Source organism: Phascolarctos cinereus, unplaced genomic scaffold (assembly GCF_003287225.1).
Source record: "Phascolarctos cinereus isolate Bilbo 61053 unplaced genomic scaffold, phaCin_HiC Scaffold_4;HRSCAF=312, whole genome shotgun sequence".
NCBI lineage: Eukaryota > Metazoa > Chordata > Mammalia > Diprotodontia > Phascolarctidae > Phascolarctos > Phascolarctos cinereus.
In genome coordinates this window covers 312,194,970-312,339,148 of record NW_027555847.1, presented here as the reverse complement: position 1 = coordinate 312,339,148, position 144,179 = coordinate 312,194,970, and the positions used below count along the sequence as shown (strand labels likewise).

The following is a 144,179-nucleotide window of genomic DNA, read 5'->3' as shown; positions in this document are numbered from 1 at the left end:
AGGTACCTTCTACCTTTTCTTTCCTTGTATTTTTATGAAACATGAGAGGAGAGTCCCTTATTTCTAAATCTGTACAAATTGCCTTATATATTATCCATTAATCTTGGAAAGCTGATTGGATTTTGAGTCAGAGGTTCAAAATCCAGCACCAACATTTATTAGCTAGTGAAGTGACTACAGGCAAGTCACTGCACATTCTGAGTCATGTTCCCTCATCTATGAAATGAACAGGGGGGAGAATAATATTTGCTCTGCCTATCTCAGAAATCGATTTTTATACCTTAAAGTACCAGAACAAGTGAGCTCTTGTTCATGCTTGATATTGTTGTTATGCTCCCTGAACATTATTTTAAGCCTCCCAAAACAAGAAACAAGGGATAACCATAGTATTTTTAAATACCAACATTGAGGGCTCATTTTTAAAGGCTAAAACTAAAACTAGGAGCTAAAAATTTTTTCCTCAATGTTAACACATCTTTAGCAACTTACATTTGTTCATCTAAAAGTAATTATCATCTTCATGATTATTTCTCTCACGGGACACAGAGTCCCCCCAAGGACTTGTTTTCTTGGAGCAATGATTGGGTCCCATACCCATAGAGGCCAAACCATCTGACTTGTTTGTTTCCCTTCGGTTTGCCTGTGTGCACTCACTGCTTGCATACACCCACGCATAGAGTCAGGCATCCATTTATATTCATGAATAATGATACTCAGAAAATAAAGTTTCCCATTTTCAAAAAAATCCCTTTTGTTGTTGATCACTACCACAAGGAGCTTATATTTTTCCTACCCAATTCTCAAAATCTACATTGCCTTGAAAAAGAGACTTTAATCATTAAAATCATACCAGACTAATACCATGCATCCTTCTCACTCTCCACATACTTAGAGCTTCATTCACAACCAGACATTTCACCTCATGATAATGTTTCCCATTGATTCTCAATCAAGTCTTTACCAGTGATGCTCCGGTAACAGAATCCTTAATGAAAAAAGAGATAAGAACTAGTAGAATGATGATATAGATCCCTGATTAAGCATGATTTTAAAATTATTCTTCTCTTGAAAAGACTATTCAGAATGCCTAAACATGCCACTTTTTCCAGAATTAATTTAATTGATTACCACAATACAATAAAAGCAATTATTAAAAACACTTCATTATGTAGAATTTGTACATGCTGAATTAGTTTTTTGTGGGGTGATTTTTCTGGATTGTGATATTATCTACTGAAATTGTCTAGATCTAATTTTCCTTAGGACACTCCACATACAAAAATACAATTTGCAAAGGTAAGTTGAGCTTTTCTATACCCAGATCAAGAACAAGAGTTGGACACATAAATAAAATGAAGTGGAGAGAGAATACAGATGTTTTAACACCATATATGGTTTATCTTTCAACACAATAACTCTTACTATATTCTCATAACTGTAAACTGCAAGGAAAAATTTTCACCATCTTCAGGTGAGACTGCAGGCTTAGTGTGATTCTGCAGTCAAACCCAAGAGATGGGTGTGTGGTCCTTTTGTGGAAAAGTGGAGGAAATGAGTGGCTGGGAAGCTTCTTTATAAGCACTTCAGGAGAAAGGAATTGCAGGAAGTTCCTCGAGGACAATCACAGAGTTTCCCAATTCTGGCTCCTTTTCTTATTGCACATTGCTCTCCAGCATCACACTGTCAAAACCAACACAACATGTTAATTGACACCATGGAAAAAGTGAGATAAGTCACAGCTCATCTTGCCACATCATGTAAGACTTCCACACACTGAAATGTGCAGCAGAACTTTCCCCGAAATGTATAGCTATGATTGTTGTAGACATGCTAAAACACAGAGGTATAATTTCAGCATAAGAACAAATAAAAGTAAATAACCGGGTACTCCTTGTCCCTCCCCACTTGACCAGCTAAAGGCCCATTTCTCAGATCCTTCTCTTACCCACCAAAATGGGAGGGGGGAGACATACAAGTTTCTTTCTTCAGTCAGAAAAAAAAGTTATATGCTGAGATGTTGTTTCAGATTTATGGTCTTTCTCATCTCACAATCCCTTCCCTTTCTCCATAACCTCTTCCTGAGCCTTTCCCAGGTTTCCTTTCCTAAATTTTCCAAAGATCATACATAAAACATTTATTTAGCATTGGAAAGTCAAACCATTTTTTAAAACAATAAATTCTACTAGAAGAGTAGTGGGGAAATGGTAGTAATGAGAAAGGTTAGATTAGCTAAAAAAGGATTTCCCTGGACCAAAAACAAGTAGGTGTCTATAGGAAACACTTCCTTTCACAGACCTGTACCCTACTCCTCTTCCCCTCCTCTACACTCCTATTAGGGGACTGTCCTTTCTTTCAAACAAATGAATCCGCTCATCACCTTTATGTGGGGCTAAAGAATCAGACAGAGATCTTTTTCAGAAAGCAGTGGAGAAGACTGAGTAGTGGGAATGAAGAGAAATGCAAAAGGAATTTCATTCTGGAGCCCACCACATTTTGAGTCATTTAACATTTTAATGCAATCAAGGATTTACTCTGGGAGGAGAATATCAGACCAGCCAACAGCACATAGGATCCAAGGCGTGTTTCCTCCCAAACCCAAGAAACCAAGTGTGTCTTCGTGGGGAGAGGCTAGGACAATGGGGAGAAAATCCTCACCAGCTCACCTTGGGGACCTGGCCATACTTTTTCTCGTAGATCCGAATGCGTTTACTTTTCAGCTTCTTCAGGACTTCTTGCAGGGCTCCTATCTGCAACACACAGATCCTCAACTTTGGGCGGGTTGGGAAGCGGTTATCTGCGCCGGGAGCCTAGCCTAAATTAAAACTCTAGTTCCGAGGCTGCGCTTGCAGGTCCCTCCCCACCTGGACTCTGAGAACGAGGGCTTTACTCTGGGACCCGGTCCGAAAGAGTACCAGGATTGCTCTTCTGAGAAATGATGGCTGGGACTCCGGAGCAAAGAATTCAGAAACATCAGCCAAAGCCTTGGACTCCCACCCCTCCTTCCCAAGAGCACTTCTGGCGTGCGGGACTTTTCCTATTCAGCCCAAGAACGTCCTCTGTGCAGCCCAATATACTCGGTCTTACACTTAGGTGCCTAAAGTACTTAGTAAGCCACTTACCCGTCTCCTAGTACTGGGGATGGGGATATCCAGGGAAGTAGAACATAAAGAAACCACGGAGCAGAGTCGAGACAGGAGACCAAGAGAAGAAAACACTTACCAGTTCTTTCTCATGGGAAGTATCCTCCACAGTGGAGTAGATATCCAAGGCTCTAGGCTGCAACCCGGAATCCTCCTGGCAGCTGGCCCCGAGCAGGAGCAAGAGCAAGGTTGCACCCAGAAAGGGTAGCTGCCGCAGGCGGGAGCTCTCCATGGTGCTGAAGTCCTGTACACCTTATGAGCCCTCGGATTTTATACAAAATCTCAGACTCGAATGTGGGGGAGGGAGGCAGGAAGAGGAAGGGGGGCTGGAGCGGAGGGGCTGGGTCACCTGTCTGTCTGCAGCGCTTCTCCGACGCTTGACGTCAATGCCCCCCGGGTTCTAAACAGCCCAGGAACCGGGGTTTTGCGCACAGCTGAAGTGGGGCGGGAGAAAAGGCGTGCGGCGCGGAGGGGGGGGGAGTGGAACCAGCTGTCTCAAGGCTCCGGACAGAAATACTGCAAGCGAGCGCCGCACTCCTACTGGGGTCGCAGTCCGAAGCCAGGGGGCAGAGGATAAGGAAATGGAAAAAATCTTCAGGGCAAAGAACAATCACAAGTCTCCTTCACTTAGCAAGGGAGCACCACAATATTCTCCAGCTACAACCCTATACCTCCTAGCTTTCAGTGAAGAAAAAAAGATGTTTTGTCGTTCAAGCTGCAAGGTTTATTGAACACCTGATACAGTTAGAGCACTACACTAAACGATCTGTTCCTATGTTGGAGGGATGACCGGGGCAGGGGGAGAGGGGGAGGGGGAAGTGAGGAGGACAGAAAAGTAAAACAGGTGTCTCCTCCGCTCCATAGACAGGTGTGCTACTGAGGTGTGTGTGATACTGGATAAACTGCCGGTAAAATGAACGGGAAAATAGACTTTCAATGTTCCTCTGGCAGCCATACAATTCAATTCTTAGCTGGTCTATGCAGAGTGTTCTGAATTTCCCTAGGGGAAGTCAGATTCTGAGAGAAATTTCTGGGTATTACAGGTACCCAGACAGCAGTCTTGAAAGTGAAAGTGATGAAATTCCCATCTCCAGAAGTGTCCCCAAGGTATAGTATCCAGTAGGAATGAGGCTTGTAGGTGATTTGTAGGGAAGCTTGCATTAGAGGAAGTGGGATTTGAGGAAAGAGTCGAAGGACTCAGACTCAAGGATCCTGACACCCATGCTGATAATCTTAGTCTTCCTAAAAGGGGTTCTCGGTCCTTCAATTATTTCCAGCTTTCTATTACTTCCTTTTTTTTCAGTTACTCTGCTCCAATCTTTGGTAGTATTACCCCTACTTTTTCACATCATCAAATAGCAGTCTCTGTTATTCTAGTCTTCCCTAAAAAAAAAAAAAAAGCACAAAGACAGTTTCAGAAGTTACCATGAAACTAGATCCTAACAATGCATCATACTGGCAAGTACACATCCATATATATATATATATATATATATTATATATATATATATATAATATATATATACATATATATATATATATACATATATATATGTATATATGTATATATATATATATATAAAATCTTTAACCATTGATAACAGAGACCTAGCTGACTTGGCATTTCAGAGATGGAGATTCAGCTTTTAGGGAGAGTTAGTATGTAATATTTATATAGTACTTCATATGTCAAATATTTATCAGTTACTCAAATGCAGCCCATGAAAGGATTTGCAAAAAATACCAACTATTCTCATCAATAGTGCATGATATTATCACTGTTTATTAAGAGCCATATGTTTTCTTGATTAGTTCAATATGAAAAGGAGTCTAACACTCTCCGCACACACACATAGAAACACTCCCTGTGAATTCTCCGTAACAACAACACCAAAAGTGGCATCATTCTTTACTATCTAAAGCTGGAAAGGCTTCAACTATGGTTTTTAGCAATAGACTATTTGGTGTTCAAGGACCTGTCCAGTGAAGTATGGAGCAGCTCTCATCATCAGAAATTTGGCCACTGTGACCAATTTTTTTGGCCAGTAAGACCCATGAAAGAGATAAAAACATAAAATTGCTTTGGTTTATCATAAACCCCCTTCCAATTCAGCAGTGATGGTGAGGGCCTTGAAGAAAGGGGAGAGTATGCTAAGACTCAATAGAGTTGTTAGCTCTAAATGCTTTATTTTAACTACTGATCTTCTTAAAATGTAAAATTTGTCCAATGACCAATTAGTTGGATTACTGGAGGAAATGAATCATAGGTATTTTAATATTCTCAATATAAATGGAACTAGAAGATATAAAAAAAAGTTGTAGCTAAATGGAATGATAAATATTCTTCTCAGACAGGCAAATAAAGTTGGGAGTGTTCATTTCATCATGTGCCTAAAGGCAACAATAAACATCATTTCATGGAAAACATGGTCAACTCATTTTGCAGTATTCCTTATGGGAACAGGCAGAGCTCAAACTAGGGTAGAACAACTGGGGCTTTGCTTCAAGGTGATGAAATTTATAGAGTGCTGACAGTATTTGCAAGCTCTTCAGAAGTATAGACTCAATCAAACTTAGAACCTAGTCACTAAGAATATCTAATTAAAATAGAAAGTATTAGGTGCTTTTCACCCTTCTCAGCAACTGTCCCCTAGGTAAGCTCCCCTTGGACAACTGTCTTACCCTTTGGTTTCTGCTTTTCTTACCCACACCCACACCGTGCAGCCTTTCCAGGATCATTTCAGAATGTGGTTTGTATTATTTGCATTGGGTGCAAAAATCATATCCTGAGGTACCATCCTGCATCACCAGCTGCCTATTAACTATCCCCCAGTTAAAGGGTTCTGTAAGCATCTCAAACCTAATATGTTCAAAATTGAATTCATTATACTTCCACTACCACCACTCAACCTACCTTGCTTCTTAATTCCTTTATATCTGCCCCAGGCACCACCACCACCTTCTAGTCTCTCAGGTTTTCAACCTCAAATTCATCCTCAATTCTCCACTCTCCCTCATCCTTATTATCCAATTAATCATCTTGTACTTTCAAATCTGCCTCCATAGCATCTTTCACATCCATCATCCATCCCCTTTTTTTTCACTCACACAGTCACAATTCTCATCAAGGCCTCCATCACCTTTTGAGGGACTATTGCAATAGCCTTCTACTGTGTTGGTCAGCCTAATCTTCTTCTATCATCATTTTTGTCTTTGTATCCACAGAGCTTGGTGCATGGCACAAACTTAAATGCTTGATGAACCCATCCATCAATCCATCAAAATTGGAAGAATTTTAAAAGATGGTGGAATAACACATAGAAGATGTGTATAACTTACAGTACATCACTGATGATGATTTGCACACAGACATTAGTATAAGACATCAAGAATAGTAAAGGACACATGATATCATGTAGTAAGAGTTTGGGATAACAGATGGAGAGCCCAACTGTTGAGTGAGCATCCATAAAACACAGAAAAAATCAGAGCAAGGCCTTTGGCACATTGGGGAGATCTTCTATAGAGAATTTGTGGCAAGACATGAACAAGAACCACCAAAAATAAGAACCCTAACCCTAATAGGAAGGGGCTTTGGCCTATACTGTTGGAATAAGTAGCCACACTGATCAGATCACAGGCCTGTTGAAGTTGAAATAAATTTCAAAGGGCACATTGACACTCACTGCAAAAATACATAGCAAAGTCTCACTCAACAATGTTAAAAAAAAAACATATGCTGTGCTTCATACTCCAATTGTCCAATAATGGATCCTTGAAAGTAATTTTCTAATATTTTTGAGTGCAGTAATTAGAAATTACTTGGATAACCATTTAGTTCATTCACTGCCAAAGTACAATAGTGATTTTTTGATTTTTTTATTTATATATTTTTTTTATTTGTATTAAAAATACCATTTGGTACCCTCTTCTTCCACCTCTATCACCTTTCTTGGAAACAATTCAGAGCTTACCAATCATGTTGTGTTATCATTACCTTCTCATAAGGACAATACATTAAGCCAGAGGTGAACATAATTATCCCTGATTGGTGAGGCTATAAATAATAAGTCTCCTAGTTAATGGCAGACATAGACAAAGAAAGAAGGAAGTAAGCATTTATTAAGCATCTACAATGTGCCAGGAACTACACCAACTAGTGTAGTTCCTCCCTCCCTTCCTTTCCTTTACTTTATTACAAATATTACTTCTTTTGATCCTCACAACAACCCTGTGAGGTAGATGCTATTGTTATTCCATTTTACACATGAGGAAACTAAGACAGAGGTTAATTAATTTGCCTAGGGTCACACTGTAATTGTCTGAAGTAACATTTGAACTCTGCTCTTCCTAACCCCAGACTCAGTGCTCTATCTAATGAGCCCACCTATCTGTCCTTGCACAAAAATGAGTTTTAAGTTCTAACATATTTCTTTATTCTCATACCTCACTATGTAGTATGTTATCATACACAGTTCAGAATAGCATTGGCCTTTTGAGTTGTCATACCACATAAACATCTGTCTATTTTGTTATCCTTTATCACCCTGAGGTCTTCTTCAACATTAAAACTTCCTGGGCCCCACTGACTTCTTAAATATTTGTATTTAAGACTATTTTCCTTCTGTTTTATTAGATTACACTTTCTTATGAATTAAATATCACTCTGGTTTTTTTCTGTGTATAAATCTAACCTTCAAGGGCACCAAATTCTTTATTTCTAATCCCACCCCCTCTCCAAATAAGATAAATATCCATTTCCACAGTCACTATCTTTTGTTTACCCATATGGTTCCTTCTACAAGAATCAGAGTTCTCTCCATTCTATTTAAAATCTTTATTCTCTATATAAAAGGGAAAAAATTGCGTGTAAATGACATTTGCAGCCTATGACAAATTGGGAGGTGTTATAAATACCCACAACCAGAGAGAATAGACATTCCACTTTATCTGCTTGTTGATTAAACAAATATCACCCAAGTGATCTATAGAAAGATTCCAAAGGAGCAAAGCAGAAAAGGCAAAAGAGGAGTGTATGGGGCAATGTGAGAAGAGAGAAGGAACAAGAAAAGACAAGAAAAGGAAAGAAGGAAGGAGGGAAAGAAGGAAGGAGAGAGGAAGGAAGGGAAGAGAGGGTGGAAGAGGGGAGGAAGGAAGGGGTAGAAGTGGAGGAAGAGGACAGAAAGGAAAGGAAGGGAGGGAGGAAAAAAGTAATGAAGGAATGATGGAAGGAAAGAGGAAAGGAGAGAAGGAAGGAGGAAAGGAAGGAAGAAGAAAAGGAAGGAAGGATAAAAGAAAGAAGGAAGAAAGGAAAAGAGGAGAGAAGGACGGGAAGAACAAAGCAAGGGGGAAAGGAAGAAGGTAATGACAGATGGAAGGAATGAAGAGAAAGATAGAAGGAAGGAAGGAGGGAAGAAAGGATGCTGCTATGAGGAAGGAGGCTTATTTCACTCGGAGTGATTGATGCTGATTTTTAAAAAGTAAATCTACTTTGAAAACAGTCACCAGACAGGACTCAGAGACTTCACAAGCACTCTAGGTACATCATTGCCATTTTGTTAAAGATATTGTGCCACAGAGCTAAAGTTGCTACATAGCAAGTCACTGGAGAAGTTCACTTCTACATCTCGATTCTATGAACTAAGATACCTGATTTCCAGTCCAGTCAGCCTCTCTTCCAAAAATCTCTTTTCTCTTTAAACACATCTCAGTCGTGCAGAGATTTTTAGGACTATGTTCTTTGTTTTCCACACCCAATTTGTAAGACTTGAAGGACTGAATGGTATCTGTCTAAAGGCATGCATGGCTAACTATTTGGTTGGTAAAGATGAAAGAAAAAAAAGACAAAGAGAAAAAATCCAAGAGAGGGGAGAGGTAGGACTAGGTAAAGGAGAATTTAGAGGATTCATCTTCATCATACATGGGGGAGACAGCACCAAAAGATGAACAGTAGACACCTACCTGAAAAACTGTGTGGACCATGCAGCTGCACTATGGAGCTTAGTAGAGCCATACAGAATAACAGAAATCTAGAGAGGAATAAGAGTGGGGAAAACCACCCTCCCCCTGCTCCACCCTCAAACTTTAGACAACAGAGAATAGTGGGCAAAGATAGGACTTATGGAAAGCCTCTGTGAGAGGAATCTCTCATACAGGAAACCATAGGACTTAGAAAATAAAGTTGCTTAGGGGCTACCTAGTCTGAACCCCTCATGCTATAGAAAAAGTAACTGAGGCTCAGAGAACAGGAATGATTTGCTTAAGGTCATACAGATGGTAAGAGAGGACTTCAAACTTAGATCCTCCAGGTCAAATGTTCTCATCACTATGTCATGCTGGGACTACACATAACTCTAGGAATTACATTGGATATTCTGGAACAACTGGTCACTCATTCAAAGGTCTCTGGTTTGATTTTCTCTTTCTTTTTTCCAAAACTTTCTTCTGTAATATTGCAAAATGCATGCTTGCAACTGTAGATCCAGTCTCACTTTTCTGGGAGAATCAGTACATAGTTTCCCAAGCTTCCTGGATGAGGATATACAAGCCAATAACATAAGAAAAACCCAAGGCCTTCTGTGTCAGGTAAAGCCAAAACAAAATGGTTCTATTTGCAAAAAAAGAAATGTTTCTGAAAAAAACTTACTATGCCACAAGGAAGAACATCTCCCTGTTCACAAAGTTCTACTTCACTCTTAAAATTTTTTGTTATAATTGAATTTAATGTGGGTAGAAAATGGATATATGATCACATCCAAGATGAACTGAGCAAATAAAAACCTGGCTCTGTCACCAATAGCCAGAATATTTTTCTTGAATCCTATACCAGTCACCAAAATAATGTAGCTTTAAGGAGAGACAAAATACATTCTGTCATGATCTTAAGAGGCTGAGGCCTAAGGGGGAAAGTGTATTCTGTAGATATAAAGGAAATCAGCTATTTTTCCTTTTGTGTGGCTTTAAAAGGATCTCAGCTCTTGACATTTATCATGGTGTGCGTCAGCAGACGCTTATTCTGGTTCGAGTCTTAACAACAGATTCATCTTGTTGACTTGGCTTGTCATTAAATCAGAGTGGACTGTTCATGCCCTCTAAGTCTAAATGTACTGGCCCCTGAACTTCTATCAAGCTGTCTCAGGAAAGTCAGTCTAGTAAAGACTCAGAGATATGTTCCCTAAGCTCCTCAGATATTCCTTCTCAAAGCAAACTCATTTGAAGAGGGAACGCTTTCTCATCATTCCCAATGTCTATCATGCTGAAAGGTTAATCTATAGTCTGATCCTCAATTCTCTTTTTGCAGTAAAATGATTGAGGCACAGAAAAAGTTAATGACCCGCCCAGGGTCATATCGCGAAACAACATCCCATCACTTGACTGTCAAGGCAGGAATTGGTGAGTATCTTAGTGCAGAAAGCAAGCCAGGTTTTTGAAAACCCAGCTCTATAAGTGGAGCATGGCTATTTCTTTTCCTCTGCAGGGGAGAGATTAGTCAGTCAGACTGGTTCCTCAGAGAGTGGCTTTAGGGTTCAGGGTGGGTCCTTCTTCCACTAATACCTGTGCAGCTGAGGAGGCAAACACTTCCCTCTGCAATTCACAAAGAAGAATACAGCTATCTACTGTCACCCAGGTTTGTCATGGCTCTAAGATGGCTGAACTAAACTGTCAATTGACCAATCTGCCCTTAGGGAATTTCTAATCTAACAAAGGAGATGAGATCTAGAATCAGAGAATTTTAGAAGTGAAACGTACTTAAAGATACTCACATGCAGAGGAGGAAACCAAGGCATACAGAAGAGATTTGCTCATATCACACAGTTCAATTCCATTTCAATTCAATTTAGCAATATTTATTAGTGACCTGCTATATATAGGACACCAGAGTTATAAAGATAGATAAGACATAGACTGCGTGTGTTTAGGTCTGTCTCAAAGATAAAAGGTATTCTAATATATGAAGAACTGAGCAAAAAGATTTCAAAAATATTAACCTTTTTACTGTACCTACAGCATGTCTCAGAGCCTGGAAACAGGCTCAGGAGAATCAAGAATTAAATCAGAAGTTCAGACTATGAGTAAATTTAATGACACTTTTGCTCTCTCTGTTGCCATGAGGCATGTTTTGAGCTAATGTACAAGCTAAAGTACAAAGGATGAACTCTACTCTGCTGCCGCACTGGCGCTTCAAATTCAATTTTTCCAAACTGGACTTATCATTAGTATGATAGAACCTATAACAAGGCAAGGCAGGTGCTTCATTTGCCTCAAGCGCACAAAAATGAGAGCAGAAAATGTGTTTTTAAAAATGCTTCTATGTCCCAAGCATGCCATACCATTTAGGGTGGTGGGGGAGGATTTTATGTTCTTGCTTCAGGTACAAACTTAACTGGTTATGGTGCTGCTCACCATCTTCCCAAGAAAGCCTGCCCCTCCTTCAAATATCCTTATTTCTGTTGAGGGTACCACCACCCTCCCAGTCATCCAAGTCTGTAGCCTCAAAGGCATTCTTGGCTATTTATTCCTTCTCCCTCACCCCTATCACCCCTATCCAATCAATTGTCATGTCCTCTCAATTCTACCTCCAAATCTCTCATATCCACCCCCTTCTTTCCACTGACATCACCAACACTAGTCTCCTCACTTCTAGGATAAGAACTCTAGACACTAGGCCCCTCCCCTCCAAGACCAGAACTTCTAACTCCAGGCCCTTACCCAAGTAAGAATCAAAGACTCAACTATGAAATTTGTTGCTTCCAGGACCACAAAGAAATGAATGACCACCAGTAACAGGCCCAAGATCCCTTCCTTTTTAAAGCTCAAAAAAGATTGATGACATTTACACAACTCTTGATAGTGGGCCTGTAAAAAAAGGTATTATAGGGGCAGCTAGGTGGTGCAGTGGATAGAGCAACGGCCCTGGATTCAGGAGGACCTGAGTTCAAATCTGGCCTCAGACACATAACACCTACTAGCTGTGTGACCCTGGGCAAGTCCCTTAACCCCACAGCTTTAAAAAAAAAAAAAAGGTATTATATCCTTAACTTAAGGCTACTAAACTTCAGCCTCTTGGGACTCAACTCTGTTTTCCCCTTCAATTTTTTTCTCTGGAACCCCTACTCTATTGTGAACAAATATACCTTCACATTAGAAATCTTCCACTCATATTTCTTTCACGTTCTAGCATTCATGGAAGGACCTGGGTCACCCCACAAGACATTGAATCCTAGGCAATCCTTTCCAGCACTGACTGGAACTTCTCTTATAGGCCTGACATACTAGTCCAGAAGGAGGCATACTCCTTTCTCCTCATGGCCACTTGTAGGCCCTCTCTCTCTTGCCATCACTCCATAATCTCTCTTCTGATGAGATCCACCCTATCCAGATCATTAGCCTCCAGGTCATCTTCCCTACTTTCTCATGGAATTCACTTCTTGGCTCACAATCTTTCCCTTTATCCCAAATCTCCCACACTTCCATGAGGAGACTTTGACATATATGTTGATTTTTCCTCAAATACTTTGAACTTCCACTTAATCAACCTCCTTAACTACCATGTGCAACACCTCCACTCTACCTCAGTCCTACATAGGGACTGTTGTACACACAATTACCCACAATGCATAACATGATAATGAATTCTAGATTTCTTCTATCTACCCATTCCATCTCTCCCCATGCCTCACTCTTCCTAAACCTATTCTTTGTCTGCAACATGACCTCTTTTCCCTCTACTGCTCAGTGCTCACCCAGGATCTCACTCCTATACAGGATTTACTTTGCTCCTTTCTCCATCTTGACCCCATAATTAACCAGCTCAGCTTTACATTGTCCTATACTCTTGAATCCCTTGCCCTGTACCCTATCACCACTCATGCCTTGCCAGACCTAACCCTGAATTTCCTCCACTAGCTGCCTCTTCTCCTACTCAGCTGCTATTGGACACCCCTGAAGCCACACAAATGTCCTAATGAGAGTCATACCATCGAATCTCAACCTGGCCTTCACTGCCACAAAGCAATTTTATTCATCCATATTGTATTTCCTATAGCTATTCTTTCAACCCCTTTTCTCTCTCTAAGACTCCCAAAATATCCTCTCCCTCCACCCTTTAAGCAGAGAACCTTATTTATTACTTTACCAAGAAAATAGAGGTCATTTGTTATGATCTTCCTCTCCTTCTTTACTCTACATGCATCCCTTTCATGCCATGCCCCATTCTCTCCTCCTTTACTTTGGTCTCTGACTAAAAGATGTTCTGTCTCTCTGTCTGTATTCAAGCCTGACCTTTCTCATCTCTTCTAGTAGATTTTCTCCACAATCATTCCCTCCCTCTAATCTCCAATCTCTTTCCATCTTCCTCATTCCTAAAAATCCTCACTTGACCTTATAGTCATCAGACTATATCTTCTCCCCCTTTAACATCCAAAGTCTTAGAAAAAAATTGTCTACACTCATTACCTTACCTACTTCTAACTTACTTTTCAAACACTTTGAATCTGCTTTCCAATATCATGCAATTGAAATTGCTCTCTCCAATGCTACCAATAGTCTCTTTTTTAATTCTTAATTTTTGTTATCATTTGTTTTAATCTCACCTTTATTTCCAGATAACCTTTCCTGTATCCCCTACCCACTGCTCTACTCTTTGTAAAAGAAAATATAAAGGGAAGAAAAGAAAAGATAATAAAATAGAAAAAGAAAAGAAATCAGTGCAGCAAAACCAAGCAACACATGAACAGTATAACAATATGGGAAATGTTTTCTTTTTCTGGTGAGTAGCTAAACTTATTAATTCTACTATAACAGAAACTACCACTAGTTGAATAATATCTTTCAGTAACCTTGAATAAACTTTTTCTGCTTTCTCCCCAAAGACACAATTTTCTTGCTGTGAACCACTGATGCATGTATGCTAAGGCTAATAAACTGAGAGCCTGGGCATTAATCCTCCACATACAGCTTTTGAGAGCTGAGACAGGAATCAAATCTAATGTAATGAGTACAATGACCAATAAAGGCTCAGTCCTCAGAGAGTGTGTAATACTGAGCTGGAATTGTATATGTACAAAAGTTTCAAATGGATAAACTCTTCTCTTCCCTGGTGGCAATCAAGGTAAGAACTGCTGCAGACCTTCAGGCGAGAGGAGAAGTAGTGGCACCTATCTGCCTCAGATTTCTTATATCTCTACCCAGCTGCCATGCAGATAAAAACACATGGTATCTCTGTTTCTTTTCAACCAATCAATATCTATTTAACAGAGCTTAACAGTTTAAAGATTTAAACATTTAGTACCGTGGCTGGCATGTGGTCAGTGCCTACCTACTTGTGTGCTAGGCACCTTGCTAACTACTGGGAACACAAAAAGGACAAAAGAGAGTCTTTGCCCTCAAGGAGCTTACAATCTAGTAAAGGTGATGACATGAAAACAAATAGATAAAAACAAGCTATATGTAGTAGTGAGCTTGAAGGGAGAATGCTTTGTAACAAGCATTATAAACTTGAGTTCACTTTCCCCAGGGCTCAAGTGAGGGTATAGAAGAGAAAGTGCTTCCGAGTGGAGGAGAGGGGCAGGGTTGTTTATGTGCTCCAAGCCTAGTTAAACCTTCTCAGTAAATATCCCTTTCGAAAAGCTAATTGAAAGTTAATGGGTATTGAGAAAGAGTTAACCAACCAACTGATACAGGGAGGAATACACTGGATAGGAGTGTGTGGCTTGAGACAGTCTTAGAGAACCCACAAACCTTCAGGATTACTCCAAGAATCCTGAGAGAAGTGACAGCTTCACTCTGGGGAATCCAATCTGTTGTTTGAGTGGGGGTTGGAAGAGTAAGCCCAGAGCTGTGCTACACTAAGTATCCAGAAACAAAGAAAAAAGAACTTGATCTTTCTCTTGAGAAGGGAAGGCTCCACAAGGACTAAGCCCAGTCTGCATGTCTGAGCTAAGGGCTAGGGGAGCAGATGAGGACCCCAGCACCCCTTACCTGGGCCCAGCATTGACATCTGCTCTTATACAAAGAAAAACGTTTTTGCGTTGGGTTAAGGGACAATACTCATAGCTGAACCATAGATCCCCAAGGGGAGTGGAGCAGGAAGAAGAGGATATTATAATATTTAACCTTTGAGCTGACAACAAACGAGAAGATATTCTGTATCTATACAACATATACACATGTCTGACTGGGAAGTGATGAAACTTCCAGATCTACATCTATGAACCTTTTTAATGTCTCTTGCTCAGATGCAAATGTCATTTTCTGTCCTTTTTACTTCAAGCCCGATGAGCTCGAAATAAAGGCATTCTTAATGTTCAAAGTAGCCTCTAGCAATGTAGCCTCTGCAGCAGGAGTTTATAAAGAGCTATATTTGTCCATTGCAGCTGACAGATATTCGAGGATACCGTTTGTCTTGCTGTACCTACCAGAATTGAAAGAACTATAAAGTAAACTACTAAACTGAAGAGATTTTCCTTATCTGTAGCAAAAAGAACAAAAGTATAATTCATATATATGTGTGTGTATGTGTGTATATGCACATACAGAGTATCCCAAAAGTCCTAGTGCAGTTTTAAGGTATTCAAGCATATATGTGTGTATACACATAGACACACATAGACACATATATGTATGCATGTATATACACATACATATATACATTCTTGCATGCATATATAGATGTGTGTGTGTATATATATATACATATAAATATATATATATATATATACACATATATAGAGACAATGTGGGACAGTGGAAAGATTATTGAGCACAGTATCTGGCACATAGTAAATGCTTAATAAATGCTTGTTGACTGACTGACCCGTTTTAATCCTTACCACCTCTGTGGCCTTAAACAAGTCTTTTAACCTCTTCAGGCCTCAGTTTCCCCATATGTAAAATAAGGAGGTTGGACTACGTGGTATCTGGAGCTCTTTCCAGATCCAGATCTATGTTCCACCTGTAACATTTATTGTCTTACAAAGTACCTCCTTCATGACAACCCCTAAGGAGGATGTAATGTTAGCATTACTAGCCTCATTTTACAGATGGGGAAATGGAGGCTCGGCAAGGTTGAATGGCTTGCCCAAGTCACATAGGAAGTAAGTGTCAAATCCAAGACTCCAACTATGGTCCTCTTGACTCCTAGTCTACTGCTCTTTCCTCCACTTCCTGACTGCCTCCTAATAAGACAGGAAGAACTTGCAAGTAACCTCTTAAATACCAGAGTGATTTTTAAGAATCAGTAATAAGTATTCTTAAAGTATTGAGAGTTTTTTTTAAGAGGAAGAGAGCATATCAAGAGAAACCTTGGTAAGATCTAGCACTGCACTCTCAGAGTTCTATATAAAGATCTAAATATACCGTGTATCCAAGGAAGAGCAACAGAAGAAAAAAACTATGCACAGAGACTTAGAAAAACAGAGATAGCAAGTCAAAATGAGAATAATCAGAGAGACAAATGTATAATGGAAAAGAGGAACAGGGTAGTGATACTGCTAAGAGATGAAATTTTCACTGTAGGCAAAACTTCATAAGGCCAGTTATCTGATCCATAGATTTGAGGCTGGAGTAACATACAGATATGAAGGGAAGCCCTCTGGTAATTTGTACTGGATCCAGACAATTTGATTTGATTCCAGAGAATCAGATGGAAGATTTTCTTTTCTACGTGGCTGCAGGGAGACTATCATTTTACTTTAGAAACCTAGATTACAGCAGACCTATTATTGCTCCAGTTAAACATTGTGCCCCTTCTTTTAAAAGGCTGCCTGAGAAGAGACCATTTTGCTAATGAGACCAAGGCTGCAGGTTCAGTTCTCATATAAAGCCATTTTCTCTGTTCTGTTCATTTCTGCTCTGTGGGCACAGACAATCTGCACCTTTAACCCAAACCATCATTCTCAAAAAATCCTTCCATTAAAAGGGACTCTGAAAAGGAAATGTGGGTAGATCAGCCAGCAAAAAGCCATCAATGCTTCTGATGAGTAAGTAGGGACCATGGTGTGCCTTTTTTTTTTTAAATCCTTCCATGATTTCTGGTACTCTGTCTTGGGTACAGTAGGGGCTCAATAAAGGTCAGTTGGTTAGATTTGTTGTCTCATCTTTGTCTTAATATATAAACAAAAACCTCTGACTCTTTGTTAAATATCCCATTTCCCCAAATGCTTCAGTGACCTCACTCTTTCGAAATTCACCCTTCAGAACAAACAAGGAATCGAAGCTCCCTATTAACTTCAGCTTTCATGAGACAGCTGCCTGTCATTAAAGAAATATCAGAGGGAAGACAAAGAGGGCAAAGCCAAAATAAGATGCTTATCCCTGGGACAAAAGGCAGGAACAACACCTTCAGCCCACGTCAGAATGGGAGACAGAGCCCCCAGCACCTCAGCTCAAAGGATAGGGGAAGGAGCTCAACCTCTGTGAGCTTTTGATCCAATCTAATAAGCTTTTATTTTTAAGCACATAACTTTGTGCAAGACATTGTACCAGGCAAATAAAGGCAAAAAAATAAAAATGATCCATTCTCAAGAAGCTTCGATTCTACTGAAAGCTACAACATGCAAGTCGATAAGTATAAACCTGATTATTTGAGGAAGAAAAGAATACCTTTCACCAGCTATGTGCAGAGGAATTTATGGAAAGGAGATACGGAAAGGCTTAGTATAGAAGATTGGCTATAAAGGTCTCCTGGAGGTCAAATTCTCTAGAGGTAGAGGAGTGAACTCCAGCCATGGAAGAAAGAATGGGCAAAGGAACAGAGTGGGGAGATGGATTGTTGAATTCCAAGGGGAAAGTAAGCCAGTTTGGCTGAAATATGCCACGTATGAAGGGGAGTAATGTGACATAAGCCTAGGAAGCAGACTAGAGCCAGATTGTAAAGGAGTTGAAATGCAAAGCTGAGAGACTTGTATTATATTCTTGGTTCAACAGGGACCCACTGAGGCTTCCCACTCAAGGAATTGATGGAGTATTTTTCCAGCTGTGTGTGGAGGATAGATTGAAGAAAGAATAGACTAGAATCTGGCAGAGCAATTAGACAGCTGTTGCAATAAGCTATGAAAGAAATGACAAAAACCAGAACTAGTGTGTTGGCCACATGAATAGAGATAATAGGATGGATGTGAAATATGTGGTGGAAGTATAATTAACAAAGCAAAGCAACTGATGATGAGGGAGAAGGAAGAGGCCAGGATGACTCAGCAAAGGAGACTGGGGAGCAAAGACAGGTAGGAGCACAGAGGGTAGGGAGCATATCCAGTAAAGTGGGGGGTAATCAACAGAATCAACCGCTACAAAAAGGTCATGGATTATTGATTACAATGTTATTGGTAACCTTGGAAGAAACCATTTCAGTTGATGGTTGAGGTCAAAAAGCTAGGTTTCAAGGGTTTGAAAAGTGGGAAAAGCATAAACACATTTTTCCCTGAGAGTTTGGATATGAAAAGGAGAGGAGATATGGAAAAATAAGTTGGGAGGGCAGGGACAAGCAAAGTTTTTTTCAGGATGGGGAAACCTGGATATATTTGCAGGAAACAGGGAAGGATCCAGAAGACAGGGAGAGACTAAAGATTGGGTGGCAGGGCGGGGTGTAGTTAACTGTGGGAGGGACAAACTTCTGGAGAAGTTAGGAGGGAATGGGATCAAAAGCATAAGTAAAAAGGTAGACCTTGGAAAAAAGAAGGGCCGATTTCTTCATCAGAGATTGGACCAAAAGCAGAGGGAATGATGGTCTCTATTTTCTCAGTAAAGTAGGAAGTGATCCTCTACTAAGAAGGTAATAGAAGAGTTTGGAGCAGAAAAGAGAGGTTTTGGACCATTGCTGTGGAGAGTATGATAGAGAATAAGGAAGAATAAAAGGACTGCTATTGTAACAGTAAGAGTTTGGCTGAGATTAGTTAAGAAATTTTCAGTAGACCCAAGTCAACAGGGTTGTGTTATGTACTCCAATGGCATTCAGCAGTACCTCAGTAGGAGGAGAGAATGTGGTGATTCTCACCCAAAATTAGGGCTGGGGAAGGCATAAGTGATAATAGACAAGGGATGTTTACATTTGAACTAGTTGACTGTTTTCAAGTGTGCATAAATGGTAGAACTAACTATAATGTGACTGACTTTTTTTTAAACACACATAGCATAATTTATCCATTCAAGTGGACAAAACTGTCACCATGAGATAATCCACATGGATCCCATTGTTGCTGTTACTGTACCGTCCAGACATTTTTGATCTCCTCTTTTGGAAATGTTTTCAGAGCCTATAATACACTCTTTTGAATATACTATTAATAACAATTCTCATTTATAGAGCATAGTAAGATTAGCAAAGCACCTTCTTCACAATGTTTCTACCTTACAAATGAAAATGTCCCTACCTTACAGATGAAGTCTCAGAGTAAACATTTAGAAGTGACTTATTTAGAGTCACAGAGACGGTAAGGGTTAGTCAGTTGATAAACATTTATTTAAGCATTGAGGCAGCTGGTGAGGGAGGGAGGGAGGAAGGAAGGGAAAGAGGAAGAGAAGGAAGGAAGGAAGGAAGGAAGGAAGGAAGGAAGGAAGGAAGGAAGGAAGGAAGGAAGGAAGGAAGGAAGGAAGGAAGGAAGGAAGGAAGGAAGGAAGGAAGGAAAATACTGTATGCTAATCCCTTTACAAATAATATCTCATTTGATCCTTACAACAACCCTGGGAAGTAGTTGCTGTAATTATCCCCATTTTACAGTTGAGGAAAAGTGACTTGCCCAGGGTCACACAGCTAGTGTGACCAGTGTCTGAGGCCAGATCCTGACTCCAAGTCCAGTGCCTTCTTTGCTGTACCACCTAGAAATCAGTACTGCTGCACAACTGAATATTGGACTACTTTTCCTTCTGGGATTACTTGTGCTGGTCACTTGGCAAGGTCACTGGTTCTACAGCTACATGAGTCAGCTAGTTTCACCCTATCCCTAGGCTACAGCCCATATGGTTAATTCTGGCCACAACCTCTGTTTAGAAGAGACAATATATGAGCCAATCAGCAAAAATGGACATCACACTTGGAGAAGAAAACAGATTCAGGATAAGTCAGTATCAGACTTCTGGATGGCTTCTGATACAAATCTGTCCTCTCATGACAGTTGTAGCAAACATTGCCTTTGGCTTGTTTCTTGTGCTTAGCACAACAGTTGCTAAACTTTCTGCCAAGGGACTTCAAACATTTTACTACATTTCGAAAAGTCTTTTTCAGTCTCATACTGAGGTTTCCCCAAAATCACAGGCTTTGTCACCTGAGAAAACCATTTGACCATGGATAAGACTAAAAGCCCATCTTCCCCACCCCCTCGCACTGCACGCATATATACCAAGAGCAAATAGGGTACACACTTAGGGAGCAGTTGGTGGGTTGGTCTCTCTTGAAGGAAAGTCTTTTCCCAAGGCAACTTGAACCACATTGAAGAGCTCAAAAGAATAAGACCACCTTTTCATAGTTTAACTATAGCCCTTTTCATAGTTTAACTATATTTGTAAATACTTTCCAGTTGTAAGTCTCTTAAAGACAGGGATCATAGAGACACAGATTTAGATTTGGAAATGACCTTAGAGGTCTTCTAGTCTCACCCCTCACTTTTCAAATGAGGAAACGAAGGCCCAGAGAAGTTCCACAGCTGGCAGGCGTCAAAGGCAGGATTTGAACACAAGTCTGCCAGGCTCCAAGTCCTTAATCAACATGTTATCTTTCCCCAGGGACACTGTCTTAGATATTTTTTGTTTTTGTATCTCCTCCAGTGTTTGGCACAATCCATCACAGTAGCAAGTCTTAAGAAATGGTTGTTGACATGACTAATATGGAAATATTTTGCATGACTGCACATGTATAACCTATATCAAATTGCTTGCCTTCTCAATGAGAGGGGAGGAGATGGGAGGTAGGAGAGAAGTTGGAACTCAAAATTTTCAAAAATAAATGTTAAAAATTGTTTTTGCATGTAATTAGGAAAAAAAAAGATTTTTTTAAAAAAAGAAATGGTTGTTGGTTGCCTGAATGAGTGAATGAAGCCTGTTGGTGCTGCTCTCAGCTACTTGCCTTGGAAGTAGTCGAGTCAAGTCAACAGATATTTATTAAGTGCCTATTATGTACCAAGCACTATGCAAAGAATTAGGGATACAAAGAACAGCAAAAAAAAAAAAAATAATAATCCCTGCTCTCAAGAAGCTAACTCTAACATGCGAACAATTATGTACAAAATCTCTCTCTCTCTCCCTCTCCCTCTCCCTCTCCTTCCCTCTCTCTCTCTCCCAGATAAATAGATATTTAGCTATATGGAGATTATATACATATATATGGTAAATTGGACATAATCAACAGAAGGAAAGCAGTAGCATTAAAGGGGTTCAGAAAAGGCTTCTTATGAACCATAGGACCTTAGCTGAGACTTGAAGGGGAAGATGAGGTGGGAGAGAGTTCCAGGCATGGGGATCAGCCAGTGAAAATGCACCATCAGCAGATTCCTTGAGCAAGGAATTGCAAAAAGGCCAGAAGATGGAAGTAATAACTCAAAATGAATTCTTTAGAAATAGGTTCCTCACAACAAAGATATTGCCAAACTAAGATTCTAGTTTGTCTTAATCTTGGACCTCCATTCCTGTCTAAGTTCACCAAGTTAGTACTTAGGGAAGGCCTTAAAAATCTAACTCAGGACACATGCTATGGGTAGAGTAGGTTACGGCTACTGAGATTATAGCTGTGGCATCACAGAATGAATGATACAAAATCCAGGCACTGGACTTTCACTGTAGTAACTAGTTTTGCCATAAGAAATAGAAAACACAGGTTTTGATGTCTCTGGAATAAAATCTCTAAATCCTTTCTAGGAGGCAGAATAATATAGTGAAAGGAACATAAGACTGGGAGTCGGAAAACCTAGGTTCGAGATCTGGCAGGCCATTTATTCACTCTATGACCTTACATAATTCATTCCATCTCCTTAGCATCAGTTTTCTCATCTGCAAAATGAGAAAAGCAGACTAGAAATTTTCTAAGACCTCTTCTGACTTTAAAGTTCTATCAATCAGGCAGGCTAAGCTGAAAGTGGGTGGTGTTAATATCCATATATCATATCTCAAAGACTGTTCAACAATTAAGCATTGGGACTTCAAAGCAAGTGGTTTTTAATAAGCTTCTATTTCACAGTTCCTGTCTACCAGGGACATTTTACCCCTAGGATTAAATAAATATCACAGAAATAAAACAAACCTTTGAAAAGAGCACATATTTAGAAAAGAGAAAGTCTTTTGATAAAGCATTAACAATAATCATCATAATTATATAACATAATGTTTTGAACTGGTATATTACTTTATGAGGAACTCATTATCTCATTTGGTCCTCAATATAACCCTTTACTGCAGATACAATTAGTATCTCAGTCTTACGGATGAAGAAACTTAAGCTTTAGTGAGGTTGTAACTTGACCAAAGTTATAAGGTAAAACTGGGCTCAAACTCAGGTCTTTTGAATTATTTCAAAGTTCTTTCCACCATACCAGGCTGCCTCTTACAAATTTTGTTCCTACTTATATTTGATCTACATAAAATATATTCTGAAAATACTTTTTCTGTCTTTAACCACACCACTGAGACATGTACTCTTCTCTTTCCTGAATCTGATATGATAATTATTCTTTCCTCACCTGGTTGAGTGGTAGGCTAGGAGGGACATGTTGTTTAGACTTGGAGATATAGAATGCAGATGGCTGGAGAATATCAGGTTAGAAATAATGAAGACTCACCAATCCAAAGCCAAAAGATAAAGAGCTTTTCAGTGAAGGGCCAGTCTAGAGGTAGAACCTAAAAACACAGGATCATGATGTAAAAATGACCAACAGACAGTACAGTGGGGGGTTGGTTCAGACTATAAATAGTGAAGGCTCACCAAAGAGTTAGGGTAGCTCAAAATACTGAGTTGACCCATTGGCCAAAGGAGAGACTCACATCTACTCTATACCCACCCTTCCAATTTCCCTGTAAGGCAAAGAAATCTCAGGGACTTTATGAAGCAAGTATTTGTATTAGAGAAAACCTATTTGTTAGCCTATTTGTATTAGAGAAAGGAGCAATTTTTATCCCAGCTAGAATGAAGAAGGGAAATCACATATCTTTCCTTCTCTTGCTAAATGAAGCCCCAGAGTAATTTTCCTAGACCCAACATTAATAACCAAGGGGAATTATGAGAATTGAAAGGAAATTTATCACCCTGATCAAATAGCAGGAAATATCAAAGAGAACTGAAGTTCACAGTTCCAAAGCCAGATGACCTGAATATTTCTGCTGACTGGTTTAGTAGCAGCTGTAAGTCTGACTCACAAAAGAGCTCAAATAACTCTGAGACTACAAGCTAGGGGCACAAAAAAAAGAGCTATGACTTCTACTTGCAGGGAAATAAATACTAATAGCTATAATTCATTAGAGGAACAAGCATATTAAAGCATCTTAGCAGAGTACTGATAAAAAAAAAAAAAGAGCCCAGTAGATGACATGACGAACTAACTCACAATTTAGAAGAAAAAATAGCTCAGAAATAACATCAATAGCTGTGTGGAAAAATTACTTTGGAGGGAGCCAAGATGGTGGAGGAGAGGGAGTATCATAGCCTAATTGTCCCACCATTCCCCTCCAAACAACTAAAATAATACATCAAATTCTGGAGCAGCATTACCAACAAAAGGTCAGGGTAAGGCATTTTTCCAGCCCAGGACAACTTAAGAGGTTGGAGGCAGAAGTCTGTGGTATTGGAGCAGGGGCTGGCAAGGATTACAGCAGCAACATCAGCTGTGGACCTTGAAGGCCATTGTGGCAACAGCAGTAGCAGCAATACTGGGATCTCTTACCACCCAGAGACAGAAAGGAGATTGAGCACTTGGTCAGAAAGAGATTACAGGACACCTGGTGCTTGGACTGGGCATAGGATTGAGTGCCATTTGGCAATTCCATTGCCCATTACCCAGTTCTGGGTTGCAGTTCCAGGGCAGAGAAAAACACTGCAGTGACAGGAGAGCAAGGGCCTAGTTCCTAGTCACAGTTCTAGGGAGGAGAGGGAACAAGGGCCCTAGTTCCTGGTCACAGTTCCAGAGAGGAAAGGAGCTCTAGAACTTGTAGTCCCAAAAGAGTAGGGTCCCTTCCTGGTTAAAGATCAGAACATAGACCAGGAGAACAGTGACCACACCTCTCCCTAGATTACACCACCTTGGAAGCATTGAAAACTTACAGACCCCCAGAACTAGCTATGAAAACAATAGGCAAAAAAACTCTAAAGCTTGGGACAGCGAACCCCACCCCCACGACACACACTCACACACACACACACACACACACACACACACACACACACACTCAGAGGTGAGCAGAGCCCAAATCTAACACAAAGTTCAAAGTCAAGAAATAGACTGAAAAAATGAGCAAACAACCAAAAAAGAACCTAACCATAAAAATCTTCTATGATGACAGGGAAGCTCAAGACAAAAACTCAGAAGAAGACAACAACATGAAAATATCTATAAGCAAAGCCTCAAAGAAAAATGCAGATTGGACCTAAATCCAACAAGAATTCTGAGAAAAAGCTAAAGAGGGGAAAAAAGATTTTAAAAACCAAATAAGAACAGTAGAGAAAGAATTGGAAAAAAAAATTAAAACAATGCAAAAAAAATTTGAAAAGAGAATTAACAAGTTGGTAAAAAGAGGCACAAAGAATACTGAAGAAAACTATTCCTTGAAAAGCAGGATTGGTCAAATCATAAAAGATGTACAAAACCTCACTGAAGAAAAGAATTCTTTAAAAATTATAATTGGTCAATTGGAAGCTAATCATTTCATGAGACATCAAAAACAATAAGATAAAATCAAAAGAATGAAAAAATAAAATGTGAACTATCTCAACAGAAAAACAAGTGACCCAAAAAATAGATCAAGGAGAGTAATTTTAGAATTATTTCACTTCCTGAAAGTTGTGATCAAAAAAAGAACCTAGGGGACAGCTAGGTGGTGCATTGGATAGAGCACTGGCCCTAGATTCAGGAGGACCTGAGTTCAAATCCAGCCTCAGACACATAACACTTACTAGCTATGTGACCCTGGGCAATTCACTTAAACCCATTGCTTAGCCAAAAAAAAAAAAAAAGAACCTAGACACTATATTTCATAAAATTATAATGGAAAACTGCCCAGGTATCTTAAAACCTGAAAATAAAATAGAAATTGAAAGGATCCATCAATTGCCTCCTAAAAGAGATCCCAAAATGAAATCTCCTAGAAAAATTATAGCCAAATTCCAGAGCTCCCAGGTCAAGGAAAAAGAGGCTGAAAAGAGCCAGAAAGAAATGTTCAAATATCATGGAGCCACAGGCAGGATCACACAAGATTAAGCAGCTACCATGTTAAAGAAACAGAGGACTTGGAATAGGATATTCCAGAGGGCAAAGGAGCTAGGATTACAACCAAGAATAACCTACCCAAAATAAATGAATATAATCCTACAGTGTAAAAAAAATGAATTTTTAATGAAATAGAGGACTCCCAGTGATGAAAAGACCAGAGCTGAATAGAAAAGTTGACATTCAAACCCAAGACTCAAGAAAGGCATTAAAAAGGTAAATGTGTGAGAAATCATGAGGAACTTAAGTAGGTTAAACTGCTTATATTCCTAATGGGAAGATAATACATGTAACACCCAAGAACTTTATCATCATTTGGGGCAGTTAGAAGGAGTCTACTTAGAGGGCACAGGTGTGAGTCTATTATGTGGGGATAATCTCAAAAGAAAAATGGAAGGCCATGAAAGAGGGACATACTGAGAGAAGGAGGAAGGGAGAAGAATGAGGACAGACAAATAAGGGAGAGTTTGTGTTCCTAGATATATCCAAAAGTAATACACAGTTTTTTCTCCTGCATGGTTTATATACTTATTTACCTGCAGTCAGGGGACTGGACCAAATGATCTTTTGACAGTCCTTCCAGGTCTTAATTCTATTATTCCTTTCTTTCTCATGAACTTCTCTTTTCCCCAGTCTATCCTCTTTGCTTCCTCCTCTCTATGGTTCTTCCTCATCTTGACAGTTTAAAACAGTATCCCAATTAGCTAAAACAAAATTTGTCATAGTTTCCCATTAACTTGAGCTCTCTAGAGGAAAAGGTCAATGTGAATCTGATATAAATATAAATTAGTTGAATGGGCAATTAAATAGCTCTTGGCACAGCATCAAGATTCATTGTGTCATACAAGCAAAGAAACATCTGTTGCAACATGCCCAGCCTCCACGGATCACTGCAGTGCAACAAGTGCCTGGCATTAAAAACACGTTTATCAAACTGAGAGACAATATGCATAATGGACAGAGTCCTGAACTTGAAGGAAGGAAAACCTGGGTTCAAATCCTATACCTGTCACTTAACTAGCTGTGTAATCCTAAGTAAATCACTTTACCTCTGTGAGGTAAAATGAGGAGAGTACACTACATGACTCCAAAGGTCCCTTCCAGGTCTCACTCTATGATGTAATGATCAGGCAATTAAACCACTCAAAATGACACAAACAACAATAGGAAGCTTTTTCTTCTATTAGACTTGGAATATTCAACTTCGGACTTCGGTGACTCTCTTCCTGGGAGTTTAAAGGATTACTATGTGTATTATTATATCTTTTTACCTCTCCAAAGTCTTCCTCTGATGCCTCAACTTGCAAAGGAGATGATCTTTGTTTTGTTCTCTTATGATGTAAAAACATTAAGATCAGTTCCCACAACAGATTACATCTGCTTTCTGAGGGGCAGTCTAGCTACGAAGAGAGACACTCAGTACCATTGGGCTGGCCACATAGGGTTGAATTTTCAAGCCATCAAAATCTTAAATGGCCCCCAGTCTTCGCGGCTCCTTTCTGCTTTGACAATGACATCAGGGTGGTAAACACTATGTTACAGAATCTTCTGTGCACAAGTGTAGGGAATCCTGTACAAGTGCAAGATTAAAGCTCCATTGAACAGAGAGGTAACTTGTATGTAGCATGGCCCAGATATGAACACACGACTTCTGAATCAAAATCTAGTGCTTTTCCTCACTATACTTCAGTCTGTGCCTTTTGGTTATAAGCTGGACTCTAGTAAGGATCAGAATTAGTCACCTCAATTGTTCAATCAAATACACAGACAGTACTCTTAGACTCTCTGCCCTGGGCATTTAACAGCCCAAAGCATTTCTTCAAAGCTGAGAGAAAACATGAAGCTTACAATGGTGGTCTGTATAGTGAATTCCATAGAAGATGATATGTTTATATACAGCTCCTGTTATTGCCACAATGAAGCATTTATTCAGGCTTAGATTGGAGTCATTAACCTTTCGTGTCAGGTAAGCAATCCTCAATTTACCTTTTCCTTCTCTGTGTTATTCATGGTCTGTTGAAAGTGAAGCCTTGAGAGAAGTCCTCAGGGACATAAGTACTCTGTTCAGTCCAATTACACAACTACAGCAGAAGCATCTATGCATAAAGAAATAGTTTGAAACAAGGTCCTAAGGAATTGAAATATCCCTTGCTTTCAGTTATTTACGACTACTTAAAAATAGTCTTTCTTAGGGTTTTTTTTCCTCCATCTCTTCTTGTCTTTTTCCATCACCTTTTATAAATTTGAGCTTTTTGACCTAAAGCAAAGATTTATAGCTTTTAGTTATTGCTTTGCTAGCTTGCTGAGAAGGGCAAGCCTCCTCTCTAGATGTGAGGGACACCCCCAAGTCACCTATCTGCAAGAGGGAAGTGGAGCTGAGGAGAAAAAGCAAACTCTCTGGATAGGACAACCCCTGGTCATTAATCCTTATCTGCAGAGAACTTCTCCAACTGAAGATGAGCTTTAAAGTGAGATCCAGTGTGATACTTTGGTACTACTGCAGTTGTAGTCAAAAGATCTGTGTTTGATATTTATTAGGAAGAGGCAAATGACAAATGGCAAACGCTGGAGAGGATAACGGAAAATAGGTACACTAATGAACTGCTGCTGGAGTAGTGAACTGGTCCAATCATTCTGGAGAACAATCTAGAGCTATGCCCAAAGGGCTATAAAATTGTGCATACCCTTTGATTCAGCAATACCACCACTAGGTCTGTATTTCAAAGAGATTAAAGGAAAAAGAAAAGGACCTAGATGTACAAAAATATTTATTGCAGCTCTTTTTGTGGTGGCAAAAAAATTAGAAATTAAGGTATACTCATCAATTGGGGAATGGCTGAATAAGCTGTGGCATGTGATTGTGATGGAGTACTATTGAGCTATAGGAAATGATGGGGGGGTAGTTTCAGGAAAACATGGTAAGACATATGAACTGATGTAAAGTGAAATAAGAAGAACTGGGAAATCATTGTGCAATGTTGTACTGATGATCAACTGTGAAAGACATAGTTACTCTGATCTATACAATGATCTAAGACAATTCCAAAGGACTCATGAAGAAAAATGCTATCCACCTCCAGAGAAAGAACTGATGCTTCCTTAACGCAAATTGAAATATAATTTTCTCACTTTTTTTTCTTGCTTTTTAAAAAAATATATAGCTAATATGGAAATACGTTTTGCATGATCTCATACATATGACTGATATCATACTGCTTTTCTTCTCAGTGAGTAAGGGAGGAGGTGGAAGGTAGAGAAAGAATCTGGAACTCGAAATTTGAAAAGAAAATTTTTTTTAAATAAGTAAATAAATAATTGAAATGGAGGGGAGAGAGAGAACTGTGTTTGAATCTCAATTCTGCCATCATGAAGGATGGATGTATAGTGACAAAAGCATTGGAATTAAAGTGAGGATTCAAATCCTGCCTCTGACACTTACTGCTCTGAACCTCGGGTTCCTCATCTGTAAAATGTGATCCCATCTGGCTTGTTTCACAGAGCTATCATGAGTATCAATTGAGATAATGTATGTAAAGTGCTTGTAAACTTTAAAGTGCTATATTAACATAACTTATTATTATAATTATATATTAGCTATGGCCTTGGGCAATTCAGTTAACTTTTCTAGGTCTCAGCTTTCCTGTCTATAACTTTGGGCAAGTAACTTCTTGTCTCTGAACCTTACTCAGCTTTCTCATCTATAAATAGGGTATAATGAACTACAGAATTTTTAAAGGACCCTTCAAGTTCTAAATCTTTTGATCCTACATAAGGCAAAAAGAGAAAGGCAAAAAGAGACTTTTTTCCTTGTACTGTGAACCAGGTCTAGAAAATCTACAGATGACTTAAAACATAAAGTTAGGAAAATCCTGGAATTTCCATCATATGTATACTGCAGCACCTTTTCTGCTTATTGTCAAGAAAAACAACTATACAAATTTACCTTCCTTCAATAAATATTTACTGAGAAATTTTGACAAACTCACTCTGACTTGAAAAGACTGAAATAGGTAGCTGCTTAAGCAGATCAGGGTGCCAACATCACCCAGGTGTAAATCTATCTAGAATTATATAAGCAGTTAGAGAACACTTAATCCAAGCCCCTCCTTTTATAAATAAAGGGTGAAATGATTTACCCAAAGTCATCACAGTTAGTGGCAGTGTACAAGTTAGGTATTATATTGCCTGACTCCCATTCCAGTGCTTTTTCTACTATGCCATAAGGATGATGATGATGATGATGATAATAGTGATAGTAAGAATAAAAGCATTTATATAGCACTTCAAGGTTTGCAAAAAACTTATCAAATATTTTTTAATTCTCACAACACTAGAGGTAGATACTATCGTGATTTTGCAGATGAGGAAACCTGTGAGAGGTTAGATAACTTGAGTGGGATCTAAAATTGCTCAGCCTACAATAAAAGAAACTGAGGCAGAGCTCTGAACCAATGGCACTTTATTAAAGGGTCCATGGCCCCATCTAATGAAATGGACCTCAGATCTTCTTCACAATCTGAGATGTTCCCTTCCTCCAGAGCCTTAGTTTTATAGTGCTTGATACCCAGATAACACAGATGAAGCAAAATAAAAACATAGAATCTCATGGGTTGATAGACCTAGCCCTTTGCCCTCCAGGAGGGTCCACACAAAATACAGAATCACATTGGTTGACAAACGGGCTAAGGAACAGACCTTGACAGCCCTATCTTGACCTTTCAGGAGGTCATAACAAACCAATGAGCAGGCCCATGGGCTAGGCAGATGTAAAAACATCTATATAGGCTGATGGGCTGACAGGGAGGCCACAGGCCGGCAAACAGGGCCACTTGTTGTTCAAGCGCTTGTGATCATCTCCCCATATTGGGCAATAGAGGGATGACAAGGGACAGAGGGGCAACAAAAATAGCTGGGGGACTTTCTACATAATTAAGTCACCTCCATCAGGCTGGGCTTGGTCAGCATAACAAGGAAAGACAAGGGTGGAGGTCCTCTAATTAGCTTCCTGTGATTAAGCAAGTGAATTTACAATCTGCAGTTCACAGCTCTGAGGTCTACTATCAGAACTTATAATCACTGCCCCTGTGGAATCATATCAAACTGATTAACACTGATCAGAATGAAATAGGTGTCCAATTAATTATCTCTCATACTTGGCCAGGGTTACATAGCTAATAGGTGTTTGAGGCTGGTTTTGAACTTAGGTCTTCCTGACTCCAGGCCCAGTACTCTATTCACTTTACTACCTATCTGTTTCTGCAATAAAAAGAAAGAAAAATTAATTTATGCAGACCACTGAAAAGTTGTTAACACTTCATGGTAGACTGAAATTATGACCAATAGGTAAGAAAACCCATTAATAATCTTAAATCATTTTCAGTGCTCAAGTTTCCTTAAATCTCACAAAGTGAATGTAATTTCCATTTCTTTCACATGAGGTTAGGAAGTTGAAAAGACAGAGGATGGAAAAATCAAGATAGGGTAAAGGAAATAGCATCAGTAGTTCCAAAACCTAATTGAACAAGCATCTGGTTATGAATTTCCTTCCCAAATGAAAAACAGGAGCCTGTAAGCATCCAAGAAATAACTGCATAGTACTGACATTTCCAATGTCTTTGCATCTGTTAACCTTCTGAACAAACTTACTCGTTCTCATATAACCATATATAAGGCTACCCAAGAGGTTATCTGATTCAACCTCTTGCCTCTTGGCATGATGGTACCTTAATTAAATTCAATAAATAGCTTACTATCCTATTAAAATGCATTTCAAAAGAAGGATCACAGGCCTCCTCAGAAATGTCTCTCTTGGGGCAGCGAGGTGGCACTGTGGCTAAAGCACCGGCCCTTAAGTCAGGAGGACCTGAGTTCAAATGTGACCTCAGACGAAACACTTGCCACTTACTAGCTGTGTGACCCTGGGCAAGTCACTTAACCACAATTGCCTTTTAAAATTAAATAAATAAATAAATGAATGAATAAATAAATGAATAAATAAGAAGAAATGTCTCTCTCCTTCCTTTTCTTGCCCTCTTTCCGTCAACAACTAGGTATTCAGTACCTACCACGTGCACAGCACTGTTCTGGTGTTGAGGGACATACATGATGTTGGAGTCACTTCTCCAGCCAGTTGTTAAATGTTCAGTGTGAGCATTTACAGCTTAGGAATTAACAGTCATTTCAAATTGTGGCTTGATTTATTGCTTTGTTGATTGACTAAACTTAAGGAAAACGCTAATAATACAGGTTAAACTTAAAACTATGTTTGCATTTTTTTATCTGGAGAGCCCAGCTGTTAAAACATTTACCAACATTTTGCTCTACAATCCTTGCTCAACAGGATTGCAGTAGAAAGCTCAGGAAATGAAATCCTCACACTGGAAGCCCAGTGACTGTAAGATTAATTATAATAATAATAATAATAGAGAGCTTTAAGATTTATAAAGTGCTTTACACCCATTGCCTCATTTGAGCCTCTCAGCACTCCTGTACAAGTTGAATGAGATACAATTCCTGCCTTCAGAAAACTTTTAGTCTAATGGAGATGTAGGAGGGAGAGAGCTCAGAAATGTACATAAATAACTGTAATACAAGATAGAATGGGAAGCTAGGTGGCACAGTAGGTAGAGCAGGGCCAGGAGTCAGGAAGAGCTAAGTTCAGATCCTAACCTCAGACACTTACTAGTTCTATGACCCTGGACAAATCACTTAACACTTTTTGCCTCAGTTTCCTCATCTGTAAAATGAATTGGATAAGGAAATAGCAAAACATTCTAGTATTTTTGCCAAGAAAACCCCAAAGGGAGTCACAAAGAGTTGGGCACAACCAAACAACAAAAAGAATAGAGGAGCCACTACCAGAAGAATTTAAACAGCCACAATATTTCTTTGTTGCAGGTATTTAAATAATTTCTAAATACCCTTTAATAATATGCAATTTTGCTTTTCATCAAACAGAAATACAGTGGGAGTAATAAACAGGATGTGTTTGGGGAATGATGACTTACCCAATTTGGCTGGAATTGTGTGTGTGTGTGTGAGAGAGAGAGAGAGAGAGAGACAGAGACAGGGGTGGGAGGGAGGGAGAAACAGAGAGGGAAGAGGAAAGGAGAAGAGAAAGAGAAGGATCTTCTCAATATCTCTCTACCTGTGCAAATTGGCACCTGACTCAGAGGTTACATAATACGTCCAGGGTCACAGTCAAAATGTGTCAGATGCAGGAACTGAGCCCAGGTCTTCCTGACTCGAGGCTCTATCCTGGCTCTATCCATTAGCCAAGCTGCCTCTCCAGGAAAGGAATATCTAATGAAGACAATGATGTCACAAAAATTACGAGTTCTCTGACTAGTGTCTTTGATTCTGATCTATTCTGCACACTACTGCCAAAGTAATCTTCCTAATCAATAGCTTTGATTATGTTATTTTCTTGCTCAGAAACCTTTATGGTAACCTTCCAGGAACAGAGGGTTGCCTAGAATCAAATTGGTCCAAGTCAAAAACGGAGTGTGTCAAAGCTTCTGTGACAGAGTGGTGAATGGCCACTGCAACTTGAACTGGGTGAGAAGGGGTGACCTGATCTATTTTGACTGCTACCATCCTGATTCTGGGACCTTTAGGACTGGACCTATAACAACTTTCCTCTTGGCTACTAAAACATTTTTGTAACATTCTCTTTCTTTCCCATTTTCTCTTATCTCCTCCTTCAGTCCTCAATGAAACACTGTTCTCCAGGATTTAAGTGAGAATCTAACCTATTGATATTTTGTTTAGATGTTAAAGACCTTGTGGATTTTTAATAGCCACCAATCAGACTGAAGCTACAAAACTTTTTAAAGAACAAGTATTATATATTCTGTAGCTCCCTATAGGAAGATCAGCTGTGAACACTTGAACATATAAATTAGTACACATGGACCTACGATCCATGGGTGGAATTACTGACTTACAAATTCTCAAAGAAGAATTCTTACTTAAAGTTAGAAGGCCCTTAAATGGTTTTAATTCTGGTCCTACCTCCCAGCCAATGTAAATTCACCATAAAAGCATCCATGAAAGAGCACTACCCCTATCCTTCTTGAATACTGCCAGTGATTTACTACCTAATGAAGCAGACCAGGTTATGGTTATTCATATATCAACTGGATAGCTTACATAAATGAAACTATATATATATATATATATATATATATATATATATATATATATATATATATATATATATATACACAATAATTGATTTTTCAAGTTTTAATGAAAGAATTCCAATATTCAAGAATAAAAATGACAATGTTCAATAGGAAACTGTGGTTGTTGTAAGTTTCTTTTTTATATGAAAAGGAAGAATGTCTCCATTTCTTGGTCCTGGTTCTTACCTCTGGAGCAATAAGAGACATTTAGTTCTTCTATGTGAGATCCCTTCAAATGTTAAATATAGTTTAAGGATAGGAAAATACATAAGGGTCTCCCTGTGTATCTGATCTCTGAAGGACCATGAGTATCTGTGATGTCCATCAAATATCAAGTAATATCTGCTATCGTATGGCAGTAGGGAGCTTTAAGTGGATACGGAGTAGAGAGCTGGCGTGAATGTCTCACTCTATGACAAACTGGTGGGGCACGACAATAAGTGAAGCAAGTTCTTGCTAGTATGGATTGAGGTGCACCCCATAGGCAATGTGCTGCATCCACTTCACTCACTCTTTATTAGAATGCAAGGCTGGATAATCTGCAGCACTTGTAAAACTGTGGGGAACACAATCACTGCCTGTCATGAGGATACCTGAAGGTTCCATTGTCTTAGACAGTGGACAGTCACTCAGTTATTAAACAGCTGCAATGCATTACCATGTTCAGTGAACAGTCCTAGGCACTGGATGTCTTGAAGATGTTAATAGTAGATCAGACTTTTCATGATAAACATGTTGACAGTAAGCAATAATTTTTTTTTCTTAGAAGCTTAATTTCCATTCCTGGGAAGGAAATCTCAAGTTATATTGTAAGTGATTGAAAAGTATGATTTAATTTACAGAAATGTGTTTCACAAACAAATTTCAAGGACATAACTTTTATCAAGCATTATGTTCATACATTTCTTTATCCTTGTCTTGGTTATCAAATGGAAATGCTTATAAAGTGCTTTGGAACTATAAATCCCTAACAAAAATGTGAATTGTTCCTATAACAAAGCCATATAGAGATCTTATATTCTCCTATTCTAGCCTATATTCTACCCATAAGGTTTCTTTCCTCATGATTTCATCAGAGGCTCTTAGCATCAAAAAGTAAAGTTTTCTCCAACATTTATATTTCAAATTCCAAGACACATTTATGGGGGGTGGGGATGGAAGTGAATATCATAGTCCTACAAAGTTTGATGTCTGGAAGTGACCTGAACCCACTCTTTAAGAATATTTGTTCAATCCCTAGGTTTGTTTTCTACTCTCGAGTGCTCAATGAATTGTCCTCTGGTTTTTCACAATTTTTTGCCCAAGGAATACAATTCACTATAATGTGTTTCTGATTCCTATGCCCTTTTCACATTTAAATCATCTCAGCTCTTGGATTTCCTTCAAATTCCCTTGGGGGATTATTTCACATTTTAATATAGGATGGCCCCTTTTAAATAGTTCCCTATTAAAAGTATGAAATAGGGACCTGTTTTAAGTGAGTCATAGTGGGGTCAGGAGAAGGAAGGAGCAACTGAGTTGAATCCTTTGGCCACGTAACTGGAGAAATAACAAGAGATTTCAGCTAAGTATTTTCATGACAATGAATGGAAGAGGAAATGATGGCGGGGAGAGTTTAGAATGCAGAATTAGAAATATCCAGTCCTAGCTGTAGATACTCACCATCTATCACTGGCTGAATGTATTTTCTGGTAGACTAAATTTTCTTTATTCGGTTTCATCTCACTGCTTCTACTTATTCCGGCACAATGTAAAAAAGGAATCCATGGGATAAGGACTAAAAGGCAATGTCAGAAAGCACCTAAAGGGCAGAGCCTTGAATGGATGCCTTGGAAGCCTTAAGTGTATAAAGAATAGAGAGAGACAAGAGAGACACCAGATTATTATAGAAGTCCTGAATCATAGAATTAGGATCTAGAATAAACAGAGAACATAGATAATGAAGAGTGAAAGAAATTCTTTTTTGAAAGATGCACAAAAATGAAATTTTAAAAACTAATGAATAAATCTATTTGAAGAAGACAGGAAGAGGGATCTACCTGACTGACAGGAAAAAAGAAGGGGTAGAAACATATAACCAGATAAAAACAGAAGAGAGGAACTAATAAACAGAAAAGGGTAACAAATGAGAAGAGAATATCAGGGCTGAGGGGAAGAAAGTCAAGGGAAACAGTGCTACCCTAAAAAAAAAAATTAAAGTAGCAAAGGGAGTATAATACTGTGTTTACAGCAGACAAGAATAAAACACAGGCAGTATAGGTGAACAATTTATGGATAAACAAGAGATAGAGAGCAAAATTAGGTATATAATGGATAATTTTTATTACATTAAATTAAAAAGGTTTTGTACAGATAAGACAAATGTAGCCAAGATCTGAAGGTAAGCAGAAACTTGGGGAAAACGTTTGTAGACAGTTTCTCAGATAAAGGTTTCATATCTCAAACATGCAAAGAATTTTGTCAAATTTACAAGAATATGAGTCATTCCCCAATTGATAAATGGTCAAAGGATATGAACAGGCAATTTTCCAGTGAAGAAATCAAAACAATTTATAGTCATATGAAAAAAATGCTCTAAATCATTATTGATTAGAGAAATGCAAATTAAAACATCTTGAGATATTATTTTACACCTACCAGGTTGGCTAAAATGATTGAAGGGGAAAGCAACAAATGTTGCAGGGGATGTGTAAAAATTGGGACACTAATTCATTGTTGGAATTGTGAACTGATCCAACCATATTGGAGAGCAATCCAGAATTATGTCCAAAGAGTTATTAAACTGCCTATACCCTTTGACCCAACAATACTACTACTAGGTCTACTTCCAAAACTGATTAGGGAAAAAGGAAAAGAATCTGTATGTTTTAAAATGTTTATAACAGCCTTCTTTGTGGTGGCAAAGAACTGGAAATTGAAGGGATGCCCATCAATTAGGGAATGGCTAAACAAGTTGTGGTATATGATTGTGATGGAATACTACTGTGCTAAAAAAATGATGAGCTCAATGATCTTAGAAAAACATGGGAAGACTAGCATGAAATAATAAGGAGCGAAATCAGCAGAATCACAAGATTGTATTGTATACAGTAACAGCAATATTGTTTTAATGACTTTAAGTGAATTAGTCATTTTGACTATTATAAATATACAAATTAACCATGAAGGACATGTAAAGAAAGGTGCTATCTGTGTCCAGAGAAAGAACTTATAAATAGAAGTATGTATAGAATAATTTTACATATATGTACCTATTTGTGTCTAATGGTAGCCATCTCTAGAGTTGGGAGGGGGGTAGGAAAAAAAAGGAAAAAGAAAAAAATTTACATGATAACTTTGTTATACATTTAGAAGGAGAAATTAGTTGTACATACTGGATTGCAGTGTCCTGTGCATCATCTTTTTATTATACTATGTTACATAAATGTTCGTTTTATTCCACAAATTAAAAATTAAATAAATAAATAAATAAAAAGAAACAAAGTCCCAACCCTAAAGGAGATTACATTCTAATTGAGGAAGATAGGACATAAAATAGGGACCTGTAAGGTATGGGGCAGGGGAAGGAAAAGGATGACATTGAAAAAAATACATTTCCAGAAGTTTTGCCACTGTATCCTAAGGACCACAAGGTCCAGCCTTTCCATCTGACTTTTGACTAAAACTTTCTATATCCGTTGTCTACCCCATTAGAATGTAATCTGTTAAGACCAAGGACTGTTCTGTTTTTCTAATTGTATCCCCAACACTTAGCACAGTATTTTGAATACAGCAAGCACTTAATAAATGCTTTTTCATTCCTTAAAAATATATATATATATCTTACTCATAGTTGTAAGAGGCACATAGTCTGTTTCTCTTCTAATTTTTTAAAAGATGGTCCTTAATATTAAGTTCATGTATCCATTTAGAATGCATTATAAAGTGTGGTGTAAGGTATTGGTATAAGCCTAGTTTCTACCAGACTGCTTTCCACTTTTCCCAGCAATTTTTATCAGTTAGGAGTTTTCCCCTAGGTACTCTATGTTTTCCTCTTTATGAGACATTAGGTTATTGAGTTCTCATGTTTCTGAATCTCTCTTTCTTTTCTGCTGATCTGTCTGTTTTCTAACCAATAACCAGATAATTTTGGTGACTGACACTTTATAATACAGTTTGAAGTCTGGAAGTGCTATTTCCCTTCATTCTTACTTCTTTTTATAATTTCCCTTGATGTTCTATATCTTTTGTTTTTTGAAAACAAATTCGTTATTATTTTATCAAGCTCTGGGAATTATCCTCTTGGTAATTTGATTGCTATAGTATTAAAAGTGTAAGTTAATTTGGCAGTATTGTTGTTTTATTATATTGGCATAGCCTAGCCATGAGCCCTGGATATTCCTCCAGCTATGCAAGTTGTTCTTTAATTCTTTAAGGAGTGCTTTGTTTCATGTGTGTGTGTGTGCGCATGCGCGTGTGCGTGCATGCCTCTGTGTGTGTGTGTGTGTGTGTGTGTGTGTGTGTGTGTATACACTTTGGGAGGTCAATTCCCAGATATTTTATGCATTTTATAGTTACTTGTAATAGGATTTCCCTTTCTATTATTGCTTCTTGTGTTCTGTTACATGGAAATGTTGTTGATTTTTGAGGATTTATTTTGTACTTTACAACTTTGCAGAGGCTATTAATTGTCTCAATTAGTTTCTTAACTGATTCCTGGTGTTTTCCAAGTAAACCATCATATCCCCCCTCCCTTTTCTTTCCATTTTCCCTCCTACTGCCTATAGGGCAAGTTAGATTTCTATACCTAACTGATTATATTATGCCCTTCTTGAGCCAAATCTGATGAAAGTAAGATTCAAACAATGCTCCCCCCCCCTTCTTTCCCTCTGCTGTAATAGGATTTTGTGTCTTTTCCTTGTCTGCCTCCTCCTTTCTCAGTACATTTTCTAAGATATATTGATCCACTTATTTGGATCCATTTAACCCACTTGATTAGATTTTTTTCTTATCTATTACATCAAAGTCAACTAATATCCACCCTCTTTATGTATACTCCTTTAACAAGGTGTAATAACAATACAGTTCTCAAGGGTTGCAAGTCTCATATTCCCTTGTAGGGGTTTAAACAGCCCCCCCCTTATTAACAACATATTGTATCCTTCTGTCCCATTTACCTTTTTAAGTCCTCTTGAGTCCTGTACTTGAAGATCAAATTTTTTGTTGAGCTCTGGTCTTTTTATCAGGAAAGTTTGGAAGTCTCCTATTTCATTGAATATCCACCTCCTCCCTTGAAAAATGATGCTCATTTTTGCTGGGTAATTGATCCTTGGCTGCATTCCAAGCTCCTTTGCCTTACAGAATATCATGTTCCATGCCCTGTGGTCTTTTAATGTAGAAGCTGCAAGGTCCTGTGTAATCCTGACTGTGGTTCCATGATATTTAAATTGTTTCTTTCTGGCTGCTTGCAGCACCTTCTCTTTCATCTGGTAATTTTGGAATTTTGCTATTATATTCCTTGGTGTTGTCAATTTGGGATCTCTTTCAGGTGGTGATCGGTGGATTCTTTCTATGGTTATTTTCCCTTCTGGTTCTAGGACTTCCAGGCAGTTTTCCTTTATGATTTCCTGAAAGATACTGTCCAGGCTCTTTTTTCATCATGATTTTCAGGTAGTCCAATAATTTTTAAATTGTCTCTCCTGAGTTGATTTTCCAGGTCGGTTGTTTTACTGATGAGGTATTTTACATTTTCATCATTTTTTCATTTTTTTGTTTCTGTTTGACTGATTCTTGCTCTCTCATAGAGACATTAGTTTCCATTTGTCCAATTCTAGTTTTTAACAGATTGTTTTCTTCTGTTAGTTTTTGTACTTCCTTCTTCAATTGGCCAATTGTGTTTTTTAGGGACTTGTTTTCTTCAGTGTATTTTTTTTTCCAATTGGCCAATTGTATTTTTGAAGGACTCTTTACCTCTCTCATTTGACTATTAAAATCCTTCTTGAGCTCTTCTAAGAAGGCTTTTTGGGCTTCAGACCAGTTCATATTCCCTTTTGTTGTTGCAGATGTGGGTTTGTTGACAATGTTGTCCTCTTCAGAATTTCTGTCTTGATCTTCACTCTTCTCATAATATGAATCTATGGTACGTTTCTTTTTACTCATGGTGTTTCTTTATTCCCTGGCCTTTAAAGAGATTGAGCTCTCCTGCTGGGGAACAGAGGGTACTGACCCAAGCTTCTTGTGTTGGGAGCCTAGGTCTTGGTCACTGGCTTTGAGTGCTGGGGCTTCTTATGCTGGCAATTGGAGGCTGCAGGTTTCTGGCAGCTTACCTCATGTTGGGCTGGAATCAGCAAGGCTGGAACTTTCAGGCAATTCTAGATTGCCTGCTTTCCTTTCCTTTAGCTTTCTTCAGCTCCTTTTAGATGGGTGCTGCAGGGTGTTTATCTGCCTGGGGCGCCCTGCAGTGTTGTCTCCCTCATTTCTGCAACTGTGCTGGGAGACTCCTTTGCGGTGGAGTGCCAAGGCACCTGGTGGTTTTCTGAGCTGGTTTCCACCAGTTCCCCCTGCCCTCACTGAGGCACTCGGAGGCCCAGGTGTTGGTGTTTGCCTGCTCTACCACCTGGGCTTCAGGATTTCTTCACAATTGGAGGCTGCAGGGCTCCAACCGCTCACCTGGTGTTGGGTTGGAATCAGCAAGGCCGGAGCATTAGGAAGCCTTTAGCTTGTTTTCTTCACCTCCTTTCAGATGAATGCTGCAGGGTACTTGTCTGCCTGGGGCCCCTTGTAGTTCTGCCTCCCTTATTTTTGCTGAGGCACTGGGAGACCCATTTGCTGGGCTGTTGCACTGCTGCTCCCTGTCTTTCTTCTAGTTCAGGTGTTCCAGGGTTTTTTTTTTCTGGGGTAATATTTTCTGGGTTTTCAGAGGTTGATAGGGGAGAGTGAGAGCAACTACCTTTCCACTCTGCCATCTTGACTCCCAGAAGCATAAACTAAACCATCATATCATCAACAGAGTTAGTTTTATTTCCTCTTTACCTATCTTTATTCTTTTAATTCCTTTCTTTTATCTTACTGCTATTGCTAGCATTTCCAGAACTATATAGAAAAATAATGGGGAGAGTAGGCACCCTTGCTTCACTCTTATACTGGAAAAAGCTTTAGTGTATCACCATTGCATATGACCCTTGCTTTTGGTTTTAGATTCCTTTTATGATATTAAAAAAGTCCCTCTATGCTTATACTTTGTAGTGTTTTTAGCATTAAAGGGTATTCTATTTTGTCAAAGGTTTTTTCTGCATCTATTGAGATGATTGCCTGGTTTTGAGTGATTTGGTTTTTACTATATTATTTTCCTAATGTTGAACCATCCTCACATCCCTGGTATAAATCCCACCTGATCATGATGAACGATTTCTTGGATAAATCACTGGACTCTGATGGGATTTTGTTTAAAAATCTTGAGTCAATGTTCACAAATGATATTGACCTATAGTTTTCTTCCCATGTTTTAGCCTTCTTTGGTATAGGTATTAGAGCTATGTTTATCTCATAAAAGAATTCCGGTAGGATTCTTTCCTCAATTTTCATGATTAATTTGTGAGGAATGCGTAGTAACTATTCTTTAAACATTTAATAGAATTCTCCTGTGAATCCAACAGATGCAGATGTTTTTGCCTTTTCTTTTGGTAGTTCCTTCACTGCTAGTTTTATTTCTTTTTCTGAGATGCATTAAAAATCCATTTTTCCCCATAAGATTATACTGTTTTGCTTGGTAACTTATTCTTGGTTGCAAGCCCTTGCCTTTTGAAATAACATATTTCAAACTCTTTTATAGTGATGGCTACTAAAACATGTGTGATCCTAACTGGCACTTCAGTACTTAAATTCTTACTTTCTGGCTGCTTGCAGTATTTTTTCTTTGACCTGTATTTGGGCTATAATATACCTTGGAGTTTTCATTTTCGGGTTTCTTTCAGGAGAATGGTGTATTCTATTTCTCCTTTGCCCTCTAATTCTAAGAGATCTGGATTGTCTTCTTTTATGATTTCTCGAAATATGATGTCTAGGGCTTTTTTGGGGGGAAGGGGGAGAGAATGGCCTTCACTTGTTCCAATGATTTTTACATTTTCTCTCCTTGACCTGTTTCCCAGTCGATTTTGCAATGAGATACCTTGCATTTTCTTCTATGTTCTAAGTCTTTTGCCTATTTTAAAATTATTTTTGCTAGAAAGTTTTCCTATGAGAATGTGAGCTCTTTGAGAGCTAGGACAATGGTTTTGTCCTTTTTCTGTACTCCATCATTTAGCATAGCATCTGGAATATAGTCAACTTATATTGTGCCAAAATTTGCCTCCCCATCACTTCCACCCATCATACAGCTAGGGGGTGCAGGGCATAGTGTTAGACTTGAGTAAGACCCAAGTTCAAATCCTGCCTTAGACACTAGCTGTGTGCCCTGGGAGAAGTGTCACTGAACCTCTTAGCCTCAGTTTCTTCATCGGTAAAAATGAAAATTAAAATAGCACCTATCTTACAAGGCTGTGGTGAGGATTAAGTGAGACAATGTTTGTGAAGCACTTTGCAACCCTTAGAGTGCCTTATAAAAGCTAGATATTATCAGTTTTTGTTCTGCCTTCTTCAGCAAAGCATAATAAAATTAATCTCTTTCACATAACTTTTCATAGTTGATTTCTATCATGTCCCTACTGTCTTCTTTTCTCCAAGCTAAACAGTTCCTTCAACTGATTCTAATTTTGCACGGCTCAAGGTTCTTTATTATCCATGGTCACCCAGCCCAAGACCTGTTCCAACTTGTCAACATCCATTCTAAAATGAGTTCCCCAGACCCAGCCAGCATATGCCAGACAGACTGACCAAAGCTAAAAACACATCGTGACTTTCACCTCCCTCTTCTAGACACTTAGCTTCTATTAATAAAGCCTAACAACTGAACTAGCTCATTACATTGTCTCTATTAAATTTCACTGTTTGCTTAGCCTGTTTCCCTAGGTCTGTTTAGCTTCCAATTGTTATCCAATGGATTAGCTATTTGTTCCTGCTTTCTGTTACCCACAGATTAGGGAAGCAAGCCTGTTTTATATCTTTCTCCAAGTCAGTAATTACAACACTGAACAAGACAGTGCCAAAGGCAGAACCTTGTGGCATCCCATTACAGACTTCCTTCTAGGTTGTCATAATAACCATTCTTTGGATCAGGTCATTCGATCATTTCTCTGACTCCCCCTACTATCTAGTCCACAATTTCCATCTTGGGCAAAAGGATATTAAAGGTTGGACTACTAGACCTACTTTGATACAATGTCTGCTCAGGAAATATTTGTTGAAAAAAATGAGCAAAGTTATCATCTCATTTTTAATAGCCAATGGCTTCTAAAATGTAGAGAATGTTCTTTTTTTGGGAACGAATTCTAAGTTGAGAACAAGGGAATTAAGAGAAAAATCATCTTGTCTTTCTTTTCTAATCTATAAGTAAATAGGAAGAAGAAGATGCAAATTAGCTTCATAACCTAATATTTCAAGTTTTATATACTGCCTGACATAGTGTATATACATTTTTAAATCTGCATTTATAATAAAAGGAGTTTAAAACTCATATATTTTGTTTAAATTATTAAATATATTTATTGATAAAAGAAAATATCCAGAATAGATCTTTATGCTTTGAACAATAAAACAATGTAAATGTTTGATATATCTGGTAATATCTGGTAAATACATGGCAAAAGTTATCACTCAAATCTCCCAATGTCTTTAATAAAAGCAGTATTCATTTGTTTTGTTAAATGAAATAACCAAATCATAATTCATTTTCTGATGCAGCTGGAAAATTGCTCATATATTCTCTTACACACACACACACATAAGAGGTAGCCAGGAAGACCTAGACTCAAGTCCTACCTCTTGCACATGCTGGATGTGACCTCTCAGAACCCTAGGCAACCCTAAGACTACAGATTACAGAAGGTGTTTGCCTGCATTGGTAAAGGAACATTTCCTCATTTTTTTCAGTTCCCTATGCTAGTAAAATCACAAGTTCTATCCCTATCCTGATTATTTTTGGAAAAAAAAGAGATTAGATCTGTGATTTCACCAGTATAGGGAGCTCCAAAGTAAGAAAACACTCTCTGTCAATGCAGGTGGGCACCTTCTCTACAAACTATAGTCTCAGACTATTACCTAGGAGGCAACTTGCCCAATATCACACAGCCAGTATGGCTCAGTCAGACTTGAGTCCAGGTGTTCCTATTTCTGGGGCCAGCTCTCCATCTACTATGTAGTAACAATAACAACAACAACCACAACAATAACATTTATCGGGTGCTTTAAGGTTTGGAAAGTACTTCACATACACCATCTCATTCAAATCTAATAATAATCCTGGTGTTATTAATATCCTCACTTTACAGATGATAAAACTGAGTCAGATATACTCCTCAAAATATATTGTTGCTTTAAAATTTACACCAACTTCTAAAAATGAAAACTCTGAATTATGAAGATGTATTACAGTGTATTCAGTAATAACTATATACTTTGTAGGGAAAAACTGACGTAATTAAGTATAACAAATCAGATCCATCCAAATTTGACATGTGCCACCTACCAATACTCTAATGTCATTAATTTTTTAGGCAAAACAATCTGTAGTTATTAGGTTTTATTTTTTAAAATCATTTAAATTTAAAGTTACAGTGACTAAGAAAAATCAAAATCTCATGGCACATGACTTTTCATTATTAGTTTTAAAATATTATCAAACAAAACCAAGAAGCTTTACATTTCTGAGAAAATAGAGGCTTAAATAATATTTTCCAGAATGCCTGGTTTATATAGATGATTCTTTCTTACAGAATTCAAAACATGTAATTTCTAAATCATTGATTTATTCCTGGGAAAAAAAACCCTTGATGGTCATTTAGTCCAACCCCTCTTGAGGAAACTGAGGCCCAGAGAAATCAAGTGGCTTGCCCAAAGTTAAAGTGGCAGATGAATGATTTATCAAATATCATGAAACACATTACTTCATTTATCCTCACAACATACCTATGACAGAAGTAGGTTTCATACATCGTTATATCTGTTTTAAATGGTGAACCTGAGGCCTAGAGAGGCCACTCAACAAGAGCTCAAAATACATTTAGATTCATTGAATGAGTATACTCACTAACATTTTTAAAAGAGAGTCTGGCTGACAACAAAACCCAGTACACTTTTTAAAATAACACAAAGGTAGTGAATTTTTATTGCACCATTATATTAAAAATGTCTGAACTTTTAAGGCCCCTAATTTGTATTCTTTAGTTAAAAACCCATAAGAGAACTTCCTACAATTCTATTACATCCTGAAAAGTCCAAAGTTGGTCTTCTCGATTGGGGCATTGAGGGCTGCACTAATACTAAGACCCAGGACCAGTCTGGTATCAGCTGGATCAATAATTCCATCATCCCACAGCCTGAAAGAGAAGAAATCATACATGACAAATAAGAATATCACCAAAGCTATTATCGATATATAATACTAAAGGGATGATTTTCCTGCCCTCACTCACCAACATCACCTCATTGGTCAGCATCTGTGTGGCATACTCCCTGTCTACATAAGCAGTTTTAAGTAAAACATCAAAAATTTTGAACCATATTCCTAGGAGAACATTTCCTTTTTTAAGAATTAAATGTTCTGGGGCAGCTGGGTGGTGCAGTGGATAGAGCACCGACCCTGAAGTCAGGAGGAACTCAGTTCAAATCTGGCCTCAGACCAAACACTCGACACTTACTAGCTGTGTGACCCTGGGCAAGTCACTTAACCCCAATTGCCAAAAATAAAAAATAAAAAGAATTTAATGTTCTATTAACACAAGCCAACTAGACTTGCTTAATAACAACTTACATTTAAATTCATTTCAATGCATAAAGTATCATAACACTTTTTCAGTTTGTCCCCCTATGTCTGCGTGAGGATTCTCTATCCATTCATTCTCATTTGCCTTTACTCATATAATTGTAGTTAAGTGTATTCTGTGTTCTTCTGTGATTTTTTTAAAGTCTGAATTATTTATAAAGATTCTTCCACAGTTCTTTGCAAACTATATACTTGGTCACTTTAATTAGTTTACAATATTCCATTATATTAATGTACCACAATTTCTTTAACCACTACCCACTGTTCAGTGAAAGTTACAAAAGCAGACCTATGCTTTGACGCAATAATTCCCTTGTTAGGAATTTTTTAAAGCCCTCTGTTCAAAATTCATCATAGTAGCACTACATGTAATTGGGGAAAAAAAGGAAACAACCTATTCCTGGAGTCTTCTGCAGATGGATAAATAAAGAAATACATGTTAAGTATCTCAATCCAAGCCACCAAAGAAATTAATACCAAGTACGAGGCATAGAAACTACTCACTACAATAGTTCTCAAAATACTCTGCCCAAAGCCTTCATTTTCAAAAAGGCAGCTATCTGCAGGTAACCTAAGTGGATGCATTCAAACTCACGTGATCTTGCTGGGGACACACACAAACAAGTCTGGCAAATACATTTAGCCAAATATTAGTCTGAGAAGTTGTCTATCATCAGGTACTGGGCTAGTATTGTTTAGAGTAGGGGTTCTTAACAGTTCTATGATAGGGTTAAAAAAAAACACTTTCCATTTAAGTGACAACTGATAGGAATAAGTGGAGTTTGAATAGGTCACGAGACTTTTATCCCCCAAATTGAAAAGCTTCTCATTTTAAGGGCTTATTATTCTCGCAAGTTTTAGTGGCCTTAGCTTAGTTACCAATTCCAAAAGGTAAGTGTTTCTAGACAAAAATAATTTAAAACTAACATTTTTATGGGCTGCCTACCAAAAAGTCACACCAATCAAACAGCTGACTATAGTTCAATAAGGCTAAGTCTAAAGGCCAAAGGTCAGGTTATAGAATTGGTACCTAAAACCAAAGAGGGAATTAGATAACAGCAACACAAGAAGATAAGGGGGGAACCTCTGAGGATTTACTGTAATCTATTTGTACTTTTGCTCCCTTGATATTGCTGTTAGACTTCATAATTTTTAAGCACACACACAAAAAAATTTGTTCTTTAAATCTACTTGCTGTAGGGTGAGCTTTTATCCTCTACCTCTCCCTTTTCCTAACTGATGGGATATGCTACTTATCACTACACTAAGAGGAAGTAAACTAAATATAACACAGGAAAAGTAAGAATAAACAAGAAAAGGAAAGAAATAATGCATTCTGTTTCACCTCAGACTTCAGTCCTGAATCTCACTTAGAAGGAAGACAATCAAGGAAGGGAGCCAGAAATGCTTCCTTTACCGCATTCATTGGACTTAAAGTCAGGAAAAGGACATTAAAAAGGGACGAAAAATGAAGCTTAGACAAAACTTCATATTTCATGCAGTTAAATATAATGACTGAAATTCTAGAAAGGAAATATTTATTTAAAGGAAATTTAAATTTAAAGGAAATGAATTTTAAAAGGAAATACATTCAATATATTAAACAGTTCAATCTGCTAGGGAAGGAAAAAGAAAAAGACATCAAATTAGATTTTTAGACAAACGCGTAAGTACATATAATATACGTGGATATCTACCATTTAACAAATATTTATTAAACACCATGTGAGATGAGGGTATGTGTGTGTGTGTATATATCTATATCTATCTATATATATATATATATCACACATAGTATGTATTTAATAAATATTTGTTGAATGAATAATTGAATAGACTGCTTTTCTACTTGTACGTATTCTTTAGGTGTATGCAAAAAAATTACACAATATATTTACACATAGTATAATTGCACATATATTTCTATATGTGCATGTATATGTGCACGTATGTACATGTGCACATATGAACGATGTATAGAACCTAAGACAATGCCTTCATATAGTCCTTCAGTCATTTTTCAGTTGTGTCCAACTCTTTCTGACCCCATTTGTGGTTCTTGGCAAACATACTAGAGTGGTTTACCATTTCCTTCTCCAGCTCATTCTACAGATGAGGAATTGAGGCAAAAAGGATCAAGTGCCTTGCCCAGGGTCACACAGCTAGTAAGTGTCAGAGGCCAGATTTGAACTCAGGAATAGAAGTCTTCCTGACTCCATGCCTGGCACGCTCTCCACTGCACCACATAGCTGCCCTGCCCTTCATATAATAGACACTCAATAAACGTTTTTATATAATGATGCACACAGAACACTTAAAGGAGAAACTACAGGGGACTGGGAAAGGAGGTCTGATGCAGATCTGTGCTGGTGAACAGATGAATAACCGATGAAAATCAAACTTAGTGCCACAGTAATCTACAGCTATTGATGAAAAGATAATCAAAACTGGGACTCTAATGCTACTGCTAAGTCCCACTGTTAGTAACTTCACTTTGAGATTACCTCCAATTTACCCTGCATATACCTCGTGTGTACATAGTTGTCTGCATATTGTCTCTCCCATTAGACTGTGAGCTCCTTGAGGGCAAACACTGCTTTTGCCTTTCTTTGTAACTTCATGTTCCCAGGACAGTGCTGAGTGCTTGATAAATGCTTGCTGATGATTAACTGAAACTGGCTAAAGTGAAGATCTGCCAGAGTGATAACCACTTTTGGAAGATGATCTCTGCTTTGTTTACTGAAGGCCTTAGGACTAGACTCATACTTCAATTCTTATCAAAGTAATCTTTAGATTCTATGCCAGAGCATAATCTTAGTGCTTTAGGTTCTATTCCCTTGATTTTATTTGTATAAAACTAAATAATACAGGCAAATGTCCAGAAAAATACTCACCTGTCCTTGCATTCATTCCACAGGATTGTTCAGATAAGAAGGGAAGCTTGAGTCTACTCCTATGGCAAAACCTATTTGACCATTTTCATGATCCCTCACACATATTTATAACATGCGAGATACCAAATAGATCTATCTATACTTTAATTACAAAATAATTTAAACTGTTGGTCCATTATGAAATTCTTAATACTAGAGAGAAAGTTCTTCATAACTTTTGACACTATTTTAAAGGACCTTTTTTTTAAAAGAGACAATCTGCTTTTCATTACCAAGCTCTGAGGTCTAGCACTAAGATGGGGAAATATTGCTTTTTAAAGGTTATTAGTGGGTGACAGTTTTCCTCTTATTTAAACAAACTTCCTTCAGTATCAGACCACAGCATCAATTATTAATTCACCTATTACAGTTCAATTGACAGAACATGAATCAAATCCAGGCTTATAAAACATTCATAAGTGGGGTTTCTAAAGTAACAACTGCAAATAGAAGAAAACTTCCTACATAATTTGTTAGAATGTAATTGATTAAACTCCCCCTTTGAAATAAGCAAATTAAAATGGCACAAAGAGAACAGGGCTGATTAATGGTGTTCATTAATAAACACTGCTCCAGGTAAGAATTTCTAATAAGACACTTGATTAAAGTTTGATTAGAAAAAAGACAACTGACATCCCACTTGAATAACCTATTAGAATTGAGGAGAATTAAGTAAATATGCTATGATAACAGATAAGCAAAGAGCTTTCTGAAAGATGAGGACCAACTAATCAAGATTAGGTTCCTGGTCAACCTAAGTCTAAACAGGACAGGGAACTGATATGCTCAGGCCTCAGAAGGCCTGAGGTAGAAAAACTTTTTACTATTAGTTTCTGCAGGAAAAGAAAGTTTATCAAAGCACTGTTCCCCTCTCACATCCTAATTCACCAGGTCTTGGGCACCTAGTGATGCTTGACCCAATGACAGATTGATCTTACTGTCTTTTGGGTGACTATTTCCAGAGAAATCTCTGAAATATTTTTATTCCCTTTCTCTTGATGTAATCCATTTTTAAAAAAACAAAGATTAATCTGTCTTAAAGAATTACAGTCACGCAATTCCAAAGAACTTATGATGAAAAATGTCACCCACCCCAAAGAACTAATGGAGTCTGAATGAAGATCTAAGCACACTTTTAAAAAAAATTTATTATGCTTGTTTTTTTGGTCTGTGTTTTCTTTCACAACATGGCTAATATGAAAATGTTTCGCATGACTGCACATGTATAAACTATATCAAATTGCTTGCCTTCTCAAGGAGAGGATGGAGGAAGAGAGGGAGAAAATATGAAACTCAAAACTTTTTTAAAATGAATGTTAAAATTTTTTGTTTACATGTAACTTGAGAAAAATAAAATTAAAATTAAATGTAAAAAGAAAAAGAATTACCATCATGCTTAAATTCTTTAGAAGCAATATTTAGATTCTGTGTTAAAAAACTGCTTATTTCAAAGGGGATGACTCCAAGAGACAGTAGGACATGTAAGAGAAATGCAAATTAGGCAATGTTTTCTCACAAAAATGTATCTCAACTGTATCTATCAATCCACCCACAATCACTCGAGTAAATTACTGTAGTTAAGTGGCTATATAATGTATGTTTTATCTTAAGTCAGAACCCATATTCCTTCTCTGCTTCAATGACCAGTATAAGGGAGAATAAAGAGGCTTATTTGTGTAGGAAGAAAGAGAAATACACATATTTCTTAAATTCAAGACAGTATTGTATTCTTTTCTAAAAGGGATTTCCAATCCATTTGTGATTTACTGACAATAAATCAAGAAAAAAAAAGCTTTTTTACCCAAATCATCTAATTTCTACATTGTTTATTTTTTTTACCCCTTAAAAAAAACTTTTAAGTCTCCACAAATGCCTGGCTCAAAGAATAATCTCATTTTAAAAGATGCAAAAAGTTATTTTCATTTTCCATCTGCCCAAGGGATAAACACAAGACAGTGAGCTTAGGGCATTCTTCATAATATTTGGAATCAGACTTTCCTACAGGTATTCAGCAAAGAGGAGGCCTAAAATAACAAGATCCTTGATTTTAGACTGGAAGAGACAAGGATTATTTATTGCCTCATTAAAAGATGTAAGAAACAAATAGAAAATACTACTGAAATTCCATGAGGTAATTAAATGACAAACAGACATTGACTGCAACCAGTAACTTCCTGAATTTATGTGCACACTTATTAACAAATTTCAATAAAGCACTCAACCAAGCTATTGTGCAAAGTGTGACAAAATAAAAATTAAGTCAATAATGAATGTGTTAAAAAGAATTCAAGATTTTTATTTAATTTAATATTTTATTTTCCCAATTACATGTGAAAAGAATTTTTAACATTTTTTAAAATTTTAAGTTCCAAATTCTTCCTTCCCTCCCTCCCCTTCCCCCTCCTGAGAAGGCAAGTAATTTGATTTAGGTTATACATATGCAGTCATGCAAAATATATTTCCTTATTAGTCATGTTATGAAAAAAAAACAAGAAAAATAAAGAAAGTTTTTTAAAGTATGCTTCAATCTGCATTCAGACTCAATCAGCATTTTTCATCCTAAGTTCTTCAGAGTTACCTGGGATCACTGTTTTGCTGCAAATAACTAAGTTATTCACAGTTGATCATCATACAAAATTATTTCTGTTACTATGTACAATGTTCTCCTGGTTCTGCTCACTGCACTTTGCGTCACTTCATGTAAGTCTTTCCAGGTTTCTCTGAGAGCATTCTGATCATCATTTCTTATAGCATAACAGTATTCCATCACAATCACATACCACAACTTGTTCAGCCATTCCCCAATTGATGGGCATCTCCTCAATTTCCAATTCTTTGCCACCACTAAAAAAGCTGCTATAAGCATTTTTGTACACATAGGTCCTTTTCCTTTTTACTTTTTGTGATACAGACCTAGTGATGGTATTACTGGGTCAAAAGGTATGCACAGTTTTATAGCCTTTTGGGCATAGTTCCAAATTGTTCTCCAGACTGGCTGAATTAGTTCACAACTCCACCAACAGTTCATAAGTGTCTCAATTTTCCCACATCCTCTCCAACATTTATCATATTCCTTTTCTCTCATATTAATGAATCTGACAGGTGTGGGGTGGTACCTCAGAGTTGTTTTTATTTGCATTTCTCTAATCAGTAGTGATTTAGAGCATTTTTTCACAGCTTATAGCTTCGATTATTCCATCTGAAAAGTGCCTGTTCATATTCTTTGACCATTTATCATCTGGGAAATGACTTGTATTCTTAAAATTTGACTCAGTTCTCTATGTATCTGAGAAATGAGGCCTTTATCAGAGAAATTTTTGGTAAACATTTTTTCACAGCTATGATTATTGTGTATTTACCTCCATCCCATTTTCCCCATTTATTCTACTCTCTCTCCTTTCACTCTGTCCATCTTCAAGTGTTTCTCTTCTGACACCACCTCCCCCAATCCACCCTCCCTTTTATTAGCCCCATCCCCTTCATCTCTTATTTTCCTGAAGGATAAGAAAGATTTCTATACCTAAATGAGTATCTATGTTATTCCCTCTTTCAGCCAACTCCAAGAAGGTTAAGGTTCAAGGGCCCCCCTCACCTCCCTCTCCACTGTAAAAGCTCTTTCATGCCCCTTTTATGTGAGATAATTTACCCCATTCTACCTCCCCCTTCCCCTTTCTCCTAGTGCATTCCTCTTTCTCATCCCTTAATTTTTTTTAGATGTCATCCCACCACATTCAACTCACATTTGTCACCTCTTCTATATACAACTTCTAACTGCCCTAATAATAAGTTCTTAAGAGTTACAAGTATCATCTTCCCATGTAGGAATGTAAACAGTTTAACCTTATTGAATCCCTTATGATTTCTCTTTCATTTTACCTTTTTATGCATCTCTTGAGTTTTATATTAGAGTCAGATGTTCTAGTCAGCTCTGGTCTTTTCATCAGGAATACTTGAAAGTCTTCTATTTCACTGAATATCCCTTTTTTTCCCCTGAAGGATTATACTCAGTTTTGCTAGGTAGGTGATTCTTCGTTGTAATCCTAACTCCTCTGCCCTCTGGAATATCATATTCTAAGCCCTCCAATCCCGGGAGTTTTCATTTTGGAATCACTTTTGGTGAATTCTTCCAATTTCTATTTTACCCTCTGGTTCTAGGGATATCAGGGCAGTTTTCCTTGATAACTTTTTGAAAGACAATGTCTAGGCTTTCAGGTAGTCCAGTAATTATTAAATTATCTCTTTCTTGGTCTATTTTCCATGCCAGTTGTTTTTCCAATCAGATAGTTTACATTTTCTTCTATTTCTTCATTCTTTTGATTTTATTTATTGTTTCTTGATGTCTCATGGAGTCATTAGTTTCCACTTGCCCAATTCTAATTTTTAAGGAATTATTTTCTTCAGGGCCAGCTAGATGGCACAGTGGATAGAGCACCAGCCCTGAAGTCAGGAGGACCTGAGTTCAAATCCAGACTCAGACACATAACACTTACTAGCTGTGTGATCCTGGGCAAGTCACTTAACCCCATTGCCTAGCAAAAAATTTAAAAAAACAAAAAGGAATTATTTTCTTCAACAAGCTTTTGTGCCTCCTTTTACATCTGGCCAATTCTACTTTTTAAGGAGTTCTTTTCTTCAGTGAATTTTTTAACATCTTTTTCCATTTGGCCAAATCTGCTTTGTAAGGAGTTCTCTTCAGTGGATTTTTGTGCCTCTTTTACCACTGAGCCTATTCTGTTTTTCAAGGTTTTATTTTCTTCAATATTTTTTACGCTCCTTTACCAAGCTGTTGACTCTCTTTTTTCATGATTTTCTTGCATCGCTCTAATTTCTTTTCCCAATATTTCCTCTACCTCTCTTATTTGATTTTTGAAATCATTTCTGAGCTGTTTCAGGAATTCTTTTTGGGCCTGAACACTGTACACAGTAACAGCAACATTGTGCGATGATCAACTTTGATAGACTTGGCTCTTCTCAGCAATACAATGCTCTAAGATAATTTCAAAAGATTCATGATAGAAAATACTATCAACATCTAGAGAAAGAACTATTGAGTCCGAATGCATACTATTTGACCTTTTTGTTGTTTTTTCTTTCTCGTGGTTTTTCTCTTTGTTCTGATTCTTCTTTCACACAATGACTAATGTGGAAATATGTTAATATGATTGTACATATAATCTATATCAAACTGCTTGCCATCTTGGGAAAAGGAGAGGGGAGGGGAGAAAAGGGAAGAAGGGAAGGGGGGGAAGGAGGAAGGGAGAAAAAAGTCTGGAATTCAAAATCTTATAAAAGTGAATGCAGCAAATTTTCTTTACATGTAATTGGGAAAAAATACCATTATTAAAAATTAAAAAAAAATAAAGTTGGGCTTTGGTCTCAGGATGGAGGAGGCACTGAGCCAAGCTTCAGGGTTTTTTTGCTGTTGTTTTCAGAACTAGTTCTTGGGGTTTGTAAGATTTCAGTTCTTCCAAGGTGGTATGATCTAAGGAAAGGTGTATTTACTACTCTGTTGGCCTGTGCTCTGGTCTATGAGAGACCACATGTACTCTTTTTTCACTCTGGAACTGTGACCAGGATCCCTACTCCCCTGCAGTTGCAAGCTCTAGTATACTAGTATGCTTCCTCATGCTGGAACTATGACCCCAGACTGCAATGCTGATCTGCGTATGGGCAACGCAACAGAGTCCTACAACCAGTGACAACGAAGGGACCTCTCTAATCTCCTTCTGACCAGTTGTCCAACCCCCTTAACATCTGTGGGCTGAGAGCTCCAGAAGCCACTGCTGCCAATTCAGTTTTCTGCAAGGCCTAGGGCTATCTTGGCAGGACATTGCCTATACTGGGCTGTGCCCCATTTTCAGCACGGTGAGACAGAACTTTCCTGCCAACCCTCTACGTTCTCTTGGGCTGGAAAATTCTTTCACCCCATCCTTTTGTGGGTTCTGCTGCTCCAGAATTCACTTTGAGGCATTATTTTTAGGTTGTTTGGAGGAGAATTTGGGAAAGGTCAGGCAAGTTCCTGCCTTTGGCTTCACCCAACCAAGAATTCAAATTTTTAGGGAGAAAAAAAACTCAAATAATTTGTTCCATCATTTCTTTATACCACAGAGCAAGAGTCAAGCAAGAGTCAATCTCAAACTTCCTGATTCTTAGCAGAGCCCAGTAACTAAAGGCTAGTCCCGTCGTCCCCCCCCCCCACTTCATTGCCGGCTATGATCCAACTGCTATCTCAGCTATGGCAAAGGAAGGAGATGTGTGCTAAGGAACCCAGAGATATCTGGGAAGGAATAGGAGGCTTTAAAAACTAATGGAGATACTTCCACAGTAATTCATCCCCATTACAAAGAAGATCAAAGATTGAGAGTTGAAGAGCAACTCAGGGGTGACCTCATTTTACAGATAAGTAAACTCAGGCCCAGAGACATTAAGTAACCTGGCCAAGGTCATATAAGTAGCAAGTAGTGGAGCTAGGAGTAGAATGCAGGTTCCCTGACTTCAAAAAGTCAGCATTCTTTCCACCATATTATCCTTGGACTGAAAGAATATAGACATATTACAGGAAGTCTGAAAAAGGAGCTAGGAGACTAGAGCGAAGTAGTTGTCCAAAGACACTTTTTAGATCTCATGGCCAAGTTATAATTTCCAAAACTGCTAAGATCCATGAAGCTGCCTTCACAGTAGCCATTTATAAGCAAATACCTTGCACTGGAGTAGTAAGGACTTCCTTCTTCTTCAAACCTCTTAATGATAGGCTCCTTTAAAGCAGCTTCTTCTTCACTGGAGAGCTGAAAGAAAAAGGAACTCAGGTCCATTCAATCAATTATACTAGGGAGTAGGAGGTCTCTGTTTAAAGACTCTCTAGAACAAAATGGTTACTCATTATAAGTAAAACAAGTTATTGTGCATTAACCCCTCATATCATTTAATTTCTCAATACTCTGATGAACTCACACATCTAATTATAAAAAAATCAACTATCTGAAACTCAATAATTTGACAACTTTATCTTATTTGAGGTTCACAGTAATAATAAAAACTTAGATTTATACAACACTAGAAAGTTTTTAAAAATGAATTAAATGTAACCTCACGTAAACCCACAAGCACTCAGGTTTACTAAGCTACATAACAAAAATGATAAAAATTTCTCCTTTTCGCTCATTACTTTAATAAAGGATTTCACTATGTTTATCAAAGGAATGAATACATCTTTACACACTACAATTACTACAATAATTAATGATTATATTATATTATTATATATTATATTTTATAATAATTGATTCATGACTTCCTAAAAATTAACATTTTTCACAAACTCTTAGTAATTGATTGCAAACAGACATGACAATGACCTCTTTCCACCCAAGTGCCTGTTTACATTAACTTTCCACCCAAGAAATTAACCCTTGAAGTGCCTACTATATATTAGACAGCTAGCAGGCACAAGGGATGAAAGGCTGAACCTGGAGTCAGAAAATCTGAGTTAAAATCTGGCTTCATATGTTTACTAGCTGTGTGACCCTGGGTAAATCACTTAACTTCTATTGGTCTCATTTTCTTCAACTGTAAAATGGGAATAATAACAGCACCTGCCTCCCAGGGCTGTTATGAGGATCAAATTAGATATTATTTGTAAAGTATCCATCAAACCTTAAAGCTTTCTTTAAGCGCTACCTGGAATTGTGCTAGAGGCTGAGGGCAGAAAAATAAAACGGTCCCCGCCCTCAAAGGGCTTACGTTCTACTGGGGGGCACAGCAAACTAATAATAGATAAGTATAATACAATTTGAAGACAAAAAACACTAATGGGGGAAGGGCCTCAAAAGAAGTTAAGAAGTCTCAGAAGTACAAGAAAAGTAGGAGTGCATTCCAGACATGAGAGACAATCTGTACAAAAGGAAGAGAGCAGGAAGTAGGAAGCCAAGGCTGAAGGAGCAATAAGGGGCCACTCTGACTGGACCATGGCATGTGCGGAGGAAAATAAGATAGAACAAGTCTGGAAAGATAGACTAGAGACAGACAGCAAAAGGCTTTAAAAGTCAAGCATTTGTATTTTATACTAGAAGAAGTGGTATGCTAATAAATGTTTAACAACTCCAAAAATAATTGTGTACACACACACACACACACACACACACACACACACAGAGGTACATAAGTTTACTAGAAATTTTACTGGTGTAAAGGATGTGTAGCACACAATTTACAAATAATAGTAAAATATATAATACTCTTTATTGTAAATTCCATTTGGCTAATTGATTCTCACAGAATGCTTTTGATGATTTTCACCACAATCTTGTATACCACACCCAACTTACGGTTGCAAATCAACCACAATTTGACAAAAGCAGTTACATCATAATTTGCTTTTTTCAGTAAATTTACTGTCATTAAATCTGATATGTGATCCACTATTAAACTATTACTCATGCTCATAACAAATTACGCTCATTAAAATGAAACCTCTTCAGTACTCCTGAATGCAACAATGCTAATTATTCTTTGAGCTTTTTGTATAACTGCAGATACTGGAATATTGTTTGAGTCTACATTCAGGTACAAAATCCTGAAAATCGTCTAATTCAATTTTTTGCTTTAAAATTTCACTTTAGGCTCAGTTAGGTGGCGCAGTGGATAGAGCTCCATCCTTGGAGTCAGGAGGATGTAAGTTCAAATCCAGCCTCAGACACTTGACACTTACTAGCTGTGTGCCCCTGGGCAAGTCACTTAACCCTGACTGGCTCACCAAAAAAAAAAATTCCACTTAAATGATATAATTTCTTTTCACTGACTATTTATGGTGAAGTTAATCTTTCATAAGTCAAAGTAGGTGGTTCTAATAAATCAAAATAATTTTAAATGCTTTTATAATTTTTGTCTAATAAAAGACAAGCTCAACGTGTTGAATTGTACTTATAATAACATATTCCTAGAAGGAGCTTTAAATATATTATTTTTACTAAATGGAATGTCTTTAAATTTATCTGATTTAATCAAATCTTCAAATTGAGATTCATGCTCTCCAGTACGAATCTTTAAATTTCCCAAACTTCTTAAGGTATGTTTGAGTAATTTCTGGATGCTGGTTGATCTTAATTGCAACACTGCTGAAAGCAATGAAAATTCTTCAAGAATGTCAATCATTAAAGTAAGGTCTTGCAAAAAAAAATTAATAATAGCTAATCTCTTTTCAAAACAAGAATAATCAAAACAAGAAAAATGCATAAAAATGCACTATACATATTTCACACAGCAGTAGCAGCTCATAAACTACATGCCACTCATCTTGGTCCCAGTAGTCTACCCATTTTAATAACTCCAATTTCAAATTCTTTAGCTACAGTTTTTAACTCAGTTTGATTTTTACATTAGATTTTTAACAAACAGAATAAATTTTATTCAGAAAAAATTTAAATGATTAGCTTGTTTTATTTGAGATACTGAAACATCAAGTGATATTTTTAACCAATGATTTAAATAGTACCAAACAAGTCTTTTAGGAAAATTTTCTAAGAACTTCATAGCTACTCCAGATTTTCTTTCCCCCACTGTATTAGCATCATCAGCAGAAAATACAATTAAGTTCACTTTCAAATATTCATTATTAAAGCCACAATTATTTAAAATAGATAACAATGTATTGAAAATACATTCTGCTGTGGGTGCCATAAATTCCTTGAAAACAACAAATAACATTACCATTGCATAGCCAGCTGAACTGAGCACTGGCCACATTTAACAACTGGCTCCTAAATCCCTGAAAAACTAAAGATTGGCTATCATGAGCTGGTACAGCTCTAGCACACCACTGTCTAAACAAAATAGGGAGCCACTGAGGATTAGTGTGCACAAGCAAGTGCCATGATCAGACCTGAGCTTGGGAGAACTGCATGGAAGACATATTAAAGAAGGAAGTACTAGAAGAGAAGATGCCAATTACACTACTGTAATAGTCCAGGCAAGAGATAACGAAGGTCTAAACTACAGAAGTACAGCATGTAAATAGAAAGCAATAGACTGTAGAAATGTCAGAGAAGTTCAGTTCAGTCGTTTTCAGCCCCGTCCAACTCTTCATGACCCCATTTAGGTTTTTTTGACAAAGATACTGAAGTGGTTTGCTATTTCCTTCTCTAACTCTTTCTATAGGTGAAAAAACTAGGACCAACAAGCATCACACAGCCAGTAAGTGTCTGAGGTCACCTTTGAACTCAGGAAAATGAGTCTTCCTGACTCTAGGCCCAGCACCCTATGGCACCACCTAGCTGTCCTTGTCAGAGAGATAGCTATCATATAATAAGTTCCTATGAGGCGCTGTCAAATATTTATTTTGAGAGAAAAAAAAACATTCAATTTGACCATATTGAATTAGAATACAATTCACCTTTAATAAAGACAGACTCCTCCTACTTGTCATGTCCTTGAAAATGTTTTAAATAGGAACATAAATCTAGAACTGAAAGGGACCACAGAGGTCATCTAGTCTAATGCTCTCCTCTTACAGATGAGGAAATTGAGGCCTAAGATCACACAGGTAATAAATTCATTACTGATGATGAAGCATACTACCTACCTCTTGACCGAGGAGGAATGGAATCAAGGTGCAGAATGAAAAACATTTTTTGATATAGCAAATGTGTGGACTTGTTTTGCTTGACTCTGATCTTTTTTACAAAGATCAATTGTTTCTTTTTTTTTAATAGGGGTGTAATTAGGAGGAGAAAGAGAAACTAATGATAGTGTTGCTCCCCCCCCAAAAAAAAAGAGGAAGAAAAGGTCACTGAACCATTTTTTTAAATGTACAAAAGAAGACAGAAGGAAGTTCAAAGAAAAATGAGATCATCTGTTGTTGAATTTACTTTTTAAATGTAAATTTTTTCAATTTTACTTTTTTTAGCTTTTTTAAAAGCTGTCTGTAAACTCTTTCTATTCTACTTTGTATACGGAAATGTTCTTTTTTGGTATTTGTAACATTCAAAATAAAAAAATTTTTTAAAAAGAGTTTTTCTGTTCTTCCGTTTGTTTTGTATTGCTTTTAAACATAAAGGCCTTTTAGTAGTAAAATTTTTGAGAATGGATAAACATTTGCCACAGACTAGAAGTTAGAAAAAAATAGCCTCTAGCAAGTGAACTCTTGGATCATTCTTCAAAAAATCTCTTCTTTAATATTATTGAACAATGAATTCACTATCTAAATGAATCTGAAACCACAGAACCTTGGATTTAAGCCTTCTTAAGGCTTTCTGCTTCTTGGATAAAGAGATCATAAAAGTGACTGATGAATGTGTTCACGGTGGAGAGGAAAAAGGGAAGGGGAATAGGTTGGGGGGGAGGAGTGGGAGAAGGAGAAGAAAACTTACAAGAGAAGCTAAATCAGTTCTGGCAGTCACTCACATTGAGGAAAAATTTTATGACTGAGAAGTTCCAGAAACATGCATCAGTCAATCATGTTACATCTTATTACTCAAACTCAATACTTTAAGTGTCACAAGTAATAAAATTTACAAAAAAATTCTAGTAGAATCTAATAGAAATATAAAATTAAGAAGGAATTTTGAACCCTTTACTTTTTATTTGGTATGTCAGTAAGCTTCCATTGCTGTTTCCAACCATCCTTATGTCTCCTTTTAAAGCTTAATAAAATCTTATTTTCATCATTAACTGTAGAACCCTCCTATTCTTCACATCCTTGAAAATATTTTAAAGCAAAATGGAACAATACCAATTAAATTCATTTAAATCTCATTAAGTCCAAATTACTAAGATACAATTACACTCTATTGTGCTTCATGCCCTAATTTTCTTAAGTTTTCTTAGAAATTCTAAAAATTTGGCAAGTGAACATTACCACTAGATGTGACCTAAAGCAAGTGAAAAATAAAAGGCACATTTACCTCCTTCCCTTCTCTTGCTTTCTGGTCTTTTGCTACTGTGGCTAAAACATTGGCAGCTTGTTCCCCTCCCATCACTGAGATACGGGCATTCGGCCACATGTAGAGAAACCTTGGACTTAAAGGAAAAAAGTAGTTAAATGTAAACAATGTAAAACAAAAAGACCCCCTTCTACCTAAAAATGGTAAGCTAATTTATTCTTTTTCATCAAATAGAATGAGTCTTGTTGACTTTTTTTGTTCCTTACCAACCCCATAAATTATACTTGTACATGAAACCAACTTAGAAATCTTAAAATGCTTCCTCTTTTATTTCCTTCCCAACAATCTAATAAATACTTCTACTTTCAAGTAAAAGGCAAGACACATTACATTCTGATTAACAAATCAAACTACAACAATTCGAATTTCATCACTATCAGAACAAAGGTCTGAAAACAGCAAAAATTACTCAGTACAGAGATAAAAGAAACATTCTTTAAGAAGCATGAAAATAGCAATTAATTAAAAATGAAGCCCACAATACATGCCTCAAGAAACTGAGGCATATAATATTCCGCTTCACCTCTATCCCATGATAATACAGACAGCAGGCTGGGCTGATCAAGGTCATGTCAGGACAAGTCCACGTTAAAAACCGGTCTGAATAAAAGGGCACACTACAGGCAAATGGGAAGAAGCAGTCTGTTTCTCTATCTGCCCACTTACGAATACGCTCTGCCACACATTGCAAAATTTCCAGCTCCATAAGATCCCCCAATGATGACAGTAATTTTAGGTACATTGGCACAGGCCACAGCAGTCACCATCTTGGCTCCATCTTTTGCTATTCCACCAACTTCATATTCTTTGCCAACCATAAAACCTTAAGTAAAAGAACAGAAATAGAACCTGGGGACAATGGCATTAACGAACAACATAACTCAATAAGCAATAATTAAGCACCTACAATGTGACAGGTACTGAGCTAGGAACTGTGGATACCTGGAGGGAAGGTAGGGGTAAGGGTGGGGGAGGAGTATGGGGGAGCTGGGGGAAGGGAAGTGACAGGAGATAAACTATGTGCCCAGATAAGTAAAGGGCGCGTTCCAGGAATGACAGACAGCCTGTGCAAAAGCAGAGAGGAGAGATGGATATGAGTATAGGACGTAGCCAGTAGGCCATTTTGGCTGGCCTATACATTACACAAAGGGCAATAACATCCATCAAATTTACAGAGGTAGGCTGCAGCCAAACTGTGGAGGGTTTTAAAGACTAGGCTCAACAAATTTTTATTTTATCTCAGAGGAGAAAGTGAAGATGTTTGAGCCTGGTAGCAGCATGGTCCAACTTGTACCCAAGGCAAATTACTTTGGCAGCATGGATAGAGCAATGACTTACTGTTTCTGAGCTCTAAAGGAATCCATAGCCACCACAGCAAAGGTAATGAGAACAAGTAAGAAGAACCAAAAGACCATTCGCTTCCCAGATACCTTCCCCTGTATCTGACCGACTGGAGATTCCATCTGGGTGATAATTTGCTCTAAAAATGTAGACACCCTTCAGGACAATATATCTGACTCATCATTCATAACACCTAAATCCAGTCTAATCTCTTTAACTGAGCTGGAGAAGCTAGCTTGGAAAGTCTCCTCCATTACCTAATTCTCCCAGAGAGGAAAAAGAGAGATGGAAAAGGAGGCCAAAAAAGGCTCATCTTCCTCCCCCATAGTTCACAGATCCCCAGGGCCATCAAGTCCAACCCTGAACCAAAACAAGAACCCCTTCTGGAGTATCTCAATGATCATCCATGTTTTCTTGACAGCTTTTCTCTCTAGTAAGAGGGAAATTATTGGGGCAGCGAGGTGGCACAGTGGATAGAGCACCGGCCCTGGATTCAGGAGGACCTGAGTTTAAATCCAGCCTCAGACACATAACACTTACTACCTGTGTGACCCTGGGCAAGTCACTTAACCCCACTGCCTAGCCAAAATGAAAAAAAGAGGGAATTTATTACTCTCTTCATTACTTAGGATACTATAGGATTCCCCTACATAAGCAGAATCTATACCACCTAATTCTTACAGGCTTTTTGATGGCAATGAAGCAGTTCAGGTTGCTCCTTTCTTACCCTCAATATTCTGAATGTAAAAATCTAATCATTACATCTAAATCTATACAAAATTTTCTTAGTTCTACATTAGTCTGAACTTCCCCTAGAATTTTTCCATATGGGAGAAGAAGGAAAAAATTAAGAATCAATCCCAACATCCCTGTAGAGTTGAGGTTACTAATTACCTAAATAGGGTTTCCTGCAGCCAAATTGTCCAAATATAAATACATCAAAAATATAAATACATCAACACCTTAATTTACTGGCACTCAAGCAATCAGCACCCTAGACACTCTCATCTTCATAGATGAGAGAAGATCTAGATGACAGGAGATTTAGGTTGAAAGAATAGAGATTAAGGAATGGGTATCACGGGGACAGCTAGGTGGCGCAGTGGATAGAGCACCGGCCCTGAAGTCAGGAGTACCTGAGTTCAAATCCAGTCTCAGACCAAACACTTGACACTTACTAGCTGTGTGACCCTGGGCAAGTCACTTAACCCCCAAATGCCGAAAAAAAGAAAAAGGAATGGGTATCAACCTTGGGGGCTAATCCTTGTCTCTGGGGATCCACACATAGCCTATGTTTTTCAACATTTTTAGTACTGACTTGGATTAAGTCAGAGATGAAGACATTTACCAAATCTGCAGATAACACAAAGTTGTGAGGGATGGCTAATATGCTGGACAATAGGGTAGGGATCCAAAAAGATTTAGAAAGTTTACAAATATAAGATTAATCTAATATGATTTAATTTAATAGAGACAAATGTAAAGTCTTAAATTGGGTTAAAGAAAATCAACTCCAGAAGCATAAAAGAGCCAAGAGTTCTAGTGGACTATAAGCTCAATGACGTAATATGTCAACCATAAAAGCAAATGCTTCTTTGGATTTGCCTAACAGAAGCACCATGCCTGGAACAAAGGAAGAAAGAGCCTTGCTGAATGTTACCTTGAAGAGAAGATACTTGGAGCACTGTTGTTTGTGCTGGGCACCATACTTGAAGAAGAACATTAAATGTACAGTTTCAAAAAAGAGAGTAATCATAAGAGCAAGAGGCCTGATGGCCAAGTGTACAAGAATCATTTAATGAGACTATGAATGTCTGTCCTCATTTATTAAAGACTTGTTAAAAGAGCTAAATTTTCTAGTTTCCAACACCAAATGGGATACTATTATGTTATTTCATGCCAACATAACATTACTGAACTTCATATTCAAAAATTATGGTCTTCTACCTATATGGTCTGATGCTGAGTGAAGTGAGTTGAGCAGAACCAAGAGGACTTTGTATACAATAGCAGCCACGTTATGCAATGACTAAGAATGTTAAACTGAACCCTTCTCAGCATTACGAGGATCTAAGACATCTCCAGAGGCCTCGGGATGGAAAATGCTGTCCACATCCAAAGAAAGAACTATGGAAGTCGAATCGCTCTCACTTAATTTTACCTTAAGTTGAATTTTGTTTCATCTTTCTGATGGTTCCTCCTATTGGTTTTAATTTTTACTTACAACTTCACTAATGTGAAAATATGTTTAATGGGTATGTAAATGTAAAGCCTATGTCAGATTGTGTGCCATCTTGGGGGGGGAGAAAAAGGGAGAAAAAAATTTTCAACTCAAAAGCATATAAAAAAAAATTTTTAATTAAATTAAATTAAATTAAATTTTAAAAAAATTATGGTCTTCTTGGAAGAGTGAAATAGATTTCTCTCAAATTTCTTTTGTAATAAATTTAAAGCAGTTCATTCATATGGCATACAGAGTGATATTCAAACAACCTGGGAAAGTAACTTTCTTTAAAAAGAAATTGTCAGGACAATCTTGTTTTCATCTTGATGATGACAATACAATATAATCTGAGTAAAAACACTAATGCCAAGTCAGTCTGGGATTTCTAGTATTCACTAGTAGAGTTTAAAAATACAGGCTGTACTTTCAAATATGCCCTCTTAAAACTTTGATGAAATAAAAATGAATGTTTTATAGAGACATACAAAGTCAACATTTTCAGTGAGTAACTCAAAGTCAAACTGAAAACAGCATGTCACTTTTTATTCCTATATAAAACTCAAGGAAAGATATGGTGATATCAGAGACACTCTCATTCTCTTATTATTAGCATTTAAGGAATATCTAGACCATCCAGGTACTATTCACTATGATACAATAGATGTATACCTAGACAATAGGCCAGGAAAGAATAATGATTTTCTTCATGGTATTTAAACAGTTCCCATTGGACAAAAAAAGTTGTATTCTAAAAGCTCATAAGTTAAGTCACTTATTCAATACATGGAATCCCTTTTCCAATGAAAATAAGGTTATATAGTTCCTAGGTAAAAAGCCTCATTAAAAAATAATGTGGTTTCCCACAGAGATAAAAAAAGAAAAAGGATTCTTATGTACAAAAATATTTATAAGCAGTTCTTTTCATGGTGGCAAAGAATTGGAAACTTGAGAGGGAAAATTGGGGAATGGCTGAACAAACTGAGGTATATAATTGTGATGGAATATTACTGTGTTTTAAGACATGACAAAGGGGATGGTTTCAGAAAAACCTGGAAAGAATTATATGAACTGATACAAAAAGAAGTGAATAGAACCAAGAGAACATTGTACCCAGGAAAGCAATACTGTAATGATAATCAACATTAGCTACTCTGATTAACACAATGACTCAAGACAATTCTAAAGGACTCATGATGAAAAATGCCAGCCACCTCCAGAAAGAAAGCTGATGAACTCTAAGTGCAAATTAAAGCATATTTTCCCGTTATCTCTATTTTTCTTGCTTTTTAGGCAACATGGATAATATAGAAATGTATTTTGCATGATTCCATACATATAATGGGTATCATATTCAATGGGTAAGGAAGGGGCTAAAGAGAGGGCGAGAATTTGGAACTCAAAATTTTTAAATGAATAATTAAAAAATTAAATTAAATGAAGATAAAAAATTTTAAAATAATAAGTGTAGCTGAACCACAGCATATGTGTAATGAAAAATTATAATCTTACAATAATGTTTTTGTATAATAACAAAAACAGTAAATATAAAACCAAATTAAATAATGAAATTTACCTGGAATACTGATACTTGAGGAAAATCAGGTTTAATTAGAAGATGACAAAAGAGATTAACCTCTGAAAGCCCAGAAAACATCACCTCAGGAAAAACCCTGGAACAGCTGAATCAGAAGAAAGCTGGGGTGCAGCAGTCCAGTAGCCCAGGTGGCTTGAGAGATTAATGGGAAAGTCTCCTCTTGCCCTAGGAGAAGGGGAGCAGTACCAGCAAGCTAGTGGAAAGCCCCACCTCAGCATACCAGGAGGAGATCCTGAAACCCAGGTGGTGGAACAGGCAAACAACGACACCTGGAGCCCCCCCCCACACACACACACACAATGCCTCAGTGAGGGTGGAGGAACCAGTAGAAACCAGCTTAGAAAACCACCAGGTGCCTCTGCATTCTACAGCAACTGGCTCTCCCAGCAAAACTAAGGGAAGCAGTGCTCCAAGGGGCCCCAGGTGGATAAACATCCTGCAACATCCACCTGAAAGCAGCTTAAGAAAACAAAAGGAAGCAAAGGCCCAGGTGAGCAGGAAATCTCCAGGATCCACACTACCCAATCCTACTCCTAGAGTTCCAGTGTTGCTGATTCCAGCCTAATACCAGGTAAGCTGCCAGAACCCTACAACCTCCACCTGCCAGCGTTGGAGGTCCCAGCACACAAAGCCAGTGACCAGGCTCTAGGCTCCCAACACAAGAAGCTTGGGTCAGTGCCCTCTGCTCCCCAGCAGGAGAGCTCAATCTCTTTAAAGACCAGGAAATAAGCAAACACCATGAGCAAAAAAAAATGTACTATAGATTCTTATTTGGGAAGAGAGAAAATCAAGGCAGAAATTCTGAAGAGGACAGTACTGCCAACAAATCCACATCTGGAAACTCAAAAGGGAATATGAACTGGTCTGAAGCCCAAAAAGACTTCTTAGAAGAGCTCAAGAAGGATTTTTAAAGTCAAATAAGAGAGGTAGAAGAAAAAATAGGAAAAGAAATGAGAGGTATGCAGGAGAGAGTCACTAGCTTGGAAAAGGAAGGACAAAAATTAACTGTAGAAAACAAGTCCTTAAAAAATACAATTGGCCAACTGGAAAAAAGTACACTGAAGAAAACAAGTCCCTAAAAGATACAACTGGCCAACTGCAAAAAAAGTACACTGAAGAAAACAAGTCCCTCAAAAATATAATTGGTCAAATGGGGAAGGAGGTACAAAATCTAATAGAAGGAAACAATTTGTTAAAAATTAGAATTGAACAAATGGAAACTAATGACTCTATGAGAGAGCAAGAATCAGTCAAACAAAAACAAAAAAAATGAAAAAAATGAATGAAAATGTAAAATACCTCATCGGTAAAACAACTGACCTGGAGAATCGATCCAGGACAGACAATTTAAAAATTATTGGTCTACCTGAAAATCACGATGAAAACAAGAGCCTGGATAGGATCTTTCAGGAAATCATAAAAGAAAACTTCCCTGAGGTCCTAGAACCAGAGGGTAAAATAGCCATAGAAAGAATCCACTGATCACCTTCTGAAAGAGATCCCAAATTGAAAACATCAAGGAATATAGTAGCCAAATTCCAAAATTAACAGGTCAAAGAGAAAATACTGCAAGCAGCCAGAAAGAAATAATTTAAATATCATGGAACCATAGTCAAGATTACACAGGACCTTGCAGCTTCTACATTAAAAGACCGTAGGGCACAGAATATGATATTCCGTAAGGCAAAGAAGTTTGGATTACAACCAAGAATCAACTACCCAGTGAAAATGAGTATGATCTTTCAGGGGAGGAGATGGATATTCAATGAAATAGGGGACTTTCAAACCTTCCTGATAAAAAGACATGAGCTCAACAGAAAATTTGATCTTCAAATACAAGACTCAAGAGAGACATAAAAAGGTAAATGGGACAGAAAGAAACATGTTATTAAAAAGGGCAAACTGTTTACATCCCTACAAGGGAAGGTAACACTTGTAACCCTTGAGGACTGTATTGTTACTACACCATGTTAAAGGGGTATACATAAAGGGGGTGGATATAAGTTGACTTTGATGTAATGATAAAAAAAAAATCTAATCAAATGGGTTAAATGGATCCAAGTAAGTGGATTATTCTGATCTAACTTAGAAAATGTTCTGAGAGAAAAGGAAAGGAGGAGGCAGACAAGGGTAAATTACATTACAGGAAAAGGCACAAAAACCTATTAAAGAAGGGAGGGAGATAAGTTGTTTGAACCTTACTCTCCTCAGATTTGGCTCAAGAAGGGAATAACATAATCAGTTAGATACTAATATTGATAGACTTAACCCTTGTCAGCAATACAAGGATCTAAGACATCTCCAAGGGCCTCATGATGGAAAGTGCTATCCACATCCAAAGAAAGAACTATGGAGTTTGAATGCAGATCCGAAGCATACTATTTACTATTTTTTTTCTTCTGTTGTGTTTTGTTTCCTCTTTCTGGTGGTTCCTCCTATTGGTTCTAACTCTTACTTACAACATTACTAATGTGAAAATTTGTTTAATAAGAATGTATATGTATACCCTATGTCAGATTGTGTGCCATCTTGGGGAAGGAAGGGGAGAAAAATTTAGAACTCAAAAGCTTATGGAAGTGGTTGTTGATAAATCAAAATAAACAAATTTTTTTTAAAAAGAACAGAAAAAAAAGATGACAAAAGAGATGGAGACTTTCACAGATATTTTTAAGGGAACTTCTGGGCACTTTTAAGAACTACCAAAAGGTTGATATTGGTAGTTCTTTAATTATGACTCATGAAATTAAAAACTGACAGCATTCCTTTTCCTTGACATATATCTATTCTTCCTCCCCCACAGCACTACTTAAGCTTATTAATCATGATTAGGTTAATTTTATGGCTCACAAATGGAATAAAGTTTGTAAGTTACTCCTAAACAAAGAAGGAAGGAAACAAACATTTATTAAGTGCCAGTATGTGCCAGGCACTAAGCTAATCACTTTACAAGTATTATCTCACTTGATCCTCACAAGAACTCTGGGAGTCACACCACCCCCCACACACACACCAAGCACCAACAGGGATTGTCAGATCAAGGAAGCTAGTTTGCTATTTAGAAAACGCAGGAGTAAGAAAAGCAGCCTCAGTGGGAATGGAGAGATAGGGGCACCGGCACTGGCTATTCATGCACATTGTGTATATGAAACCTGTTCTCATTGCCTCAGTTGTTTGTGCCCTCCTTCCTGCCCCCCACTGCACAAATTCACATAGATACACTATAAGTACATAGATACATAATTTATATATGTGTGTATATATATATGTAATACATATTTATGTATTAAAAGTGTATATGCAAAAAGTATAATTATATATACATTTATATTATATACATTACATATTTTATATATATGCATACACTTTTTTTGTATATATTTATTTATGTAAATGTCTCCTCCAATAGAATGTAGCTCCTTGAGGGCAGGAACTGCTTTATTTTTATCTTTGTGTCTAAGGACTAGCACAATTTCTGGCACACAGTAGAAGCTTACTAAATGCTTGTTGAATGATTTGCAATTCAGGCATTCACAACGGACAGGAAAGACCACATAGGTTGATTCCTTAAAGTAGTTAAGATTCAGGTAGAAAGTGTTATTCCTTGAATAAAGACTATAACAAATCATCAAAACCAATCAAGATATTTTCTCACCAGTAATATTCTGAAGAAACACAAGAGGAATCTTTCTTTGGCAGCATAATTGAATAAAGTGAGTTGCCTATAAGAAGAGGAAAAAAAGATTTTTTAGAATATAATTATAATACATTTAATTGTGATTATAATTAATTACAATTAAATCATGACTGCAAATACATTACTATGCTTCCTCCAAAACAAAACAGGACAACCTAGGAAAAAAAACACAAAAATAATTCCACCTTGCTTATCAAATTTAACAGCATATCAATAACAATACGGCTACTGTTCCATTAGCAGTAGGATATATGCTTTGTGCTCTTATTCTGATATTGCTAATGAAACTGACCTCAGTCATCTATGCTCTCTAAGAGCCACCTTTATGACATATGTTACACATCTGCAAGACATCTGGACTACTGGAGATAAAGTCCATGGCTACAGAGGAGAGATTTTTTTTTTAAATCTTTTTGTTGAGAGCTAGATGAGCGTTTTTGTGTAAAAATAACTAGCCCACACTGCAGCTGGCCACAAGCTAAGAACGTTTTTTTTATATTTTTAAATGCAATAAAACTTTAGTTAAAAATGTAAAAACCATTCTTAGCTATGGGCTATACAAAAACAGGTGATAGAAGTTTCCCAACCCCTATAACTAACTAATCAAGTTGCTGACCAGGATAAAACCAACTATCACCAGCTTTTTCACCTGTATAACACTTTCCTGGTCTACAGAACATTTCTATATACAGTGACTACCATCACAAGTAATTACATATCTCAATGAATGATATATAAAGCCCTTCCTAGTAAACTTCTATGAATCATGATACCCAAAGCTTGATAACTTTAATAGAGTACCTCCATATTTTAAAATGATATGGAAAAATTAGCAACATGTCCAAAATCATACCTGCTCTCCCCTCCAAATCTTTTTCTCCTTCTGACTTCAATATTTCTGTGAATGGTGCCAATATTCTCCTAGTTAACAGGTCTGAAACCTCAATCATCTCTGATTCCTCCCTCTCCCTCACTTCCCATATCTAATCAACTGCCAAGTCACATTGATTCTACTTCAGCAACATCTCCACTCACACTGTCACCAACCTAATTGGGGACCTCATTACCTCAGGTACGTGCTATTTGCAATGGCCCCCTTACTGGTTTTCCTGCCTCCAATCTTTCTTCCCACTAACTCATTCTACATATCAATGCTAGATTAACCTTTCTTCCTTGTGTTTTATTGATAGGTTTTTTTAAAAACATCCGTGCCACTTCCTAATGATTTCTCCCCTACCCCTATTACACACTAGTAATATATGACAATCCATGCCTCATGGATTCACCACCCATGGTTCACCACATTGCTACTGAGAGATGGGAGGTATGCTTTATCATCAGTCCTTGGAAATCATGGTGGCTCATGGCATTAATCCGAGTCTTGAATGATCTTCTTAGTATACATCACGTAACTCCTCTGCTCAAAAGCTTCTAATACTTTTAAGCTACCTACTAAATAAAATCCAAAAGCTTTAGCCTAGCATTCAAAGCCTCACACTCTACCTTTCTAGCCTCATCTCATGTTATTCTCTTTGATGCCCTATCCATTCTAGCCAACTTGGACTACTCAATGATCTATAAACACATCTCAAACCTCCCAAACTTCATGAAATGTTTTCTTCCCCCAATTTTACCAGTTGAAATCCAACATATCATTCAAGGCCTAACTCAAATGCCAGCTCTTCCATAGTACTCTCCCTGACTCAAGTAACCAAAAGTGATCTTTCTCCCTTCTAAACTCATACACCTTGTTTAAACCTCTCTTATGTACTTAACAAACATATTATACCTTAGATTATAAGAAGACTTAGGAATCAGAAAACCTAGGTTTGAGTCCTGTCTCTGACATTAGCTACAGCTGTTGAACATGCCTCTTAATTTGGGGGCCTTTGTTTCTTCATCTGTAAAATGGACATGATACTAGTTCTATCACTGAACTTACAGGATTGTTGTTGTGAGAAAAATGCCTTATAGAAATGCAACCTATCATTATTATAGTTACCTATGTGCCTGTCCTATCATTCTTCTTTGATTCTAAGCTTTTGAAAGGACTGTTTTATTTGTCTTCCTAACCCCCACAGGAGCAAAATGTAACTCTATGACATTGGAGGTATTAGAGAGGACACAGGCAGTACTGCCAAACATAAAAGATGGCACCTTGGAAACTGTCTTCTAAGCAAACCCTGATTGCTTTCCAAATTCATCCCCCAAAGCCTTCTCCAATCTGTTTACTTTCCTGATTTCCTTGCTTTGTTCTGTGGATGATTACTTACTGTTATGTCACTCTGGCACTTGCTACTTAGTAGCCAGCTAATGGAGGGTAGGACTCCTCAAGCTTTACTACAACCATAGGTTACCTATTACAGTTATTTATATCAGTTAATCAACATCCTCACTTTGTACTGCTTGCTCATCCATTTGTGGATGAGGAAAAAAAAATATAAAAAATTGGTGATATGTGGATTCTTTTTGTACATATTCAGGCAAGAAAGAGACAATGAAGTCGGAAGTCAGGTCCAAGGTTAGAAGAGATAGAGATGACTCACATACTAGGCTAGTTTTCTTTTAAAAATCATCATATATCCAGCGCTGAGAGAGACCTCAGAAGTCACCAAATCTAACTCACTCATTTTACAGAGGAGAAAACGGAGTGAGGCCCAAAGAGGTTTAGCAATTTGCCCAACTTCACACAGTGGTAGGTGTCAGCAGCAAAATATGAACCCAGGTCCTGGCTTCAAACCTAGTACTCTTTTCACTATACTACATCATCTACCACTTTTTCAAATCACAGCTTCAATACCAACCCCATTGTTTCCCCACTTCCCCAAAATATAAAACTGGATTCTAGTCCATAAATTCACAGAAGGTCAGAAAAATAATTAAGCATAGAAATCTGTATCAGCAGCACGGTTTTGGATATGAGCTGATCTGCACTTAGCACCAGAGAGTGAGACTGTGATGCAAGACAAGTTGTCTATGTGCTAGCTGAAAATGCATATGGAGCAATGAGGTGGTGCAGCAGATAAGAGTGCTGGGCCTGGAGTCAAGAAGGCCTGAGTTCAAATGCAGCCTCAGACCTTTACTAGCTGTGTGATCCTGGGCAAGTCACTTAACCCTGCTTGCCTCAGTTTCCTCATCTGTAAAATGAGCTGGAGAAAGAAATGGCAAACCACTCCACCAGCATCTTTGTCAAGAAAACCCCAAATGGGGTGATAAAGAGAGTTGGACACAGCTAAACAACAACAATGACAGATTACATATATATAACCTATATCAAATTGCTTGCCCTCTCAGGGAGGGGGAAGAGGACAGAGGAGAGAACTTAGAACTCAAAATTAAAAAAAAAATGTTAAAAATTATTTTACATGTAATTGAAAAAAACATCATTCAAAGAAAATGCATCCATCTTCAATAGCACTTATGCTCTCTAGCAGGTGTACCAATTTATTTTCTTTCAGACAGCGTTCCAGGCAGGTTTGACTACTTCATTTGGTGTCATATTTAGTGTCAACCATGTTAAAAAGTGACCCTAAAATATATACACACAACCAAATAACCCTGCTTGCCAATGCACCTGCTGAGTTCTTTCATGGATGTAATAGATACCAAACCAGATGAGAAAGTGAATGTTTTAAAGTCTTTTCTTTCAGTCTGTTTTACTTCCACATTTGACTTTCAAAATAAGTGATAAAGACAAACAGAACAGCTTTGAAAGTTATCCGTGGAATTTATTAAATACTTTAAAAAAGCAAACGTATATAAAATATTTTCAGTTTTACATATAATCTTTTTTCTATGTGTATAAAGAGGTGTTCATTTTATTTAGTGTGTGTTAAGTTTAGCATAAAAAAAGCAACTAAAAAAAGAAACCAAAGTTAGCAATACTAAATTAAAATTGAAAGAAAATCTTGATAATCTTTTACATATTACTTACCTTCTTTGCAGATTCTGAGAAAAGAACACCGTTGTTTCCAATAATTCCCACTGGGTAGCCAAATATTCTAGCAAACCCTTAAAAAAACATTAAGTGATATTTATTTCTGATAACAAACAGACAACATCTGCTCAATGGTACAGTTAATGTGAAAGAGAGAAGTAGTATGAAACAGCTGCTGTGGTTCAGTCAGTCAGTTGTGTCCAACTCTTTGTGACCCCTGGAGCATGGGATTTTCTTGGCAAGGTTACTGGAGTGGTTTGTCATTTCCTTCTTCGGTGGATTAAAGCAGAGGTTAAGTGACTTGCCCAGGGTCACACAGCTCATAAGTGTCCAAGGCATAGTAGATAGAGATCAAGCCTCCAAGTCAGGAACACCAGGTTTAAGTCTCATGTCTGCCACATACTTGCCATTAACCCTGGGCTTACCACTTAACCTCTCAGTGCAACTGTCTCAGGTAATTCTCTAAAACTAGAAATTGTAGAGAAGGTGAAAATCTGCGGCCCTTACACTTTCCTCACCAGAAACTCCCTGTACCAATGAAACCACAGGTCTAATGCCCAGCAAAAGTCAATGTCACATTTTTATTACTCAAATTTTAAAATTTTTTCTCAGTTTTAGCTTTGTTTTTTTAATACTCATGTTACCTAGGGGAAAAAATCCATTTGCTTTACTTATATGTGACAATTCTTAAATAGGTGATTTAGCCAAACCCATGTTGGTTTGGTACTAAAATAAGCCTGGCTCTTTATAAGCCAACCTACAGTCACCCTCTTCATTTAAGTACCTGCCTTAAAAGCAGCTTAATCAATTATATCATCATGGTTTTTTTCCTATCCAAATGGCCTGCTTACAGATACTATTTTGAAAAAGCTGGTGGAAAGTCAAGCCAGGTAAGAAACAAATTTACCCTAAGCAAAGTAAGTTAGTTGAGAAAAGATTCACTGCAGCGAAAATCTTGCCTGAAGGTTGCCACAAAGAATTGCTACAGGCAAAAAAAAAAAAACCCTAACTAAAACTGAACTAAAAAACAAACAAAGCACACACACACACACACACACCAGAGCAAGATGCCTGACATTATTCTAGCGGAAAAAAAAAGGCTGTTTTGAAAACCTAAAAAGGCAAATGACCCAAATGCCCTGCAAGTACTACAGCTTTCAGAACCATGAATAAAAAATGTCAATATTAATCTAGAACTTCTACTGTATAAAACCCAGATGGGAAGACTGTAAGTAACACTGAGTATCAAATTTAACTGATTATGAAATAAATAGGCAAAACAGGATACCACACACTTAGACTTTTTGTTTTTGTTTGGTTTTGTTTGGTTTTGTTTGGTTTTGGGAGGGGTGGTTGCTAATGATTTAACATTATTGAAGTGAGCTGTTTTTTTTTTTAATAGACATTAACTTCACTTTGATAAAAAAACAAAAGACCAGTATGATAGTTACTTACATTTACCTCGGTAGCACAGTAGATAGAAAGCTGGATCTGGAGTCAGAAAAACCTGAGTTCAAATCTGACCTCAGACACTTATTAGCTATGACACCCTGGGCAAGTTACTTAACCTCTACTTGCCTTAGTTTCCTCTTCTGTAAAATGTGAATACATAATATCTAACTCACAGGATTGTTGTGGGGATAAAATGAGATAATATTCATAAAGCACCTTGCAAACCTTAAAGTATAATATAAATACTAGCTATCCTCGATGTTTTATTCCCAATACCTAGGCCTAAGCTATAACTAACACTCTGCTTGCTATCTATTCTACTCTAATCAACAGGACAAATTCACCAAAGAAAGCAAGGAAACAGGGAAAAAGAATAAATCGTCCAAAGAGTACTGTAGAAATCTCTTTTGAACTTGTTCCAACTCACAAAAATTGAGAAAAACATGTCCAATTGCTTATGACCTACAATAAAAAAGAAAGAGCTCTGAATGTTATTTTGGCTGCTTAGCAATCAGGGCATATACTGTTTAAAAATTAGTTTGAGCCAATGCACTGGTAAAACTTATTTGTCCAAATATTAATAGAGACTAGTCATTTAAGTACAAAAGTTCAAATCCCATTTTCAGAGTGAATTCCCTTCTCCACCTTAAAGCAGGTAAGAATTAACATTTAACCTGAAATGTAAGCCTCATTATTTCTTTATCTAGATTTGTGCTCGATATTAACCTAGTTTCTAAAGAGAAATGCAATTTTCTCATTAGTTATTTCAGGTTCAAGCTTTATACATTATATTCAAGGTTTTGTTTTCTGTCATTTTGAATCTAGCATTCAATTTAGACATGTTTCTACATTAGAAACCAGATTTAATATTTCACTCTTCGAAAACAACTTTCAGAAACACCTTACTTGCTTTTCAGACTGTGCCCACTGCCCAGGGCACACAATCTATCTACCATACATAGCACCCCTAAGAACTAGCTAAAGAGTTATGAATTCCACATGCTGATGACGGGCAGGCAGCCACAGATTCTTTCTTCCTCTCCTTCCTTACTCTTGTCCTAGAAAGTCATCTAACCACATATGGTTCCTGCATCCATTGACTCTATGGATTCCAGCATTTTAATACAGTGAAAAAAACGCTCAGGATGCTATCAGAGTGACTTGGAGTCTACTTCATAATCCAGATACTTGAAGAAAATCTAAAGGTTTAGTTTTACTTCTCATCTCCAAAACAGAGAAATTTCTATACATTTAACCCTTATCAATACCTGTGACTAAGGTGTCTCCATAGAGGGCTTTAAATTCATCAAATCTGCTTCCATCCACAATCCTAGCAATGACCTAGAAGAAGGAGGTGACAGAGAAATTTTTTGTTTAAATTGTGTTCAGGTTATTTTTAAGTGAGAAGGAAAAAAAGATTCACAATGAAGTTGTCACTTTCCCAGATTCACTGCATCCTCTACAGAGGTACTCAATCACCGGAGCTTCACCTTGCACATTCAGGGTGCTCCAACCACTCTTGTTTTCTTTTGTCATAAATAAGAATCATGCCTACAAAGCATAAGTCAGGACTCCTCTGTTTGTAACTATACGTTAGAGAAAGTCAGGGCTCAAACATTTATCTGGAGCTCTTTAGGCAACCTCAGCTCCCAGATGCACTATGCTCAACTAACGTTTCCAGCCCTAATTCACATTCCAACCCTATCAAATAACCTGCACTCTGGGAAAAGAGGGTTACATATCACCCAGAACTTTTCCTACTCCCACACCCTCGCTCACACTTTTCTCTGTAGCTGGAATGCTCTCCAACCACCTAGCGACTGTACACAAAGAACTATGGTGCAGAATTGAATGTGAGTTCACAAACAATGTGAGACAGGAGAGAAAGATTACTTTTGGTGGACAGTAATTAGGAGGTGGCACTTTGGGTGAGACCATGATGCATGGATAGGATTATGCTAGATAGAAATTGGGCACAGGGAGGGCATTCCAGCCATGGAGAACAGTGTGAGCAGACACAGGAGTGGGAAATCCAGGGTTTAATTAGAATGGTAAGTAGCCATTCAGGGGCACAGGGCAAAGCACTCCAAACAAGGGGTAAGAAGACAAAATGCTCCCTCAAATTAACTTTTTAAGACAAACTGAGTAGAAAGGTGGAGACACCTTGGAACACAAGGTTCTGCAGGAGCAAGCCAGAAACCATAAGACAGTGGTCCCAAGCAGCAGTGGTGAGAAGGGATATACAAGGAGGAGAGGGTCAAGGAAGAGCTTTCCTGGGGTTCCTCAGTCAAGGAAAAGAAACCACAGGTTCCTATTTTAACTAATATACTTTTTTTGGTTAAACTAGAATCTAAAGTCAGCCGTTTCTAAGCTATGGGATATAAGTGCTATCAGCACCCTTTAAATTGTGATCACCCTTGGTTCACATCCATGGATCTCATTTAAAGTCTGTAAACATCCCTAGGACAAAGTTACAGAAAATCCTATTTCTATTTATTTTTAAGGCAAATTTATCTGGAGTCTTTGGAATAATGTTATTATAGAAGAAATTATACTAGTTATAAAAATGAAGGAAGATATTAAGTATTGCATGCTATATGCACAAGTTGGAAAAGTCACCAATCTACATTACAGAAGATTTAGATACTGACCTGTAGCTTTGGCAACATCCGAAATACAATGCAGTTTAAAATATAACCTCTTCTAATGGCACATTGACATTTAAACTATTTACCAAAACAGCAATGAGTGGGGAAAAAACACCTTTGAAAACTGTAAAGTTGCTCTTAGGCCACCTCTGATGTCTACCAAAAACATAAAGCTTCCTTAGGAACAAATTAAGCTATTCCTGTCCCCAACCAAGCACAGATATAACAATGACTATGATTTATTTTGTTTCTGTGGACATTTAAAATCTAACTATGATACATGAATTATAAAACTGTGCCCTTACCTGCAGTTCCTTCCTGACACACCTGCCAAGCAATTGCCAAAAAGTTTAAATACATTTTAATTCTTCCCTGTCTTTAGGTGTATAATTATACTTTAAAATACTTTTGTTTCCCTTACAAGAATTTACTTTTTTATTCATTTAGACAGGTTATATATTATAGTTCTGCTTCAATTTAAAGTCATATCTAGGCCAGCCATGCTGGCGCCTGTGATCCCTGCTATGTGTGGGTCAAGGCTGAGGCTAGGGGAACATGAGTCCAAGAGCCCTGAGATGCAGTAGGGCTCAAACCTACTGGGTGTCCGCACTATGTCTGGCTCCAAGAGAATGAGCTCTTGGGAAGGAAAAGGGAGGCGATGGACACCTGGCTGCTAAGAAGAGGAGAATCAGGGCCCAGGTTATAAATGGAGAATATCATTCCATACCATCAATTGTGAGAGTGGGCCTGTGAGTGACTGCTGCACTTCTAGCCTGGGCAAACTCAGATGACCAAAACCAAAAAGTCATACCTCTCGGACATCAAAGTTCCTCTTGAGGTTATCTCCAACTACTCCATATACCTCATCTAGAGGAAACAAAGGCTCTTCAGAAGGTTCTATCGTCACCTATAATAATTTAGTGGAATTATATTAACCAAAGTTCAATTTAATTAAATTCAACAAACACTTATTAGGCACTAACATAACACAGCCACCACACCACACCGCACCGCACCGCACCACACCGCAGCGCACCATATCAACAGTACAAGAAACTATCCTAGGTTCTGGAGATACAAAGATAAAAATAAAAACCATCCCTGTCTTCAAGAAATTTATATTCTACTGGGAGAATACAATATGTACACAAGTAATGAAACACAGAAATTATTTCAAGGAAGAGAGGATGCTAATACTTGGGGGGATGAGGAGAGGTTTCCTATAAAAAGTGTCACCTGAACTGTATCTGAAAGAACCTAAAGAAAACACAGATGCTACTTTATGCTGTCATCAATCTGACAACCTAAAGAAGACAATAAAATATTTTCTAGCTGAAATGCCAGTCTGTAGTCAGACAGCTTACGGGAGTACTACCTAATAATAACATACTATATCAGTGCAAATGAAAGGAATAACAAAAGAAAACAAGCTTTGAATAAATGTAATAATTAACCTTGGCCCAAATCTCCTTTCAGTAGAGAAGGGGACTACAACAGCAAAATGTTACATACACTTTCAGATATAGCCACTGTGTGAGGTGGGTTTCCTACCTTTTGTTACAAGGGAAAGCTCACAGTGTTTGTTTAGGGGTGAATGGGAGAGAGGGTAATATCTAGAAATGACTACTGCACAAACAAAAGGCATCAATAAAACTGATTTCTAAGAAAAAAATCATATACTCACTTCTAATTTCTTACTATAGTTTAGACTCCTCACAGCTTTCCTTGCCAAGTGAAGTGCATGAGTGTCATCCAAAGCATAGTGATCAGTTACTCCAGACTTTCTACAAAATAAAATAAATTCAAAATGGCAACAGAAAAGAAAGAAGGAATTAAACATCTCACCACTACACATCCTTCCCCATCTAACATGAAGCACCAAAATTAAGGACAGATCATCTGAACACTTGCATCATAATAAATGAAATCAGTGTTAAGTTATGGGAGTTTTTTTGGATACAACTAATTTTATAATATGTTTAGAGTTCCTAGAGGAACTGGAATACTTGAAAGACATATAAAGATGGCTCCTTAAGACACAGATCTGTAATGCAGGCCTGGCTCTGAGCAGCTATACTCCAGGCAGTATATTCAGAATCAAAGCCAGCCAATTTGATCAAGATCACCAAGCCTGAATCCTTAAGGGACCCTGGTCTACTGCACTTGTCCAGATTTGTTCAGCCCCTGTGACAGCTACCCCACAGACCAAAAGTAGACTATTATGGACTGATACAATGGAAAAGGAAATTACAAATAACTATTATGGGTTAGAGTTACTGCAGAGAATTTTGGGCAGAGAATGGGTAGTGAGAGGGGCAGAGTTAACTGAAATAAAAATCCATGGGGTTGTGCCAAGTTTTGTTAGTGAGACAGCCTTGATTCCTGTACCTGTGGTGCCTATGTGGGCAATAAATACTGCATGACAAACTTTAGCATCCATATGTATCCTCAACATCTGTGCATTTAACCCTCTCACGTTGGCAACTGCACACATTTATGGTTAGGTGCAGTAGAGAAAAAAACGAGAGATACGATGTGTGCAAGTTTGTGGAGCAGCTGGTATCCACCAGGTGCTTCTCCGGTCTTGTTCACCCTACCATTGTAAGAAGCTCCCTGTGCATTCATTGCATATTTTCATTGCTTCACTTAAAAACTCATGTTTTGTGTTGTAATTATGTTCCCAAGTACAGTGCATGTCCTTTGGACTCTAAGGTAATGTCGAGACTTCACCAGTCTCAACATCTTCTGACAGCTGTGAGTAAAGTCCCAGCAACCTCTCCCTTGGTTTTCAGAGGGCAGCCAAGCAGGACAGTATATAATACAATGACCTCACACTGCCGTCTGACATAGCAGAAGGTTAGACTTGGGCTAAAAAATATTTTAGTTTTAAGAATTTTATTTGCAGCCCAGTATTATGATACTATAGATTTCATGAGTATGAAAAGCGAATATTGTCTGAAATCAATTTTTCTTCATTGAGATGTTAGCACAAAAAGTCACAGAATTCCAGGGAACTAATAGTGAGGGAAAATGTTTTGCATGTTACCATTTTTATTTTGTGTACTGCATTTTATGAGTTATTTCATAGTTACTGTGTTAGGAAAAGTACATATCTGAATTAATGTTCTGTTACAAAGAACTGTATGCAGAAAAGTATATTTTCAGCAACTAGCAAAAGACTGCAGGTTTTGGTGGTTGCAGGAACCCAACCCTCTATTTCCCATAAGTTCAATATATCAACACTCACATTTTTTACTTTTGCGCTATTTTCTAGGAACATTATCCCCATGAAAGTTGAGGATTGACCATAGTACCTTCCCCATGACTCAAAAGGGATATAATGTAAGTTACTAGGGGAAAGGAATTATTTCATTTTTTTCTGTTATCTGGCTCCTAGAACAGTACATGGAATATATTAAGTGCTTAATAAATGCTTGTTGATTAATTGGTTAATGTGATATAGATTACTGGAACACTGATTGGAGAGCTATCAAATACCCTAATTTTAAAAACTACCTTTCTTTAATGTATATAGAATAATGTACATGAGAGTAAAAGTGTTATATAATTACTCTAAAATTACTACTTATGCACAGTAGTAGTAGTATCCCCACTCAACCGATGGGAAAATGAAGACAAAGAAATAACTTACTCTAAGGTCATAAAGGAACTCATATCCCAGTTCCCCCCATATGTCCTTCCGTACTACAATACACTGCTTTGTTTTGGGGTGCTTTTAAAAACTGATGACCCTATGGTTTGCTTCGTAGGGGAGAAAGAGAAGAATATATTCAAAAACAAATGTGATATAACAAAAAATATGAACAAGTTTTATTTACTTTTCTAAAAACATAATCATCCTAGGCACCTCAAACATAAATCTTGATAAACATTACTTGAGCTAAATGATTTTTTTAAATTCCAATTACAAGGGGCAGCTAGGCAGTGAAGTGGATAGAGCATTGGCTCTGAAGTCAGAAGGACCTAAGCTCAAATCTGACCTCAAACACTTGACATTGACTAGCTGTGTGACCCTGGGCAAGTCACTTAACCCTGACTGCCTCACCAAAAAAAAAAAATTCCAATTACAGAACACACATCTCTATTACCTAGGAAGCAACAGTAAAATATGCTTGGGACTAAGAAAAATTCCAGCAAAAGATACCAAAAGGAATTTCAGCATTCCAAGAGACTACAAGAACCCTTCCAAAGATGCTGTGCTGAAATTAAGATATTCCTATTTTTGCCTTAATAGAATGGGTTAAAGAGTCAATATCAGTGTGGCAACTGTGGTATCCTTAGACTATTCTTCAAGTACCAGTTTTTATAGTTTGTCATTTCAGACACATGAAGTACCTCACCCATCCTCAGACTTGGAGCAGCAACCAGCAACCCTGCCTCCCCAAAAATAAGCCTATCTATATAGTTGAAAAGAAGTGTATCAGAAAGGGATATTTCATTCTATTTTGCATACTGTGAGTGCCATCATATCATCAGTATTCTAAATCTTCATGATTACTGATCTGTAAGAAATGACTGAACCTAGCAACACATTTTTGAGAACTGGGCTGTACTGTAATATGTAAAACATGTTGTTTTATAATATGTGCCTGCAACATTGTCACACAAATAGCCTATAATTATTGAATCGCTACAGCTAAACAAAGAAACCTTTTTCAAATCTAAGTGTCAAACACATTTTTGTAAAGTTTCCCTACTATTTATCAGTGCTATCATGAAGAGGAAAAACTTGGAAAGACTGAAATACTTTATTCTGAATTTTTACCCAAGCCTCTCTGTCACCCTGTTTGTGGGTGGTGACTGACAAACAAGGCAGAAACACGCAGCTTAAAAAGAAGAAACACAAACAACACAAGGCTCAAAGTGTTGGAGTCTGACAGCATCAGTTTGTCATTTTTAAGGGGTGTACAGCCCTATCCAGAAGCATCTCATTCAAATGTGCCAACATGCCCTCCTCCCCAGGATTTGGAACCATTTCAACAAGAAGAGGTAATCACAGCAGCAGTAGTGGAATAGTGGAGGTAGTAGTCATAGTATGTCTATTTTCTTATGTTAAAAATAACACATTTATATAGAGCTTTCCCCAATTCATATAAATTATCTCAAAAACCCAATGAAGCAGACAAGTATCATCACACTGCACAGATGTGGAAAACAGATTCAGATCCTTGACAAAGACCACACAGCCATTAAGTGCTTATTTTTACCTCAACATCCCTTCCCTGCTCAAGGACCCAAAATAACCTCCTACTACCTCTCAGATCAAACAGAAATACATTCATTCCACAAGCATTTATTAAGTACCTACTGTTGTGGTAGGCAAAGAGAATACAATCCCTACTCTGAAGGAGCATTGGGGAAAAACAGTATGGAAAAACTCCAATGGGGAAATAATATGAACAAAGGTAAATAAAAACAAATGGACACACAAAGCAAATGTAAACTAACTTCTTGGGGAGAGAAAAGTATCACTGGGAAAATCAAGGTAGGTATCCCACAAGCTGACACAAGTGATACAAGCTGAGCTTTAAAATATTCAAGGATTCTAGAAATCAGAGCTGAAGAAGGAGTACATTTCTGGCATGGGGGACAGCCTGTGCAAAGGTGTGGAAATAGGAGATGGATTTTCCAGTATGGGGAACAGCAAGCAGGCTTGTTTGATTATATTATACAGCGGGTAAAAGAAAGAAATACACAACAAGGCTGGAAAAACGGGTTGGGGCCAGGTTGCAAATGCCAAACAAATGACAAGTTGGTATTTTTCCTGGAGGCAACTGAAAGCCCTGGAACTTCCTGGGCATGAGAATGACATGAGAATACATGAACCTGAGGAACATCCCTTTGGCAGCTATGTAAAGGACAGACTGGAAAGGGAGAGATTAAGCCCCCCAGACCTAAACTAGCTACCACACCTAACCTATGTTATCCTTCCAAAGGTAAAACAAGTAACAAGGGAATTGCTGTTTAGCACCTGACAGTCTTACCAACAAAGAACTCTGCTGAAGTAGAAATTGTAAGAACCTTTGAGGGGAAATGATTACCTCACTTTAGATATTTGTTAAAGGAAAAAAAAGTGGGACACAGTCTGACAAACATCCTGTGCTTTTGGAGAACAGACGTCAAGGAACTAGAGACAAGATAAGTAAGATCCTATGGCCCAAAATTCCACAGAGAAAGCTACTCCAGGAGAGCTCAGTTCTCAGAAATTATTTTGGGGGTTTTTTGTGGGAGAGAAGGGTAGGAGGGAAGGGAGAGAATGGATTTCTATATCTTACTCAAGCTGAAACTACAGCAGCTACTCATGGGCCTCATCCCAATGCTGATCAACAAGGATGTTTTAACTTGCTCCATTTTTCCAATCTGAACTGTTTCAGCCCTCCTTCGGGAGCCTAGTGGCCCTCCACCCCAAAAGGCTCACCATATTGGTGCTAAACTTAGTGTAGACACCTGATTGGCTTTAGTCCTACTTTAGCTTAGAACTCCCAAGGGATCCATCAGCCTCGGCCTCCCCAGCAACAAAGACCACCATACCCACAAGGATGAAATTCTAAAGATAAAAACCACTTCAGTGAGGAAGAAGAAGGGTTGTTGAAAGAGATCAATGTGAATACACAAGGAACTCACTGACCAATTTAGATTTTCAGAGGATACATACAGAAAATGGAATCAAGGACAAGTAACTAAGGATGGCAAGGTCCTGTAAGAACAGTGTTAGGATCACTAAAGGTTGAAATGAGCCAAGGCTGCTGAGGAATGTTAAAGAACTGTACTTCTGGGACAGCTAGGTGGCGCAGTGGATAGAGCATTGGCCCTGAAGTCAGGGGTACCTGAGTTCAAATCCAGCCTCAGACCAAACACTTGACACTTACTAGCTGTGTGACCCTGGGGGCAAGTCACTTAACCCTAATTGCCTAAAAAAGAATTGTACTTCCCTGTTTCTGTCTAGATCACCATCATCCTTCTAGTCACCTAGGTTTAAAACACTGGTGCCATCCTTGACTCCTTACTCTCTCTCATCCCACACATCCAGTAAGTTGCCAAATACTGTCATTTCTACTTTGAAAATAACTCTCACCAACACTGTCTTCTCTTGAATCAAACAGGTTCTCACAACCTCTACTCCTGCAACAGCCCCCTAACTGGTATCCTTACATCATCTCTCCCAGCTCCAATCCAAACTCCAAAGTTGCCAAAATGATTTTTCTTATGGGCTGAGCTGGCTACATTACTCACCTATACTCAGTAAATCCCAGTTGTTTCATATTTCCTCTAGATCAAATAAAAACTGTTGTGTTTAGCTTTTACATCCCTTCACTAGCTACCCTCCCCTACCTTTCCGATCTTATTACATATTACTCCACTTCATACACGCTATGGTTCAGCCAAACTGGCCTTCTTACTGCTGCTCACATACGGCACTTCATCTCCTATTTTCATGCCTTACACTAGCTATTTCCCAGTGCCTGGAATGAATTTCCTTCCTTACCTTTCCCTCTTTGAGACTCTAACTTCCTTCAAGGCTTAGTTCAAACACTACATGAAACTATTCCTAATACTCCAGCTGCTATGGCTTTCCTCCCTGCAAATCATCTTGGCTCTATTTTGGATACTTATGTATGTACATCATCTGCCCTGGCTAAACTGTAAGCTCCATGAGCCGACTGTTTCACTTTTGTCTCTATCCCCAGCACACAGCACAGAGTAAGTGAGCTAATGCTTATTGACTGATTGATTCTTTAAAGACAACAAAATGCTATTTCAACTATACTTGGGGAAAAAAAGGAATAAAAAAGACAGGAACACCACTCAAAGTAGATAGGATGATCATAACAGACAAGTGGAAGAAGTTGTGCAAAACTACTCAAACGTTATTTTGGTTCTATTTTACCTGTCAATAAAAAAAAAATTTTGGACCAGAAAGACAAAAACAGCAGATGTGGAACTGAAATCCAAAACATGCAGAGAATGAAAGATAACACCTAGGTGCTTTTGATGAATTCAAGTCACCTGATTCAGACAAATCACATCCCAGAATACTGAAAAAAACTGGCAGATGAAATTGCTGAGGCATTATCAGTTATCTTTTGAAGATTCTGGAAAACAGAAGAGGTACTATAGGACTAGAGAGAACATACTCCATATTCCATTGAGCTCTGATGCAGCTGACCTGAATGATGACTACAGGATGAATAATTTAACCAAAAGCATCCCTTTTATTTTAATGGTCCATATTTTGAATTGCCCTATGGCTCCCCAGGTGCGACTTTTCCATCTCTCGTGCATGGAATGACAATCAAATCAACAGTATTATTGCTACTGCAAAGGATGTGACAATGTATTGTCCTACTCCACTCAAAATCCCTGTGATTCAGAAAATGACCCTAAGGAAGCCAGGTGACCAGTAGAACATTCCTCCCCTTTACCTTTCCTCTATCCCTCTTCCAAACCCCAAGCAGCTCAAACTCTATGGGGCAGCTAGGCAAGAAGAACAGCTGCTCACACCATTTGGATAAGCTTGTTAGTCACCAACTCTTGTTCTTACAGTGAGATGGAAAACCACCAAGAACACCTGCCCTGCCACTACAACCTAACAATTTACCATGTCGCCTCCCTCAATGCCCTCCAAACACTGGGGAACTGTCATCTGTCCTGCTGATGTACCCTTAGAATTCCTGGGCCTTTCCATCCACCTCGGAGCTTAGCTCCCCCCAATTAAACTGCAGTTCCCTGAGATCAAAGACTGTCTTGTTTTTTCTGTTTATATTCCTAGCGCTTAGAACAGCAAATGCCAAGTGCTAAACAAAGCCTTTTTTATTCTTTTATTCCTTAAGCATTTCAGGTTACCTAGAAGAAATCTCTTTTCTTTGTCTCTCCTTTCTTCTCATACTCATCCATGTCAGCCCATTCTCTCCCATGTCTCTATCCCACTCTACCTTCTCTTCCATTGTGCCTTATGGAACCCACAATCTACGGGTAACAACTTGTCCTTCATATTAGACCTGTCCTTCTCAAGTTCCTCCTACCCCCTTGCAATCATGGGAACTTGGCTTCCCCTCCCCACCCTGCCCCTGGAAGATAAGGCATCCTGGGCCATGGATATGCCTTCAATGATGCCTCTCAACATACTGAACCAGGAGGAAGAGGAGGTATTCTACTTGCTTCTCATTGCTTTTTTCAGACTCTTCCCCCTCCACCATCACTCGGGAATCTCTCCTCCTTTGAGGTTCATTCCGTTTACATATATTACTATATCTTGGTAGCTACTATCTACTGGCCTTCAGATCATTCTTTATCCTTTCTCAAGAAGTTATGCAATCGGGCAGCTAGGTGGTGCAGTGGATACAGCACCAGCCCTGAAGTCAGGAGGACCCGAGTTCAAATCCGGCCTCAGACAAGACACGTGACACTTACTAGCTGGACAAGTCACTTAACCCCAAATGCCTAAACAGTAAAAAAAAAAAAAAGAAAGAAAAAAAAAGAAAGAAAAGAAAAAAGTTATGCAATCACCACCCTTATAATTAGAAACTTCAATTTACATGCTGATACCCCCTCAAATACAGTCTTACTTTCACCATTTACCTCAACACCTGTGATGCACTTTCATGAGGATGCAGTTCAATACAGGAATGGTATTATATAATCTATTATATACAACTCCTATGTTCCTCTATCTGATCATAACAATCTATCCTTCCACTATTCCCTGGGTATCCCCCACCACCCCAAACCTATTCTTCAGTGTCACTGCAATCTCCAGTCATTCCACCCTAATTTCCCAAGCCATCACCCTTGCTCTGGCCTCACTTTTCTACCCACAAAATTTTGACCCTATAGTTAACCAGTTCAAGTTAAAATTTTCCTCTACCCTTGTCCTACTGCCCCTCATTTCTTTCCAAATCCCAACTCTAGAGTGCTCCTTCCATCCACTAATGGGGGGAATTATATATCTGTGCTGAGTCCACTAAAAATTTGTGTTATATAATATCAACTTGGCTCTCACTGCTATATACCTGTCCTCTCAGTATCTATTCCAAACCCTTTTCTCTTGACTCGAGCTCCCCACCACTCCCTCTTGGAAGAGAATCTCACTAAATAAATATTTCACTAAAAGAAAAATCACCTCCATGTTATTCCACATTCTCTACTTTTTTGCTCCAGTATTAGAGAGATAGCCTTTCTATTTGTAAATGCCAAGCCTTCCACTTGTACTCCTGAGTCCACCCCCTCCTGTCTCCTCTCACACACTGCCCCTGTGATTTTTGTCCTCTCTCCTTAATCTTCAATTACTCTTTCAATCTCTCCTTCTCCAGTGCCTTTTTCCTACTGCTTACAAACATTCCTAGCCCTTCCCCATCCTTAAAAAAACCTTCATTTGATCCTAATCAATCTCTCAAGCTATCATCATCCTTCCTTTCAGTCAACCAGCACCCCCTATGTACCAGACACTGTGCCAGGCACTGAAGGTATAAAGAAAGGCAAAAGATAGTCCTTACTCCCAAGGAGCTCACAATCTACTGAGGGAAATAATGAACAACTATGTACAAACAAGACATAGATATACAGATTTAGATCATATGAAATTAGAGATAATCAAGAGCAAAGGCACTAGTATTATGGGGGATCAGGGAAGGCCTGTTACAAAAAGCGGCATCTTCGTTGGGATGCGGAGGAAGCCAGGGAGGTCAGGAGGAAAGAAGTCCAGGCATGGAGGACAGTCAGCGAAAATATCCTGAGCAAGGAGATGGAGTGTCTCATGCAGGACACAGCAAGGAAGTCAGTGTCACTGGATCTAAGAGCACGTGGGGGTGAGTCATGTATAAGAAGACAATTATAACGGGTTTTGAACATGAAACAGAGGACTTTGTACCTAAGCCTGGAGGTGAGAGGGAACCACTGGAACCTATTACACAAGAGGATAGCATCAGATCAACACTTTAAGACATTCGACGTCTGAACGAAGGATGGACTGGCCAAAGGGCTATCGTCTAGGTACAGTGGTCTGTCCCTTGTTGCCTCTACTTTCTCGCCTCACTCTCGCTTCCCTTGTAATCTGCCTTCTAACATCGCTCAAATGAAAGTGCTCTCTCCAAAGTCAGCACTGCACCATGTACTGCCAAATCCAACGGCCTCTTCTCCATCCGTACCCTTCTTGACCACCCTGCAGCATATGATACTGCTGACCACTGCATCCTGCTGGACACAGTCGGACCTGAGCTCTGTGACGCTCTCCCGCTGCCTGTCTGGCCACTCTATCTCAGTGTTATAGTACAATAAATGCTAGACCTGTAGCCAAGGCCCTCCATGCGAGTCCCAACTCTGCCAAGTCACAAAACTTCTCTGAATCTCAATTTCCTCATCTGCAAAATGAGGAGGCTGGACTAGATGCCTCTCAGGCCCCTTGTAGCTCTAATCACCCCCCAGTGGCCAGTGTGGTCAAGGACTCTGTCCAGCCTTCTCCTTACATTTTTTGTCTCCAGTGATCTCATCAACTCCCAAGGGTTCACCCAGCACTGATAAGCAGATGACTATCGGATCTACGTATCCAGCCCTAGTCTCTCTCTTGAGGAACACCAGGTGTGCGTCACCAAATGCCTACTAGACGTCCCACAGGCATTATATCTTTCCTCCAAACATTTCCCCCCTTCCTGACCTTTCTATGCTACTAAACACATCACCCTCCTTCTTGACATTCATGTTCACAACCTCAGAGCCATTCCCAACTCTTCCTTCTTTCTCTTTGTCACACCTAATCATTACCAAATCTTACTGACTCTTCCTCTATGATAGGAAATTATGGTGGGAGGTCTGTGAACTCCGATGGGAAAAAAAGGTGTCTCTAAATGAAACACAGTATTTCTCTCACTTATGAATATAGGCACAAAAATTATTCCGAGACAAGAGTCCATAAGCTGTACCAGACTGCCAGAGGAATTCCATAATAAAAAATTTAAAAGGCTAAGAACCCCTACTCTATAATGTATCTTGCATCCACATGCCCATCTCTCCAGTCACACAGCCACTACCATAGTTTAGACTCTACTCACCTTTCACCTGGACTACTCTAAGAGCCCAATTGGTCTCCCAATCTTCCAGTCTCTCCCCTCTCCAGTCAATACATCACTCATGCTAGAATAATATTCCTAAAGCACAGGTCTGCCCAGTCTTTCCCCTAATCAATAAATTCAAGAAGCTCAGTCTTGCTTCTAAGATAAAATACAAGGGAAAACATCTTTAACAATTAGAGTTAGCAAGAAGAAACAGAGTACAAAGAGTTACCAAGAAGTAATAATGATATAGAAAAGAAAAAAAAAGAATACCAACAAAGCAACTTAAAAGAAAAACAATTAGAGTTAGGACACAGTCTTCCCCTTCACTAGAAGTCTTTAATTAAAGGACAGATGAACACTTACTGAATATGCTGCAGGGGCCATTCTGGTGTAGGTTAGACTAAATGGTCCCTGAGGTCCCTTTAAACTCTTAAGTTTTCTGATTCTAAGTTAACTCTTAGGGACACAGCCTGGAATGATGGATAGAGCGCTAGACTTGGAATAGGAGAGATGGATTCAAATTTAGCCTCTGACACATCCTGACCCCACAAAGTCATTCAACCTTCCAACTCCCCATTCCTCATTTATAAAACTGGTATAAAATCACCTGTAGTACAGGCCCCGAAAAGATAATGATTATAAAGCACTTAGTAAACCCTCCAGTGCTATTTCAGAAGGGTCAGTTATGATTAGTTGCCCACTTGGGCCCTCTGTGACTAGTCTACCACATACATTTTTGCCCCTTCCTATCCTGGTGCCTTTGCTCAATTAGCTTTCCCTCACCTGACGTGCCATTCTGTTTCCACTCTGCTAAAACGAATATCCTCATTCCTTTAAAGTCCGATTCAAGACAATATCTTTCAAGAAACCTTCCCTGATCAATCTTACTCCATTCTGATGATTTCTTCACTCTGCACTTATGGAAGACAGTAGCACCATTTGGTAACATACCACAAATTGACACATTAGAGCTGAAATGGGCTCCATATATTATCTAGTTCAAGCTAGTCATTTTAGGTATGAGGACAGTGAGGCCCAGACACGTAGGTGGCTTTTCAGGTTCCAAAGATACCAGCTGCTCTGTAACTTTTCTTTCATTGTTTCAGAAATTTATGTACATATTATCTACATAATTCACTCACAAATGCTCTCAAGTAGAGACAACTTTCTCAGTTTCTTCTAAAGCTTCCACAGTACCTAACAAAGTGCTGAACATATAACAAGGGCTCAATAAATGATAAATGAACACATCTGAAGTAAACTCCCTTAAAAGTCAGATGTCCAAAAAGTTATTTTTGGTAGTAAAACTCTACACATGTGAAGTTACTGTTTCTCAAAAAAAAAAACTCACCAATTAAAAATCAGTCATTGCTTATCTTCCCATTTTCATTCCCTCATCCCCTAAAAGAGCTTCATGCTCTACAAAGCAAGTGCATCAGGGATAGGAGAAGATTTACTGGACCTGTTGGAAATTGAAGTTATACTCTTCAATGGTAAGAGAATTCTGCTTCTTCTCTTTCCCCTCTGCTACACCTAAGCAGGCCAATTTTCTTAAGAATGCAATTCTAATAGCACCAGGAATTGGCTTTAGACACAGACAATCAGAGACAAGATATACAGCCATCTGTTTTGGCAGGGATGATTTAGTTGGGATGATTTTTTTTAATGGGTTCTCAATTTCACCTGCAATGCAGGTCAGCACCTCCAAGGTCCTCAGCTGATACGTCTTCACCAGTTGCTGCTTTAACCTACAAGAACAAAGGATTAGTATGAGTGTATAGGATTTCATCTTTAGTGAAAGATTTTGTCCACAAATGAGGATCCACAATGTTCCCCCAAGATGACTATGTTCTAATCCAACTACAGCTATTATCCTCCTTCCCACAAGACTGAAGAATCCCACAGTCTATACATCAATCCTGAAAAAAGATAAGAGTCTTTGAAAAATGGAAAAGGTTACCAGGTAGAGGCTGTAAATCTTCTCTTTTGAAGAAGTGCCAGCATAGAATAAACACCCAACTAACCAGAGAAGTTTAAAAGCAATTCCACCTGACAGACCACAGTAGGTCTCTCCCAACATGAATCAGGTTCATAAATCCACATAATCAGTTTCAAATGTTTACACCTGAAAGGGAGTATAACTTAAAAGTGTGTGTTTGTCCTTCATTCTCCAAGAGGACCATGACATCAGGGAGATAATGACATGACTTGCAGTTGACTTTGATTTGAGTGAGAGAGGGCTGTGCAAGGTCTCCAGCCTCACTTGCTCCTCCAGAGCCATCTGAGTCCAGTGGCCAGATATTCATCAAGATGACTGGAGAAGGCTCAGGATGCAATGGGAGACCCTGGCCCTTTTTAGCCAAGGTTTTTTTTCAGGTTCTCATTTTGAGTGAGGTAAGGCCCATTCAGTGAATAATTCAGTGAATTAAGAAGTGAGTCAGTGATGTCCCCTTTAATAAAAAAAAATTCAAACTGGGAGGGAAGACCCTCAGAGTTGCTGGCCAAAAGAGAAACAGTTACTATTTACATTCACTCTGATCCAGGAGGGCCCAAAAAATAACCATTCAGTGGTGCTTGGGCAGAGACCTATTGTCCAATCCATAAGCTCCACAGTGAATTGGGTTTAAGGCTTGGTCTTGCTCCTACCACATATCTGTGTGGTTTCTTTACATTTAACACCTTGTCCTTTTAGGAAAAATTAAATATAATGAAGAGGCACCTCAAGTTCTCCAAACTACAAATGCCCTACAACTTATCATTGGCTATTTTTTTTTTGACCCAACTCATGCTTACACAGGCCTAAAACTATTCACCAATGTGAAATACATCATTTGACCTAAGATTTACCTAAAAAACAACCTGAAATTAATCTCCAAATGTCCAAAACCATCATCTCAATTCCTTTTATTTGGCTAAATTTTTTTCTGCAGAAGGAAACATCTGAATTAAACAAATTTAGTTTAACCACACTAAAGTTCTACTTGGAGCCATAATGTTGACTGCTTTTCATCTCCTTGTTACACTAATTTCCTCCCCCCCCGAAAAAAAATAAAGAAATAAAAAATAAAAAAACAAAAACACCACCCTCCTGTCATTATAAAATATTTATATTTTCAAAGAGAACCATTTTGTGCAATACTTAAAGGTTGACAAAATGCCGAGTTTACACAGAAATCGATGAACTTTGACCAATACAGCTCTCCATTCCTTGATAACTGGCACCCAGCAATAAAAAGAAAGGCCGGGTGACAAATTTAAAAGGACGTCATTAGTGTCTGAGAAATCCTAAAGGAATGAGACAAAAAAGTCATTTAGTTCTAAATGCCAATTTCATCATTTAAGAACTGGCATTGATTAGTCCTCCTTTCAGCTGATTACTTTGTTGTCTTCAAATAGGGGAAGCTTTAGCAGTCATCAAAACTGCTTGGTACTGGCTAAGAAATAGGGAGGTGGATCAGTGGAATAGGTTAAATATGCAAGACACAGTAGTCAATGACTATAGTAATCTAGTATTTGATAAACCCAAAGACCCCAGCTTCTGGGATAAGAACCCACTCTTTGAAAAAAACTGCTGGGAAAACTGGAAAAGAGTATGACAGAAACTAGGCATAGACCCAAATCTCACACCATATACCAAAATAAAGTCAAAATGGGTTCAGGACTTAGATATAAAGGCTGATACCATAAGTAAACTGGGAGAACAAGGAATAGTTTACCTATCAGATCTATGGAGAACAGAAGAATTCATGACCAAACAGGAGATAGAGAACATTATGAAAAGCAAAATGGATAATTTTGATTACATTAAATTGAAAAGTTTTTGCACAAAGCCAATGCAACTAAGATTAGAAGGAAGGTAGAAAATTGGGAAAGAATTTTTACAACCAGTCTTTCTGAGAAAGGCCTCAGTTCTAAAATATATAGAGAATTAAGACAAATTTATAAGAGCCATTCCCCAATTGATAAATGGTCAAAGGATATGAACAGGCAGTTCTCAGATGAAGAAATTAAAGCCATCTATAGTCATATGAAAAAATGCTCTAAATCATTATTGATTAGAGAAATGCAAATCAAAACAACTCTGAGGTACCACATCACACCTATCAGATTGGACAACATGACAAAACAGGAAAATGATAAATGTTGGAGAGGATGTGGGAAAATTGGAACGCTAATACATTGTTGGTGGAGTTGTGAAATGATCCAACCATTCTGGAGAACAATTTGGAACCATGCCCAAAGGGCTACAAAAATGTGCATACCCTCTGATCCAGCAATAGCACTTCTAGGGCTATATCCCAAAGAGATCAAACAAATGGGAAAAGGACCCACATGTACAAAAATATTCATAGCAGCTCTGGTTTGTGGTGGCAAAGAATTGGAAATTGAGAGGATGCCCATCAATTGGGGAATGGCTGAGCAAGTTGTGGTATATGAATGTAATGGAATACTATTGTTCTATAAGAAATGATGAACAGGCTGACTTCAGAAAAACCTGGAAAGACTTATATGGTCTGATGCTGAGTGAAGTGAGCAGAACCCAGAGGACTTTGTATACAATAGCAGCCACGTTATGCAATGACTAAGAATGTTAAACTGAACCCTTCTCAGCATTACGAGGATCTAAGACATCTCCAAAGGCCTCGGGATGGAAAATGCTGTCCACATCCAAAGAAAGAACTATGGAAGTCGAATCGCTCTCACTTATTTTTACCTTAAGTTGAATTTTGTTTCATCTTTCTGATGGTTCCTCGTATTGGTTTTAATTTTTACTTACAACTTCACTAATGTGAAAATATGTTTTATGGGTATGTAAATGTAAAGCCTATGTCAGATTGTGTGCCGTCTTGGGGATGGGGGGGAGAAAAAGGGAGAAAAAATTTTCAACTCAAAAGCATATGGAAAAAAAAATTACAAAAATAAAATAAAATAAAATTTTTTTAAAAAACAGAAAAAAACAAATAGGGGAAGCTTTTATTATAAGGTAGCATTAACCTAAAATACTAGCACAGAAATGACTTTTTAATAATCCCTACATCAAAAGCTTTTTAAGTGAAGCATTAAATCCAGTTGGAAGGAGGTAATTAATTATGTGCCTCCAGAAATGAACTCTTAGTCATTTTGGAATTTGGAAACAATATTTCCTATGTTAAGCAACATTCAGTCTACACACTAACAAATTTAAACAGTTGTGCTGTTATTTAAAGCTGCAAAAAGGAACAAACACAATCACACACATTGTAATAGTAGATTGTTGGGATGGTTTTTTATTTGGGGGGATCTGAATAAGGTGAATTTAAAAAGACTAAAAGCCAAAGGATTTCCTCATTCATTAGTATTAATTGAGCATGTTCTAGTGCTAAGTAAGTGGTAGAAAGCTAAAACTGAAAAAAATTCAAATCAAACTCATCCTACTAAATGAAAAAGTTCAGATATAAAAAAATGTAACGTAATATACATTAGAAAAAAGCATAAAAGGGGACATAAGTTGAACAATTTTGTGACTGCCTTATTAAGCTTAACGCATATCTTTAAAAACACACATACAACTATGTGATAGAAGCTCAGTTCCTTATACCATCTTCTTCCCTATTCTTGGCATCTTGCAATGTTCATTTATTAATGACTGTTAAATCGACAAAAAAAATTTAATGAAAAGTTCACATGTTAAGTTAGATCTTTTTTTTAAAAGGTAGCAAAACAAACAGTTGATGATTTCTCTAGAATCTCACAGTATTGACTTCTGCAACTTTTCAGTAGTGGTAGGCTATAGAAAGTTACAACAAGTGAACTCTGATAACAGCTGCTGAGACAGAATAGTTTCTTCCCCACCAACCTCAGGAAACTCAAAGTAAACAGACAAGGATCTTGGATGGGACCTTTTGACTAAGTCTAAGTTTTACAGAACAAATCCTTTTATTAAGGGGATTTGCTTTGTGAAGTTTGGATTTAGTCAATGGGCCCCACTTGATGACCTAGAGAACCACATGTGGCCTCGAGGTCAAAGGTTGTTTCCCACCCCTGGACAAAGGTTTTTCTTAAAAATGTCTTCTAGAGATATACATTACTCAAGTAGAACTATCTCTCTAGTAGAACTTAAACAGCTGTCATTTCAAAGTAGTTTTCCTCTAGTAAACTGCTAAAGACAAATCCATTAAGATGGACGTCTGTTAACTATCACACTAAGGCAACCAACTTCTTTTTTATTAACCTATTAGGATTATTTTAATGTATTAAAATGTTGTCTAGCTTTTATCCTAGATATTGCCTAGTTCTAACCCACACCATTTCCTTTGTAAACGGAAATCAATCAGACATACTAAAAATCATCAAGCTTGTGCTTAAAGACTCACTTGTCTCAATTTTTCCCGCCTTATTGAATGGCTACTTTCAGGTTTTTTGGCCAGAATTATGATTTTATCAGGGTAGGGATGCCCCACTATAAAAATAAGAACAGCTTCTGGGTTGGGTTTTTTTTTCAACTGGCTTTCTCTTTCACTTGCCACCAAGGACCCTGCAAGGTCCTCAGGTAATATGTCACCAATTGCTGTTTTAGCCTAACCTTACTCTTGGTGAGGAAACTTCTCTTCCCAATACAGACTAGCAAATATTCTGAAGTTTATAAACCCCAACAGCTGTTTGGATTACTGCACAGTCAAATGACTTGCTCAGCATGCCAGAACTTGAACCCAGGTCTTCTCTGACTTTAAGGCTGGCTCTCTATACACTACTTTTTGCTTCCTCTTACTCCATGCTGTAAAAAGGGAGCCAAAGGAGAGTCTCTCATTATGCTGAAAAGGGGCTTTCAAAGGACCTGCTTCACCAGGGGGGCTGCAAACAAGCAATCCAAGTCCACCCTGGAGCTGTGGCAATTGATATGCCCCTTACAAAGCAAACTTAGAACAAGGAATAGTAAGTGTTCTTGCAGTGATGACTTAAGCCTTTCATAGTACTCCATCCCCACCTTCAAAATACCTTGTCTTTATTTTGTATGTCTGTATATGTGGTTTGTGGTTTCCCCAGAGAGAATGTAAGCTCCTTGAGGGCAGGAACTGTTTCACTTTTGGTTCTGTATCCCCAGGCCCAAGCACAATGCTTGACACACAGCACGCACTCAATAAATGCTTGCTGACTGAAAGCATCACAGCATGCTATATCTGAAAGAAACCTTGCAATTCAATCCCAGTCATTCTAGAGATTAGAAAACAGGCGCCTGGAATGATTAAGGGCCTTCCCCACAAAGTCATCCAGCTAGGTGGGTGAACTCTTTCCACAGAGCTTTCTAGCTCACCTGAGCTCAGCATCCAAATTTTCATATCCTATCCCCCATTTTAAGAAAAATCACCAAAAATTAAGAAACTTATTTTGTTTCTAAGAATAAGCCCTTTTATGTATACTTTCTTGCCTGAAATACACTGTACAAAGGATCATTATTTATTCATTTTCTGGAAGCAAAACAATTTGGTTGCTACTTTCCTCTCCAACTCTCCTACAATACATCCGGTGTCACAGGCAAGTACACAGTATGACTCCTTTATCTTTAAGTTCAAGCAACTTCTTGCAAATTGCCACTCTGTGCCCTTTTAATTGGGCTGCTCTTTGGTCTGCCACAAGGCAGTGTCACCATAGTATGTTCATCTCTTTTCCAGATTTAACGTCATAAAAGGCCTCCACATTTTACAGAAATAAATGTGAGCATAATGAGAAGCAATTTTAATCAACTACATTTCAAATTAAAATAAACCACGACACCAGTAAGATTCTGTAATGCTTAATAAACAAAAAGAAGTAAACTAATAGATTCAAAAGACAAATGAGACTGTTGTCAAACTTTGTATTAAGTCTTGAGAATAAATCAACTGTAAAAACAAGAAATGTCTGTCCTTGTGCATTTAGGTTGTTCACAGCATCAGGTAACATGGTCTCAAACACCTTAAGAAAAATTCAAAATTATTACAGGCCTATGTCCAATGAGATGAATTAGGTATCAGATTTCAACCATAACTGAACTTTCCTCATTTTGGACAGTAAGTCTCTTTTCATATAAAAGCCAAGAGTTAATGAACTCCTTTCCTTTAACATTTCACATTTTACAGATGGGAGGATAGAGATAACTGATGAAAAGGTAAGCCTCCAAATGTATGTCTGCCACCAACTCTTCTAAAAACCAGGAATCCTATTGTCCTTAAATAAAATGTCATTAATAAATATGTTCAAAACAAACATGAAACTTCCAAGTCTTCAATTCAATAAACACTTAATGGCCTAATATGTACAGATCATTGTGCTACGGTGCTGAGGGAAATACTCAAGAGAATTTCCAATCTATCAGACTCTATGGTAGAGTCTGATATGGTGAACGACTGTTCACTTACCAGGGGGGGTCCTCCCAGGAAAATGGTACCTTGCTTGGCAACAATAATACTTTCATCAGCCATTGCAGGAACATAAGCTCCTCCTGCTGTACAGGATCCCATCACCACTGCTATCTGGAATCCAAACACACACAAAATACAAGCTGCAGAATCATAACACATGGGCCTGAAAGGTAAATCAAAAGGCAGAATGGTGTCATCAGGACTGATGATCTGAAGACCCTAATTCTATCTCCACATTCGTTGCTACAACCAAAATAAGCTACTGATCAGTCTCTGTACCTCAATTTTAAAATGGGGACATTTTCATCCCTTACCTGAGAGGGTATAATGGTAGTAAAGAGATTTAAATATCTGGCCTGTCTTAAGGTATGCAAAGTTGACATGGACAAAAACTGGTCACTTTGAAGTATCATTATTTTAAAAGGAAAGATAATAATTTAGGATAGGTGTTAGGACCTTTTTTCATAAAGAACTGAAATACATTATTTACCTAAAAGGCCTTAGGTTGCATGCTCAATTAAAGGGAAATGGGAGGTTGTAGGGGGTGGAGGAGGAGGTCTGAAATGTAGGCTCCCCTGCAACACCACTCTGCAGCAAGTGAGTTATACACAGGCCATAATAGATGGTCCTAGGCTAGAGTCAAAGGTGTGGTACACTAGTGGGTGTATATGATAATGATTGGCTAGAGAAGGGGAATATTTAAGTTAAACTGTGAATTTGAGGTAATTTGGGGGCAAAATGCTTTGACTAGTTAAAGATGAATATAAATATTTCAGAGAAATATGGAAAGACTTTAGTGAATTAACACAGAGTGAAGAAAACACAAAACACAGCCAAAATAACAATAAACAAAATAAAAGTAAAGTCAACATAGGGAGGCAGCAAACCTTTGGTCAACAATAGTTGCTTGTATCATGTTGTCAAAATTAAAAGATATAGCCCTGATTCCTGTCAAAGACAGGTATAACAAACCAGCTGTTTTTTAGGGAATGTATTTGGAAAAGTGTCTGGTTTGAGTGTTTTCTGGGAAATGTCAATTGTTATTTTTTTAAAGAATGGTTTGGCTAAAGGGTCTAGTTATCTTAAAAGCAAACTAAAACTAGTAGCAGAGGTTATGGTAGTAATGCAGCCATACTGAGAGGACTAACAAAATGAAATTTGCAAATGTTTTGTGTTCTTTTGAATAAGACACACTATAAATACAAAATTATTATTATTATATAAAACTTCTTGTTTCATTTAGTGTAGCACGAAGAATAGATGAATGGCTGGCTAACTAATAATAAGCACAAGGTAGAAATTAATAATATGATGAATCACCTAGCCACAGTAGGCAAAATATATCACAGCTATCAAAAAAAAAACCCATAGGAAAAACTTTTTTTTGTTATTATGCCCATTATTTTTCCTTAGAGGCATACAAATATCTGCTAAAGAGAGATTACAAAAGGAAACCACAATGGTAATACTATTCCAAATATGAAAAGTAAAAAATAGCATTTTCAGTGGGAGAAGTTAACAGGAAGATTTTTCCCCAGATAAGAAAAGTTATCATAAATGAGAGTAAAGGTGCCTCTCCAATTTATTTTAATGTGTATAAAATAAAATTGTGTGTTTAAATGTACCTTGGTACCTGCAAGACATTTCAGTTAAGGAAAAAAATGGAGATCACTAGAATTAAGGTACAAAATTTCATGCTATCAACCTGTTCTCCATACTAGAATACTAGGTTCAGCTCAAAATATTCCACTACCCAAAAGAAGGAAAACTTTGGAAATCTGGACAAGAACTACCCTAATGATGTAAGAGGCTAAAAGGGAATGATTTATGCGGGGGGGGGGGGGGGGGGGGGGAGATGAAAAGAACTAAGTACCACAGCACAGCTAATGACAACTGAAAGAAGTGAAAAAGAGAAAAGAAAAAACTGTCACCAAGTTTTCAAAAGTGAGAGAAAAACAAGAGTGGGATAATCTGGCAAAGAAATAAGACTAAAAAGGGGAAAAAAAGGAAGCTAAATGCTTCCTCAGGGAAAAACCTGTAATATCTGTCATATAGTAGAAAAGTCACACAAATGAAAAGTGGAAAAATTGCTAGAATATATATTTCAGGATATATATTAAACCACTTTGCTAAAGCTACATCAAATATCCCAGAAGACACATTTTTTCTCTAATCCCCACAATCCTAAAGTGTTTATGTCTATGTAGTCAAAGTAATCTCTTCTGCTTTGACATCAGACAAAATAAAAACACCCAATCATTCATACAGAAGCTAAAGAACAGAAATGTCACTCCATAACTGATGAAAACTAAGCAACTTAATAAAAATATACACCCAAATACCCCCAGAGATGACTGGGAACAAGCTCTGTTTACAAGCATTTCAAGGAAAAATTCTGAGTATATTTGTAAGGTAGAAACTGTTTATACATTCAAAAGATAAAAATTATGCCACATATTTACCTGTCAGTCAATCATATATTTACCTAAATCACAAATGGGATTTTATACTAGCCCAGAAACATGGAAGAGAAAAAAATACCACAATGATTTATTCAATTCAATAAATATTTATTAAGTACGTATTAACATCCAAAGAACTCCTGCTGCAAATTTCTTCTCCTCCCTGCTCCCCAAAATACCACAAATGAAGCAACAGGACCATGAAAGTAAAAATTCCCTAACGTTTTCATGAGTAAAGCAACAGATATCATTCTCAGCCAGTATCCAAGCCCAATTATCTTTCCATCAACATACCTCCTAATGTGACAATATAGCATATACACACATACAGATAATATCCATGTTATTTTTGATCTCTTTAAAAATGATTTACGTTTGTGTGAGAGGAAGAAAGGGAGAAAGGGAGGAAATGAGGGGGGGAGGGAAGAAGGAGGAGTGTTTTTAATTGGCTGTTATATTCCTGAAATTTGTCATGATATCATTTCATAGGCCTCTCACCCTAAGGTAAAAGCCACTTGCAAGGTTAATAAATGAGGCCCCATCTCTATGCAGTTTATGGCAAGTTTGCAATGTCACCCATAGGCTGGTCCAGCTTCCTTTTTCAGTTCCCTAACTGTAGTGCCCAAAGAATTCGAAGTATAAATTCGAATAAAGGAGGTTAAAGTCAGCCTCCACACCAATTAAAACATTTGAAAGCCCAAAGTAGAGACTAAGAAGTACAAAACAGAAAAGAACACCTCAAAAGCAGGCTTCCTCTAATACAAAAGCAAAAAGACCAAGCTGTTGGGCATGCTACAGGCCACCTTACGGCTATTAAAAGGAAAGACGAGAAGAAATAAAGATTTCACTCAATTCAACAACTTATTAAGCATCTACTACATAGCAAGGTACTGAGTTATACGTAGCAGATACAAAAATTAAACTGTCCCTACCATAAAAAAGCTTACTTTTTAATACAACATGTATAAGAAGGAGTAAATACCAAATATGTGTAAAATAATTAACACGTAGTCATTTCAAGAGGGAAAGAACACAATACCTACAGGATCAAGAGTGGGTGGCACCACAGCTGTGAATGAACCAAAGTCAAGCCGACAGTGCATTCTGCCACATGAAATACCACCAGTGCAACGGCATGAATGTGGGAGGTAGAACGTGGGAGAGATTATATCTAGAGAACAGCTAATAAGTGCAGTTTGACTAGAATGGAGAGTGCATAAGGATAATATTAAAATTCTCTTTTGTTTCAATAGAGCAAGGGTGTAAGAGGGAGAGAAAACAGATTTGTTAATTTTTTTTTTAATTAAAAAGGTGGTAGAAGGATACTGGAGATATGAAATGTTTCATAGTTTTTCCAAATAAGGTCACTATATTGTTAGTTTTGCTTAATTATTGTACTTCATTACAACATGTCTCAGAGAATGAGAGTAATCTGTAAATGTTTGTAAAAACAAAACACAGCAATAAAATTTTAAAAAAAGAAAAGATAAGCCTAGAAAGGTGGGCAGGAGCCGGATTGTGGCAGGCTTTAAATGAGTAGTTTGTACTTTATCAAAGAAGCAATAGGAAGTCACTAAAGCTTCCTGAGTAGGAGACTATCATGGTCAGATCTATGTTTCAGTAATATCAATACAGCAGCTGTATAGATCATGGCTGTGAATGAAGAGATGATCCTGGAAGTAAGGAAACCAATTAGGAGGCTGTTACAATAATCTAAATCACAGGCAATGAGGGCTCAGGATACAGACTGTGTAAGTAGAAAGAAGGGAACAGATGGGAAAAGTGCTACAGAAGTAGAATCAATAAGACTTGGCAAATGATTAACATGGGGACAATGAGGGCAAAGGAACACTCCAAGGTTGCAAATCTAAGTGACTAAAAAGATGATGAGACTCATCAGAAACAAGGAAGTTTGGAGGAATGACAGGTTTTTCAGGAAATATAATGATTTCTATTTTGGATATGTTGAGTTTAGGATGTCTAAGGGGCATCCAGGTGGAAATGTCTCACATTCAGTTGTTAAAATGGGACTGGCATTCAGGAGAAAGAATAGGGCTAGAAATTTGGGAGCCATCTGCATAGAGATGATAATTGAACCTGTGGAAGCTGATAAATTTACTCAGGGAGGAAGTACAGAGAAAGAAGAAAAGACACAGGACAATTTAGAAGTGCCTTCGCAGGCTGGAGGAGAAAGAAGATGATCCAACAATGAAGGTTAAGAGGGGAAACAGGTAGGAGGACAGCAGCACAGAAGTCAAGAAGTCTAAGAAGAAGAGACGATCAGTGTCAGAAGCTGAAGAGTGGTCAAGCAGAATGAGGACTGAGAAAAAAGCCACCGGATTCAGCAGCTAAGAGGTAGTTAGTAACCTTGAAGAGGGAAGTATGTCAAACAATGGAGTCACCAAGTCAGAGTGCAAGGTACTGAGAACCAACTGGGAAATGAGAAAACAGGTAATAAGTATAGACTCTCCTAAGAAAAGCTGTGAAATGGAGAAAAGATACATAACAAGATGACAGCTTGACAAAAGTATAAACATACATAAACAAGCCATAGAAGAGTAACTCCCCACCTGTTTATTTGTATGGCATAGTATTAAATAATCAACCTCATTGTAGAAATAATTGGGTGAAATTAACAAATTTCCTCAGAAATCACAGTTTCCCTCATTAGTCTCAGTATTGCCTCTGTTGAGCAGGGCCATTTTATTCACATGGTGTCTAGTGAGCCTGGAGTGCACCATCACACAGTACTCAGGGATCCTCTCCTCATGCAACGAGAGCAAATGATCTATACGAGTACTGAAACAAAAAAAAAAAGGAAAGATATGGAAGGGCAAGGATTCATCTATATAATTCATAGGTGGTATCATTCATCACCTACTCCAAAAGGAGTCAGACAATGAAGTTCTGGACTGTAAGAGAAAACAGAACTGGAGATGGGAAGTATTTCCAGGTTTTTGACTCCTCCATGAAAACAATATGATATAAAATAAAATGTATGAAAGCTATATCTGGAAAAGGTCTTTTAAAAAACATTCCATTATCATCCAGATCTAACTGCTTACAAAACACATGCTTGTTTTGTTTGCATTATGAAAACATAGGCTATGTTATAGGATAGTCTCCAATGGAAAAAGAATCTCAGGCTGGAAATCAAAAGAGTTTTTTCTCCAACCCTCCTCAATTTTTCCATTTGAAAAAATGGAGACAAACAGTCATTCAAAAGAATAACAATGAAGAGGTAAATGAGAGGAAAGGAACTCTGAGCACCTGGGGAAAGGTACCACAAAAGATGAGTTACTTAAGATCCAATATCCTACTCAAATAAACTGTAGCTAGGAAGAAAGATTTTCAACTGACCATTCAATAATCCACCACAAAAAAAAAACTGTAAACTACCAAATAAGTATAAATCAGTAGCTGTTAAGTTTTTATTGATACTACTATACCAGTTGACCAACAACTACTAGTTCAATACCTTTGATTATCTGTGCTAGAGGGAATTATATCAATTGGATAATTAAATCCTACATGTGATGCTGAGTACATTTTTGACATAGTTTTGAGCTTCTCAATCTTATACTTTGAAATTTTCAATTTTCTTGCAAATATAAAATTAGTCTGATTTCGCTGCCATTTCTTCTAGCCTCTGACAAATATAAAATATTTCTTTAAATGAGCAGCAAAAAATATTTAAAACTAAAAGGAATGTATAACTAGACCTTGGGAAAATGGCAGTGGGCCAGAAGTATGATATAAAACAGTTTCAAAAAGGATGAAGTTAAAATGGCGCAAACATTTCAATCATAATAACCTGATGTGCTCTGTTCTACAAGAGGCTCTAAGAGAATAAAATGCTGATATCAAACTGCCACTTGTTTCTTTTTTAAAAAGACAAAACACTTGGTATAGGCAAGGAGAAAATCTCATCTTACTACCTGTTTCTGGCTACACTGAGAATGCTTGGTTTAATCTTTTAAGAAAAAATAATACTCTAAGAGTAAAAAAATCTATTTGTAGAGGTCACAGTTAGGCAGCTAGATGGCTAAGGAGATATAAAGCACTGGGCCTAGAGTCAAGAAGACTTGTTCAAATCTGGCCTCAGATACTTACTAGCTGTGTGACCTTGAGCAAGTCTGTTGGGCAAATTTCTGTTTGCCTTAATGCACTGGAGAAAGAAATGGCTAACTACTCCAGTATCTTTGCCAAGAAAACCCCAGACATTATGGTCCACAGGGTCACAAAGAGTCAGACATGACTAAATGACTAAACAGCAAGATATCACAGTTGACACATAGGTAACTAACTATATTTGGCTAAGCTTTGAAATAATTTTAGTTTGGGGCTTTTGTTTATTGGCATATGTAATTAGACATGAATATAATCAGCCATGGACAGTGAAAGGCTAAGAAAATTATGCAGAACAACAGGAAATGGATTTCAAAGCCACTTTTCAAATTACAGAAATAACAGGGTCTGGCTGTGGATGGAGTACACCTAACAAGGCATAGGAAATATATATTTTCCTGGACTTTTGCAAATCTACTAGAGAGCCTTAAAACTAAAAAGTGACATAAAAGAAGAAAACTGTCTCCCTATGTCCCAACCTTCCCATTGACCACCTATGTGTCCTTGGGCAAGCCACTTAAATTCTCTGGGCCTCAATTCTGTCATTTATAAAACAATGTACCTCAAAATATATGAACCTATGACCCCACCAAGCTAGATCCTATAGATGACAGCAACTATAAGAGGAAAAATAGTAACTGGGAGACAAAATTAAAGAAAGGAGCCAGCAATAAACCCAAAGACTTAGATGTCTGTAAAATAACAGGAAGAGGAACACAAAACTGTAAAGTGTTTTAGATACTTTCTTCACAACAACTCTGTAACACAGTTATTACAACAGTGGTGAACCCACTTTACAGATGAAAAAACAGAGGCTCTGTCCCTAGTCACAGAGTCAGTGTGTCTGAGGTGCGTCTAAGGCAGGAATTGAGCCCAAGACTGACTTCAAGAAAACCATGCTCCAAACTGAGGCCTAGAAGAACTACTTCCGCCATTAAAAGGCCAAAGCTCATTTGTGGACAAAAAAAGCTCTCAGTGACATTCCAAAACACAGTGTTTTAAGTTCTATCTTAAAATCTGAGGTAGATTAATTCTGTCAGTCAACTAGTTGGACTGTTCAATCAATAAGCATTTGCTATGTGCCAAGCTGTATACTGGGCACACAAGTTTTGGACATGTTGACTTTAATATGTCTATGAGACATTCAGTATGAGTTACCCAATAGGCAGTTGGAGATGCAAGACTGGAGGTCAAAAAAGAAGTGAGGTCTAGATAAAGAGATCTAAGAATCATTGCTGTAGAGAAGATCACTGAATCCATGGGGAACTGATGAATTCACTAAGAGAAAGGGTATAGAAAAAGAAGAGATAACACGACCCAGACCAGAGCCTTGGCAAACACTCACAGCTAGTAGGCTCAACTGAGATGAAGATCCAGAAAAGAGAGACAGAGAAGGAGCAGTCAGAGAGGTAGGAGGAGAACCAGGAGAGAGTGGTGTCCTGAAAACCTCGAGAAAAGAGAATATCAATGAGGAGAAGGTGATCAAGAATGTCAAAGGCTGAAAAGAAGTCAAGGAGAACTGAGAAAAGATTATTAGACTGGAAAAGAGATCACTGGTAACTTCGGAGAGAACAATTTCAATTGAAGAGCTAGAAGGGACCTCAGAAGCCATCAAGTACAGCTCCTTTGTTTTACAGATAAGGCCTAAGAAGTCAAGATCACACAGGGCATAAGCACCAGAGGTGGGGTTTGAACAACCCCTGAGACCCCAGAGTCAGTGCTCTTTCCATTGTACCACATTTTAGTTCAATACTTACAAGGGGGAAAATGCTTGGGAGCTTTATACAGCTTACACTGACAATAAATACTTATTGACCTGAGGGACTAAAAATAATATGAAATATAATACATAGTCTCTCTAAGCTCAAGTCTCACATTAGCAAAGTCATATGAAGCACAAAATGTTAACTTTTCCAAGAAGCAATAGAGAGTTGAAACTCAGTACCTTTAGATTTTTAAATTTTTTAATTGCTCTTCTTTTTACCCCACTTTCAGTTCTAAATATATCCTTTCCCCCTCTTCTATTGAGAGAGCCATCCCCTTCTAATAAGGAATTTTAAAAAACAGGGAAAAAGCAGTTTTAGTGAAGCTAACCAACATTAGTATCTGAAAATGTTTTGTGACAGTATCTGACCTCTCCCGTAACTACCCACAGTCCTCTCCAATTGGTAACAAAAAGAAAGAGGTTTGGCATTACATTTTACTTGAGGGGAAAATGCCAGATCACTATTAAGCACTACTTGTCAAACAGGTTAACAAATTGTGTTATATAAATGCAATGGAACATTACTGAGAAATAAGAAATAACAAAAAAATTAGGAAATCAAAGAAACCTGGAAGTATCTGACAAAAATGATTCAGAATGAATGAGTAAAACCAGGGGAACAACTTACACAATGACCACAATTATGTCAAAGAAAACAAGTCTGAAAGATTTTAGTTAATAATGAAGCATGCCTCCCACTTCTCATCAGAGACATGATGGAGAATGAATGCAGAATGAGACACTCATTTTCCAACATGGACAGGATACTGATTTTTTTTGTTTGACTACATTTATTACAGTGGAGAGCTTCTACAGGGTTGGGGGGAAGCAGACAGGAATAATCAGTGAGTAGCAGAGATTAAAAAAAATCAATAAAATATTTTTAAATGTACAAAAGAAACCAAAAGTTTCAGAAGGGTACACATATAAGGCAATTCTGTTATTACCCTGTTAAATTAATACATACTTTTAAAAAACATACTCTATATAATAGTTCACAGTTTTACATACAATTCTTTTGTTCTTTACATGTTGAAAAGTTTGTTTATGATCATTAAGTTCATAATAAAAATAAGAAAATTACCTGTGAAATATTTCTAGAAGACATAATTGCTTGATTATAGAATGAGCGACCAAAGTGATCTCGATCTGGAAATACTTCTGCTTGTCGAGGTAAGTTTGCACCTCCCGAATCAACTAAAGATATAAGAGCATTGCAACAATATATTACAAAGATTACACATTATGATCAAGTGGGATTTATACCAGGATGTAGATATGGTTTAACATAAGTAAAACTATTAAAATGTAATTGATTATATCAATAATAAAAGTTTTTTTAAATCATACGATTATATCAATAGATGCAGAAAAAGTTTTTGATAAAGCACAATACTCATTTCTATTAAAAAACACTCACAAGTATTGATATAAATAGATCTTTTCTTAAATTGATTTAAAAAATCTATCTAAAACCATCAGCAAGCATTGTTTAATGGGGAAAAGCTAAAAGCCTTCTCAGTAAGATTAAGTGTGAAACAAGGATGCCACTGTCATCATTATTATTCAAGATTGTATTGGAAATCCTAGCAACAAAAGAAGAAAAAGAAATAGAAGGAATCAGAATAGGGGATGAGGTAATAAAACTCTTTTCGCAGATGATATGATTATATACTTGGAAAACACCACTCAACTAAAAATTAGTTGAAACAATTAATAATTTTAGCAAAGTAGCAGGATATAAAGTAAATCTACATAAATCATCAGCATTCCCACATATCACAAACAAAACCCTGTAAGAAGAGGTAGTTGGAGGTATCCCATTCAAAATAACTCTAGATAGTATAAAATACTTGGGAGTATACCTGCCAAAACAAACCCAGAAACTATATAAACAAAATTATTTTTTAAAAAAACACTTTTATACAAATAAAATCAGATTTAAATAACTGGAGAAATATTAATTGTTCATGGGTAGTCAGGGCCAATAAAAAAAAATGACAATTTTACCTCAACTAATTTATATATTCAAAGCCATCCCAATTAACCAAAACATTACTTTACTGAATTAGAAAAAAATAATAACACAATTCATTTGGAAGACAAAAAAATCAAGAACATCAAAGGAGCTAATGAAAAAACTGTAAAGGAAGGCGGTTTAGCAGATTTAAACTATATTATAAGGCAATAATTATCAAAACTATCTGGTACTGGCTAAGAAACAGAAATGTAGATAAATGGAACAGAGTAGACATACAATTTACAGTAGAAAATAAATATAGTAACCTGTATTCGACAAGTGTAAAGACTTAATATTTTGGCATAAGAATTCATTATTTGGTAAAAGTCATTGGGAAAACTGGAAAGTAGTACGGCAGAAACTGGGCATAGGTCAATATCTTACCCCATTTACCAAGATAACGTCAAAATGGATACATGACTTAGATAGAGAGAGAGAGATTACAAGAAAATTTGAAGAACATGAACATCTTACTTGCCAAACTTATGGGCAGGCAAACAATTTATGAATAAACAAGAGATAGAGATCAGAGTGAGATGTGAAATAGATAATTTCAACTACATTAAATTAAAAAGGATTTATAAAAAATAAAACAAATGTAGCCAAGATCAGAAGGAAAGCAGAAAATTGGGGGAAATTCTTTACAGACAGTTTCTTAGATAAAGGTCTCATATACCAAATATATAAAGAACTCTGTAAAATCTATAAGAATATAAGTCATTCTCCAAATGATAAATAAATACGGAAAGAAATAAGAGAAACATCCCTCCAGCAAGAAAACAGCTACATATACAGAGAACTGTTTAAGACATTAACATCACTTATCACCGGCACTCAAATCCCTCCATAATCTGAACCTCATCTACCTTCCAGCCAATCTGAAACTACTTGTCTTCCCAAATTCTTTTCTTCAGTGCCTGTTTCCACCTCTGGATTTTTGTTCATGCCAATCCCACCTAGAAAGTCATTTCCTTCCATTACCCATTCATCCTTCATGATCCAGCTCAAATCCCAACCAATACATCATCCTAAATACCCCATCCCAAGTTGATCTCTTCCCCCTCTGAATTGTTAAAGCACTTTTTGTCAGAATGAATCATCTGTCAATTGGTTTTTTTTACCTCTTTAACTGTTATGAATTATTAAATATTTTATTTCACTATTCACACACCCATATATTGTGTCTCCACCTTCATTGCAAGCTCTAAGAGGGCAAAGTCTATAGTCTACAAGTCTCTGTAATCCCCTACAGTACCCAGCATGAAGGTGCTTAGTAAATATTGGTTGATTTATTTTGATGTTTCAATTTGTAGGGAGAAAAAATGAAAAATGAGAATAGAATAACAAATTCTACTTGTACAAAGGAAAAAAATTCAAATGTTTAATATCCATGTAAATATATATTTGAACCACCTATGTAAATGAATAAAGACAAAATAAAAATAACTTTGTGCAACAACATGTTCAAGCAAGGCATAAAACAGGGAAATATGTGCTCACCCATGGTATTACACAGACTCAGAGAATTTCAGGATTGGAAAAAATCCACAGTGGCCATCTAGCCCAACCCATACCCAAAAAAAGAATCCTTATTACAATATAACCAGCAAGTCTTCATCCACTCTTTGTTTCAAGATCTCCAATGACAAAGAATTCATTACTGTCAAGACTGCCTACTCCACATTTGGATAACCCCAAACATTAGGAAATTTTTCCTGACATCCAGTCTCAATCTGCCTCTTTCCAGCTTCCACTCCCAGCTTTTAATTGTTCCTAGTTCTACCTTCTAAGGACAAACAGAACAAATCTAATCCTTCTTCCACATTATAATTCTTTTTTTTTTTTTCGGCTAGGCAATGGGGTTAAGTGACTTGCCCAGGGTCACACAGCTAGTATGCGTTATGTGTCTGAGGTCGGATTTGAACTCAGGTCCTCCTGAATCCAGGGCCGGTGCTCTATCCACTGCGCCATCTAGCTGCCCCCCACATTATAATTCTTCAGAAACATGAAGACAGTTATCATGTCCCCCTGAGCCTTCTCTTCTCCAAGCTAAACAACCCCATTCTATCAACTGATCCTCAGGTGGCATAGACTCGAGGCCTTACACCATCTTGTCTGCCTAACTCTGAACTTTCTCCAGTTATCAATGACCTTACTAAATTGTGGTTTCCCAAACCAAGTATAATACCAAAGATTTATCCTAGCCAGAGCACAGTAGTGGAAGATGTCCAGCAGAGTCCAAATCAAAATGAGATTCCCTACAAGTAATGAGAACCTTCAGATGCTCCTGTTTGTGGATAATATGCAGAACATATTAAGTCCCAGAATACTGCAGAGCCTCCTACATGAAACCCATAATCACTCACGAGTTTAGTCTAATTATCCACAAAGAAGAAAACAAGAATGCCTATGTCCAGACTAGGACATAATTGGATAGACAATCAATATAGCTGGTCCATCACTACCTTTTTCTTGGATAGATGCTATGAATGGACAATGAGCTGGGCCCAGGACTGAACAGGAAGAGAAGAACAGACTGAATAGCCTTTGGGAAAGTGTAGAGAGCTTTAAATGACCCCAAGTTGCTCCCTGAAACAGAAGCCCATCTTTTTTTAACATCACTGTTCTTCCAGTGATGCTGTGTGGTTCTATGTCATAGAATATATCAAGCACAGAAGAAACAGTCAGGGGATACCCAAAGGGTAACAGAGAGGCAAGAAAAAAGGAATAAAGGTTGTGACAAGAGAGAGGTATGAATGGAGAAAAAATGGGCCATTCAGAGCAAAAGCAGGAGATAACCAATGGGCAGAAAGAGGGTTTCATTCATATCCACAAAATATCAAAAGATCTAGAGGAAGGGCCTAAGTATAAGTAGACTAACCCCTTGTGGAGGATTTATGAGAGGGCATCACCTGTCCCACAGACTGTGCTGCACTCTACATCCTGGAGGGACTCTGCCCATCAATGAGACCAAAGATCAATCATCCATTTACTTTTTCATTCAACAAACATGAAATGCTTTCTATGTGCCAAAATATAAAGAATACAAAAACAAAAATGAAACGGGAAGGGGAGAGATGAGGAGAAATTTTGGAACTCAAAATCTTATGGAAGTGAATGTTGAAAACTAAAAATAAATACATAAACTGATTTCTTAAAGGGTGCATAGTGTAACTGATGCAGAGAGAAACATTAAAACACTATTTAAGTGCCAGTTATTATTATCAGGATGCAAGGGAAAGAGCGCTGGATTTGCAATGAAAGGACCAAGGTTCAAATCCTGGCTATGCCACTCACAGTACCAATTAGATCTTAGACAAATCACTTAACTTTATTGGGCCTCAGTTTCCATATCCACAAATTCAGAGTGGACCAAATGATTCCTAGGATCTCTTCCAGCTCTAAAATCTATGGTCCAATGACCCTACTGTCCTTTTATCTCCAAAGTTTCTACCTTTGCTCACAGAGTTGTGAGAAACTTCAAGGTACTGAAGAATGTAAATAACTAGACAACTTATTTCACCTGATTAAACCATCATCCTAGAAAGTAACCCTGATTCTAAAGGACAGTTGATCTAAAACTAGCCATTCTGTGGGAATGTTTATTTTTGTTTATACATATACACAGGCACTAACTATAGGCTTCTCAACAGAGGGATATCTGAAATGCCATTCCCTCCAACCTTGGTAATATTAATCATCTAACCTTATGATAGTGAGCAAAAGTCTGTCTCTGAGTGCTGGCCCTAGAGTAAGGAAGACCTGACCTCAAATCTGGCTTCAGATACTTATTAGCTGTGTGACCCTGGGCAAGTCACTTTTGTTTGCCTCCGTTTTCTCAAATGTAAAATGGATATAAAAGCACCTATCTGCTACAGCTGGTGTGAGGAGCAAATGAGGTAATATTGGTAAAGGACTTGGCACATAGTAGGTACTTACTTTCTAGCACCTTATTAGAAATCAGGATTCAGAAATGGGATCATCATAGAGAGGGGATGCAGTGCAGATTGAGGCACATTTTTCAAGGACATGGCCAGTCCAGAAATTTGTTTTGTTCGATGATACATGTTTGTAACAGAGATGTCTGTTTTTCTTACTTTCTCAATGGGGTGACGTGGAGGGGAGTGGGAAGAAGGGCAAAGGATGTGAGAAGAAGATAAGGCAGATTTTTGGGGAAAAAAATACAATGTAAGGTTAAGAAAAAAAGAATGGGATCATTATGCAAATACCTTCTGATGATGAAATAAATGATATGGCCAAACTAAACATATTGTTTAATCAAGTTTTAATACTAAAATCTTAGGCTGGTCAAGCATTCAGATCAGGGTTTCTTAACCTGGGATCCATGACCTTTTTTTAATATTTTGGTAATTATATTTCAATACAATTGGTTTCCTTTGTAATTCTATGTATTTTAAAACAATTTTCTGAGAAGGGATCCACAAAACACCTGATCTGGATTTTAATAGTGTGCATTTTCAATAATCTAAGTAGATTAGGAGCAAAAATCTCATTAGGACTTTAAGAACATTAGCTAGTAGAAGGTCAATGACTTCATCCATTCGCTTAACAATCACTGAATGAGTACCTACCACACACAAGGCATCGTGCTAGATTTTGTTAGGAATATAAAGAAAAATATGACCCAACTCCCTGCCTTCGTGAAGCGTCAGGGGGCAGATGAGAAATGTACACAAATAACTATAAAATAATATGGAAGTAGAATAAAGGATGCTATGTTAGAGTAAAGGAAAGTCAAATTACTTTCAGCTGAGTGTGGGGGAAGGAAGAAATCAGAGAAGTCTTTGTGGAGGAACAGATTCAGCAAGCCCCACACTGTCAAGGGCCACTGCTCCAGAAATCCCCTAGGTCATCATCCCGGTATGTAGGCTTTTTCATCAGAACCTTTTTTTCATTTATATTTCTGAGTATTATTTAAATGATGTCACTTTTGCTGACTTACCTAAATACACGCAGGGGAGCCTATTTGCCAAGGCAATTTCCTGGGCCCGTAAGTGTTTTTTCAATGTCACTGGGAAATAGGTCCCACCTTTGACAGTTGCATCATTGGCAATAATTACGCATTCCACTCTGAAAGGCATAATGTGAACAGAACGTGAAAGGTTTCTGTAAAATTAAAGGCCAATTTCACTTTATCATTACCAATCATCCCGCCACAGCTGTCTATTTCAATTCATTCTGTATGAAGTGCCTCTGCACAGCACCCCCCACCCCCTGCGCTCCCCTCTACGACCTGTAATGGCATATTTATTCTATTTATAGTTATAGAGGTACATATCTCCTCCAACAGAACAGAAGCTCCTTGATAACAGGGGTTGTTCCCTTCTCAGTATGTCTATCACCAACATCTAGCACAGAGTTTCTGGGTACTTAATCAATTTATCAATTAGGCCAGCCAGCAATCAATACATTGATGGTCAGTGGTTTCTTTCAGTAACCAAAGATGACCAATGGAAAGCCTGAAAGCCTTCAATACCTTTTGAAAAGGAATTCTCCTGACAAGTGGAAATCAGCCATGATGGGTGGACATTTAATGAGGAGGTGGGCTAGAAGTCTTCAGCTCTTCCTGCTGAGACCATGGTTTGATTATGAGACTCAGCCACCTCCAGCAATCTGGGCAGGGGAAGTTATTTTCATCCAGACCTCTCTGGCTGGTTTTCTCCTTCGTGAGCTGGGTCACCCTAAACTCAAATGGAGGGGTATAAGGACAGGGGCTCCTTTCCCCTGTTCTCACCCTGACTGGATTTTATTTACAATCTAAGTAAAAATTAGGTCTCCTAGTTGGTTGGGATCCTATCCAAGACTGAAGAGTATGTTTCCTTGAGGGCTGGGATAATCTCATCAATCAGTCATGTTCTTCAGAGACTGACTTTTTACTTTTTACATCAATTTAATAATTGGTTATCAATATAATAGTAAAACAATAATTTCTCTCATTTGTTATATAAGACTAGAGCTTATGAGAGACTAATGCTGAATTATATGTAGATCTCGGAGTTATCTGCATAGAAACAATAATGAAATCCATAGGAACAGACAAGGTTACTAAGTAAAAGAGTATAAAGAGAAAAGAAGGCCCAGAGGAGAGCCCTGAGCTACAGCCGGGGTGGGGGAGGGGGAGGAAGAGGCGGGAAGAGATGGAAATTATACGAATTATGAAATAGCAAACAAGACTGAGAAGGAACCCACAGACAGTTAGGAAGAGAACCAAGAAAGAATAGTGCTGCAAAAATTTTAAGAGGAGTATCCAGTAAGAGAGGGTAGTGCAACACATCAAATGCTGCAGTGACCTAGAGAAGGCCTAGAATCTGATCAACCACCAGATATGGCAATTAAGAGATCACTGGTGACTTTGGAGAAAGCAGTTTCTATTGAGGGATGAAGTTGGAAGCCAGACTGAGAAGGGATGAGAGAAGAGAAAGTGGCAACAATGACGGCAGATAGCTTTTCCCAGAAGTTAGCTATGAAAGGGAGGAGAGATCTAGGAGTTTAGCTCTATTGAGGGTTCTTTAAGGATGGAGGACACTCAAGTATGATTATAGGCCCCAGGGAAGAAGACAGCAGACAAGGAGAGATTGAAGATCATAGAAAGAAAGAGGTCATCTGTAAGACAGGTCAGCAGGGGACAGGATGAAGGGTACATCAATCAATCAACAAACATTTATTAAGTGGCTACTATGTGCCAGGACACTATACCAAGTGCTAGGGATATAAATACCAAATTAAGACAGTTAATGCCCTCAAGGGGCTTACATTCCTATTGGGGGATACAACCTATTTGCAGCTATATAAACACAAAATCTATACAAAATAAGCAGTGATTATGCTATGGTAGAGACTAACAACTAGGGGGACTCAGGAGTGTCCTCTTTAATAAGGGTGGCACTTGGCCAGAGCCCTGACAGGAGCCAGGGTTCCAAACAGTAGCAGTAACAAAAGTAGAGCACTCTAGGGATGGTAGTAGCAGAAGACAGAATGTCATATATGGGGAACAGAGAGCAGGCCAGTTTACCCCAAGCGTGGAAGTCTGAACAGGAATAATGTGTAATCATCCTAGAACTAAAGAATGAAGCAGGCAGTATAGGAGTTTGCATTTTATCCTAAAGGAGACAAGGAGCCACTGAAGATTCCTGAGCAGCAGAGTGACCTCATCAGTCCTGTATTTCAGGAACAGCAATTTGGCAGCTGTGCAGGATAGAGTAGAGAGGTGAGAGGTGAGAGGTTGAATGCAGAGGTTGAATATATCTGGTCTTCCACTGCTAATTCAGACTAGATAGAAAGGAAACAGGAATTTGGAAATAGAGAATTTAGATGGATTAAATTAAACCCTCTCTACAAAGAATCTCTAATCAACATAAATTCTGCAAACCTAACACAGAAAGGAAAGTCCTAGACATCTTGGCCACATGAAAAGTCTTTTTCCATGATGAGCTGCATAGCAGAAGATATGTAAGGTCCTTACCCTGACACTCGGCCAATGCCTGTAATAATTCCCCCTGCTGGGACCTCTTCATTAGGATACAATTGGTAACCTGCAAACTGGGAAAACTCCAGGAATGGAGATCTGCAGAGAGGAAAAAGATATTATGTAAACTAATGTCATTAAACAAAGCTAACATATTAAAAAAATTTTCTCAACATAAAAGGTATTTTTTTCTTTATTGCCAATCTTCAAATGTATGCCTTTAGTACGTTGTGAAGAAATTTCCAAATGAAAATCAAAAATTACAATTTTATTGATTAAAAAACAATTGTAAGAAATGAAATTCCACTATAATTAGTCAGGTAATCAATAAACATTTATTAAGTGCCAATTATGTGCTAGGAAATGCACTTAGTGCTGAGGATGCAGAGAATGGCAAAAGACAGTCCTTGTTCTTAATTATTGCACAAGGCTACCCATTTCTAATAACAGTATGAATGAGGAGAGTTGTTCTGCATTGGCACTTAAAAATATACCAACCCTGGATCTAGGAGTCTGTCAATTCTTTCTCTAGGGAGCAGTTTTCCTCTTGATATGTGAAGTTTCCGTGCCTTCTCACTACCTCCTATGACAATTAAATGATTTCATTAGCATTACAATAATAACTGCCATTTATATAGTTCTTTAAGGTATGCAAAACATTCATATACATTTTCATTTGACCTTCCTCACTCCTCTATGAAACAAGTACTACAGGTAATGCTCTCTTTTTACAAATGAGAAAAACGAGGCGAAGCTTAAAGATTTTAAAGTGATTTGCCCACGGTAACACAGCCAGAGTCAGATGGAAATGGAACTCAAATCTTCCTGATGCCAAGTCCAACATCCTGCCCCTTGTGCTTCTATGCTGTCCTACAACAAAGCAGATACTGCAGGCTATTATCTATATTTAACGTAGTACTAAATAAACAGGTTACCACTTTAGATAAAAGCCTAATGACTCTTTTTAAAAGCTTAAGATATCACTTAAGGAGGCAGTTGATTCTTGCAACTATTTCTTTTGATTATAAGCTACTGACTTCTGAAAATTAACTGCAACCTCTCCACTATATGGAAAATCATGTTTTCCAACATATTTTTCACCTTCTTCTCCTATACACCTTTGCACTGAAATCACAGAGTATTGAATATATCACAATTCCTTGCACACAGTAGGCATTTTTGCTAAATGCTTATTAAATGAACAAATTTTCTTAGTGATCAAAGAATTTACTATCATTCTTCCAACACCAAGTCTCACAACCTCAGACAGACACTCTCACCTCCCATATCCAATCATTTGTTAAGTCTTGTTGAGTCTACCACCATAACTTCTCTTGTATCCATCCCCTTTTCTCCACTCACAGATACTACCCGATTTCAGACTCTCATCACCTTCTCACCTGGACTATTATAAAAAAGTTTCACTGCCTCAAATCTCATCCCCCCTCTATTCAACTACCAAAGCAATATTCCTAAAGCACAGATCCATGTCACTCCACAATTCAAGAAACTTCAGCTGTTCTCTCATGCCTGTAAGATCCAACATAATCTCCTCTATCTGGCATGAAAGCCTTTTATAAAAGGCTCTCAGCCTGTCTTTTTTAGATATATTGCCCGTTATTCCATACACTGTATATTGTCCCATTCAATGGGCCTATGTGCTATTGGCAGGACCTGAAATTCCATCCCTCTTGTCTGTGTCACTGGAATACAAGACCATTCACCATTCCTGGAAGTCTTCCCTCCTCAGCCCAGCCTCCACAAATCCTTCCATTCCTCTGAAGCTCAGCTCAAGGGCCACATCCTACACAAGAGCCTTGCCCGATCTCTTCACATTTTCAGGGCCTTATGCCCATTGCTCTATTTGTTTGTATATAGTTTGTATTGGTTGATCTATGTAAACAAGGTTTTTCTCCAAAAAATGTAAACTCCTTGAGAGAGCACAGTGCCTCCCACATAGTAGGCATTTTTGCTAAATGCTTATTGAATGAACAAATTTTTTTTGAGATCAAAGAATTCACTGTTAAGGAGCCAACCTACATGTGATAAGACTCTGTATTTAATATAGACTGGTCCTCAGAAAGCAGACGTAATCTGTTATTAGGGCCATACTCAAAGTTTTGGTAGCACTGTAAAAAATGCCAAAATCTGCATTCTGCTGGCACAGTCTTTGAGAACCCTAGGTTACCTCCATACCATGGTAAGGTATTATGATGGGACTCTGTGAAGGCAATGTATATAGGTGATGCTTAATAAATGTTTGCTGACCGAATGACTGGGCAGATATATTTCTTTTAAGCCTAAACTTTCTTCAGTGGAATTAGGTAGCAGATCTAAAGAATCACTAGCCTTCTTAAACTGTGAACTTCATAAAGGTCAAAGTATATGGTATGGCTAGAGTCCACTAAAAAAAGAGTTCTCTTTCAGAAGATAACCAGAATTTTTTTGGTCTACCTACAACTATACTACTGATACATAAAATGGTAATTCAGCATTCAATAAGCATTAACATATGTGCAGCATTGTAGTAAATGAAATTAAATAGCACATTTAGTTCTAGTACTTAGGGTTTTATTAATAATAAAACTACAAATAGTTCCTTATTCTTCCCGAACAAATGATTAAGTCTCCAAAAAGCAATATTAAAGGCTGAAACATAAGATAATTTGAAGACTGTAAAATTCAAAGGAAATCGGAAACAAAGGCAGAAATGACACAGTTGGGGAGGAGAAGTAAAGGAGAGAGAGGAAGGGAACAAAAGGTGAGGGAAAGTTAGCTATTCTTCACAATCCTTTCCACTTAACAAGCCTTCCTATCAACAAAAACATTTTATTTCATTATTCTAAGGTGACACCTTGAAATCCTGATATTTCTAATTCTTCTTTATTTTCTTAACAAAAAATTTAAAGGAAAAGTGTTTTACTTTGAAATTAGAAAACTCAAGCACTGCAATAATAGAAAAAGGGGCAGGGTGCGGGGGAAGGAGGCCAAAACAAATTACACTCTCATCTCTCATTTCACATGGGTATACAAAGAAAAATGCAAAGTAAAATACAAAACGGTAGGAACATAGTAGGAACCCCACTACCCCACCAAACCCCCCACAAAAAATTGACAAATCAGAATTATTCTAAGGCCGTTAACTGTACCAGCAATAGACAAAATTGTAAAGTAGGTAAAATGTATCTCTCTTCCGTCTTTTGGTGTCCACCTGGCAAGCAACCAAGACAATTCTCATCTAGTATTGCAGAATTCCTCCACCCATCTTTGTCATGCCTAAGTCTGCTCTCCCCACAAATACTCCATGCTCCTGCCCAAAAGACCAAATAACAAGGAAAAACTATGAATAGGTTAATGGGTTAGTGATCCATTCTAAGTAACCAACAGGGTTTTTTTGGAGACCATGACTTATTCCAAACAATAGATTATAAAAGTATAGCCCTTGAGCTAGAAGTTCCCTTAGAGGTTATCTAGTCTAACACTCTCATTTTACACATGAAAGAACAGAGACCTGGAGAGGAATGATTTGCCCAAAGGAACACAAGTAATTAAACCCAGATCCTCCAACCAATAGCATTCTTTCCAGTACAACACAATGCTTATAAGGACTTTTATGAGGCTAGTTGAAGAACCTAGCAAACTAAAGAGGCAGACAGATACCCCTTCAAATTATATAATGAAATACACCTCTAACCCTACCTAGGAATAGTCCAGATTTTTAAAAAATTATAATTTCTTTTCTGACCAATAAACTAATCAACAAGCATTTATCAAGTACCCACTAGAAAGTAAATTTCTTTGGAATAAAGATTGTTTCACTAATTGTATTTGTATCCCCAGCATCTAGCACAGTACCTGGCATACAGCAGGCACTTAAATGCTTACTGATTAACTCACAGACTGATACAGTATGCCAGGCACTGTAAGTAAAGCACTGGGGATAAAAAAAAAATCAAAAATAGTTTCTGCCCACAAAAAGCTTACATACTATTGACAGAAACAACATGTAACCATATGATTAAATACAAAACATATAAAAAGTACAAGTTATTTTCAGGGAGGAGAGAAATATTACTAACTGGGGAAAATCCAGAATGGCCTTATATAGGAAGTGGCACTTTATCTGAGTTTTTAAGGAAGCTGAAGATTATAAGAAGCAAAGGTTAGAGGAGTACTTACACACGCTGAAGGCAGGCCAATGGCACAGGGAAAGAGTGTTACATGTGTGGAAGAACAAGGCCAGTTGGGTTAAGACAGAGATTGTAAAAGGGAATGCAGCATAATAAATTTGGAAAGAAAATCTTGGCAGAAATTGTAAAGGGCTTTAAATGTCAAACAAAGGAATTTCATTCTAGGGATAACAAGAAGTCACTATAACTTTTGCGCAGGAGAGAACCACGGTCAGATTTGTGCTTTAAGAATATCACTTTGGCAACTCTTCACAGGACAAATCATAGAGGCACAAAATTAAATTTTAAAATAAAATAAATGTCACTATATTTACCTAGCCTGATATGCTCTGCTCGCTCATGTAGTTCACTTACTAGAGCTTTCATTCGTTCATAGTTTTCCTAGAACAGATTAAAAAAGAAGAATTAAAAAGTTATGGGAAAATAGATAAATGGTCACAGGATATGATAGTAGTAACAGTAGTAGCAGTGGTAGTAGCAGCAGCAGATGTTATCGTCATCATCAGCATTATCATAGGTTTGCAAAGTTCTTCACATATTTTGTATTGGTTGATCTATGTAAACAAGGTTTTTCTCCAAAAGAATGTAAACTCCTTGAGAGAGCACAATGCCTCACACATAGTAGACATTTCTGCTAAATTCTTATTGAATAAACAAATTGTTTTTGAGATCAAAGAATTCACTGTTAAGGAGCCAACCTACAAGTGATAAGACTCTATATTTAATATAGACTGGTCCTCAGAATTAATTATCTCACATGTTAATTCATTTGATCCTTGCAACAACCCTCTGAGGTAGGCATTATTATTATGCCCACCTTACAGATGAGGAAACTGAAGCTGAAAAAGCTTAAATGATTTGACTAAAGTCATACAACCAGCAACTGTCTGAGGCAGAATTTGAACTCAGGTCTGACTCCAAGTCTGGTGCTATTGCCACTCCACCTGCCTAAAGAAACACTAATTAAAAGAATTACAGCCTACCATATATAACAACCATATGAAAGAATGCTCCAAATCACTAATAAGTAAAATGCAAACCAAAAGAACCATGTCACTTTTTTCTTCCCTGAAACAACACTCTCTTTCATTCTATTATTATTATACTAAGATAAATTATTAGTTATATGGATAAAAGGCTTTGTTAAACATGCTATAGTTTACAAAATGATTTAAGGTTAACAAAACATTTTCCTCACACAAACACTGTGAGGTAGCTGGTATGTTACTGTAAGGAAGGTGAATTTTAGTGTGTGTAAGGGGGATTTTTTGTTATTCTTTCTTAGAGTTTTCTTCCCAGGATCCATAGCCATAACAATCTCTACTTCCCAGGTGTTAGATATGAGTTCTCATGATCATGGTTCAAAATAGTTTATACTGCATAGTCGCAGTAGATATAGGGATCAAGTGATGTAAAATTATGAGGCTATTGCTGGCAATATGCCTTCTTTGTCTATTGTCCTATAAATTTAGCAAGTGGGCATTTATCAGTGACTGAGGACCCCCACAGGGGTGAATGTGCAGGCTGAATGCTGTGCGTGCGTGCCTTGATCGGCCCCATCAAGGCTTGGGAGGGGAATCTATGTGTTTGCCTCAACTGGCCCCCACTGAGGCTTGAGGGAATTTAGGGGAAAGCACAAGTTGTACTGGTCTCAACTGAACCCATCAAGATGGAGGGGTAGTTGCCTCCCTCTTCATGCCAGCCCCTGCAAGAATGGGTTGTTAGGGAATGCTATAGGAGTTGGAGCTCCCCTTATCCGCAAACTCCCTTTGGGAATACTAGACTAGAATAAAGTAAGCTTATCTAACCCCTTATTATGACTCCATTCCTATGTTCCCATCTGACCGGATCAAAAGCAAACTTGCTAACAAGAGAGGTGCTAGAAGCCCTCCTGTGTCTCCTTCCTAAGAAATGGTATAGTCATTATGTTTACTTATCCAACAGTTACCCTCATTTTACATACAACAAACAGGTAAAAAAATTTAAACAGTTTTGTCAAGGTTATTCAACTAGTCACAACCAATAAGTATCAGATATAGGACTTAAACTTAAGTCTTCTGACTGTCACTCTTGACATCAAACCACAGCGCCTCCTGGAAGGCACCAGAAGGACAATGCTAGAGGTTGATAGGGGTGGGAGAAAAGGTCAGAAATATTTTTCCAAGGGCACAGAAAGGCAAAGATCAGTACCCAAGGGTTCAGAGAGCCAAAAAATTGTACATAGTAGGCAGGAAACTAGAAAGCAATCCAAATAGGACAAAAGACCAGAAGGTCTAGAAGGTTCAGGGATGGGAAGTATGTTCCAATTACACATCAAATAAACCTGTTCTTGTACAAGTATAAGTCCAGACAGTCAAAAATATGAATCAAGAGTAAAGGTAAACAGCATTTCCATTATCAGTTTAATAGCCCCACAAAAGACCCAAACAAAAACATTTGCCTGTCTACTAAGACAAGAGTGATAGGCAGGGAGAAAACTGGAGAAAGTATCCTATTTGTTACATGTGCTCATTTTACCCCTTTCAAGAAAGAAAAGGGAAAAAACAGCTTCTTTCACTTGGAGATACTTTGATTCTTAAGAAACCTGACCTTAGACAAATCATTTAACTTCCATGAGACAATCATAAAATGAGAGGATTGCAGTTAAATAGCTTTTTAGGCTTATTCCAGTTCTAAAACTCTAATTATTATGATCTCTGAAATAATCAGCTATTTGTACAACTAATATTTTTTCAACTAACCAACTAATCTTTAGTTTTTGTAAAGCAATGGAATGTATCATCAAGAGAGGTTGCATACAATTTTTAAGACATATTTTAAGCTGTATTTTTAAGACAGTTATATTTTATAAATAATTTGAATCTGCCTCAAATCAAGGTAACAAAACTCCTCAAAATCTAATATAATTTTATGATTCTATGAGTAGTGCTTCAGTCTGTCACAGCTATTCTTTTGCTTTTTCTAGCATCAAAAAGACCCAGTCACCAATCTGATTCCATCTTAATGCTTATGAAGTCAAACAAACAGGATGTGGAATCAAAATTAAAAGCAAATTTGCCCTAATAAATGAGTCTCATCAAAACAACTCTGAAGTTTTATGCTATATTCAGTCAATTTGCAAAGATAATAAAAGAGGGATTAGTAGCTAATAAAGAAGGTAAAATGTCCATACTATTATATCCAGATTCCACTGTTGGTAATATAACCCAAGAAAGTCAAACACATAAAGAAAAAGGCCCATACACACCAAAATATTTATAACAATGTAATATGTTTTGTGGCATCAAAGAACTGAAAAGAAAGTAGATTCCCATCAAGTAAAACAGAATGGCTAAATAAATTACTGTACATGAATGCAATTAAATATTACATAGTCCTAAGAAACAAATAATATGAAGAATTCAAAAAAGCATGGGAACGTAGATGCCTAAAAGAGTGAAGAAAATAGGAAGACCCAGAAGAATAATGTATAAGACGCTAATAACAATGTAAATGTAAAAACAAAGAAAAAAGAAAGTGAATACTGTGCAATTACAATGACTAAGTATAGCCCTGTAAGAACTAAAAAACTCAATTCCCCTCTTTAAGGAGGTGGGGACTATGGGTACAGAATACCGCAAATGTTGTCAAAAAGGATTGATATATTGACTTTGCCTGACTGCTTTTTACCCTTCCTTTTCAATCTTTGTTACAATGGACAGTTCTTTCACTAAGAAAGGAGGCAGGTCCTTTGTAGATGATTGTAGGTGATATAACAACAAAAGAGATCAATTAAAATGATACTTCATTTACATATCATTTCAAACTAAATTTATTTCATTCATTATATCATTTATTTCATACATTCATATTTCATTAATTCATTTCATTTTTTTAAAGGATTTCTAATCTGGTAGATCAGGAAAATGCTAAAAACTCTATTTACCCAGCATAATATTTGATAAATTAGCTCATACTATTCTTGTAAAAAAGATAGATATGGGGGGGGAAGATAGATATGGACAAAACAGAGAGTTCTCAAACCAGTTTTCCTCTTTCTCGCTCCAAGCTGCTGTAAGCAAGAACTACAAAATCAGCAAATTGCAGGAAAAGTTAACATGTATTATAACTACTACTATTATTGTGTTAAGAATAACCTTTGTTTCCTCTGTTTTAAACAAGGCTAAGCCTAGAGTAGGAGGGAAATTTCTCAACAATCCCATATACAGGGAGTTCTCAAACCAGCAAGTGTAGTCACTGGCTCCATAATATTGCAAAAGAAGCAAGAGAGAGATTGCTTAACTTCTCCCAAAAGTACTGGAATCTTTTCCATCCTTACAACCTATCTTCAATTTGCATTTTTAATTTAAAGAATGAATAAAAGTCTGTCTAGCCTTTTTTTTAACCATTATCCCACCTCTACCCTCAATACTAAATTATTTCTAATCTGAGAGAAAAGCATCAAATATAGAGAAAAATAAACAACTATTAAAGAACACATAAATCTTGAAATGTGTTCTACAGAAATGCAAGCTCCTCAAGGGCAGAGGTTTTATTTCAATCAGTTTCTGGCACATAATCAGAATGTAGAGCTTCTGTATTGTACGCACAATAGGAATTTAATAAAGGTTGATATGCAGCTAACTGTAACACCTAGCTTATAAAAGGCTCAAAAATAGAAAATTACACATTCAAAGCAGCCCAAATATATTAGCACCTATTTCTAGGGATTTTCAAGTACTTTGGAGTATGTGATCTATGTGTAGCTAGGGGGAAAAAGGAAGGAAGATCAACAGAGAAAAAGAATTTCCAGAAGGAAAAAAATTGAGAAATTTAAAAACCAAAGCAAGAGCAAGCTTGAGACTTTGCTAATATTTCAAACAAGATTTGAATCCTTTTAGTCTGCATATAAATTCAATACTCTTTCCACTACAGCTTCCTCAGAGAAAATTTTCAAAAAACATCTCTGTTGGTTACCACTGTCTACAGAATTAACGAATTCTTTTTTGTGTGAATATCTCAGAGTCCAACAATTATATGGAATCCTTATTACATGCTTTGCACAAAGTAAACACTTAATAAATGCTCATTCATTCATTTCTATTTTCTATAGCAAGAACAGAAAGAACAAAACTCACATATGCTTACATCTCTATTGCATCACCCTTTTTTTACCCTGTTAGAAATCTGTATGGGTCAGTGTTATTTGTTTTAAATTGTAAGGTCCTAAAAGATATGGACTTAGCAAGCGGGTTTAACTACTTTTATTTAGCGTCCAATGTATGTTAGTAAGATCAACAGTCATGGTTAAGGGACCACCCAATCTCTCAGTTCCACAAATCTAAGCCTGATTAACATATAAAATGAAGGAGAAATCTGATATCTGTCACAACGTGGTTGTACTCATGACCAGACTACCTTGAATTTATTATCTTAATTACAAAGTAATAAATCTGTTTATGAGGATTTATGAGGATGAGCAAGAAATAGAAGCCTGAGGGTAAGGGGAGCATCAGCATCCATCCAAAACTCAAAGCCATTCTTTTCCTTAATAATAAGTACCTGAGAAACTAGTAATCAGCTTACCCCATAATATATTCATAATATAGGATAGAATAGATCTTTCTGTAGCCCCACTGTCCAGAATTCCTAGCCAACTGTATTACTAGCCCCATGAAATAAGCTCAGGAAGTCTTACTCTGTTTTTGCCAGTGCTCCGACTCTGAGTGGAAGAGTATCTAAAATGTGAGCTAACAGATGGCGCAGTGGATAGAGCACCAGCCCTGGAGTCAGGAGGACCTAAGTTCAAATTCGGCCTCAGACACGTAATATTTCCTGGCTGTGTGATTCTGGGGAAGTCACTTAACCCCAGTTGCCTGACTAAAAAAAAAAAAAGTAAAAGTGAGCTAAATGTAGTTGGGGCAATGGTCTATTATAAGAGAACGGGTTACTTTCATGGTGCTAGCGATATTCTTGGCTAAGAATTCTGGACAGTAGGCTACAATCTATTCCAACATATAAACCACATAATGTGCAAACATACTCTGGGGTAAGCTGGGGTATTCCAGAGATGATTCTTGCATGACCATGCCACACTCTTGCATTTATCTTGTTAACTGCCCTGACTTCTATCTTCTGTACATATCTTTATAAAAATCTGTTCATCACTGAGTTATCTGAACATTCACAAGACAACTCCCATTTTCTTCCTCATCTGAATTGCCTCTCTTTGCATTCACAATTTTACTCTTGAGACCTTTCCATTGCTCCTGGGTTGACTTCTCCTATAGACTTTTAGCCCATGGTATCCTACCCATACTTTCTTTGAAGCCCTGGAAATATGGTCTCTCTAAATTTAGGGTACATATCAGCTTATTTCAGGCTTTCATTTCCTTCTCTAGCACAAGTTTTAAGATGAAGTGGTTACTTCCCCCCCCCCCAAAGGCTGAAATGGTTATTACTACACCCCAGAATGATGACATTCTCCCCCTCCTTTAAGGTTCAATTCAAAGGCCATCTCCTCCATGAAGTTTTCCCTGATCACCCCAGCCTGAAGCAATTTCTGTCTCTTTTGATCAGATAGCACTTTATATTCTTGTGCACTTATTCTAATTTGGACAGAGAAATGGATTTGGAATCCAATGACCTAGGTTTCTATCCTGGCTCTCCAGTTACTTGCTACCTTCATAACCTTGGGCAACAGTGTTCATTTCTTTCATTTATTCATTCCTATAGTCATTTCACAAATATTTAAGTATCTATCATGTGCAAGGTACTATTCATGAGATACATGTGTATCATTATGTCATGAACACTGTGTTGATAAAAGTAACAAGCCCATTTCAAAGAAAACATAAATAACTATGATACAAGGATGAAGTCCAAAGAAAGTGGCAGAAGACATTTTGAACAGGGAAAGATAACTTTACCAGATTGGAAGGGCCTGGGTCTTAGAGCATCCGTTTCCTCAACCATAAAATGACATTGAGACTAGAAAAAAAAAAAGAGGCTAGAAGACCTCTAAGGTCATTTCCAGCTCTAAAACCCTATGACCAAAATAGTATTTATCTGTGCATATATCCTACCACCTGTTAGACTCTAAATTCCATATCAGTGATTGGTTAATAAGTGGCAGAGATTCATGGCCAGGTTTTCCAAATTCTGACATCATAGGTCGTTTTCAGGTATAGGGTCCACAATTCTATCTGTGATTCATATTCATCTTATATACTAAGAAAACTAGCACTGATTTGCATAAGTAATAGTTCACATTTACACTGGATTTAAGTTACAATGGTTTTACAAATATTCTAATTTGATCCTCAGAACAACCCTACAAGGCAGGCCTGAACAATACATGGCTGTGGGCCACTTGCTGCAGCCAAAGGATTTCAGAGGGCCTGTGAAAAACCCAGGGGATATAAAAGAAAGTAAAGATGTAACTAGTGCTTTGTCCATGCCCCACTTAACCTGCCTTCCACTAGTCACTATTGTGCCCCTCAGGTAACTTAGTGGTGGGTTGCCACTGCACGCTCTCTCCTGTTTGTCACGCGACTCATGGCAACCAACCACTGGTCAGTCTGTCTTCAGGCTGAGAAAAGTGAGAGTCATATCTTTTCACTGTTTTCAGTCATTACTAAATGTAAACAGTAAGAAAACCTGTAAAATGTATTAAAGCTTGTACCACTTAGCAAAGTAAGTTATTTAACATTAATGTGATTTCATGATAAATAAAAATCTTAATACATGTAATTAAATGACATTAGTTGAAATTTCCTTTTTTATATAGTTTACTTGCAAAATAGTTTAATCATTAATTATATCTTTACTTGGAAAGTGGGCTGCTAAAAACCTTTCTGCAGCCTGAAGTTTAACCTATTTTAATTTTGGTTCCTACCTACTGCCAAATTCTGCAGATCTGCTATAAGGTAATAGAAACAGTCTTTAGTATTCTTATTTTATAGAGAAGGAAATTAGGGTGAGTAGAATATAAACTCCTTAATAATAGGGAATTATTTAGTTTTTGTACTTTATGTCATAATTTGTCTTTGTACTTCCAGTCTCTAGACATTGCCATGTCATTTTTTTTATCCACATCTGTGATTTCATAAGTGCTGGGAATTCCTAGCAAGGAAAACTCCCTCTATCAGTGCAGACAGATAACTAACTGCTCCGCAACTTAGAGAGTGAGTTGCCTGAGCTACTCAAAGGTCAAGTAATTTTTGTCTAATATCACAAAGCCAATATATACATCAGAGGCGAGACTTGGACCCAATCCTTTCTGACTCAAAGGCAGGCTTTCTATCCATCATACCACACTGCCTCCCACCTTGCTATATCGTAGGCATTTAATAATAAATGTTTGTTGAATTGGATTTGTAGCCACAGAGTGCTGAGAGGTAGTGTGTAATAATGAAAAAAGAGCTGGCCTGAGTCAAGAAGACAATGATTCAAGTCTTACTTATGACACATTCTGAGTAAAAGCCTTTGGGCAAGTCACTTAACCACTCAGTGTCTCAACCAACGCTTTAAGAATATAAGTCGCATGTGACTAATATGGAAATGTTTTTCATGACTTCATGTGTATAATTGATATCAAATTGCTTGCCTTCTCAATGGGCGGGGAAGGGACTGAAGGGAGAGAATTTGGAACTCAAAATTTTAAAAATCAATGTTAAAAATAATTATCAAAACATAAAGAAAAAAGACTATAGGTTATAGAACAGATGCTTAATAACAGCACCTACCTCTCAGGGTTATTGTGATTAAATGAAATATTTGTAAAGTGCTTTGCAAACTTTAAAATGCTATGTAAATGTTAGCTGTTATCATTATTATTGTATTATTCTTACCTCTGTGGATACTGAAATCACAGATCCTATCAAAAAGGGATTTTATAAATAAGAGCTGGTATTTATTACCTATGCAAATCAGTGGAGTAAGCATTACAGGGGATAGGCCGATGAATATGTGACACAATGACAGGACCAGAAGTTAATCCATGGTATAATATCTGTATGAAGATTTGGAGTCTGAATCGTACTGTGCTATTTAATAACTATGGGACTGTAAGCAACTCACTTCAAAGCCTGTTTCTTCTGAGAGAAGAGAATATATAAAAAGAAAGAAAAGAGAAATAGAGAAGAGAGAGACTGAGAAAGAAAAAGATAGAAAAAGCTAAAGAGATAAAGTGAAGGGAAGCTAAAGAGATAAAGTGAAGGGGTGGTACAGTGGATAGAGCACTGGTCCTGAAGTAAGGAGGACCTCAGTTCAAATCTGGCCTCAGACCAAACACTTGACACTTACTAGCTGTGTGACCCTGGGCAAGTCACTTAACCCCAACTGCCTTTAAAAAAGAAGATAAAGTGAGAGCCAAAGGAGTGTCATTTTTAAAAATTTTTTTTTTGCTTAGGCAATCGGGGTTAAGTGACTTGCCCAAGGTCACACAGCTAGTAAGTGTCAAGTGTGTGAGGCCACATTTGAACTCAGGTCCTCCTGACTCCACGGCTGGAGCTCTGTCCACTACACCACCTAGCTGCCCCTGGGTGAGAGCCAAAGGAGAGACAGAAAAAGGAAAGAGCTAATAGAGATTAAGAGAGGGGGGAAGAAAGAAAGAAAAAGAAATACAGAAAGATAAAGACAGCTAGAGATTGAGGCAGAAAAAGAGAAACATAAAAAGAGAGATGAAAGAGAGGGAGAGACAGAAAGAGACACCTGCAAGGGCAGCTGTAACATGCGGTGTGTCGGCCCAGAAATCCGGTGCACTTTGTCAGAGATCAGGAAGCGGGGAGGGCACAGAAGCCCAGTGACTGCTTGTGCACCGCCACCTTGGCTGTACAGCGCGGCCGACAGAGACCCCTTCCTTGGAAGGGGACGCGGGGGGGGGGGGCGCCTGGCTTTTTACTGATCGTTCTTTTGGGGTTCACCGGAAGTAAATCTCAGAAGGGAACCGTACACGTGCGCGCTGAGCTGAGGCTGGGAACACACCGAGAGGCAGATCGGGGGAGCCCGGAGGCCCCTCCCGACTCGGCTCCACAACCGGCTCCCCCGCCGGCCCGAGACGGGAGGGAAGGAGAGAGGCCGCCGGCCCCCGGCGCGCAGCCTCGCCCCGCCCCGCCCCGCCCCGCCCGGCCTACCTGGTAGAGAGCGGAGCCCGTGTCGATTTGGGAGCCCAGCGCGGCCACCGCGTCCCCGTGGTAGGAGCGCAGCCTCGGCGCCGCGGCGCAGCTTGGGAGCAGCACCCGGACACCGGACCTCAGAGCGGACAGCATCGCGAGGAGGGACCGCAGAGATGAGAACCGGACAGAGCCACGGTGAGCAGCCCCGCCCCCTCCGGCCCATACGTGAGAGGCGTGGCCACAGGCGCAGTCACGGATTGGTCAGATCGGCCCCGCCCTCCCCTCGAGCCGCAGCCAATAGGGGCAGACTAATTTTACCTCGCCTCTTCTGGGGTATGCTCGTCCTAGACGTAGTCGCCTCTCTGAGGCTCACGTGACGGGGTGCAGTCAAGATACATGTAGATTTCTATTGTTAGTGTGTCCATTCTTAGCTTTCTAACGTGTGGCTTTACCCTAGCTTTGACAAAATGTTTGCGCCACCTGTGAGCTTTAACTTTGACAGGTAGGCATTAAATTGGCAGCAAAATTGCAATCTGAAAGACACTCTCCCAAAAAAGAAAGGTTTACTAAGTAATAACAAGTGTGTACGCAAGTAAACATCCTGGAGTAATTTGCAGTGGCTGTCTTTGGAAAATGGAGTGTACAGAGCATTTTGCTAGATCTAGGGAAGATCCAAAGAGAATAACTTCCTCCCCACCAAAAAAAAGGGGGGGAGGGGTTAGTTACTAAGAAACAAGAATTATGTGCACAAGTAAAGATTTTCAGCGTCTGTCCCTGGAAGGTGGAGCATACAGAGCACTTTGCTGGATCTGGAGAAGATTTAAAGATGAATAAGACACTAGAATGGAGCTTAAGTTAGCTGGAAGACAAAATTCATACACGGAACACAAGATCAAGCAAACAGGTGGTTTGGTAGCCAAGTCGAGGAGAATATTAAGGCAAGGAAAATTTCAAGTTGTCCAGAGCCCTAATTTTATAAATGATGAAACTGAGGGCCAAAGGGGAGAAAGTTATTTGAAACGATGGTGCATGCAGCTAATAAATGTCAAAATTGGGATTCAGGTCTTCTGAGTCTTTTAACTCCAAGAGCATCTTCATTTGATTGAATTTAAATCTGAGGATAAATTTAAAATGGAGAGTCAAAGTCCCTGGAGTCTTGGAAAGTCCACTAGATACTGCTCAAGTTACAAGTAATTCAAAGTGATTTCAAGAAGGAAAGAACTAATAACTAGGGATCAGGAAAGACTTCATGTAGGAATTGATAAGGGGGCTATACTATGGAAGCTAGGAATTCTACAAGGCTGAGGTAAGGAAGGAGTACATTCCACAAATGGGGGACAACTTGTGGAGAGGCATCTCTTTTGTGGAGGTGAGGGAAAAGGAAAAGCAAGAATGACTCAAAGGTTATGAACACAGATGACTGTTGTTCGTTGGGCTACCAACAAAAAATGGGAAGTTTGGAAGAGGGATAGATTTGAGAAAAATATTGGAAGAATATGTTCTTGGACTTTGAGTGTCAATTAGTACTAGCTTACTAAGTTTTTAAGTGCATTTTGTGCTATTTTTGTTCTTTGAAAACCATTCACTAGTGTATGTATGATATGGCAGGGATTGCCACACTTAGAAATCTCTACTCCAGCTTCAGTACCTTAACAGATAGAGGAGTTGATGTTCAGGAAGAGGAGGAGCCAAGATGGCCGAGTAAAGGCAGGGATTCACTTGAACTCTCCCTGAAACCTCTCCAAATGCCTTTTAAAAATGACTCTAAACAAATTCTAGAGCAACAGAACCCACAAAAAGACAGAGTGAAAGAAATTTCCAGCATAAGACCACTTGAAAAGTTGGCAGGAAAGGTCTGTTGCACCAGGATAAGAGAGGAGTGCAGTCCAGTGTAAGCTACACCAGCACAGACCCCGTCCCCGCAAACCTGGGCCTTGGGGTAATTGAATCAGTGATAGCAGTAGTGGTTTCCAGACCTCTCAACCCACAGATGCCAAAAACAACTTGGAAGATTAGCAGAAAAGGAAAGCACCAGGATAAGAGAGGAGCGCAGTTTGGTGCAAGCTGCGCTAGCATAGACCTGGTCCCAACAAACCTGGGGCAAGCCACTGGGTGACTAAATCAGCAGTGGCAACAGCAGCAGCTGCTTCTGGAGTTCTCAGCCCACAGATGGTAAGGGAGTCAAACAACTAGTCAGAAGGAGGTAGTAGGGGTCTTTTTGCTAGCCCTGAAGCAGGACTCTGTTGCTTTGCCCATATTGGGATCCAGGTCACAGTCCTGGGTGACAGTCCCAGAATGAGGAGGAGGAGCACTAGCACAGCAGAGCTGGTGGCCACAGTGGAGGGGGTACCCTCCTCACAGTTCTAGGACAGAAAAGAGCTTGTGATCTGTTACAGACCAGAGCACAGGCCAGGAGAGTAGTAAATACCTCTCCTTAGATTATACTGTCTTCGAAGAACTGAAAACTTCCAGTTCCCTAGAAGTATCTCTGAAAACAGCTGCACAAAACCTCTGAAGCTTGGCACAATGAAGCCTTCACTCTGGAAGCAGAGCCTTACTTTAACAAAGAGTTAAAAGTCAAATAATAGGCTAAAAAAAAAACAAACCTCTGACTATAGAAAGTTACTATGTGACAAGGAAGATCAAAACACACTCAGAAGAAAACAACAAAGTCAAAGCTCCTACACCCAAAGCCTCCAAGAAAAATATGAATTGGTCTCAGGCCATGGAAGAGCTCAAAAAGGATTTTGAAAAGCAAGTAAGAGAAGTAGAGGAAAAATTGGGAAGAGAAATGAGAGTGATGCAAGAAAATCCTGAAAAATGAGTCCACAACTTGGTAAAGGAAACACACACACACCCCCAAAAAAAAACCTGAAGAAAGCAACACCTTTAAAAACAGACTAGGCCAAATGATAAAAGAGGTCCAGAAAGCCAATGAGGAGAAGAATGCCTTAAAATGCAGAATTGGCCAAATGGAAAAGAAGGTTCAAAAGCTCACTGAAGAAAATAATTCCTTAAAAATTAGAATCGAGGGGCAGCTAGGTGGCGCAGTGGATAGAGCACTGGTCTTGAAGTCAGGAGGACCCGAGTTCAAATCCGGCCTCAGAACAAACACTTAATACTTGCTAGCAGTGTGACCCTGGGCAAATCACTTAACCCCAACTGCCTAAAAAAAAATAGAATGGAGAAAATGGAAGCTAGTGACTTTATGAGAAATCAAGAAACAATAAAAAACAAAACCAAAAGAATGAAAAAAATAGAAGAAAATGTGAAATATATCATTGGAAAAACAACTGACCTGGAAAACAGATCGAAGAGAGATAATTTAAAAATTATTGGACTACCTGAAGGCCATGATCCAAAAACAGCCTAGATGTCATCTTTCAAGAAGGGATCTGTGCAAGTGCCTCAGCCGAAGCTTTCACCAAGTTGTGAAAGGGCACAGGCGCCAGACACAAAGGGAATCCTGATGGCTGCAACATGGTGGAGAAGGAGAAGTAGAAGGAGGAGGAGGAGGAGGAGGAGGAAGAGGAGAAGAACAAGAAGAGCAGCATCTTGGACCTATCCAAGTACATAGACAAGACCATCCGTGTGAAGTTCCAGGGAGGCTGAGAGGCCAGTTGAATCTTAAAAGGATTTGACCCTTTGCTCAATCTGGTACTTGATGGCACCATTGAATATAGGAGAGATCCTGATGACCAATACAAGCTCATTGAAGATACACGTCAGCTGGGGCTGGTGGTCTACAGAGGTACCTCGGTACTGCTGATTTGCCCTCAGGATGGTATGGAGGCCATTCCAAACCCTTTCATCCAGCAGCAGGATGGATAGCCCTAGGCTGTGTCCAGATAAGCCTGGTGGCTTCACAGCAGCTCTGTTGAACAGTGCTATGAGGTTTCAGTTCAGTGGGAAATACCTTCCTTTTCTGAAAGGACTCAGTGACCTTCCCTCATTACAACTTGCCAGCTGGGAGAGAAGAGAGACTTTTTTTTTGGTGTATTTTTTTCCAAATAAAATTATAAAATAAAAAAAAGTTATCAAGGAAAACTGTCCTGATATTCTAGAACCAAAGGGTAAAATAGAAATTGAAAGAATCCACCAATCACCTTCCTGAAAGAGATTCCAAAATGAAAACTCCCAGAAATGTTATAGCCAAATTCCAGAGGCCCTAGGTCAAGGAGAAAATATTGCAAGCAGCCAGAAAGAAATAATTCAAGTACCATGAAGCCACAGTCAGGATAACACAAGATTTAGCAGGTTCTACATTAAAGGATCAGCAGGCTTGGAATATGATATTCTGGAGGGCAAAGGAGCTAGGATTACAACCAAGAATCACCTACCCAGCAAAACTGAATATAATCCTTCAAGGGGAAAAATGGGCATTCAATGAGATTGAGGATTTTGAAGCATTCTTTATGAAAAGACCAGAGCTGAATAGAAAATTTGACTTTCAAATACAAGCCTCAAAAGAAGCATAAAAAGGTAAACAGAAAAGGGAAATCATAATTAATAAGGTTAAACTTTACATTCCTACATGAGAAGATATCTGTAATTCATAAGACCTTTTGCAATATTAGAGTGTTTAGAAGGGGTATATATAGATACAGAGCACAGGTGTGAGTTGAATATGAAGGGATAATATCTAAAAAATAAAATTAGGGGGTGATAGAGGAATGTACTGAGAGAAAACTGATTATTGGAGTGAGATTGGATTCCTGGGAGTCCTTCTCCCCTAGACTTGGATAGTGCATTAGATAATTCAAACATGTAGCAGGGAGTTGGATTTGAACACTTCCTAACACCTTGTTAAAAGATATGCATGACCAGAGCCTCCTTGTTGGTCTCCTAGTCCCTATAATGGAAGAAGGCAATTTAGTTTCAAAGATTAAAATCAAAGACAATTAGTTTCTGAGCCGGGAAGATTTCTTCAGTAAGCTAGATTAGGAAGTAAAGAGAAATCTTCCTCCTTTTTTGAGCTTGCCTCTTTGTTGGGACACAGCCAATATCTGCTTTCTCTTAGGCTTCCATTCCATCAGTGAGTGATATGTGAAGAGGAGAAATGTATCTCTTCCCTATCCTGAAGAGCAGCAATGGTGACTACACACAAATGGTAGTGAAAATATGTGCTTGCCTAGCTAAGCCTGAGACTTGACTTCAAGTCCCTGTCTACCTTTACTGCTTTATATTTCTTTTCCTGAGTATAGGTGACAACATAATGATCTTAGGATGTATGTTTCTGGCCATGGTAGATACCTTGCCTTAAGAGTCCTAAAATAACTGTTCCCTTCTTGGAGGAGATGACTACCACCAGAAACATACGCCATACATGCTATGTTGGCTAGAAGATATGGACCTTGAGTTGCTACTCAGATAGTAAGTACTGCTCTAAGGTTAATATACAATATCTCATATGAAGGAAGATACTATCTGCATCCATAGAAAGAACTGGTAAATAGAATTATGTATAGAATGATTTTACATATATACATATTTCCGTCTAATGGTAGCCATCTCTAGAGCAGGGGTGGAGGGAAAAAAAAAAGAAAAAATGTACACGATAACTTTATTATATATTGAAAAAGAATAACAAGTTGCACATAATAGATTTGCAGTTTGAGGTACAATTATCTTTTTATCATACTATGTAATGGAAATGTTTGTTTTTTTCCATATATTAAAAATTAAATAAATAAAAATTTTTAAAATATTTCTGATCAGTATTCCCACAACTTTCCTGGGAGGAGTCTTTACTCTGTATGTGTGTGTGTGTGTGTGTGTGTGTGTGTGTGTGTGTGTGTGTGTGTGTGTGTGTGTGGTAGAGGATACCTGATAGTTACTATTTTACATAATGAGTCATTTTTCTAAAAGAAATCCTGTTAATTCCTTTTAGAGAGACCCTAAACATAAGGTAAAACTAAGCTTAGTTTAAGACAGTTTATCTCAGGGTAGAGACATAATGAGCTTTGGAGTTTGAGAAAAGCCTGATCCCTTCTTTTTGGGGTCAAGACCCCACAGGATTGAACCTGGTCCACATTAGTCCTGAGCCAAGGCCTCTTTGTGGAAAGACCAAGAACCTTTTTTTTTTTAAAAGGAAGAGTGAGAAAGCTGCGTGGAAAGAGGGAGTTATAGAGGCACTAGGTGGCGCAGTGGATAGAGCACTAGCCCTGGATTCAGGAGGACCTGAGTTCAAATTTGGCCTCAGATACATAGTACTTACTAGCTGTGTGGAAAGAGAGAGAGAGAGAGAGAGAGAGAGAGAGAGAGAGAGAGAGAGAGAGAGAGAGAGAGAGAGAGAGAGAGAGAGAGAGAGAGAGAAGTAGGAGATGGAAAAGAGAAATGGACAAGCAACTGGGTTCAGTGTCCAGAGGTGTCATGAGATAAGCAAGCTGTAGGCTATAGTCAAAATGGAAAGGCAGAATAAGGGAAGAAGGTGGGATGGTGCTGAGATGGGATGGTGCTAATGTGGCATCCCCAAACCCAGGAGTACCTGGAAGAACCCCGATGACTTCAGAGGCATGCTGAGAGGAGGCAGCAGATTCTGACCTGCCCCTAAAAGTTAACATACCTTCATGCTAGCTTCTGAAAGGACACAGAGAAACCAATTGACTTGTTCCTGACTCCTTTGTAAATTTGTCCCTGTGACATTTCTACTACATTCCCCATCTGGGAAGGTGTGGGAAATGGCACCCATTTGTATATGAGGACAGAGAATAACTCTACTATTTGAGTACTTTCACTGCTGTGACATCTTAAGTGCTTTTTGCCATTGGATTGGTATCTTTCTTGGTATACTAAAGGAGAGTGTTGTACTGAATGGGGGCTCAGAATATGATTTTAATACAAATGTATGTTATACACAGTATGTGATAAAATAACTTCATTAAATCAGAATAGACAATTAATCAGAACATCCCACTTCTCTAATAGTCTGAATAAACAGAAGGTGATTTAATCATCAAGCAGTGAGCATTGAGGGGAGAGGCAAGTGTGCCTGAACAGAAAGGACACTGGACTATAAGCTAAAAGAACTGGGTTCTACTCTTAGTTATGCTACCAGTTTATTAGCTATGTGACTTTGGGAAGTCATTTCACCTCTGTAGGCTTGACAGAATCAAGATTCAAAAAATGTCAGCAGGTTGGAACAATAGACTAAGAAAATGAAATAGGGATTAATGTAAATTCTTGCTTTTAGTTAAAAAATTGCACAAGGATGTAGGAAGACTTGGCTCAAAGGCAGTTTGTGTCAAGGAAAAAAGGATCTAGGGTTTTTAATTGACTAAGCTGTATTATCTTGGGAAAGTTACCTTACTTCTCCAGCCTTTGGTTTCCCCATTTATGAAATGAGGGAAGCAGACTAGATAATCTCTAAGGTCCCTTCCAGCTCTAAATAGCATGATCTTAAGGTATGACTCGATATGGGTGTTAAGGATTGGACCCAACTGCCAAAACAGTAAAGCTAATGCAATCAGAGGCTGCATACATAGTGTCTAGAACTGTTCTTGGGACGTTTCAAATTAGAATGTTCCCAAGGAGGGCAATCTGGGACATGAAGGATCCAGAAACTATCATATGAGGAATTACTGAAAAACCTAAGGAAAGTTTACCCTTGAGAAAGGGGGTCATAATAGCTGTCCTCACATATCTGAAGGTTAAAAGGGAAAGGAATAAGGATTTACATAGCACCTACTCTGTGCCAGCTGTGCCAAGTGCTGTGCACATTTGATCCTCACAACAACCCTGTGAAATAGGTGCTTTTATCATCTTCATTTTACAGTTAAGGAAAGTGAGGCAAAGTTTAAGTGACTAGCCTAGGGTCACATAGCTAATAGGTATCTGAGGCTGAATTTGAACTCAGGTCTCCAATAAGAGGGATTAGGTTTCCTTTTCTCATACTCTTTAGTTCATAAAATCCCCAGCCAAGCACATAGGGACAAATTTATTTACAGCAGAGATTACTAGAGTTTCCCCCAAAGTGGGAAGGGTTTTTTTTTAAGCTACTCACCATACAGTATTAGGTAGGGAGCAGGTAATCTATTCCCACAACACAAAAGAAATGCTAAACATGAGACTCATGATACACATTAACAAAACAATTTAAAATAGCATTTAGTAATCTAATTTGTAACTAGTGTTACAGTGTGCTAGGAGGTTGAGATTTAAATCTCATCAGAACATAAAGCAGTTGTCAGGACAGTTAATTAGGTGTTCTGTATTTCACCTTAGCACTGCACTATTCAAACAGCTCCTGGTAGAATGATTGGTGAAATGACCAGGCATGGATCATTCCAATTATGGATAGCCATCCTCTCTAAGAGCACTGGAATCTCTATTTGTCTCCTGCTGCCATTCAGCTCCAGCTAGACGGGACTCAGTACTAACTCACAAGGTTGCCTTCAGTCTTGGACTCATTCATGTCAGAATAGATGCTTATCCATTGAAGATAATCACAAAAGAATGCAAAAGCAGAAAAGACAGACAAGGGTCTATGTGTAAATTAGTCTAATCAACTTCCCCTGCACCAGATGCCACATTGGGTGAGGTTGCTATGATGCTGAAGTAGACAGAACCAGCCCTTCTCTACCTTTCGCTGGAAATCTTAAAAATACACGATGCCCCCTGGAGTATTGAATGAAGCAAGAGAGCACTGGCTAAGAGCTGTCTCTTTTAACTGATCCCTCACACCCCACACCCACCCCACATCTGTCAAGGGAAGGGAAGGACTAAGGGACCACTAGGTCATGTCATATTAAATGTCATATTAAAATGCCATGTCATATTAAAATGCTAAGTGCTTTTAGCATTGGGTCACTACATGGTCAAAAGCAAATCCCAAAACTCCAATGTGGTCAATCAGAGCCAGGATGGTTCTCTAAGCATGCTCTATGGGATGGCATATTTGACATAAGAAAGAACTTTAAAAAACAAACTTTAAAAACAGAGTTGACCCTAAATGTAATATGCTATATTGTAAGGTAATAATAAGTTTTCCATCACTGAAATTATTCAAGCAAATGCTGGATAACCAAAAATGCTGAAGATGAGATTCCAAACAGTGTTAGGTTGAACTAGACCTAAGTTCCCAGCTGAGTTCTGAGTTCCCAGCTAACTCAGAAATTTTATGAAATTATAAATCTAAATGGTCTATATTTTAAGGTCTATACGTTATAAGAGCTTGCAGATAGTAAGTGTTCAATAAATGTTAATTGGTGAAAATGAAATAGAAATTCACATAAGCCTTCCCCAAAAAATGTCCAAGAAAAAAAGTCCTACATATAACAAAATATTCAAAATAGCACTCTCTGTGGTAGCAAGAAAGAAAAAAGAGGGAGGGACAAAATGCCATCAATTAGGGAATGGCTAAACAAATTGTGGTGTATAAATGTAATTGGATGTTATTGAGCCATAAGGAATATAAGCAATTCAAAGATACATGGGAAGATTGGTATGACTTGATAAGCAGTAAACAAAGTAAAACCAGTAGAACAGTATGCACAATTGCTACAATGAGGTAAACCATAAGAATTCTAAAAAACAATTGAATCATTATGAAATATTATGAACAATCTGGAAAATTTATAGGGAAATACACCTTCCTCTTCTCAGTAAAGAGTAGAGGGACTATGGATGTGATGTGCAGTATATATTGTCAGATGTGGTTCTTGCCTCCAATCATTCTGGGCTTTTATTTTTAATTTTTATATGGACTTTTTTTTTAAGCACAGACTTTTTTTAATTTTTAGAATGCTTTTTCTTCTTGTTTTCTTTTGTTTATTGTTCCAGTTGGAGTTGAGGGTTATTTAAAGCAAAATGAACCTGGTGAAAAATAGATGAGGGGGCAACAATAAAACTTTTTAAACAAAGGAAAGAAAGATGGTGATAGAAAACTAAACAGATAAAGTACATTCTTCAAGAATCAGTACAATGATAATGAGTTGCACAACAAACTGTAAAGTCAGCCTTAAGGTCTGGAAAGCAGTGGCAAAGTGTGGATAAAACAGTGGTGCCATCTCTGAGTGTTTTACCCTTTTCATCAGTGTCTTTTATAGAGTACAGGTTAAAATTTAATGCCAACAGAGGTTCACAAAATCATGGATTTAGAACTGGAAAGGAACTTAGAGTAGTCCAACTCCTTCATTTTACAGATGAGGAAACTAAAGAAACTCTGTGTCTGTCTCTATCTCTGGGTCCTTCTGTCTCTGTTTCTCTCTCTGCCTCTCTCTCAATCTCTGTTTCTCTCTCCTTCTTCCTCTTCTTTCCCTGTCTCTTTTCTCTCTCCCCTTCTCTCTCCCCACATCTTTGTCTCTGTCTCTGTCTCTCTCCTTCCTCTTCCCCTTCTTTCTCTCTTTTCTCTCTCCCCACATGTCTCTCTGTCTCTCAATCTCTTTCTGTCTCTCTCTCTGTCTCCCTCTCTCCTTCCTCTCCCCCTTCTTCCCCTGTCTCTTTTCTCTCTCCCCTTCTTTCTTTCCACATCTCCCTCTTTCTCTGTCTGTCTCTCTCTTTCTCTCTCTGTCTCTCTGTCTCTGTCTCTGTCTGTCTGTCTGTCTGTCTGTCTGTCTCTCTCTCTCTCTCTCTCTCTCTCTCTCTCTCTCTCTCTCTCTCTCTCTTCTCTCTCTCTCTCATCACCCATACCCAGATCATGGATTGTAACCAATACAATTATATTCATGCATTCACTCAAGTATTTATGAAGCAATTGATGGATGATAGTACTGTGTACCCAAGCATTGTCAGAGGGCAAGAATCAAGGCCTAAAATCAGTCATTATGTACACAGGACACTATGAGCTTGTAGCTATCATAATTCTTAACTAGTTTCCATGTCCCTCTAAGAAAGCCTAAAAGGATCATGTGTTTTTGTATGCTGGGAGCAAGGGGCATCCTTTTCAGCATACATACAGCCTAACAAGATGGTCAGCAGCAACATCTTCAAACTTGGCAAAAAGCAAAATAAAATCTTGATTGACACAGAGCCTACACACTGCACTTATTCCAGGAGATGTATGAGGAAGATGGGCAGCCAGAAGCTAGCTTCCTATGTTACTGAAGCCTATGTATCACCCCTGAATCTGGATGTCACACTGACATCTCACTAAAGGTACAGAAATAAATATAGCTGGATTTATTTCAAGGATGTCTTCAAATCTGTCTTATCACAATGAAGTATGTGGAGCTAATAGAAGGGATTGGTCAAGGCAATGGCAAAAGCCTCATTCTGTGACCCTTTCAGGACTTCCAAATTGACTTCTTGTCTTTGAATAGGTCCAGGAGAGCACCTCTCATTCTTTCACTAATGACATTAACTGGCATTTAAATTAATTTCACTGTTTAATGGTTGAATTAAAAAGTATGTGCACATATGCTCTGTGAGCCAGCCTACAACCACACTACTTCAAACACGTAGTTCCAATTTCAGTTTCAGTCAAGCCAAGGCACAAAGTATTTACTGAGGACCTATGTGCCAGCCACTGTACTGAGAGGAGGGGGAATGCAGAGAAGGAAAAGCAAGAGGGTGGAAAGAATAAGAAGATGCCGTGGTTCCTACTCTCAAAAAGCAAAGTCTTTGTCATACAAGATAAGGGAGAGGATAAGACTTACACATGGAAATTCAGAGAATTTTTTTTAAGTAGGAAAGAGAATTAATTTAAGTACTTATTCTGAGGTATAGACAATGAGGACAAAAGTAGTTCAGTCTCTAAGAGAAAGAGTGCTTGGGCTAGTTGGACTCAAGGTGGGCTTCACATAATAGCTGGGATTGAGTTGGACCTTGCAGGCTGGATAGGATTTACTTCAGCAAAGAGGACTGAAAGGCATTCTGGACAAAGGAAAGAGGAGGAGGAAAGGAGCAGGAATAGGAATGAGCTCAACTGGAATGGTAGAGAGATTGCTCCATAACTGTGATAGAATCAGAGAAACTTCTGGTATGGAAACTCGCTCCATTAATACAGATCACCAGTTCTTCTGCAATTTATAGTGTAAGGGCTATGTTTGTTGCCCATAAATATAGGTTGTGTATGTTCATATTTCTCTAAGCAAGGCTTATACGGGGGTGTGACCCTTTGAAACCTGCCCACCCCTCTTCAAGGGACACTTTGATTCCTACGTTGGAAGAATCCCTTTGGAGAGGAACCAAAGAAGCACAAGGCTGACCTCTCTTCTCTCCTCAAAAAGAGGGGTACCAGACTGGAGTCATATCTACCTGTCCCCCAAAATGTTGCTAATCTAGGGAAATTAATTTTGTTATTAGGTTGATGCTGCATTTCCAGGTCATTAGCCCATAAAGAAGAAAGCGGTGAAGCTTCTATCCAAAGGGTGGGTTCCTTCCCACCAAATGCTAGTTATATTAAAAAACCGTCACAAATAATGAAGGTAGGATTTAAACTACACTTTCATAACTCCAGGTCCAATATACTAGCCACTACCAGATACCACCTCTCTTGCTCAGGGCACCTGTAATTCTCCTAAAGAGCATATCAGCGCCTCTTCTCCTCATATAAACAAAGCTCAAGGAAAATCTAATAAAGAAGTTTACTTATATAAGGTAGAGTTCTGAGGGGACATAATAGCCACAATCTGGGGACCCAACTCATTAGTGTGATGAGCTCCAGATCATACTTTGTAACATGTGAAATGTGGGATTGAACGAAATAACATTTTAAATAGCCAAAAACTAAATTGAATTTCAACCAGATAAAATGGAAATTATTGTGGTATCCATAATTATAGCATTTTAGGAACACTGGCCAAAATTTCTGAAAGACAAATAACTAGTGAAATTCTTCAATGAAAAGGACAGGCAGAGGAATTCTAACAAGATGCCTAAATGAGACCTTATCACCTTAAAATTGCTAGAAATGGGGGCAGCTAGGTGGCACAGTGGATAGAGCACTGGCCCTGAAGTCAGGAGGACCTGAGTTCAAATCCAGCCTCAGAGCAAACACTTACTAGCTGTGTGACCCTGGGCAAGTCACTTAACCCCAATTGCCTAAAAATATTTTGCTGGAAATGCACAAAATGAACTACAGTTAAAAGAGGAGAATGACAGGCAGCTAGGTGGTGCAGTGGATAGAGCATGGGCCCTGGAGTCCAGAGGACCTGAGTTCAAATCTAGATTCAGACACTTGACACTTACTAGCTGTGTGACCCTGGGCAAGTCACTAAACCCCATTGCTTAGCCCAAATAAAAAAAAAGAGAATGAAAAGAAATCTAAGAGGAAGTTCCCAAAGGAGAAAAAAAAAAAATACAGTAGAGAAAATGAGGAAAATAAGCAACCAGAGAAAAGCTCCTAATACAATAAATATTATGGGGTAAGCAAATACTAGGAGAAAACTCAAGAAGAAGAGAATACTTTTATAATAACTACAATCAGAATCCTAGAAAAGAGAAAGAAAGAACACAGGATCCCTAAGAGCAGTTGTGAGGCCTAACAAAAGGATTAAAGTGTAACATGGGTTTGTTCAGAATATGCAGATAGTCTGTGCCTACTTCTGATTGGCCATGTGCTAACTGGGAAGGTAAGGAGTGGAATTACAAGGAATTGAAGAGGTAGGGTAACCTTCCAGCCATTAATGATTCATCACCAAGAGTCCCTTTCTTTATTGGCTTCTGAGCTGGAAGAGCTGATGACACAGGGGAACTATTAAAAGAAAAGATAGGAGCAGCTAGATGGCGCAGTGGATAGAGCTCTGGCCTTGGAATCAAGAAGACCTGAGTTCAAATCTGGCCTCAGACACTTCACACTTACTAGCTATACGACCCTGGGCAAATCAATTAACCCTGATTGTCTCACCAAAAAAAAAAAGAAAGAAAGAAAGAAAAGAAAAGATAGTCTCCAGCTGGAAGCTCTCCAGATGTGACATTAGAAAGGATCATTTCTCTATCTTCCTTGTAACTGGAATTAGTTTTCCCTAAAAGACAACAAAATTGTGCCTGGAACTTGACTGATACCTGCCTCTTTTGGCAGCCTCCTAGCCACTGAAGGGCATGAAAAGTCCCTTTGATTTGGCGGCTTTTTTTTTTTGGTGGCTAGGCAATGGGGTTAAGTGACTTGCCACAGTCACCCAGCTAGTGTTATGTGTCTGAGGCTGGATTTGAACTCGGGTCCTCCTGAATCCAGGGCCAGTGCTCTATCCACTGTGCCACCTAGATGCCCCGATCTGGTGGATTTTTGAAGACCACTGACAGTTACCATACTCTGCTGTTGACCATTC

At 38.0% G+C, this 144,179-nt stretch overlaps 2 protein-coding genes and 1 pseudogene across 3 annotated transcripts; 1 reads left to right on the top strand and 2 right to left on the bottom strand.

The window, feature by feature from the left end:
- Window positions 1–1,143: 1,143 nt before the first annotated feature.
- On the bottom strand, window positions 1,144–3,559 carry CARTPT (CART prepropeptide). Its single transcript, XM_020998481.2, has 3 exons — window positions 3,220–3,559; window positions 2,664–2,747; window positions 1,144–1,680 (listed from the first exon to the last, which is right to left on the bottom strand). The coding sequence occupies exons 1-3, from the start codon at window positions 3,370–3,372 to the stop codon at window positions 1,573–1,575; spliced, it is 345 nt and encodes a 114-aa protein (XP_020854140.1). The 5' UTR covers window positions 3,373–3,559; the 3' UTR covers window positions 1,144–1,572.
- A 39,893-nt stretch (window positions 3,560–43,452) lies between these two features.
- On the bottom strand, window positions 43,453–130,203 carry MCCC2 (methylcrotonyl-CoA carboxylase subunit 2). 2 transcript variants are annotated; one of them, XM_020998486.2, is made up of 17 exons: window positions 129,991–130,196; window positions 120,190–120,256; window positions 116,184–116,268; window positions 115,683–115,784; window positions 113,163–113,290; window positions 107,264–107,376; window positions 97,822–97,935; window positions 91,130–91,194; window positions 79,063–79,162; window positions 78,190–78,285; window positions 75,999–76,071; window positions 73,276–73,352; window positions 69,300–69,366; window positions 61,155–61,311; window positions 60,450–60,564; window positions 55,252–55,337; window positions 43,453–45,173 (listed from the first exon to the last, which is right to left on the bottom strand). In XM_020998486.2, the coding sequence occupies exons 1-17, from the start codon at window positions 130,123–130,125 to the stop codon at window positions 45,056–45,058; spliced, it is 1,698 nt and encodes a 565-aa protein (XP_020854145.1). In that variant the 5' UTR covers window positions 130,126–130,196; the 3' UTR covers window positions 43,453–45,055. The 2 variants fall into 2 exon arrangements, with proteins under 2 accessions (XP_020854145.1, XP_078009277.1); XM_078153151.1 differs by lacking the exon at window positions 120,190–120,256 and having other exon boundaries at window positions 129,991–130,203.
- A 1,099-nt stretch (window positions 130,204–131,302) lies between these two features.
- Window positions 131,303–135,563, top strand: LOC144456535 (U6 snRNA-associated Sm-like protein LSm7 pseudogene; annotated as a pseudogene).
- Window positions 135,564–144,179: the final 8,616 nt, after the last annotated feature.

Bases quoted from the DNA above. Each gene is read 5' to 3' on its own strand.
- CARTPT (XM_020998481.2), bottom strand. From the start codon at position 3,372: ATGGAGAGCTCCCGCCTGCGGCAGCTACCCTTTCTGGGTGCAACCTTG. The intron at 2,748-3,219 runs GTAAGTGTTTTC...TGTGTGTTGCAG, and splicing joins CTTCCCATGAGAAAGAACTG to ATAGGAGCCCTGCAAGAAGT. The intron at 1,681-2,663 runs GTGAGCTGGTGA...TGGTTTTGACAG, and splicing joins AGTATGGCCAGGTCCCCAAG to TGTGATGCTGGAGAGCAATG.
- MCCC2 (XM_078153151.1), bottom strand. From the start codon at position 130,195: ATGGGCCGGAGGGGGCGGGGCTGCTCACCGTGGCTCTGTCCGGTTCTC. The intron at 113,291-115,682 runs GTAAGGACCTTA...TATGCCTTTCAG, and splicing joins GGCATTGGCCGAGTGTCAGG to AGTGGAATGCGTAATTATTG. The intron at 45,174-55,251 runs GTATTTGCTTAT...CTTCTCTTTCAG, and splicing joins CCTTACTACTCCAGTGCAAG to GCTGTGGGATGATGGAATTA.